This window comes from Gymnoscopelus microlampas, assembly GCF_963454915.1.
Source record: "Gymnoscopelus microlampas genome assembly, chromosome: 19".
Classification (NCBI taxonomy): Eukaryota; Metazoa; Chordata; class Actinopteri; order Myctophiformes; family Myctophidae; genus Gymnoscopelus; species Gymnoscopelus microlampas.
Window position 1 is genome coordinate 17,525,472 of NC_139956.1, and position 100,980 is coordinate 17,626,451.

A 100,980-nucleotide genomic window follows, 5' to 3' on the forward strand; every position below is an offset into this window, starting at 1 on the left:
CAGGATAGAGAACTCAATCAGGATATAGATTAAACAAGTGAAATTGGAAGTGATGACACTAAGAAATGAGCAGGCAAAATTAGAACTGGAACACTATAAAAATGAAGCTTAAAATGGGTACTTTCTCCTGATTGGCTGAGATTTTGACACCTACCAGAAAATGTATTTTCTGTTTATTAAAGTGCTGGAAAGACGGGGAGACTCCTGTTACTGAACAAACACACTATAGCAATGATTACTATCAGAATATAGTGCTTTAACCTTTAAAAAAAATACTTTTTGTTTTAACCCAAAAATATCACTTACCCTACCTTTAAGTTAAGAAGTAGTTAGGCAAAACAGTTACCACGACGGAGGCGCGCCATCTGAAGTGGACTTGAGCCACGAGAGGCACCGCCGACCGAGCGAGTTGCCGTGCCGAACGTTTGCGAAGTCCACTTCAGCTGACTCAGCACCGTTCGAGTTACGTCCCGATAGGGACAGAATCGTAAATTATCATCCCCCCCCCAGGCAGTGCCAGTGCCTGGGCAGCTATCCGTCTGGAATGTGACCATATTAGGGGCGTCACTGCCAAGTTACAGTGATCCAGTGGGAAAGGGACGGTCGTTGTCTCGCATACGAAAGAGGGAAGAATAGAACGAAAGAAGGAGGCAGAGAAGGAACTAATAGACAGAGATGGTGGGCGGTACAGTAGATAATGAGAAAGAAGATGACCGCCTGTCTGTATTAGGAGAATGGAAGACAGGATTGGAAGGAGAGAGAATGTTAGAGAGAGAGAGAGACAGAGAGAGAGAGGAAGCATGGGAGTCAGACGGACTTCATCAAGTCGTTGGAAGGAGAGGGGTCAGAGAAGGGGCAGAATACACACTGCCTGATAAGATAAGCAAAGCCAGCAGTAAGAGATACACACACACACACACACACATACGCGCGTGCACGCATGCTCATTAACGCAAGCACCTAGACACATAATCTCTCACATGACACTCTCCCTCTTTCTATCTATCTCTCACTCCCTCCCACACACTGTCCTTCTCTCTCTCGCTCTCTTTCTCTCTGACACACTTAGGAAATCATCAAAATGATTAAAAGGATCAACACGGTTGCAAGGTGAAGGTGCTCTCGCTGCTTGTTGGTGTGTATAATGCATTTGCATGTGCATACAGCACGTTATGAACTAATGCATGACACTTTACTGCTTCTAATGCCTAAACCTGTTTTTCTTCTAACCCTCTGAACACATTTACCAGATAACACACTGTCTGCTGTTGACTATGTTTGTAAGGGGACAAAGTGTGCATGCCGTTGATTGGCTGAAACCCAAAGAGCGTTTGATGTAACAGTGTGGTTGTAGCAAGTGAAGCTTTCCACTGCAATGCTATAATTGTGTGTTATGTCACTCAGCGTGGTTCCTGTCCATCTATTGTTGTCTGTCTGGACAAATCTAGGGTTACAGAGGCACAGCTAGTACAGTCGTATCACCCTGGGTGACGTGGTTACACACACACACACACGCATGCGTGCGCGTGCACACACACACACACACACACACACACACACACACACACACACACACACACACACACACACACACACACACACACACACACACACACACACACACACAGTCTTGCGTGCGCACACGCACTTAACATGCATCATGTATGTATGTAGCCACCACAGCCTGGATGTGAAGTCACGTGTGGAATCTGACACAGCCAATGTGTTTTCATCTGTTTTCAGGGTGTCATTCAACTGTAGAAGCTGTTACATAATACAACTGTAGACGACTTACTGAAGCAGTTAGTGTTAACTGTATGAGAGAAGATCTCAGGAGTACTCATACTGTAGCATTAAAGGAATACTTCACCCAATAAATGACTTTATTTCTATAGCTCTTTGAGTCACGGAGAATTTTTGTTTGTAAAATATTCCTTAACGGCGAAAGAAGAATCCAAAACTGAAGAAAAAAATAGATGAATGGAATTAATCGGAGACCTGATTCAGCAAAACTATATACAAAATCTGTCCATGCACTGTAAAGTCCAAAAAGCCGCTATATTATCACTTAGATTCTCTTCTGCCGAAGTCAGCTGAAAAGCGTTTCCAAAATATCACCACAGAAGAAAAACACTTCCGATTCAACCTGTGAAATGCACAAGCGAAGAACGCGCATAGGCGTGCCCATCAGCTCATTCACATGACATTCACATGCACGCCAGTTTAGCCTGGAAGTGTTTAAAACGATTATTTACTTCATTTATTTTTTCTTCCTTTGCCTTTCCAATTTAGTCGTTGTGCCAATGAATTCCGTGTTGTCACTGCTGTTGTATCCTACTGACTCACCTGCCAGTGAGGAGCCCCCACCGGGAGGACATAGAGCCTTCGTCTACTCCTTCCGCCCAACACTCCCCGCTGACAGGTGCCGCCCAGCCCGTAGGATTACGTACAATGACCAATATCACCCTCCCCGCTTGGCTTCCCTCCCCCGAACACGGGCCAATTGTGTTCGCATATAGACGCCCGACAAAGCCGGATGCACCACGGTGGATTCGAACCCACAGCCAATTTATTTCTTCTATGGTCATATTTTGAGAAGGCACTGAATGGATTACGGCAGAAAACACTTTGAAGCCCCACATGAGCTGCGTTTTGGACTTTATGGACAGATTTTTGATATAGTTTTGCTGTTGTTAAATTATTTTTGGATTCTTCATTCACCGTTAAGGAATATTTTACAAATGAAAATTCTCCGTAAGTCAAAGACACCACTGGGTAGGTAAACGATAGAAATGAAGTCATTTATTGGGCGAAGTACTCCTTTAAGAGAGCATGGCGAGTCGATCAGTCACGATAGGGGTAGTGTATAAAATATAGTGTCGGGTACAGTAATAGGCATTAGTTCTCTTTTTTACTGCATGTATCACCCACTGTTTCCTAATATACTTTTGGATGTCCATTTCTGTTTCTTTTTTTTTTCAAATTTCACTCAAATTCTTTGTTCAGGATGACTCTGACAGCAAGGAGGGAGGCACATTATGGACATTAGACGGCAAGTCACCTGCTGCCAACTGCGTCAAAGGGGAAGGTAAAGGTCTGTAGCTTCTCTGTGCACCACAGCCTGTCAGCAGCCCTTTAACTGTTGCCGTAGGGATACCGGAGACAGACAGCCACAGAAGAGAAAGGGAACGAACACACGCTGTATTCACTCACACCTTTTGGCTCTCCGACACTCACAACTGCATGGAGGGCTGTCAGCGTCTTCCGCATAAATAGGACTCCCGGAATGCTTTCCAAGACAGTGGACCAAAATGATGGCACAGTATTGTTAAAGACCAAAAGGGGGACATATTACTGGATGCACCACCGTGGCAGGGAATTGTGTCACAGGGAGCAGAGAAGAGAATACACATCAAGTTCCATCTAAAGGTAAAAGTGTTTGCCTGTTTGTAAACTTCCGTTAGCATGACATCGATGCACAGATGAAGGCACAGTTTTGCTCTAAAACTGCCCTTGTGTTACAAAAAAAAGAGGTCTTCCCCAAATGCAGATCCATTATACATAGGAGAACATATCTACAGTACACATAGCTACAGTATATGTGCTCCTACAGTATATGTACACTATATTTTTCCATAAAAACAGGTTTTATTATTCTGTTGACTGGTGCAGTATCGGCAAGCACAAGCACCTGCATGTGTTCCCTCTGCACAGCAAGTCCCTATAGCAGACGCCAGACGCCACTGTGCGCACACACACACACACACGCACACACGCGCGCACACGCGCACACACGCACACCCCCCCCCCCCCACACACACACACACACACGCACACGCACACGCACACACTCACACTCACACTCACACTCACACTCACACCAGCCCTGGCATACACACTGACACAGAATCGCAGTCGCACCACCTCGTCCACCACTTGATACAAAAACAACATGCACATTTACACACATGCACGCAGGCACACACACACACACACACACACACACACACATGCTGACTCAGGGTCCATGGCAGTTCATATCTCTAATGACTAAAATGGTACCATCACCTCACTGCACCCCCCCTGACCTCTCCTGACCCTGTTCGGCACCCACTTACCTCTGCCAAATGGTTAACCTACTTCATGATGCATAAAATGTCTCTTATGTCTGGACTGCACATTGATTCATGTCCTGACCTGTACACCAGTGGTTCTCAAACTTCTTCATTTCAAGGACCCTCTGGTTTGGTATTAGCCTGGCTCCACCCCCTGAATCGTTTGCCTCGCATTCAGGGTCTGGTGACGCTGTCGAAGGCGGGTGTTTCTCGGTTACAAATCTGTACGACGAATTGGGATCGGAATAATCCAGTATGAACCAATTGCCAAAGAGTCCCACTTTGGCCACGCCCCCATCTCAGAAATCGGCTGCATTGAGAGGGCTTTCAGACTGAATAATGGAGTGAAACGAAATGAAAATTCAGGCTGAGAGTCAGGCTAGTTTGGTATGCTTTAGGCCACAGAGTCAGACCCCCAGTTACAGGTCGAAAAGGGTCCATTTGATTCCTACTGTGACTATCAATAATTTAGCTGGGGACCCCCCGGAACCCCCTTAAGGACCCCTGGTGGTGCCCGGACCCCACTTTGAGAACCACTGCTGTACACTGAGTGGGTTGCATTGATTGAGAGATTCCACTCAAACATCCTAGGCAGGTGTGCAACCTACTGTAGTTGGTTGACTCAAGATAGAACAAATGTCTACTACTAAATACTTACTACTGTAGTTTGTTATCTTTTCTGCCCTTAGTGTCAGTATAGTGGAGACAGGAAACAAGGATAGAGAGTAGGGGAATGACACGCAGCAATGGTCTGCCCGACTGCCCTAGCCTGGTAAACCATCCCGGTCGCGGAATTCACATTTAATTTCCAATGTGAATTCCGCGACGGGGATGGTTTACCAGGCTACAACTGCCCGGCCCTAGGAGTCAAACCGCGGGGAATCGCTGTCAGGCAATAGAGCTTATGTCGTACACATCCTAACCACTCGGCTATCGGGCACCCCCATTACTAGTTTGATTGATTGATTGATTGATTGATTGATTGATTAATTGATTACTTCTGTAATATAAAATCCTGGGGGAGTTTGGTGCAAACATTAAAATATCTGAGTTTGCACAGGAAAAATCGTCTTGACTGGCCCTTTAAAAAAATGGTATTAGAGTTCTCCTTCCAGTTTAGTTTAGCCTCAATGCCCAGGTATTTATAACCAGCAGTGGCCTTGTGGTTAGAGTGTCCACCCTGTGACTGGGAGATTGGGGTTCAATCCCCAGCCGAGTCATACCAAAGACTATACAAATGGTACCCAACGCCTCCTTGCTTGGCACTCAGCATCAAGAGATAGATTAGGGGTAAGTCCCTGTGACATACTAGCGTCATGACCATGGGGTGTACTCGTACATCAACCTGCCTCACAGAAACAGGAGCTAGGCTCCTGACCCATGGGCCACATGGCTCAGGAATCGTTGGTTCCCAAGGCTACTTACTTTAGTTACTTACTCACTACAGGTATTTGTAGGAGGTGACTATTTCAAACAGGTGGCCTTTGACTAAGATAGGGTCCAGGCACCCTCAAACCTTTCTTTCCTTTCCAGAAATTGTCATTTGTCAATTGTCAATTGACACTTGATTATTGATTTAACATGGTGTAATCTGAGTTCCCAGAAGTTCTCACCAGCTCTCACATACAAACGGGAGGGTCTAGAGGTGAGGTAGTTTAAAATCCAGGCAATGGTAGAACTGTGCAAAGTTGCGGTTGTAACATTTTAAAATCACTTAACCCTGACAAAACGGCCTTCTCTTTCTGTGTGCATGGATTTAAGCATCGTAGAGTACAGCATCGTCCACTACAGCATTTTTTCGATAGGCAAAGGGGTCCCTGAAAGTGACAGACAAGCATGCTTAGGTGTTCCAGGACATCTCTTTCAAAACAATTCATGATCTTGAAAGTGGATTGTGACAAGGAAAGTGACAAGGGACCTAAAGTATGTTACTGATTGATGTAACGCTCAGCAAGTCCTAGCGTCTTCTTGCCCCTGGCTCCCCAGCTGACTCTTGCGGTCAGGAGGACTGCAGACTCTCTCCCCATCATCTTCCACCAAAGTCTGAAAACCCACCTCTTCAGACTCCACCTCACCCCGCTTCTCATTCCTTTCACGTCACCTATTTTGAGTTAGATTCTGGTTATACTATGCAGACGTTTCTTGGTTACTTGTTTATATGTTATGTCATTTAGAATGTTGTTTTATTTTTTTGCTTGACCACAAATGCTAAGAATGTTTTTTTTTAGATAGCTATAGATAGACTACTTACACAGGCCTGGCTGGCAACCAAGCCTAGCAGAGATGGGCACTCAGAGGAACGCCCTTTTCTAGTTGCAATGGAAGTCAGGGAGTATTAAGAGCATTTCTTACACACTGCCTCTCCTATTTCTCTTCCCCTCCCCGCTCAGAATGCCAGAAAAAGTGTGCGACTTCCAGGGTCAGAACTATCGTCAGCTGAAGCAGAGCTGCTTAGGTCGAGGCGTGCTTTTCAAGGACCCACTGTTCCCCGCCTCCGCTCAGTCCCTGTTCTACAAGCGGGAACCACCGCCAGGAGTCACATGGAAGAGGCCGAGGGTGAGAGTGAAGCGTGATTTACACTTTGTCATACGATGGTGTTGTGAGCTTGTAGATCGGCTATTTTAGGATAATAAATGAGACATAAGGAGCATAAGTTAGACATGGCAGAGACGTGGACAACTGGACACGGTACATCTGGAGTGTTGATTTAACTTTGAGCGTAAAAATGTGTACACTTTCAGAGTTAACTTAAAACTCTGGATTTTACTGTGTCATGACAAATAACAGAGAGAGTTTTACTTGTCAATCTGGAGTCACATACCATTTGCTAATCTCTCAAGACAGATTCAGAGCTCCGCAGCTGATTTTTTTCTGGCTACCCAGGCTAATTCACATGATCTTCATCGAGGAAAAGCATGATCTTCATCGAGGAATAGAGTGCACTACAAAATACTGACACTTATGCGTCCATTTGTACACTCAAGATCAATTCCAATTTCTTGTTTTTGTTGTTGTTGTGATCATCTTAACATTCTGGCACTCACTGGCCTTTCCAAAGCAGCCATCACCATGCAAGTAGTCCATCAGACACGTTCCGACAAATGCTAAGAATGATTTGCAAATATCCTTTGGCTCACATCTTCTCTCTCCACACCCACATTTAAAGGCAGTGTGCTTAGCACGTTATATTTCCATTCTGATCTAGTTAATTAAGGCACTTTCTATTACAGGAGTATTATCAGGACAGTGTAACTCGAACCTTCTGAGAGTGTGTGTGGCGCGTGTTGCCAACTGACCTGGGGTATATTGGTGTGTCTATGCAATGGGCGCCACCTGATTTAAATAGCACATGTTTGTAGGCTGCAGAGAGGAGTTTTTAGCACAGATTGTCGAGGTGGGTATAGCCGTGTGAAAATGTAGTTTATCTTAGCTATGAGCCTAAATAGCCTCTCGTAGTACAGTAACAAATATAAATAATGGAATGGAATAGGAGTTTATAGTCAAGGTCAAGTCAAGTGTTGAATCTAATTTACATTTTAAATATTTGAATTGAAAAATATTTGAACTCTTGAAATGTTCATCTTTCAGATTTAGATTATATTGGTTTCCCATTTGCAAAGTTGTTGGCTTGGATCAGTGTTTATCCCATTGGTAGAGTGCAGTGGTTCTCAAAGTGTGGTCCGGGAACCCCCAGGGGTCCTTCGGGGGGTTCCAGGGGGAACAAATTCAGTTTAAACACTTTAACGCTATATGCAATGGCTATTTGAAAATAGCAAATCCACAAGCTCACAACGTGTCAGGATGTGACATGTTGTACGCTTGTAGATCTGCTATTGTCAAAAAATGCTGAAATATTTTGCATATTTTTTAAGCATTTTAACGACAAATATTGTATGGGGGTCGCTGGTACAAACTCTTTTCAGATGGGGGTCCACAGCCAAATGCATATTAATTTTGGGATCATTGACATGAAAATGCTTGAGAACCACTGGCTTAGTGTAAGAAGTTTAAGTCAGACTTTCACTAGCCTCGGAAACCCATGCCTTTTTTTTTTGTTTCAAAAGACTTTCACTATGTCATGACATCCTGAAACTGTATTGGCTGTCTAGTTGCTCAGTCAGTGGTGAGAGAACAATGTGTTAATGGTATTGTGTTCCTAATGCTCTGCTGGGGTATTCTAAGCGTACATCCATGGGGAGTCCAATGCAAGGGAGACACCTGTCACCCCTCTCTGTTGCCATTCACACACCAACAGCAGAGAAGCAGAACAAAACACTTAAAATCTCATGAGCATTTACACACACACACACACACACACACACACACACACACACACACACACACACACACACACACACACACACACACACACACACACACACACACACACACACACACACACACACACACAGCTGAACTGGACTTGATATGAACTTGATATTATCCCAGGGAAAACTGCGTTCATAACTTTTCTAGAGTTTCATGACCCCCGGATTGTTTATGTGTGTGGCGGGGCTTGTGTGTGTATGAAGGGGTTATTTGTCTTTAACAGTGTGTCTCTTTATGTCAGTATGTTTTACAGTACTGAACAACTGTAAAATTTGCAAAACTTCATAGTAGACAAGGAGAAAAAGTGGCGCTTTGAGGTACGTTATCAGCTTGCACAGCTGACAATGTGTCAGGAAACGATGCATCGATCAGCGATGCGTCGATCAGCGTGTTCTGGTTTCAGTATCCGGCATTGGCCAGGTTATTCCATGGAATAAATAGGCACTTCTCTCTACCTCTCTCACACTCTCACTCTCCCTCTCCTTTCCTACATCCCTCCCCCCTCTCTCTCCCTCTTGCTACTCTGGTCTGACGTCACACACAGCAGAAATCGCTGCCTAACAATGGTGATTTCACTGGTCATGTTGACCGTTGTCTAGCAACCACCCTCCCCCCCACCCCCAAAAATAGAAATAGCCGTCTTCAGGGGAAATGACACAGTAATTTAGCTATTATACAAACACAATAAAAAAGCTGGTGTGCAAAAAGAGTCTATGGGGTTCAAATCCGCTGCGCTGCGTCCGGCTTTGTCGAGCGTCTATATACGAACATAATTGGCCCGTGTTCGGGGAGGTAAGCCGAGCGGGGAGGGTGTATTCGTCACTGCATGTGCTCCTTGACAAAGCTGAATGTTTATTTTTATCTCTATCTCTTTCTTTCTGTCCTGGAACACACACCCCCCAGGACTTATGTAAGGATCCACGTTTGTTTGTTGATGGCATCAGCACACGGGATTTGCACCAAGGCAGTCTGGGTAACTGTTGGATGGTGGCGGCCACTTCCTGTGTGGCATCAGAGCCGTCGCTCTGGAAGAAGGTTTGTGTGGGTTTGAGTGTTCATGTTCTGAAAGACTCATGGCAGTGGTTCTCAACATGGGGTCCGGGGACCCCCAGGGGTCCGTGAAGGGTTTGCAGGGGGTCCCCAGCAAAATGTGTTAAAACATCAAAATCAGTGTAACCGCTTTAACCCTATTTTATACATCTATAAGCTTGTAGATCTGCTATTTTTTAACAATTTGGAAAAATCTAAAACATTTTTGAAAATGTTGAATAATTTGGAAACATTTAAGACAAATCTACTCTTATGAGGATCTGGCACAAAATATTTTCAGATTGGGGTCCTTGACATTGAAAATGTTTGAGAACCACTGACTTATGGTATAAATATTAGTTTTCAATGTGGAGAGACAGTTTTGTCAGTTCATCTTTTTTGTGTATATTATACTCAAAAAGGGAGATGATTATGAATGATGTACTTGAGTGAATTTCATAATAAATGTTCCTTCTTCCTTAACTTCCCAACCTTCCCTTCCTCCAGGGCTCCATTTGTAAAAAAACAAACTGAGTAGAGGGTGTTGCCTTAACCGTTAAAAAAATAGCAAAATTAGCCAATCTACAAGCTCAACATGTATCGCATCATGGCGCGTTAAAGCTTGTAGATCTATTTGATCTAAGCTTGTAGATCTGTTTGATCTATTTTGAAGTAAAAAATAGTACAAAAGTATTGAAAACATTCACAAAACAAAGGGATGCAATGGTTAATATGGTTGACATAAATTTGTAATTACATTTTTTAAATTGTGAAATGTAACATAATATATCAAACATATCAGACTGTCTACATTTTCCAAAAGGAAATGCATGTATTTTATTCAGTCTGACCAGAAGCAGGGTTAAATAGCACCTTTATTATTATAAGATAATTGATAATAATAATATAATTGATAATTTGTTTGTTTTCTTTGATTGATCTCTTCCCCCCCCCCCCCCCCCACCTTCTACTTCCCTTTCTTTTTTTTCTATGGAAATAACGATGTGACAATCACTGATTCGGATTCCTCATAACTGCCTCAACTCCTTCCTACCAGGTGATTCCTGATCACATGGAACAGGAATGGAACCCCAAACGTCGCTACGCTGGGATCTTCCACTTCCGCTTCTGGCGCTTTGGCAGATGGCTGGATGTGGTGGTGGACGACCGTCTCCCTGTGAGCGAGGACGGTGTGCTGCTGTTCTGCCGCTCTGCCACTCCCCGGGAGTTCTGGAGCGCTTTGCTGGAGAAGGCCTATGCCAAGTGAGTGGTAATGGAAAACGCTGTCTGGTTATCTGATAAGATTGGTGAAGATAGAGTTTCTGTCTTTTTTTTTTCTTTCACGCAAGCAGTCTGACTGGATCTTCTGAAATTTAGGTCAACTTAAAGGGACACTATCATGATTTTAATGAGCATCGTAACTTTTTCATGGTTATAGAAACAACAATGTTTATGATCCAATCCATATTGACAGAGACAATTCTACAATTCTACTTCATGTCAGTTTTGGCCTTTCTCTGGAGGCCAACACTATTCTACTTTATGTCAGTTTTGGCCTTTTTCAGTATTCCCAATGAGGCATTTTGTGGGCAAGCAAGCATCACACTCGTAGTGATGTGGATGGACAATTTTAGGAGTTAACTTCCTAAAACTGTTATTATAACAACCTGATTCATATTTAAAGAGAATTACACCACAGTGAATAATTAATGAATCAATCGTGTCCTCTTTTTGCCTAAAGGAGGACACGATCTGAGCTCAGTGGTAACATAAACCAACTCTTTTTGCCCAACACATCAGGTTAAATGGATGCTATGAGGCCTTGGAGGGGGGCAACACAGCGGAGGCACTGATCGATTTCACAGGGGGTGTGTCGGAGCCCCTCACCCTGGACATTGAGGCCCTGACAGAGCACAGTGACCAGAGAAGGGCGCTCTTCCACACGCTGGCCAAGGCCCACGAAAGCAAAGCCCTCATCACCTGCTCTATACGAGTACGGCAACTATGAATCTTAATATTATTATGGATGCAACATGATAGTCTGAAAAGAACACATTAAAGGAACACTATCACGCTGTTGATGTGAATTCATTGTTGATTGTTATCATAGTCTGTAGCAGTGGTTCCCAAACGGGTTCAAGCGCACTTATTGCAATATACTGTATATTAAACTATACAAAAATATATTAATACTTTTTCAGTACTAATATAAATATATACAGTACATTTGAACCACTTTGAAAAAAAAAATGCAAAAATTGCAGATCTACAAGCTCACAAAGCGTTGCATCACTTGTCATGGCTCATCACAATAAAATGTTCTGCCACAGGTCATTTAATATATAGATACGGCATAATGTTGAAAATCGTGATAGTGTCCCTTTAAGAATCATTATTGATTGTCTTTTTTCCAGAAGACAACACTGTCATGTTTTGATCTCTTCCCGTCTGTCTGTCTGTCTGTCTGTCTGTCTGTCTGTCTGTCTGTCTGTCTGTCTGTCTGTCTGTCTGTCTGTCTGCTTGCCTGTTCATCTGTCTCTCTGTCTCCATGACATTGATTGATGTCTGTTTTGTTTTGTGTTGGATGCAGGATCCAATCTTACACCCCTCTCTGTGTGTCTGTGTCAGCCAGCAGAGGGTGAGACTGTGGAGACCGTACTAGACTGTGGTCTGGTGCGGGGCCATGCCTATGGGATTACCGCACTGAGGAAGGTGCAATTTGGGGAAAAGCTACTGAATAAGTGTGGGGTCTCCCGGGTCTTTATGGTGCGCATGAGGAACCCCTGGGGCACCACGGATTGGACAGGGGCCTGGAGTCGGGGGTAAGGGTCACAGATACATCCAGACGTGAAAGATGTGCTTAACTGTTGAAAACATTCTACTTTTTTGCAGGTGTTTGGGAAAAACAGATAAATCTCTGCTGACAATTTTACCATGCGAATCCTCTTTTTCCTCCCCCGGCATTTTACAATGTCACCGCACTCTGCTGACTTTTGCTGGCATTGCTGACAGTTTACAATGCTTTTGGAATGGTCTTTACTAGATGCCTGCGTCATTGTTGTACACACAGGGACATGTGTCACCTAGAGTATCACTGTAAAAAGAGCCAAAATGGAGCAATAAATGCTTTGAGTATAGAGTCTGCTCTAGTTGAGTATAATAATTAAATGTGAGGTATGTTGGATCTCGCTGTACTTCTGACTGTCAAGGGTTTAATGCCAATTAATGCCTGCACAGAATAGCACACATTTACTGTTCAGAAAAAACTTCTGGAGTGCTGCTCAGACTGCGTGATGAAGACAAAATGTGTGATGAAGGTGCTCTTTGGTTGGGATCCCAAAAGTTCAACAAAGGATGAAAAGAATCCAAGGCACTCTACTGGAAAGAAATTCAAAAGCATTTATTTGTATGGCTGTTTCGTTCAAGAAATATTAAAAACAATGGTTATTGTAAAACTGACATCTTCAGGGTGTCACATTCATTGTTGTTGGCAAAGTAACAAAGTACATTTACTCAAGTACTGTACTTAAGTACAATTTTGAGGTACTTTTACTTTAGTGGAGTATTTCAAATTTTCAATACTTTTACTTCTACTCCATACATCTCAGAGGCAAATATTGTACTTTTACTCCACTACAATTATTTGAAAACTTTAGTTACTAGTTACTAGCCCTATTTTAAACATAGGCTATTTGAAAATAGCCGATCTACGCTTTGCAAGCTTGTAGATCTGCTATTTTCAAACATTTCAGTACTTTTACTTTTGGTACTTTAAGTACATTTTGATACCAATACTTTTGTACTTCTACTCAAGTCAATTTTGAATTCCGGACTTTTACTTGTAACGGAGTACTTCTACATTGCATAGTATTGATACTTTTACTTAAGTAAAACATTTGAATACTTTTTCCACCATTGGTTGTTGGTCGCCCCCTGCAGGTCTCAGCAGTGGAAGCAGATAGGCCGCGCTGAGAGGGAGAAGATGGGGCTCTCTGTCCGAGATGTCGGCGAGTTCTGGTAGATGTTTGATGATGACGATATTTGCCAACAACCTTTATTCACACGGCGCACATTTTACTCTTATTTGTTTGGTTGATTTGCTGTACTTTATTATGATGTTAACAAAGAGTTAAAGAAACGGTGTGTTTACTGTTTTATATGTGCTCTGAATTGTATATACCTTACATAATTTACCTTTCCATTCCAAACACACAATAGAACCCAAAAATGTACGTGAATCCTATATAGAAATAAAGAAATAAAACGGACAAGTTGTATGATTATACTAGCCTGATTATCAGACTGAAGCTGTGTGGAGCTTCAGTCTGACATTGGCTCCAGTGTAGGCGATTACAAGGGGGAGGGGACAAGTATTTCCCTAAACCAATCCTAAGGGATCCCCACCCCCACCTCCGACTCTCATTTCTCCGGTACATTTTGTACCGGAGAAATCCTAGGTTCACAATTACAACACCAGACCAAGAGGCAGTCCACTCAGAGAGTGGGCGGGGTCTATGGTATGGAACCAGGCTATGATTATACAGTAGCCTGCATACTGAGGACTTACTGTCCATCTAATCGCACTGATTGGAATGCTTGCCAGTAATCAGGGCTTTTCACAGGATCAGTGCAGGAGTATTGCACTGTGACTGCATATGTGATACATGCAGTAGCCTACAGTATTTAATCTTGCACTCTCCTCCCCAGGATAGAGTTTGAGGACTTCTGTCACTACTTCACTGATGTGGTGGTATGCTGGCTGGAGGAAAAACCTGTGCTGTGGCCTGCCTCTCACTGGAGAGAGGTGCGCTGCTTCGGGGAGTGGGCTCCAGCACCCACCTCCCCTGGAACCTCTTCCTCCACCCTCCTCCGCAGCAGCCATTCACTGGCCTCGGGGAAGAACGGCGCCAAGCCGGGCACCACCCAGCAGAGAGGCGACCGCAAGGAGGCCCGCCTTGGGGAGAGACAGTGGGAGAGAGGGAGAGGAGCAGGAGGAGAAAAGCGTGGGAAGGTGGTCGCGGTCAAAGAGGCGAAGAAGGACAAACACAGGGAGAGAAAAGAGCCTGACTGCAGGTGGGAGGCGCAGTTGGATAAGAGGAGCCGATGTGGAGGCTGCATCAACCACAGAGACACTTTCCTACACAACCCCCAGGTATGAATGCCACACACCACAACACCACAACACCCAGACATGGTCACTCCATCGGTCTGAGGATAGCACAAAATGGTGCTATTAACCAGCCCGAAGCAAGAGTTGTGCAGCCCAGTGTGGTAAGATGACCAAGTGATTGTTTGCTTGTTGCTGAATTTAACTTGTTTGCTTGGTTTTTTTCCTTCCGCAGTTCATGTTTGAGGTGTGTGGGAAGGAGGAGGAGGTGTTGATCTGTCTGCAGCAGGAGGACAGGAGAATACGGAGGAGAGACGGAGAAGGAGAGAATTTACCGATCGGCTTTGAGGTGCTGAAGGTGAGGGCTTATTTGTGTGTGTTGTTATGGGCAGCTATGTAACCCACTCACACATTCATGGACGTTTGTGGGTGATTGAGAAATGTCTGTGGGTGAGGAAGAATGGTGACTATGTGCGTACTTAGTTCAGTCCAAGACAACTCTAAAAATATTTAAATACATTTTGGCAAGGCTCTGTCTCAATTCATTCCCCAATTCCCTGTACGCATGAAAATGTGTATAATAAATACATATTACATGGAATATAGAAAATAGCAGATCTACAGGCTCACAATGCGGCGCTAAAATTTGGTCCGTGACCCAAACGTTGGCTTGACGGGAAACAGTGGACTAAAGCCTCAGACTCTGGTTGCTGCGTTCTCTAGCTCCACCCTTCTCTCATCAGGTGGAGGTGAACCGCTGCAGTCGTGTGCAGGTTGTGGTGGAGCAGGCAGCCAGCTCCATCTACATGGACTCCCGTAGTGTGACCCTGAGGGGGACCATGGCCCCTGGCCGCTACGCCGTGCTGCCCACCACCTTTCTGCCAGGCTCTACAGGGCGTTTCCTTCTACGCCTCTTCTCCCATTCCCACATCCAACTCAGGTATGTATGTGTGTGTGAGTTCGTGGGTGTGCATGTTGTGCGCAATATTGTTTTTGTTTTTAGTGTGATATTGAAATGAAGTGACTTCAAGGATAGCTTGGGTACATTATACGTGACCACGCTTTGTCACTGAATGTCATTGAGAAAGTACTGTATACACAATGTTAGGTTTTATGCTATTTTCATGCTATTTTGATATAGTTCTAGAATTATATTTCACCTGTTTACAGGTCGGGGTGATTTATAGTTTATTTGTAAGTGGATGGATCTCCCTAGTGGTTGGTCGAGGTTATTACATCTTTTACGTTATTATTTATCTATTTTATAAGTATACAATCTTTTCTTGCGGTTATGGGACGGGAGAATAATTTTGTTATTATAAAGAGATTTAGAGGTGATTTGTGGTTTAATAATGTGTTCATGTTTCGGCTGGGTTTTAGACGTAGAACAATCTAAAGCCGCCTTTGGGAGGGCATATTTTAATGGACTCTGGAAGTACGTCAACAGTCCTTTATGCGCAGGCGCGTCTTTCCGTTCCTCAGTGCGTTTGTTGCTGTTTAAGAAGCCGGACGATCCATTGGTGAGCAGAGACGCTAGTGTATATGAAAGTGTATAATTGTGCTGTAGAGTACTTTTATTATGTTCATTTGTGTGCGGACAGTCTGTAACGTTTTCTGTTATTGATGATTGTGTTTGTGTGTGTTTCTGTGCTTACAGTAAAATAACCTGCCAATACTGCCAATACTACTGCAATTATTACATCGCCATTGCTTGCTGCTAGCTTGCTGGCTAACCCAGGCTATATGCTAAAGCCTCGTGTGTGGAGTACACGGGCTGGTCAGAGAATACTGTACACAGTTTAGGTAGAAGTGTGTTTGTATTTGTATGAGTGTGTTTAGTAAATAAATGAGAAAAAGACAAGGTTGTTATTTATTGGGTTTATTTGTAGTTTGGTTGAGTGGTTTTCACTGACAATCCGGAGTAAACAGTACCCTGTGCGGAGGGGTTTATACAGGTTAATGTAGTTAACCATGTATATCCGTACACACAACTTCCTCTTTCGATCCTGAAACCCGATTTTCTGTTTCATTCTTTGTTTTCTTCCCTTTTTCCTTCCTTCCTGTCTTCCTCCCTCTAATCCATGTAGGGAGTTGCGGGAGGATTTACCATCCCCGTCTGCATTCCAGTGCTGTCTACCTCAGCCCAGAATGGTGACCACTGTCCATCTCCACAGGGCGTCAGGACTTAGTCACCCCAAACATAAAGGTCTGTCTGTCTATCAATCTACCTGCCTACTAGTACTTACCCACGTGCTCCCTCTCTCTGTGTCTAAATCCAGAGTGTTCATTTGGCTCTGAGAGTTAACTTTTGCTGTGCATAATCTGTTCCACAGCCCCGAATGTGTATGCTGTGGTGCGATGTGAGAATGACACCATTAGAACGCGGGTGTTTAAGGAGGATGGAAATCCAGAGTTCAACCTCCTGGCAATTTTTTACAGGAGACACCTCAACTCACACATCTCTATTGAGGTACTGAGGTTTGACACATGGATATAAACACGCCCACGCGCGCGCGCACACACACACACACACACACACACACACACACACACACACACACACACACACACACACACACACACACACACACACACACACACACACACACACACACACACACACACACACACGTGAGGGTTAGAAACACTAATCATCCATTACTGTGTGTGTGTGTGTGTGTGTGTGTGTGTGTGTGTGTGTGTGTGTGTGTGTGTGTGTGTGTGTGTGTGTGTGTGTGTGTGTGTGTGTGTGTGTGTGTGTGTGTGTGTGTGTGTGTGTGTGTGCTTGCCCGTGTGTAGTTATGGAACCGAGGTCTACTGTGGGACTCTCTGCTAGGAAGACTACGTCTCCAGACTGGAAACAGTGAGAAGGGAAAGAGTCACGTGATTGATCTCCGAGGCGGTCAGTCCCGTTCAGGAAGCAAAGGTTGTGTGTACGTAGAAACATCTACAAGCGAATGTCTGACAGACTTGTGACTGAAAGCCACTTGAGGGCTGTCCAAGCATCTCTCAGCCATGGCAAACATCTGCCGTACCTGGAGAACACTTGATAAGGTAGTCTTGTTTTCAATAGGGAAAATGACCATAATTGACATATCGTTGCTGTTGGGCAGAAACCTCTTACTCCATATTCTAACTTTTTGTGTTTTTTCGTAAATTAACGCCCCACTTGATCATACTACAGTGTCACTCAAAAGCATCAAAAGTACCAGATCCGCAAGCTTGAAACGCTGCACGAAGCAATGCGTTTCAAGCTTGTAGATCTGCTTCTTTTGCTACTTTTGAAGCAGTAAAAGTAACAGTTTGCTTTGTGAGTTTGTACAGTAGATCTGCTATTTGTGCTACATTTGTGTGACACTGTAGGAAGATGATGTAGGGCATTAATTTACGAAAAAACATTAAAAAGTTGAAAGATGTAGATACGAGGTTTCTGCCAGACAGTGACAAAATAATATACTGTATATTAACATATTCATTTTTACACATCTGCTGGACAGATAGTGGTGAAATTGATTTAGTCCATGCAGATGGCATGTAACTTTGGTGCTAAAATATATATAATGTGAAGATTATAACCACCATTTGAAAAAGTGATACCTTTCGCTTAAAAAACGTTTTCCCCATATCTACGTTATTGTACCCAGTATTTATTACGCCCTAATTACAAAATAGTTAAAGTACACCATTATTGGCCAGTGTTAATCTAAGCATTAACAAATGGTTAAATTAATAATTAAAGGAGAAGAAACATTGTGTGACAATTTGACAAACTGAAATGTTGGTTGACCAAATACTTGCAATGATAGGTATTCCCCCAAATGTGTGTATACTTTCTATCAAACCAGACTGAGTGTAACTCTCTCATAGCGAAAATTAAGTCTACATTCATAAAGTTACTCTAAGCTAACTGCTGGTTAGACAATGTGTTAATGAGCTCAGGAGCTTATTTATTTTTGTTGTTGTTGTTGTTGTTGTTTTTGTTGTTATTATTATTGTTCTTGGTGTTAAGTCTGAGTATGTAGGGTACCTACAAAGCACTTCCTTTGTAACAAATGCATTTTGAGAATAAAAAAAAAAGTTTTTTATTTAAATTTATGATCTGATTTTTTTAAAGTTTGTAAATGGAATCGCTTTTGGCTCTGCATTGTTCACAGGCCCCTCAATGTGTGATAAAAATTTGGGGCAGATTGGACACGGCTTTCATGATTTGTAACAGGCAGACTTTGTAACTCAATCGTAGCCAATCAAAATGATATTAGTGGAGGAAATGGAAAGTTGTGTCACGATCCAAGGAATCCAGGAAAAACTATTTGATTGTACGACCCACAGTTCAAGAGTTATAGGCCCAAACTTAAAGCATCCTGTTATACTGTAGCACCGCCATTAGGCCGATTTGAAAAGTTTGGGGCAGAGGTTCTTCCTTGGCCTACTGGTTCGCCGATCGGTTCAGCGGTGCCCAAGATCAGCTGCTCACAGTTACACTTGACACGCAGACGGACAGGGGTGAAAACATCTCCCCACTCGCTCGCAGAGATATAAATAAACAAGATACACAGGGTCGGCGCCCACGCCCACGCCCATACCCTAGGTGGGGTTGGTGAAAGGGCCTACTCTGTGTGGAGTTTGCATGTTCTCCCCGTGTCTCCTAGGGTAGTTAATACCCTCACAAAAACATGTAGTAATCCTGGTCACTATACTGCCTCCCCCTGGTCAGCCGGGGCGCCTGATGGAGGAGAAGGGAACTGGTTGGAATAACGTGTTCCTTCCACGCGCTATGTCCAACCAGGGAAACTCCCCCCTGTCGGGTGATAAGAAGCGGCCTGCTTGCTCCTCATGCATTGAAGGAGGCATGAGCTTCAGCTTGGGCTCTCCCTAGGCTGGCAGAGGGTAGGTAGTGCCCAGGATTACATAGGCAATTGGCACTGGGTGAAAAAATGTGGGTTACAAAATCGTGGGATAAAAATTATAAAAAAATAAATAAAAAAAAAGATACACAGGGTATAAGAATAATACCCTAAAGTTTAGGGTATTATTCTTATACCCTGTGTATCTTGTTTGTAGCAAGTGCAAACAGTGTTCAGTGTGTAAAGTGTAGGGAATCTGTGCAGAATGTGCAAAATCAGGTCAAAATCTATATACAGTAGCACATCTACAAGCTCATACAGGTACCATTATAGCCTAAACCATTCCTGTCGCATGAATTCACATCATCATGTGTCTTCTGCAGACCGGTCTGGCCCCAAGCGCTGGGTGGGCGTTTTGTAGAACCTAAAAAGTAGAAGAGCCAAGCCAATCAGCGTCTGCACTCTGCACTCAGGGCCCTGTGATTGACAGATGGTCTGATGAGTCTGATGCGTCACCTCTTCCAAACTTTCAGTTGATGGGGTAACCTCATTATTTGACATTATCACCTCAGTAGGTGTCCTGTGTATAAGAGCAATCCCTCCTGTCTTTCTCATATAACCTTTTTCCCTGTTCGGTGGAAGCAATACCAAAAATATTCCATGCCTCTGTTTTTGATATCGCCATTCAAGTCATACATGTTTATGACCGGTGAAAGCAACACATTAATTTAACGGAATACAATTAGTCAGGATCTACACACAGTAAAATCCTCAGTATTAATTGCAGAGTGTATACATAAATTACCAAAATGGTTGCACTGTCGGAGTTACAAATGGATAAATGAACACTGAGGATTTGTGCTCTAATGATTGGGGATGTATTATAAGACGTTAACTTGATCGTTGACGTTCATTCACACAGTCTGTGATCTATTGCCAGCAGTCCTTCCAACAGCTGTGCTACTGTTAACCACTTAACCACTTAAACTCCATATGGTTGACCGGAGTCGCTCAGGGATCTATACTAGTGTGTTTTCTGATAACCCCAGCAATACAGATGCTGGGGTTTAAGTGATTAAGGGCAGTTCACAGCAAACACAATAACTATAATAATAACTATTACAATAATTATGTGAGCATCCACACTGATACAGTCTATCAACAATGAATACCTCTCTGACAGAATGCCCTGTGTTATTTATTTATTTATTCATTCATTCATTTATTGAGCAGTTCTCATATTAAGTGATAAAAGTCAGCAGGATTTTTGAATGGGTAAAAAAGACTGATCCACGAAATAAAATATCGAAGAGTATATTTTAATCTTCTCACTTTGATGTCCACTGAGTGACATAGTGGATTGGTGACCCCGTCAAGGAATTTGTTGCACAGATGTCAAGAAGAAGATGTCTACTGGTGGACATCATGTTTCTGATGTGCAGTCTGTCATTTTTCACTGCTATGCTGTGGACAGGAGTGGATTACCGAACAGGCCTACCAGGCCCAGGCCCAGGCCCAGGGGGGGCCAAGTGCAAAAGTCCTATGAGCTCCAATAGGACTTTTTTTTAGGACCAATAGGTCTGTCAGTTTCACTCACACCAATAGGTAGGCTGTGTCCAATATTAGCTGCTCACAGACAGACAGACAGACAGACAGACAGACAGACAGACAGACAGACGGGGTAAAAACAATCCCAGGCTGTATTATATCCAGTTGGAGATAGATCACACACACACACACACACACACACACACACACACACACACACGCACACACACACACACACACACACACACACACACACACACACACACACCCACACCCACACATGCGCGCACACGCACACGCACACGCACACACACGCACACGCACACACACACACACACACACACACACACACACACACACACACACACACACACACATACTTGTTCATAGAAATATAGACAACTATGTGGAATTCCTTGCCTCACAGGCAACATGCTTGCTCCCATGTATGCAGTCTTTTGTTTTGCAAGGTGCGGCTGTCAGTTCAGTTCTAGGACCTAAGGTAAGTGTGTGTGTGATTATTAACAAGGCAAAGTAGGCTATGACTGTTCAAACAAATGCTTTTATTCTGGCCGCATGCAGTGATGGAAAGTAACTAAGTACATGTACTTAAGTACTGTACTTACATATAATGTTGAGGTATTTGTTCTTTACTTGAGTATTTCCAATACTTTTGCTTCTACTTCACTACATCTCAGAGGCAAATATTATACTTTTACTCCACTACAATTATTTGAAAACTTTACTTACTCTGTAGATTTTGATTATGATTTTGATTATGATTTTGATTATGATTTTGATTATTATTACAAAACATACATTAACCACTTCAGCCCTATATACATTTCCACCATATGAAAAAAACTTATGAAAATAGCAGATCTACAAGCTCACAATATTGTGAGCCTGTAGATCGGCTATTTTCAAATTTTCTTTTTTTTAATGTTACACATTTGAAAACTTTTGGTACTTGATACCAATACTTTTGTACTTTTACTCAAAGTACATTTTGAGGATTTGTGCTCTAATGATTGGGGATGTATTATAAGACGTTAACTTGATCGTTGACGTTCATTCACACAGTCTGTGATCTATTGCCAGCAGTCCTTCCAACAGCTGTGCTACTGTTAACCACTTAACCACTTAAACCCCATATGGTTGACCGGAGTCGCTCAGGGATCTATACTAGTGTGTTTTCTGATAACCCCAGCAATACAGAAGCTGGGATTTAAGTGATTAAGGGCAGTTCACAGCAAACACAATAACTATAATAATAACTATTACAATAATTATGTGAGCATCCACACTGATACAGTCTATCAACAATGAATACCTCTCTGACAGAATGCCCTGTGTTATTTATTTATTTATTCATTCATTCATTTATTGAGCAGTTCTCATATTAAGTGATAAAAGTCAGCAGGATTTTTGAATGGGTAAAAAAGACTGATCCACGAAATAAAATATCGAAGAGTATATTTTAATCTTCTCACTTTGATGTCCACTGAGTGACATAGTGGATTGGTGACCCCGTCAAGGAATTTGTTGCACAGATGTCAAGAAGAAGATGTCTACTGGTGGACATCATGTTTCTGATGCAGTCTGTCATTTTCATTTTTCACTGCTATGCTGTGGACAGGAGTGGATTACCGAACAGGCCTACCAGGCCCAGGCCCAGGCCCAGGGGGGGGGCAAGTGCAAAAGTCCTATGAGCTCCAATAGGACTTTTTTTTAGGACCAATAGGTCTGTCATTTTCACTCACACCAATAGGTAGGCTGTGTCCAATATTAGCTGCTCACAGACAGACAGACAGACAGACAGGGGTAAAAACAATCCCAGGTTGTATTATATCCAGTTGGAGATAGATCACACACACACACACACACACACACACACACACACACACACACACACACACACACACACACACACACACACACACACACACACACACACACACACACACACACACATACTTGTTCATAGAAATATAGACAACTATGTGGAATTCCTTGCCTCACAGGCAACATGCTTGCTCCCATGTATGCAGTCTTTTGTTTTGCAAGGTGCGGCTGTCAGTTCAGTTCTAGGACCTAAGGTAAGTGTGTGTGTGATTATTAACAAGGCAAAGTAGGCTATGACTGTTCAAACAAATGCTTTTATTCTGGCCGCATGCAGTGATGGAAAGTAACTAAGTACATGTACTTAAGTACTGTACTTACATACAATGTTGAGGTATTTGTTCTTTACTTGAGTATTTCCAATACTTTTGCTTCTACTTCACTACATCTCAGAGGCAAATATTATACTTTTACTCCACTACAATTATTTGAAAACTTGGTACTTACTCTGTAGATTTTGATTATGATTTTGATTATGATTTTGATTATTATTACAAAACATACATTAACCACTTCAGCCCTATATGCATTTCCACCATATGAAAAAAACGTATGAAAATAGCAGATCTACAAGCTCACAATATTGTGAGCCTGTAGATCGGCTATTTTCAAAAGATTTTTTTTTAAATGTTACAGATTTGAAAACTTTTGGTACTTGATACCAATACTTTTGTACTTTTACTCAAAGTAAATTTTGAATTCCGGGCATTTACTTTCTACATTGGAGTATTGATACTTTATACTTAAGTTTAAAAAAATGTAGTATTTTTTCCACCACTGGTATGTGGTAATGTTTAGAGTAGCCCTGAAACATGACTGTTATACTATGAGGAGCGTCATGTAAACCATGGCTATATTTAGAGCTACTTTTGAATTGCATGAGGCTCAGTGTGTGGTGTGTTGAACAGACAGGCAGGTGTAGTCACTCAGTTAGAGAGCCTGACTGATAACTAGTCCTCCTCATTTGTTTATGGGGAGCGTTAGTGCAGCTTTCCAACAGTAGACCAGGATACAGTTGAATTTGCTCTTTGTCAGGTAAATGTCATGTTTACTTTTCATTTGATACGAACTGAATTTAAATAGCTCTAGATACATGATGTGCTGTTTTCATCTACTTCTACCCCTTTGTTGTAGGCTATCATTTCATATCGTTTCAGAAGTAGGCTATATGGCTTATTAGCCATATAGCCTACTTATTATAATTAGGATCAAGACTATCATGTATCGAGTCTTGACTTTTACTTTCGTATCTACGATAGTCTTGGCTAGCACCCCCCAGTGCGTCCTGCACTTTCACCAGTAAAGCCCGTACGTCTCCGTACATGTACAAAAGAAAGACATAATGTGCATACCCGGTCGCCCCAAATGTTAACTCGGCTTTCGGAGTATTAGTGCAAGGTATTCCTCCGTATTCTTCAATAGATATGTGTTTTAGTCCCGTCAGTGGCCGAATGCCATTTCCCCCCTCGTTTTTTTCCTGTTTACATTTAGTGTAATTCTGGCTTTCACCCGATGCGCCCCGTCACTACCGCCCATTGAGGAATACAGGGTAAAGGGAACTTCCGACAGAATCCGACACAGACGGGATTAAAACACATATCTATTGAAACATACGGACTAATACAGTGCACAAAGACTCCGAAAGGCGAGTTAACATTTGGGACAACCGGGTAAGCACCTTATATATATTTGTTGTACATGTACGGAGAAGTACGGGCTTTACTGGTGAAAGTGCAGAACGCAATGGGTGGTGCTAGCCAAGACTATCGTAGATACGAAAGTAAAAGTCAGCCTCGATAAAATACTGACTGTCTTGATCCAAGGCTATTGTATGCTATAATTTCATATCGTTGCAGAAGTAGGCTACTCAAATGATAAAAGTCCGTCTTGTAACAGAATGCTCAACGTGGGAACACAAGGCTAAGAGGCTCCAACTGTCTGAATATTTTTTTCCACCAGAATAAGTTGTGTGGGTGGAGGTGGATTGGTACTTGGTCCGACTGGCTTTTGGTGGAATGCAGTCCAACCTCACTGTTCGTATCACAGCAGACAGACTGTGATGTGAAGTGATTTAATAGTGATTAAAATTTGTTTTATTAACCAAGTGCGATAACCTTAGTAGGCCAGTACATAAGGAACGGCAGATGTTTGTCGGCACATAAAAATAAATAAGAAAGAATATATAGGCTAGGCTGTCTTTAGCCATGGTTCACATGACGCTTTCATGGTATGACAGTCATGTTTCAGGGCTAGGCTGTCTTGTATTTTAATGGAAAACCCTAATAAAAAAATATAAAAATAACTTTATTTGAAAATGTTATTAAAGTTAGGGTAGGCCTAAGTGATTTACTTTTGTTAAAATAAGTGTTAAATAGCTCTATATTCTAGTACTCGTTGCTATAGAGTGTTTGTTCAGTAAACGGAGTCTCCCATGTCTCTTCAGCTCTTTATTAAATAGAAAATGCATTTTCAGTGCTCTCTCCTGATTGGCTTAAATTCTGTCACCTTCCTGAAAATGTACTATATTCTGTTTACTAAAGAGCTGGAGAGACCCCTGTGACCGAACAAACACGCTGTAGCAATTATTACTATCACTCAGAATATAGTACTTTAACCTTTTTAACAAAAAACAAAAAAAAAATCCAACAAATATCACTTACCCCACCTTTTAATGAGAAAATGTAATATTCTTAAGGGACAGTGGCAAAACAACTGGTCTTCAAGGAATAGAATATAACAAATGAGGCGGTGGGGGGCTATAGGAATGCTGCTTATTATGCTGGGCATTTTCCTGACATGGTTTGTGTCCACTCCCCTTGTCCCATGCACCTTTATTCTATGACTGTGATGAAACAATATCCCATCTATCCTGATGGGAGTGGTCTCTTCCAGGATGACAATCCCCCATCCACAGGGCACAAGAGGTCACTGAATGCTTTGATGAGTACAAAAATAATGTATGACCTTCATGGTCATCAGATATCAACTCGAATGAACATCTATGGGAGATTGTTCTTGTTAGACAGTGCTCTCCACCAGCATCGTCAAAACACCAAAATGAGGGAATATCTTTAGGAAGAATGGTGTTCCATTCCTTCAGTAAAGATCCAGAGACTTGTTGAATCTATGCCAAGGTGCACTGCTGAAGCATGTTGGCAGCTCGTGCTGGCCCAACACCTTACTGACAACTTATGTTGTTTTTTCCTTAATTTGTCACTCATCTTAAAGTAATACAATGCAGGTCCACAAATAACGATTTTAAGCGTTCTTTTAATTGTTTTATACTATCTGTGGATCGTTTCTCTTAGCCAGTGGAGCTTTACCGTGAGCTGTGTTTTCTTTTGCTGTTGTTTTTCGATCTTCAAATCCTACAATCTCTTAAAAACGGCGTGAGATTTCTTTTTGTTATTAGCGCGGTAGTTCCTGGCCAAACAGGAAACCGGTGCGGTAGTTCCTGGCCAAACAGGAAACCGGTGCGGTAGTTCCTGGCCAAACAGGAAACCGGTGCGGTAGTTCCTGGCCAAATTTACGTATGTCTGTGGGTACATACACACTTGTCCGTTTGCTGGCGTAAAACGGGTCGCTACGAAACGGAAGCTCTTGTTCCGGATCCGGCAATTTTGTTATGTATACAAATGTGTTGCGGAAACCGGATGTGCTTTTAGCCTTTTTCCGGACCGGATCGCTTCCGTCTTTCCGTTTTTTTTTAACATGGGAGTGGATGGGACTTCCGGCCGTCCGTACGGTTGCAAACGGACAAAAACGGACAAGTGTGTATGTACCCACTGCCTTTAACCTTATCAATGTGGAGGAAACATACTACCTTCTGTCATAATACTACTATTGTAGATAGCTATTGCCCCTGAACAAAATTATAGCTTTGCATAGCTCTGGCAGAACATGTACATTTACAATCAGCATAATGCATGAAGAAATTGTCTATTTGTTTTGAACACTAGTCATGTTCTTTCACAGTATTGAGACATAGAATGTCCCATGTCCCAATGTCCCTGGAACACTGAAAGTCTCCTCTGTCATTCGGCATACGTTGCAAACATGTTTTCTTCATAAAATGGTTCCTTGGACATTTCTATGTCACATGCCAAAGTCTGCCAGTTCTGAGTAGCTCAAGCTACATCCCCATTTTTGCAAGAGTTTGCTCATACTGTATGTTAACGTATGAAATGCAAATAAAATATACAGTGAACACATTGTCGTGTAGGCCTAGACGATTTCTATTTCACTTGTCTAATTCTTTGCCAGCCTAGACGATTTCTATTTAACTTCTTCAATTCCTTGCCATGTTTTTTAATTCGATTTTTCTGTTCCTGCAGAAATCCTGTCACACCACTACGTTTGAAAATGTTATTTCCTTGAGTCACACAACAATATATCTATATATTTCAAAGCTTATTATTTGCACACAACCTGTAAGTCTGCATGCATGCCTTTTATGGCATTGACAGGGCAGCTACTCTGATGCGAGTCAACATGAACAGGCATGCACATCTAATGTAGGCACAGTTGGCCATTGGTAGCTATTACTGAGGGACCATGTTGTTTTTTTGTTGACTCTTTTCTCAAGAGCAAAAAGTAAGAAGAATTTGAGAAACGTTTTTTGAACAAGGCCCAATGTCTTCCACGAACTGCCTGAACATTTATTTTTCTAAGAAGCACTGCAGTGTTATATGCACTCTACTTACAGTATGTGACTATTTACTCTGTGGTTTGTTGACTACCTGTTGCAGGTTCATGCCATTTACTCTAACCTCGCACTTGTAAGTCGCTCTGGATAAGAGCATCTGCTAAATGCTTAAATTGTAAGCTATAATTTAAAAAATATAAATCTTGAGAATAATGTATCTTCAAGGTTCCAAATTAGGGTGCTATTGTTCTGTTTTTCTGCACAATTGTCAGTTTCCGTGCAGTTATACTTAATATGGCTATATACTGTAGAAAGAACGTGACGTTATACCATTGAAAGTAATAGCTGAAAACCTCACAAGGATCGTGCCACAGTCTGTCCATTGAACACCATTGAACGGTTCCTCAAGGCGCTATATATAGTGTTTTATGATTTCTAAATAGAATGCTTGTGCACAAATGTTGTCACATCTTAACCTCAGTCCAGTTGCCGAGTAGATACGTGACTGTGGGTTTACATGCATTTCATTAGACTTCTGTTGCTCGTCAAATCCAAGAATATGTTGGAAGTAGAAAAGGTGACCATTTACACTGAACCTAGGTTATTGTATAGTTGTCATAGCTTGTTATATTCTGTATCTGCTGTAGGCTAGAGTCATCGACGTATACAATGACGAACAGAAGTCTGCTACATCACATCCAATATCCTCCTCAACCTCCAACACCCATTCTAGGTGAGAAACATAAGCGCTGAAATGTCGTCAATGATCCATGACACAGCTGGTGTTAACTTGCAAAGTAAAGCTTTATTATGTGCTCCATCTTTCCATAGCGTGTTCCAAAGTGACGTTCTGCATCATGCCCATTGCTCAGATTGCAATAGGTGAGTAGAGCAGCGGTGCCCAAATGAACGAAATGTCGTGTCTCCCCTTTTCTCTGAAACTCATTTTTTAAAGATACTTACGCGGTACCCATAAAAACAGGCCATAACACTATGTTTAGGAAACAGTGATTTAAAGAACCATACCAGTTAGCGCATTGATGACTATGACTCTGTCATGGTTCTTGACATTTACTGTGACCATTTTTCAAAGCATACTGATGTTTGTTTGATTTTCTAGAAGGCAAGTGGATTAACTTCCTATTACAGATGTGCTACTTCAAAACTTCACACGTTACTGTTCTTTCCCTGAAAGTGCCCTGAAAATGCATTTTTTCCTCCCTGTTCTGCCCTTAAAAATGCACTGTTTTGCCCCTGAAAAGAAGTTGTCACTACACACCCCCGTTTTTCCCTTCAACAGACATCCATATACATGAGAACAAAAGAATGTGTGTTGAAGAAGGTGTCAGAATCATTATGAGGCGAAAGGTGATTTGAAGAGGTCCTTGACCAGTTGCTCAAATTAATTAGCATCATAAAAGCAGTGATCATCAAAATAATTCAGCATTTTAAATGCCCTTCTTTGTCCCTCTTATTGCCCTGGGAATCCCCTGAAAATGTACTGTCTTGCCGATGGCAGGACATTTGAAATTTTGAAATGGCACATCTGTAGTTGTATCACAATTTGAAAGTAGCTTGAGCTAGGTAAGCCAACCCCCCCCCCCAAAAAAAAAGCTAACCACCAAAGTTGGATATTGTCATGACTTCACAAGCTACAGTACATATCTACTGTACGTACTGTCTTTGTAATAGATGGACAACTACATTGAAACGGCCATGAATTCTCTGAACGCCTCCTGGGGGACGGTACTATAGACTCATCCTTATCCCTCCTACAGGTGCAGTGTACCTAGGTGAATGCCCCAAGCAGCCCTACATCCCCATCTACTTGGTGGTGGTGGGATGTTTTGGCCTGCTGCTGGCTGTACTTTCCTGTTTGCCATGTACCCAGGAGCCCAAGGACGGCACCGTCAGCCCCCTCAGCCGATTCTGCACTACCTGGAATTCCCTGACCTCTCTTTTCCTCTTCTGCTGGTTCATCACTGGTGAGTTTGAAAGCCTGTTTTAAAAAAAATAATAGATATGACATCCTCAAACGGGTGCATTCCCCCTCTGTGTGTTCTCACCAGCCACCATTCTCTACACCAATTTAAAGTTTTTCAAAGAACAACATCTTTCTCAAATGTACCAAGAGCTACACCTACTCCTAGGTGGAGCACTGAGCGTTTTGGTGGAACATCTTTTTTTTTGTGAACTGGAATGATTCAGCACACTCAAACTAATGACAATGCCCATCACTACCTCCGCCAATAGAGTTGGATGGGGATGTTGTTTTCACCCCATTCCATTTGTTTGTTCGCTATGAAACTTGACAAAATGGATTTTCATGAAACTTGGTGGGAATGATTAACACCATTAAATGATGTGTTGAAAAGGTCACAATCAAGTGCAATTTTTTATAATTACGTAACATTCATATCTAAGGTGGAAGTGACATATCTTGACAGTTGCATAGTGTTGGCGGAGGTATGCAATGTTTCTAGTTTAATATATAAAGATAAAATAACTGTTAAAAAATACAATGCCATTCTAAAATAGTTTTTCTTTTCATGTTCACCAGGTAACGTGTGGATCTACTCCATCTATGAGCCCAACTACAATAAGACTTCAGCATTGAATTCAGCATTGAATTCAACATTGGATCAATATTGTAACAAGACCCTCTACCTGTTTGCTTTCTGGACCACTACTCTGGTCTACATCCTACTGGCTCTCTTCCTGTTAGTTGGCTGTTGTGTCCTTGTTTGCTACTATCTCCTTGGCCGAGCTGACCCCGATGATGATCTCTAAAGATGTCTGACCAAAGAATGGAGGGTTCAGGAGAATCAGGACAGATATTATGTGTAGACCTACACAATTAGATTTCTATGGAAGTAAAGGACTCTCTGAGTTTTGTCTTATGCCTGATTGCATGGGTAGGGCTAAAGTCTTGACATAACTAAAGGACCACTTCACCCATTTTCATAAATATCTTCATATAATTCGTCCTCACTAATGCTCATTATAAGATGGTACCATATCTGTCTACTGGCTCTGCGTCTCATTGGTGGGCTGTGGACAGTTCAGAAACCTACCTCCAATGACATCAACGGTGGTAATTTCAAACAAGATTTCAAACATCCAATTGTTTTAAAATTGATACAAGTACAATGATTTCTATTTCAGTGTGCTAATTTTCTAGGAAGAGGAAAGCTGTAGTTTCCTATAGCTTGGAATCCCCACCGATGATGTCATTGGAGGAAGGTGTCTAAAATGTCCAGCCCACTTCTGAGACAGAAGCCAGATCCCAATACTCTGCCTCATATATTTTAGCAGGTCACCAATTTCATTTTAGGCCGAAATTTGAATATTTGCGATCTGAGTGAGTAAACAGAAATTGTGCCATGCGAAAATTTATAATGAGCATGAGTGAGGACCAATTGTACGACGATAAGGTTGAAAATTGGTGAAGTGCTCCTTTAAAAGTATGATGTTGCGGCTTTAAAGAAAAAGATTGAGCTCCACAGACAACTGTTGTTAGGCTGCTCCTAAAATGAGATTTCCACAGTTTCTATGTCCAAATGAAGTCTATGCTTTAGCAACTTTGGGTACCTTAATTCTCTACCTCTAAAACTGGTGTCTAGAGCAGTGGTTCTCAACCTTTTCAGGCCGCGACCCCCCCCAATATAATCATATTTGAACTAGGGACCCCCCCCACCCTGACATCGGTTCCACTTCCACAGATAAATATTGTGAAAATAGCAAATCTACAAGCTTGTAGATCGGCTTTTCTTTTAAGATTTCATTTACACACACACACACACACACACACGGACGGACGGACGGACGGACGGACGGACGGACGGACGGACGGACGGACGGAAGCGTGAGAGAGAGCGACAGAGACACGGCAGAGCACAGAGGTGTCAGATTTCACTTTCTCACACACACACACACACAAAAAGACAGACACAGATGCACTCATTTTCTTTAAATTGGTAGCCACAATTAAAATGACATGTAAATGTCAGTCTTGTTACAGTATTGTTTGTTGACTACTTTTGATGCAGTAACGGTCTTTTTTCATTTATTCTATTTTCTTACGTTTAAAAAGCTCTTAAAAGTCCTTAAATTATCACTTCACTGTCATCTAGGGACCCCCAAAATTCATGTGGGGGTCCCGACCCACAGTTTGAGAACCACTGGTCTGGAACAGTAATCGCAGTATTCTCATGGTGTGTTTTACCATATGGCACAATGTCACAGCTCATTGGCCAAACAATGGGTGATTGTAACAAAATACTAGGTGGTTATCAACCCTGGCATCCCTATTTTGGACATTTTTAAAAAGTGGCACGTTTTTCAAACATATACATTCTTTTTCCCCCAAAAAATCGAATATTTTTCAAGTCATCAAAAATAGCGTAAATATCCGCTCTACAAGTTAGGAGATCTACAAGCCTGGATATCTGCTATATACTATTTGTCATACCATAAATGATATAGAGCTTAAGTGGTTAAAGACAAACATGTCCAATAAAATCATGTCATGAGAATACTATGAATACATCGGATGGCCACATGAAATGTATTTAATTTAAATGTATTTATACAAGCCAGGGTACTGGAAGAAGCTTATGAAGACAATACAGTCCACAATAAATATTCTAAGTCTTCAAAGTTTGTTCTCTTGGCAAAGTCTTAATACTTGTACATAAGGGGTAATCAGACACAGGTGAACACAATTCTCTGCAGATGTAACCAACTAGAAGTTCGGGTCACTACACAATGGCGGCCCTCGCGTCTAGAGTTCGACACCTTTGTTTTTATGACCAAAATTGCGGTGATCTCGTCGTACGCCCATTATTTGGTCTACACCACTTTGATAAATGAGGGGCTGTATACTTAAATACAATTTTTAGGTATTTTTTACTTTACTGGAATATTTCCAATCTTCAATACTTTTACTTCTCCTCCACTACATCTCAGACACAAATATGGTACTTTTATTCCACTACAATTATTTGAAAACTATTTACTAGTTACTTTGTAGATTTTGATTATTATTACAAAACTTACAGTAACCACTTCAGCCTATATACATTTCGGTTTATTTGAAAATGGCAGATCTACAAGCTCACAAAGTGTCGCGATGCAGCGCATTGTGAGCTTGTAGATCTGCTATTTTCAAAAGATTTCACATGTTATACATTTGAAAGCTTGTGAAATGGGACATTCTGCATAATGAGTACTTTCTACTTTTGGTACTTTAAGCACATTTTGATACCAATACTTTTGTACTTTTATACATTTTGAATTCTGGACTTTCACTTGTAACAGAGTATTTCTACATTGCTCTACATTGATACTTTTACTTAAGTAAAAACATGCGTGAGTACTTTTTCCACCACTGGTATGCGGTAATGTTTAGAGCTACGTTTGAATTGGCTCTGTGCACAGCAGCCATTTGGGAAAGAAATTGGGCCCCTTTCTTTACGTCCTTCAGAGGCCTGACCAATTGTGTCTAAGGCTCGGTTCCATTTAGTGTAGCACAGTGGTTCTCAAACTTTTTAATTTCAAGGACCCCCATAACTACTGTTGTAGAGTGTACAAATGGACCCTTACTGGTCCATTTGGTCCCATTTGTACACTCTCAGAGTTGCACACCGTAAGGAGCCATTTGGAACCCACCCCCCCCAAGGAACCATGAGGGTCCCTGGACCACACTTTGAGACCCACTGGTGTAGCAGAGTGTTTAGCACCCTGACTCTGTTTGACCAGAATGGAACAGAGCCTTCATTAGTATCATTGGTAACACCTGGGAAGGAAGTAAGGGATAGGCTCAATTTCTTTCCAATATGGCTGCTGTGCATGGAGCCTATTGAATGTGTCTCAGTGTGTGGTGTTGAACAGACACAGTTGGATAACACAGGTGTTGTCGGTTAGAGCCTGACAGATAACTAGTCCTTAGTGCACCTTTCCAAATCGCTCTTTGTCAGGTAAATTTCATGTTTACTTTTCATTTATGCAAACTAAATTTAGGTAGAGCTATACATCATGCGCTGTTTGAATCTATTTCCACCCCTTTGTTGGAGGCTATAATTTCATATCGTTCGTCAGAAGTCTACTCAAATGATAAAAGTCAGTCTTGAAATAGCTCTGATACTTGACTGTCATATATTATGAGTCATGGATGAACTTCAACATAGTGTTTGCACTCTCACGTTTTGGCCCGTACATCTACATAAAAGTTCAGATGTCAAATATAAAGTGCTTACCCCATGACCATAAATGTTACAATTATGTACGGGCCATCAGAAGTGCCTGTATCTTCCGTATTGTTCAATAAAAAGCATTTTAATCCGATCAGTGGCCATTTTCTCTGTATTTTCGCCATATGCTTTTAACTACGTGACCCTATCATTTTGGAGGTGTATTGCACTCTGATACATTATAACTCTGAGAAAATGGCCACTGATCGGATTAAAATGCTTTTTATTGAACAATACGGAAGATACAGGTACTTCTGAGGCCCGTACATAATTGTAAAATCCGTGGCCATGGGGTATTAAAGCACTTTATATTTGAAATCTGAACGTTAATGTAGATGTACGGACCAAAAAGGGAGAACTATGTTGAAGTTCATCCATGACTGTCATGACAGATGGCCGTCTTGGATCCATGGCTAGTCTTGAAACAGAATGCTTAATGTGGTGACACTCATGCTGGGTGTCTTGCCCAGGCCGACTGAGTGCCTAAACGGAAGTACCGGAATTGGGCGGAACCTCTGCTTTAGGTCGTGACCAGGCTCTTCTCTTCGCAGATGAGTGAGGCTGGGAACGAGGCTAGGTAACACTAGGCTACATAGAGACTCCAACTGTCTCTGAATACTTTTTCCACCAGAATAAGTTGTGTGGGTGGAGGTGGATTGCTACTGTGAACGTACTTGGTCAGACTGGCTTTTGGTGGAATGCAGTCCAACCTCATGGTTCATGTGACAGCAGAGCAGATAGACTGTGATGAGAAGTGATTAGTGATTTCTTCTTAATTAATGAAGTGCAATAACTTTAGTAGGCCTACAGTGGTTGCATAAGGAACGGTTGATCCTTGTCTGTCAAGGTAAAATAATTTAAGAAGGAACATCTAATAGGCTAGGCTGTCTTGTATTTTATATAGGGAAAAAAACGTATAAAAAATAACTTAATTAAAAATGTCTTATCAATTAGAAAATGTATTATTATTCCTTCACAACTTGCATTAATTTTAAGGGACAGTGGCTAAAAACTGGTCTTAAAGGCACATCATTATTTTGGCATTCTCTTTGATCTGAGAACCATTATCAAAAATGAATGGGGGAAAGAAACGGTATAGGCTTGAAAGCTTTCCCCCGGTGGCTCTGTTATGCTGTGGGGGGGGGGCATTTTCCTGACATGGTTTGTGTCCACTTGTCCGTTTAGACTAGAGAGATGGGTCACTATGTTTTTTTTTTGTGACCTTTATTTATGATGAAACAATCTCCCATCTATCCTGATGGGAGTGGTCTCTTCCAGGATGACAATCCCCCACGGGTCACAAGAGGTCACTGAATGGTTTGTGGAGTACAAAAATAATGTATGGCCTTCACAGTCATCAGATATCAACTCGAATGAACATTTATGGGAGATTGTTCTTGTTAGACAGCGCTCTCGACCAGCATCGTCAAAACACCAAATGAGGGAATATCTTTAGGAAGAATGGTGTTCCATTCTTCAGTAGAGATCCAGAGACTTGTTGAATCTATGCCACGGTGCACTGCTGAAGCATGTTGGCAGCTCGTGCTGGCCCAACACCTCACTGACAACTTATGTCGGTTTTTCCTTAATTTGTCACTCATCTGTATATGATAAAATTCAGGATGTCATATTATGTGGCATCTCTGTCCATTTAATTATCAAGCTAGTTATCCGAGGAGCCTATTTGAATGTTTCAATTTGGAGCGATCAGTGGGCACGGATACCATGGATACCATGGATTTACGTATGTCACGAACCCTATCAATGTTGAGGAAACATATGGCTTCTGTCAGCTAGTGCCCCTGAACAAAATGATAGCTTTGCAGTCTGACAGAAGTACATTTACAATCAGCCTATTTCGCTTCTTCAATTCCTTGCCATGTTTTTCTTTTTTTAACTGTCCCTACAGGAATCCTGTCACGACACTACTTTTGAAAATGTTTTTCCTTGAGTCACACTACAATATATCTTGTATTTCAAAGCTTATTATTAGCACACAACCTGTAAGTCTGCATGCCTTTTATGGCATTGACAGGGCAGCTACCTATGCAAATGTAGGCACAGTTGGCCATTGGTAGCAACAACTGAGGGACCCATGTTGACTCTTTTCTCAAGAGCAAGAGTAAGAAGAATTTAAGAAATGTTTTTTTGAATGAGGCCCAATGTCTTCCACAAGCTGAACATTTATTTTTGTAAGAAGCACTGCAGTTATATGCACTCTACTGTGACTATTTACTACTACCTTTTGCGTGTTCATGCCATTTACTCTGATTTGGCACTTGTAAATCACTCTGGATAATTGTATAGTTGTCATAGCTTGTTATATTCTGTATCTTCTGTAGGCTAGAGTCATAGACGTTAGCGATGTCAAACAGAAGTCTGCTACATCACATCGAACTTCCTGATCCTCCTCAACCTCCAACACCTGCTATCATACTAGGTTAGAAACCTAAGCATAAGCTGAAATATCTTAAATTATCCATGACACGGCTGGTGTTTACTTGCAAAGTAAAGATTTGTTATGCGTTTCCGTCTTTCCATAGCGTGTTCCTTTGTGGTGAGCTGCATCCTGCCCATTGCTAATATTGCAATAGGTGAGTAGAGCACCTTTGCAGCTCGAGACCCAAAACAGAAATTTTTGGTGTCTCCCCCAAACCCAAACTTACAAAAGTACATTCTGAATTAATCGCTTGAGTTCCCACGCGATGGAACGCATTGTGAGCTTGTACATCTGCCATTTTTCACAAATAGACTGAAACAGCCATGAATTTTCTGAACGTCTACTGGGGGACGGTACCGCCCCCCATTGAGAAACTGCTATAGACTCACCCTTATCCCTCCTACAGGTGCAGTGTACCTAGGTGAATGCCCCAGGCAGCCCTACATCCCCATCTACTTGGTGGTGGTGGGATGTTTTGGCCTGCTGCTCGCTGTGCTTTCCTGCTTGCCATGTACCCAGGAGCCCAAGGTCACCGTCAGCCCCCTCAGCCGTTTGTGCACTATTTGGAATTTCCTGTATCTTTTCCTCTTCTGCTGGTTCATCGCTGGTGAGTTTGAAAACCTGATAAAAAAAAAATAGAAGAGGATTACATCCTCAAACAGGTGTATTGCTCCTTTGTGTTTTCTCACCAGTCACCTTTCTGTAGCGTACACACATTTTAAGTTTTTCAAAGAACTAATGTATGCTTGTCTTTGACTTGACTTCCAAAACTTACTATAACCAGGCACCCTCTGATCTAGTACCCCATTACTGTATCACTAATATCACCTAGGAATGCAATACAGCCACTATCTTTATTTAATTTATATTTACTCATTGTTCATAAATTTAAAATCAATCAACGAGTTGAACTGAACATCCGACTGTGTTGGGAGTGGGACACAGGCGGAGCACGGAGTGTTTTGGTGACAGAATCATTTGTCTTTTTTTGTGTGAACTGGAATGATTCAGTACACTAAAACGAACCATAATGCCAATCATCACTACCTCCACCAAACAGAGTTGGATGGGGGTGATGTTTTCACCCCATTCCATTTGATTACTAGCTAAATAACTTGACAGACGGATTTTCATGAAACTTGGTGGGAATGATTGTCACCATTAAAATGATTGAACATTTGTGTTGAATGATCACAGTCGAGGGCAAAAATGTGTCATATCTGAGGTGGAAGTGACATATCTTGACAGTTGCATAGTGTTGGTGGAGGTATGGACTCCACTGAGTTTGAATTAACCAATGCCATTCTAAAATGGTTGTTCTCATTTTCTCAAGGTTCCGTGTGGATCTACTCCATCTCTTTACCCATCAACTATAATAAGACTTCAACGTTGAATTCAACGCTGGATCAATATTGTAACAAGACCCTCTACCTGTTTACTTTCTGGACTATTACTCTGGTCTACATCCTGCCTCTCTTCCTGTTCCTGTGTCGTATCTGTTATACCTGTTTTGGGCGGATATTTCTGGCAGAGACCCTTGAGGGGTGATTTCACCCTTCTGCGTTTTGACCTCTGTGGGCCTGAGCCATGGCACCATAGTGTACAACCGGAAAACTCGGTACAATAATGGCAACATTTCTTCTTCTCTCTCCTTTTCTTCCTTTACTCTCTCGCTCCCCCTACTGCTAGGCACAGGAACTTTTCAGTCTTACACTACTATCTCCATGACCGATGATGATATCTAAAGATGTCTGACCAAAGAAATGGAGGGTTCAGGACAGATATTATGGGTCTACACAATTAGATGGAAGTAAAGGACTCTCTGGGTTTTGTTTTATGCCTGATGGCATGGGTAGGGCTAAAGTCTTGATATATAACTAAAGGACCATTTCACCCATTTTCAACCTCATCTTCATATAATTGAGAATGTATAAGATGGTACCATATCTGTCTACTGGTTCTGCGTCTCAGTGGTGGGCTGTGGACAGTTCAGAAACCTGCCTCCAATGACTTCAACGGTGGTAATTTCAAATAACATTTTAATTGTTTTCAAATTGATACAAGTACAATGATTTCTATTTCAGTGTGCTAACTTTCCAGGAAGAGGAAAGCTGTAGTTTCCTATCCCCACCGATGATGTTATTGGAGGAAGGTGTCTGAACTGTCCAGCCCACTTCTGAGACAGAAGCCAGATCCCAATACTCTGCCTCCTCCAGGCTCCGTCCTACAGCATGGCACAGCACGATCTGAGTGAGTAAACAGAAATTGTGCCATGCTAAAATGTATAATGAGCATGAGTGAGGACCAATTATACAACGATAAGGTTGAAAATTGGTGAAGTGCTCCTTTAAATGTATGATGTTGGGGCTTGAAAGAAAAAGATTGAGCTCCACAGACACCTGTTAAGCTGCTCCTAAAATGAGATTTCCACCGTTTTGTAGATCGGCTTTTTTAAAAAGATTTCACTTACACACACACACACACACACACACACACACAGACAGACAGACGGCAGCGCGAGAGGCAGAGACACCGCAGAGCACAGTGGTGTTAGATTTCACTTTCCCACGCACACAAAAAGACAGACACAGATGCACTCATTTTCTTTAAATTGGTAGCCACCCTGAAAATGACATGTAAATGTCAGTCTTGTTACAGTATTGTTTGTTAATAAATGTATTACCAATTTATTTTTTTGGTTATTTTTTACTTTATCTTACTTTAATCTTCAATACTTTTACTTCGACTCCACTACATCTCAGACGCAAATATGGTACTTTTATTCCACTGCAAGTATTTGAAAACGATTTAGTTTTTGATTAGATTTTGATTATTACAAAACGTACAGTAACCACTTATATACATTATGGTTTATTTGAAAATAGCAGATCTACAAGCTCACAATGCGTCGCGATGCAACGCATTGTGAGCTTGTAGATCTACTATTTTCAAAAGATTTGTATACATTTGAAAACTTGTGAAATGTGACATTCTGCACTCTATACTTTTGGTACTTTAAGTACATTTTTATACCAATACTTTTGTACTTTTACTCAAGGAAGTGTTTTATTCTGGACTTCTACTTTTATTTCTACATTGCAGTATTGATACTTTTACTTAAGTAAAACATGTGTGAGTACTTTTTCCACCACTGGTATGCGGTAATGTTTAGAGCTATACGTTTGAATTGGCTCTGTGCACAGCAGCCATTTTGGAAAGAAATTGGGCCCCTTTCTTTACTTCCTTCAGAGGCCTGACAAATTGTACTAATTAAGGCTTGGTTCCATTAAGTGTAGCACAGTGGTTCTAAAACTTTTTAATTTCAAAGACCACCATAACTCAGAGTTTACAAATGGACCCTACTGGTCCATTTGGTCCCATTTGTACGCTATCAGCAGAGTTGCACACGTAAGGAGCCATTTGGACCCCCCCCCCCCCCCCCCCCCCCCAGGAACCATGAGGGTTCACACTTTGAGACCCACTGGTGTAGCAGTGTTTCCGGTGAGCCAACATGCACATTATCACTACCCTGACTCTGTTTGACCAGAATGGAACAGAACCTTCATTAGTATCATTGGTAACACCTGTGAAGGAAGTAAGGAAGAGGCCCAATTTCTTTCCAATATGGCTGTGTGTGGTGGTGTTGAACAGACACATTTGGGTGATGATAACAGGTGTTGTCGGTTAGAGCCTGACAGATAACTAGTCCTTAGTGCACCTTTCCACCCCTTTGTTGTAGGCTATAATTTCATAGCATTTCATTCTTGAAATAGCCCCGATAGATGACTGTCATATGACAGGCATGGATCAACTTCAACATAGTGTTTGTTTGCACTTTCTCACTTTTTGGACATCTACATAAACGTTCTGATGTTAAATATAAAGTGCTTACACCATGATCACGAATGTTTCAATTATGTACGGGCCATCAGATGTACCCATATCTTCCGTATTGTCCAATAAAAAGCATTTTAATCCGATCAGTGGCCGTTTTCACCACTAATCGGATTTCAGCTATACGCGATCTTATCGGTTGGGAGGTGTATTGCACTCTGATACATTATAACTATGAGAAAATGGCCACTGATGGGATTAAAATGTTTTTTATTGAACAATACAGAATATACAGGTACTTCTGAGGGCCCGTGGCCATGCATGGGGTAAGCACTTTATATTTGAAATCTGAACGCTTACTGTATGTTGATGTACGGGCCATAAAGGGAGAACTATGTTGAAGTTCATCCATGGCTGTCATGACAGATGACAGTCTTGGATCCATGGCTAGTCTTGAAACAGAATGCTTAATGTGGTAACACTCACGCTGGGCAAGACCTGGCCGACTGAGTGCCTAAACGGAAGTACTGGAATTTGGCGGCAGTACCGCCCAAGGAAATTACGTTGATGCTTTACAAATCTGTTAACATGCTCCATGAATGAAACGAGTGTTGTGATTGGTCGAAAAATATTAATCCGGGGGAAACACTTACGACGGAAGTCCTGCCCCTATAGACACTCTGCTTTAGGTCGTGACCAGGCTCTTCTCTTCGCAGATGAGTGAGGTTGGGAATGAGGCTAGGTAACACTAGGCTACATAGAGACTCCAACTGTCTCTGAATACTTTTTCCACCAGAATAAGTCGTGTGGGTGGAGGTGGATTGCTACTTTGTGAACTTACTTGGTCAGACTGGCTTTTGGAGGAATGCAGTCCAACCTCATGGTTTGTGTGACAGCAGAGCAGATAGACTGTGATGTGAAGTGATTAGATTAGTTATAAGGAACGGTTGACAAGGGTCTGCACGTCAAGTAAAATCATATAATAAGAAAGAACATATATAGGCTAGGCTCTTGTATTTTGTATAGGAAAAACGTATAAAAAAGAACAAATGTTTTATCAATTAGAACATGTATTATTATTCCTTCACAACTTGCATATATTTTAAGGGACAATGGCTAAAAACTGGTCTTAAAGGAACATCATTATTTTGGCATTCCCTTTGATCTGAGAAACATTATCAAAAATTAAAGTGGGAAAGAAATTGGTATAGGCATGGATGCTTTACCCCAGTGGCTCTATTATGCTGTGGGGGGCATTTTCCTGACATGGTTTGTGTCCACTTGTCCCTTAGACTAGAGAGATGGGTCACTACGTTTCTTTTTGTAACCTTTATTCTATGACTATGATGAAACAATTTCCCATCTATCCTGATGGGAGTGGTCTCTAGGATGACAATCCCCCATCCACGTGTCACAAGAGGTCACTGAATGCTTTGATGAGTACAACAATAATGTATGACCTTCATGGTCATCAGATATCAACTCGAATGAACGTCTATGGGAGATTGTTCTTGTTAGACAGCGCTCTCCACCAGCATCGTCAAAACACCAAATGAGGGAATATCTTTAGGAAGAATGGTGTTCCATTCCTTCAGTAAAGATCCAGAGACTTGTTGAATCTATGCCACGGTGCACTGCTGAAGCATGTTTTGCAGCTTGTGCTGGCCCAACACATTACTGACAACTTATGTTGGTTTTACAACTTATGTTTAATTTGTCACTCATCTGTATATGATAAAATATTGTTGACCTTCAAATGCAAGATGGCTGCCAATTTTGAGCTCCAAAAGTTGTTTTTTTTAAAAATCGTCACAGAAGTAATCTCTGAGGTCAATAAAGTCAATGTCCCATTAAATAGTGTAGGCTACTGAGAATATGGTGTCCAGTTCATCCCATCACATTTCCTTTCTTGTTGGTGACCTGCCCACCTACAAGACGCTCACTCAGCTCAAGGCGGAGAATCCAGAAATGTTCAAGGACATCCTCCCAATCCTCGTACCTTTCCACCAGCTGATGTCCTACATCTATGTCATCTACAAGCGATTCAAGGGCTCTGGAATGGCAGACACTGGTTACAGCAGGAGTAGTAGTGGAGGGGTTGGTAGACCAAGCACGAGGAAAGCACTACAGAGGGGGCGTGCTGTGCATCCTGCTCTGTAGAGAGGTTCTTATCCAAAATCTACTGTCCAAGATTCTTGAGCAGAAAGAACAAGGACTAACAACCTCACATGACAAAGTTCTACAGACCAACAAGAATACAGTGCAAACACAGGGCTTAAAGGGGAATACCACTCATTTTCAACATTGAACTATGTCTTTGATACACCTTAGCGCTGTTGTGTGGAATAAGAAAAAAGCCCCCCCCCCTTCTATGTTGCCTAGAACTGGATAATTGATTGAGGTCATGTGATCAGTGACATACACAAGATGTACTTTTGGCTGAGGCCAAAAGTACAGCTTGCGTATGTCACATGTGATCATGTGTACTTTTGGCTGAGGCCAAAAGTACACCTTGCGTATGTCCCTAACCCCTAACCCTAACCCTTTAAAAATACACCCCGGCTAAATTTGTTTAATAACCCTCCTATATAACAAATCCATTGAGAAACTGACCTTTGCTCTCCACGGTCACAGAAGTGCCACAGATGATGATGACTCTTTTCTCAAGAGCAAAAGTAAGAAGAATTTAAGATGTTTTTTTGAATGTCTTCACAAGCTGAACATTTCTTTTTCTAAGAAGCACTACAGTGTTATATGCACTCTACTGTGAGTATTTACTACTACCTTTTGCGGGTTCATGCCATTTACTCTGATCTGGCACTTGTAAATCACTCTGGATAAGAGCGTCTGCTAAATACTTAAATTGTAAGCTATATATAAATCTTGAGAATGCTGTAGTAAATGGTAGTTCAAGGTTCCAAATTATGATAATATGATATGATATATAATAATGTTCTGCTTTCTGCACAATTGTCAGTTTCCGTCCGGTTATACTTAAAGGAGCTACACCATGAATTTAAAACATAATAATAATATTTGATATCATATTGTTTATGTCCCTCAAACGTTTTTCAAAAGGTTTGAGCCTAAATCAAGCCTCAGATATACTCATTCCAACTAACTTCTCTCTGGCTTATAAAGCACTTTCACCTGCAATACCACATTGTCCTGTTTGGCACGGGGCGCTATTGAGCCAGTTTGTATGCATGTTATGTCCTGGTTCTGTGTGGAAAAACAAAAACAAAAAAATAAGTAAAAAAATTAAAAATTAAAAAAAAAAAAAACATTTTTTTGATTTTTTTTTTTTGGTTAGAACTGAAAAACGGGAGGAATTGTTCCCAGACGTGACGTAGGGTGGGGGAACAAATCTGACGGACTGTTTTCAGACCAATTTACATAAAAACCACAGATAGCCTATGAAAGCCTGCATGCTCAAAGTCGGGTATTTGTTGGAACAGAAGAGAGGTGGGGGAGACCAAAAACACACAAAAATGAAGAAAAAGTTAAAATTCATGGTGTAGACCCTTTAATATGGTTGTATAGTAAAAGAGAACGTGATGTCATACCGTTTAAAGTAAATCGCACAAGATGGCGTCACCTGTACAATGAACTCTAAATTGAAATGAACGGTTCCTCAAGCTATATATATGTATAGTACTGTATTTTATGATTTCTAAATAGAATGATCCCTGAATGCTTGTGCACAAATGTTGTCACATCTTAACCTCAGTCCAGTTGCCGAGTAGATACGTGACTGTGGGTTTACATGCATTTCATTAGACTTCTGTTGCTGGTCAAATCCAAGAATATGTTTAAGTAGAAAAGATTACCTTACTTTTATTGCAAACCATTTACACAGAACTAGGTTATTGTATAGTTGTCATAGCTTGTTATATTCTTCTGTATCTTCTGTAGATTCATCGACGTTTACAATGTCAAACAGAGGTCTGCTACATCACATCCAACATCCTCCTCAACCACCAACACCCGTACTAGGTGAGAAGCATAAGCTGAAATGTCTTCAATTATCCATGACACGGCTGGTGTTTACTGGCAAAGTACAGATTTGTTATGCATTTCCGTCTTTCCATAGCGTGTTCCAAAGTGACGTTCTGCATCATGCCCATTGCTCAGATTGCAATAGGTGAGTAGAACACCTTTGCAGCTCCAGACCTAAAACAGACATTTTTGGTGTCTCCTCGGAACCCAAACTTCTGAATTAATCGCTTGAGTTCCCATGCGATGCAACGCATTGTGAGCTTGTATATCTGCTATTTTCACAAATGGACTGAAACGGCCATGAATTCTATGAACGCCTCCTGGGGGACGGTACCGCCGCCCCATTGAGAAACTGCTATAGACTCACCCTTATCCCTCCTACAGGTGCAGTGTACCTAGGTGAATGCCCCAGGCAGCCCTACATCCCCATCTACTTGGTGGTGGTGGGATGTTTTGGCCTGCTGCTGGCTGTGCTTTCCTGCTTGCCATGTCCCCAGGAGCCCAAGGTCACCGTCAGCCCCCTCAGCCGTTTGTGCACTATTTGGAATTCCCTGTCTCTTTTCCTCTTCTGCTGGTTCATCGCTGGTGAGTTTGAAAACCTAATTTAAAAATATAGAAGAGGATTACATCCTCAAATAGCTGTATTGATCCTTTGTGTGTTCTCACCTTTCTATAGTGTACACACATTTTAAGTTTTTCAAAGAACTAATGTTTTGATGAAAATATAGTATGCTATTTTTATTTCATTTATGTTTACTTATTGTTCATCAATCTAAAATCAATAAACGAGTTGAACTGAACATCCGACTGTGTTGGGAGTGGGAAGCAGACGGAGCACGGGGTTTGGTGACAGAATCATTTGAACAAATCGTTTTTTTGTGATCTGGAATAATTCAGTATACTGAAACTAACCGTAATGCCCATCACTACCTCCACCAACAGAATGGGATGATGCTTTCACCCGATTCCATTGTTAGAAAAATAACAGACTTGACAGATGGATTTTCATGAAACTTGGTGGGAATGATTGTCACCATTAAAATGATTGAACATTTGTGTTGAATGATCACAGTCGAGGGCAAAAATGTGTCATATCTGAGGTGGAAGTGACATATCTTGACAGTTGCATAGTGTTGGTGGAGGTATGCAATCCACTGAGTTTGAATTAACCAATGCCATTCTAAAATGGTTGTTCTCATTTTCTCAAGGTTCCGTGTGGATCTACTCCATCTCTTTACCCATCAACTACAATAAGACTTCAACGTTGAATTCAACGCTGGATGAGGATCAATATTGTAACAAGACCCTCTACTGGTTTGCTTTCTGGACCACTACTCTGGTCTACATCCTACCGCTTCTCTTCCTGGTAGTTCGTTCCTGGTGTGATCACCTCGTTTGCTACCTTCTCTATGGCCGATGATGATATCTAAAGATGTCTGACCAAAGAAATGGAGGGTTCAGGACAGACATTATGGGTCTACACAATTATATTTCTATGGAAGTAAAGGACTCTCTGGGTTTTGTCTTATGCCTGATGGCATGGGTAGGGCTAAAGTCTTGATATATAACTAAAGGACCACTTCACCCATTTTCAACCTTATCTTCATATAATTGGTCCTCACTAATGCTCATTATAAGATGGTACCATATCTGTCTACTGGCTCTGCGTCTCATTGGTGGTGCTGTGGACAGTTCAGAAACCTGCCTCCAATGACATCAACGGTGGTAATTTCAAACAACATTTCAAACATTTTAATTGTTTTAAAATTGATGTGCAATGGTTTCTATTTCAGTGTGCTAACTTTCCAGGAAGAGAAACGCTGTAGTTTACAATAGCACCGATGATGTCATTGGAGGAAGGTGTCCAGCCCACCTCTGAGACAGAAGCCATATCCCAATTCTCATATTTCCGCCTCCTCCAGGCCTACAGCATTGCAGTGTTGCGGCATTAATGTATTGGTTGCAAAGGTATTAATTGATTGCCCGAGTCCGTGGTCAGAGTTCTGGTCCGGCTCTGATGAATATTAAGTAGTTCCGGTGATTTGGTGGGGGCCACTCATTCAAAATAAATGAGTTTAAAAAACTAGCGTAATTTGTATTGTTGACCTATTTCTACCATACAGTGCAGGTTTCGTTCAACTTTGACCCCTCTGTCACGTGATACTATTTTGTGTCCAGAATCACTGCTGCTGCAGCATACTCTCTCAAAACAAGGTGCACATTCCGGTGTAGGGAGCAACAGGAACTCAAGGGGCTGCTAGTGGGGCTTATAGACTCACTCTATACCATGAAGTCAACAGTCGATGCAGTGTGCGGGCAACATTCGTAGTGACAATGTTCAAATGTCTGAATATAAGAACTTATTGCTGACATGTGGTTTAAATGCATGTATTAGTAGTCTGTATTGCACTATTAGGCAGTGATACAAGCTGTAACTAAGCCCGAGTGCTGCTTAGCCTCCAAAAGCATGAGTGATGTGATTTATAAATAAATGTGTATCTCCTCCCCTGTAGGCTTGCTCACTGAGGTCACAACAGGAAGTGCATCATGCTGTATGTGCAGAGGGGTGGGTAATATGAGCAGGTTGGGTTGAGGAAGAGCGTACACAGCAAGAAATGTATTAATTTCACTTTGAAAGTGTAAAAATGGACCCACAGCCAAACCACTGTATTCACAACAAGTAAGTTAATACAATTAGTTTTTTTCCCCTCTTGTGTGCCTTTCAAGGTGCCTAATAAACAAAAATACATGGTCTTTTCTGTGACCCATCTATGAGGTAAATACTTTTTGAACAGCAGTGGAATAGTTGTTACAGTACCACCAGTTGGCCACCAGGTAGAAGTAGTGGCAAAGCGTACTGTCATCTCATGATGTTGATGGTGCCACTGCTACCAGGGGAATAAAGACCTAAAAAAGAAGATATACAGGTTTATCCTAAAATCCTACCTGCATCAAAGGTAACAAATCATACTGTGTACTGTAACCTAATTTAAGTTTTCATGTTTTACCCAGTTATCCTGACACATAATCTGTGTAAATGTGTTAACTGACATTAGACCGCTTCTACTGTTGTTGTTTGAACCTCAGCCCTCTACACTCTGGTGGGATAAACGCTTACTTAAATGTTAAAGTTACAGTTGCCACAGTTACATGTTACATGATACAGTACATGGTTTCTCTAGTAAGGCCTGCCACTAATTCTACAACCGGGGACCCGCTCCCCGGAGTTTCTTTTATATCCCACGTCGCAGGTCCATGGACTGTCACTACGGACCCCCAGCTGCGGCTCAAGACTGTGACTGGGGACCGGGCCTCTCCATGGAGCACGACCGTGGATTTCTACTACACTGCACTATACCACTATACTATATATACTGTATATTATCTTAACGTTCTTATATTATACCATTATATACTACATACACACTATTGCTGTACTATATTATACTATCATATATATCTTACACTATTATATGTGCTACTATTGTTACTGTTACTACTTGCACTGTATCTCTCTCTCTCTGTCTCTGTCTCTGTCTCTCTCTCTCTCTCTCTCTCTCTCTCTCCTCTCTTTCCCCCGACACGGTCGAGGCAGAAGGCCCCCGCCCTAGAACCTATAGGGTCTGCCTGACGTTTCTTCCAGTTAAGAGGGAGTTTTTCGTTGCCACTGTCGCAAAAATTGCTTGTTCAGGGTGGGATTGTCGGGTCTCTTCTCTACATGTAAAGTGTCTTGAGACAACTTGTTGTGATTTGACACTTTAATAAAATTGAATTGAATTGAATTGAATTCTGTTTTGTGACATCTTCAAAGTGAATGTTCAGGCTATTCCTTCAGTTTTATAGTAGGACATTTAGGGCTCTGTTATAGATATGAATGACTAAGCCCTTTAGACATTGCAACAAGAAATGTAAAGGGGTCTTGGAGGCATGGGCGCAGCTGGGCCTGGGAGGCATGGGCTGTTCGGTAATCCAACCGTTCCAGCCGCTGGTGGCATTACACCCATCACATAGGCCAGGGCTTTGCATATTGTTGCTGTCAGGCAGAAACCTTGTATCTCCCTATACTATATTTCAACTTTGTATGCTTTTTCGTAATGCACTACTTCGTTGTACAAGAGTGGTGTGCAAAAATAGTCAACAAGCTCACAACACGACTCGTAAGCGTGGCTATTTTTGCTATTTTTGAAAAAGTTTGAAAGTGAAAGTGGTTAAGTCTTTCTGTGGGTTTTATAAACTAGAAAAAAAGTGGCAGGGAACCAACTTCATCGTGAAAACACACACACACACACACACACACACACACACACACACACACACACACACACACACACACACACACACACACACACACACGCACACACACACATACTGATGCCAACAGCAGCCCTGCCTCACTCTACTTGAAAACAGCTGTAACATGTTATAGTAGATCACAAGAGTGCATAGTCTCTACGAACGGTTTTGAGTGACAACATTTAAATGAGTACACTTCCTCTTTCTAGTCTGATTTGACTTTTTATAATTGTGTCCTGAATGGCCAGAAAACAGCACAAGAGCTGTTTTGAAATATATTGCATTGAGGCAAATTAAAATTACAAGAGAAGACAAAGGATTCCAGCAATGCTACAAATGCTACAAAACATTGTATTGATTCCGATGGGAATTACTTATCTGCATTTGACCCATCCCATTGCACAGGCTAGTTCAGTTGAATAAAGTTACCATGGTGGATTTTGAATAAAGAATACAAACTAAGTATGTCTGATATAAATATGACTGAAAAAGTATTGTATAGTTGTCTTGAGGTATGATAATGTTATACTGTACTTTATGAATTCACAAATTGGAAATTCACTGTCACTATGCAGATCCCTCCAATAGAGATATTAAATAATAAAACATAGGGGGCTGCACTGTGTTGACAACAGCCTCATCATCGTCAACATCATAATCCAGGTTATGATGATGACGCTTCAACATACTGAAAAAAAAGAACCTGTGCTGTTTTCTGGCTGCTCTGAACAAAATTCAAGCCAAATTGAACTAGGGCGAGATGGAAAGAGGAAGTGCAATCAAAGAGGAAGAAGTGCAAGCGCATTTTTGTTTGACACTCGTCTGTGGTCAGGTGTAGCCTACTATTTGGTGGTGGTGGTAGAAACACAATGTCGAGAGAACGAGATAGATGGGGTAAATTTGAGTCGGGGGCTGAAAAAAGAAAGAAATTAAAGAAAAAGGAACATTTCAAGGCCTCGCAGAGAGGTTCATTTGATAAATGCATCCCAACCAGCCAACCGGCCATCCCTGCAGCCTCACAGCCTCACAGACGCACAGGGCCTCGCATATCTCCCAGAGGACCCACTCTAGAAGAGAGGTTAGTATTTTCCATCCGGTCAAAAGATTAAAGAGGGATGAGGCATTAAACCTCTTTTTGTTAATGTTTACAGATATAAAGTTGTTGCTTGTAATAGGGGAAAATAATATAAGGCAATTTCTTTATATTTTTGTGCATATGTATTTTGTTTTTCTGGAACAAAATCTGCTATTTTTGCCTGTCCGGGGTTGGAAAAAGAAAATTGGCACACGTCATTGGATATTTGCTATCTCTGTACCTTTGGTCCAATGTTATGTAGGGATTTTTTGAATAGTCCCGCCCCTATCTGTAATACCGAATTCACATCAGCAGCATTGACGCATGTTCATGACCGCAGCGCCAGAGCTATCCCAGCTCCCATACTGGGGATAGAGAGTTTATTTATGCTTCGATGTCTATGGTCTATCTATCTACCACCGCTAGTTTAAAACTTACAGCCATCCGTTTCTGTACATCTCAAGTGGTGTTGAGTTGAGTGTGTAACTACAGTCCTTGCCCAGGGAGAGGCTTCGGTGCTTAGCCAGCAGGTACGCCCGACTGGGAACCACACAGAGAGTCATCTCTGGCAGATGTTTGTAAAGGATTTATAAACTTTAGGCAATAAATAGGCCATGCATTTGCTCAATCTTGATTACTTTCACACCTACAACTGCTATTTTAAGCAAAAACAATTGCAACTTCAGTACAGCAGTCTTTTTCTGTGTGTGTAGGTCTATATGTAGTCCACACCCTTCCCCTTGCATCACACCACCCAACATCCCTGGCTGACCACACCTACAATTGTTTCGCAACTGGAATCTGATTTTTTTTTTAATACAAATACAAAAAGGGGGGTTCATCAAGGGGGGTTAAGCTATGGGTGGATTACTAATTTCCTTGTTACTTTGTTTACTTTTTGTGGAAGTCCAGGTTGAAAGGCAAAATGTGACAGCAGAGAAGTGACTTTTGACATGATGCCAGTGCGTGAGGTGTTTTTGTTTGTGTTGCTATAGCCATATGTTGTTAGCCTACTAATGAGATCACAGAGGTCACAATCTCTCAACTTTTATTGTTAATGAAATATTATTTTATGCATCTCAAGTCCTTAAAGTCTTTTTTCGTTCCTCAAAAGGCTGACTCAGTTATGTATATGGTTTCCATGAGTGAACAACGTTCTGCCCAATAGCCATAATTCACCATGTTTTCCGCTTGTAAATAATAATTTGGAATGCTCATGCTCATATTTTGAATAAGTAGCCAGAGTCACATCTTGAAGGACCACTTCACCCATTTTCAACCTATCTTGATATAATCGGTCCTCACTAATGTTCATTATAAGATGGCCCAATTTTTCATCTATTTCAGCATGTTACAATAACTTTCCAGGAAAATAAGGCTGTAGTTTCTATTAGCTTTGAATCCCCATCAATGATGTCATTGGTATAGGCATGTTTCTGAAATATCCATAGCCCACCAATGAGACACAGAGTGAGTATAGAAATTGTGCCATCTTATAATGACCATTAGGAAGGACCAATTATATGAAATGGGTGAAGTTCTCCTTTAACCTCAGTCTAGGTGCTGTGCAGTTTATGTGACTGTGGGTTTACATGCATTTCATGAAGCTTTTTACACTGAACCTATGATTACCTGTTTAAAAGGCCGTTCACGCTGAGCACTATAACTATATGGTTCACCATTGTATTTGCTATAGTTGTGATGTGAACTCCGACATTCACTTGACTTTTTAAAACCATATTTTTGAGTGGTGCCAACCACTCCTACATTTGACTTTGTCCATGTGTCCGTATGTCCGTCTGTCCGTCCGTATGTCCGTCCGTATGTTTGAGCACGGCTGATTGGTCAAGCTTCACGTGACACGTGACAATATGTTGTCACGTGTCACAACAACATATTGTTGCTGATTGTTGCGGATGCAACCAGTTACACTTTCAAAGGCACCACTCTCTTCACACTGGGTGTGATTTTTATAGTTATAGAGCTCGGCGTGAACGGTCCTTTAAAAAGGAGCTGTATCAAAGTTTTTATTATATTCTTCTGCAGGATTCAGTCTTCTCTCTTCCATGAACCGTGGCCTTCAAAATACGCACTAGGTTAGAAACCCATCCTGCCTTTAAAACATTTACCATGAAATGAACTCAACTGTTGTGTTTACTTAGCAAAGTAAAGATCTGCTATCTGTCTTCCCTTAGGATGGTTCATTGTGTACTGCAATGCCCAGATGGCAGTTGGTGAGTAAATTAACGCATTCCATTTCACAATTTAAGTCTTATTTCCATTTCATCGTATTTACATTATAATAATAATAATCTACTATGAATGCGTGAAATCTCTGCATGCGTGCGTGTGTCAGTGTAGATATCTGTGCTTTGTGTATGTCGAGAACTGTCCAATCAATCAACCTCGAACTCAATGCGCTAGAGGACCCGAGGTAGCGCAGTGCATGGCGTCAAATCGGTCGGATAGGCGGTTGTCCAGAACAACCAAGCCGATACAGAAAATCTCGGTGTGTTTGTATCTGTCCTTCGCATATTTCGAGAAAGAAGTATCAATGCAGGTCAGATGTTTTAAGAAAAAAGTGCACAGACATTTATATTAAGAGAAAAGTTTGTTTAAAAAAGAGATTTTTTTTTAGCTAAAAGGAGTCTGTGAAGTTGTAGGGAGTTTCCATGATGCTGTATGGTTGACTCTGAGTTCTCTTTGAAATAACTCCTAATTTTTGTCTCTGACGGACCATCTGGCCTTCCGTCGGCCGGCTGGAGACATATGTTCGCTCCTGTCCGTCAGTCCATGTGTCTGTCATCCATCCGACTGTGAACAGCTATTCTCCGGCACCGTTGGACCGATTGGCATGACACTTTGCACACACACACACCCAGTAGGCCAAGGAAGAACCTCTGCCTCAAATTGTTCAAATCAGCCTCATGGTGATGCTATGACAGGCTGCTTCACCTTTTGGCCTATAACTCTTGAACCATAGGCCGTACAATCAAAAATGTCCTTGGATCATATGATCCCCACATAGACCACACCCATTTCCGCCTGATTTTTGCCATTTTGTGTTTTCTGCAAAACACACTTTTTGCTACTACTCCTATAGATATTGTTGTCTCTAAGGTGGTAGCGAGTGTTTTATCTCTATGGGATCTACTTTTAAAATCATGACTGAATACATGATGTGACACATTTATTCACCCTATCCTCCCACAGGTGCAGTGTACTTGAATGAATGCCCCAGGCAGCCCTTCATACCCGTCTACTTGATGGTGTTTGGAGCTTTTATCCTGTTGGACACTCTGCTCCTCTGCTCGCCATTTGACCTCACCCTATTCGGACATGTCTGTCATGGCTTGATCTTTGTGTTCCTCTTCTTCTGGTTCGTATCGGGTGAGTTTGTAAGTCTGAGTTCTCCAGTAACAGGAAACCACCACATGGCATATACAGTAGGCCACTGTGCAGACTTATTTACATTCTGTGGATGAATAGTTTATTATATTGCAATACATACCCCATTGAAAACGTATCATAATTAGACCATTTCCATTGTAAAATTGGTTCTCTGATTTTCTCTAGGTAACGTGATGATCTACTCCATCTATCGGCCCAGCTTCAATCCAGTAGCACCGGCATTGTATTGTAACAAGGCCCTCTATCTGTTTGCTTTCTGCACCACCACCATGGTCAACATCCTACTCATTCTCACCCTGTTATGTGCCTGCTGGTGCCTTTACAGGAAGGAATCGATTTTGGAAAGGATACTTTATGGTTATTAAAACCAGCAGGGAACTTGCTATGTAACAGACTGGGCAAGTAATTATGCAAAAGAAAAAGCTGTAATTGTTCGGAAACTAATTTGCAATGTGACACAATATTGCAGTGTTGCTAACACTGACAGCTTCTGCAACTTGGTCATACTTCTCTCTTTGTTTATCTTTTTGTTATCAGTTTCCTCCCAACAAGCAATTAGTGTCAACATATGAGATTGTTTCATTAGCCAACAGCATAGTTTGCAAAAACAGACCATAGGGGTCTGGTCCCATAGGCTATCATGCTGGGGCCCTTTAGTTTGCATTTATTTGACTATACTAGATCTAGACTGACTGATCAGCTGACTGATGTGCTTTCACTACTTTATACTTTTTTTTGTCTGACTCAATAATAAAACACAGTAGAGTCAATAAAACACAGAATACATGAATATATTCTATACAATATTTACTATGAGCTCATAGAAAAGAGAATACAGTTAACAATGCATCAATATAGTTTGTGTAAAGATATTAGGTTACAATTAGTCTCTCGAGCCAGACAACTATTCCACAATCACTGAATACATAGAGTCTGTAACTATACGCCTGATCCGCGAACAGAAGCTTTCATCTGTTATTGCCGTTGACAAAATGATAGTTTAAAATATCTTTAAAATAAAATATTTTGTCATTTCCATTTTGGCTAAGCAGCAACTATATATGCGTTGGCTAATTCGATTTACAATAGGACAAGGTTGCGTGACTGCAAAGACAAAATGGAAATGGTGGGGAGGCGGGGCATCCGCTTTATTCCCTAATCATTTTCTGTTTAGACGGAAGCATTCGGAAATTGTGTGTGAGCCAACAGTTTGGCTCGAGAGACTAGGTTATTGAATATGAAATAGCTTTCAGTCTTCGTAGAATCCTCCTTCAGTGAGGATCAATACATAATGAAAAAAATTATGTAAGCAGGGTGGTCCTGCTGGTTACACAGTACAAAAGTACAAAATCAATACATTTGTTGTATTCAATTATTTCCCCATGTCTAATATGAATCCTTTATTTGTCTCTATAATACATTTGAAAGTCATGTGAAGGCTTGGCTGGCTTCTGCATGCAAGGAGGTGTGAAGCGTGGGTTGAAGTCTAATGCAGCATCCTGTTGATAGAGCTTTCAGTTAGCAGTTTGTGGTTAGACAACATATGCTTAGCACACACTAGACATAGGTGTTAGATAAATTTCAAGCCACAAAAGGTTCCTTTGCAGTTTGTATCTGACAAGAATTCAATGTTTGTGAACCAATAGTAAGGTTATTCTATCTTACCAATATGCTTTTTTCTGGCCTGTTCCTTTGTGGCCCTGTATTCTGAGTAAGAAAAGCAATGTTGTAATAGTGTATGGGAAAGCAAAAATCTATCTATACACATTAAAACATTCTTATTAATTTACGTCTCATGTTGCATTTATCAATCTATACCTGCATTCCTCAGTAATTTAAATTGCCAGGCAGATTTCTGTTTCCAGTCCGCCTCTGGGTTGGTCTTGGTATAATATATACAAAGAACACTCGCGCACATCTAGACCCCAACATGGGAGGTGCGGGTCAATGCAAGATAACCAGCCAAATTGTTACCAGACATATTTGTTTTTACAAACACAACGGCACAAAACAAACAAAGAAAATGTATGTGACCAGACTTAAGTTCTACAGTACAGCAAACACGTACATGTACAGAAAAGTATCTTGTCCTTGTACCTTTTGTTTCCTTTTTTTCCTTTTGGTTGTTTTTTGTTGTTTTCTCTCCATTTTGACTTTCATTTTTCTTTGTTTTGTAAAAGGGTAGGCGTAATAAGCAATGCTTCAGCCTATACCTTTTTGGTCAGAAATGTGGGTATCTTTTCTTGATAACATTTTTTATTTTATTTTATTACCTATTACTGTAATGTTACCACAAATTGACTGACTGCAATAAACTAAACAAAATAATAATAATATAAAGTTTACACCCACTGTTTATAACAAGTACTTAAATGAAGCAGAAGCACCATTGTGCCATATTTAAATATGTATTGTGCCAGTGGGATCATATTTCACAATCAAATTGATAGAGAACAGTATTATGCTCAAGATGCAAAACGATAAAAGTAGCCTTAGGAACCAATTGTTCCCAAATCCCGAGCCATGTGGCCCATAGGGCAGGAGCCTATCTCCTGTTTATGTAGTGTGAGGCGGCTTGATCAAGTACATCCCCCAGCCATGATGTACAAGTACACCCCCCTGGACATGGCGCTAGTATGTCGCAGGGACTCAGTAACCCTTGATACTGAGTGACAAACAGGGAGGCATTGGGTACCATTTATATAGTCTTTGCTATGCAAAACTATATTGCTGCTTAAACCAGCTACAAGAAACTGTATCTGCAATAATGAGAAGTTTTTGTTAAGTGTCTTAAATTTTTGGAATTGCAATGTTCTGAGGGCACACTCGAAACAATGTATAGTGCAGCGGAGGACTGAAGACTCCCGTGCCCAATTAAGGATGAATTGACATCCTGCCGTGACAGAATGTATCACATCTAAAAGACCAACATCACATTCCTCAGTGATATGCATCCTTTAATCGCAGAAATATAATTTACATACAAAATATAACCAAGATATCTATAAAAAACATTTTTAAGTTTCTCCTTAACCATCTGAAGATGATTTCTATTGAGATTTCCATGTATTTCATGTAAACAAAATGTATTTGGTATATGTCACTTTTATCACTATATTTGTGAGGTTTACTGGTTCACTGAGAAAGGACGAGGCTTGATTCCCCTCTCTGACGTGTGGTGTGATGTCAGCATGCCTGGCGGGAGAGGTTTGCCAGTGCCTTGGTGTGTATGGGCTTATAGAGGAGAGTAAAGCTGGACGGGTTTAGAATGCCGTTGCCTTGGGCGTCCACCTTCCCCATCAACACGTAGTTCATTCCTACACAGAGACAGTGAAATGAGTCCGTCAAAAAGTTCTAAATAAGAAGTGATAGCAGATCACACAGCTACTGTCAGTGTTGGGGGTGAGTGGATGTTTATGTGTGAGTATAGTACTGTAACTATCGATTATCTTCTTGCCGATTATTCTATTGATTACTATCTCGATTAATCGAATAATCGAGATGAGATCGATTTGTCTCATTATTAACCACTTCCATGTTTTATATTGTTTTCATACAACATTGTCAAGAAAAAAAAGGCATTTGTACAAGCTCACAACGCATAAGTGCAAAACGTTCTGAGCCTGTATAATCTTTTTTTTCTTTTACATTTTTGGAGGAAAAAAGGGGGGGGGGTTCCCCAAATTGATTATTTTATTATAATTGATTATTTCTAGTTTGATCAACTGTTGCAACCCTAGAGTGAGCAAACGAGGGAAGGGAAGAGGAGAAAAAAAACAGACTGAGTTCGATGTCTGTGCGGGTGAACATGGTTTGCGGCCCCCTGCGCACGTAGCCTTACCTTTGCGCAGACCGGGGCACTTCTTGCACGAGGACGTCAGCTTGACTGACGTGGCAGGCCCTGATTTGGTCATCTTCAAACGGCCCATCTTATAGGCCTTTATGAGGTACACTTCCACTGATTGGCTGCCCCTTGGCCCAGGGGTCAACGACGTAACCTTGCCTGTGATCACTGAAAGACAAACAGACAAACAGGAGACATTTTGTTGGGAGGGTAGGTGAAGGGGTTGAGATGTAGTCAGTGGGAAGAAAAAGCGTAATAGCAGAATATTATATTGGATTTATTTCAGTTTTGGTAGTATTATTTTCTTTTCATGAATATTATATTTTAGTAAATGTGACAGATTCGTTAAAATGCAGTTTTATTTATTACAATAATTAAATAACATAATGATTAAAATCATGGAATAAAGACATTGGAGAAATACAGTTTAATAAAGGGGGAGGGTTAAGGTTGCCTGCCAAGGCTGCCATGGATATTAACAAACAAATAAAGAATCACAATTCAAAGCCACCATCATTTGGGTAGGTTTCCTGACTCTATTGTAAAAAAAAAGCTATATATAGGGCAGTGAATGAAAGTCCATGTACTAAACAGCTCTATAGACTCAGCCACAGTATGACCAGCTCAGTGGCCTTGTGGTTACAGTCTCTGCCCTCAGATTGGGAGGTCCGAGTTCCATTCCCCGGCCGGGTCATAAGAAAGACTATAAAAACGCGACTCAGCATCAAGGGCTGGATTGTGGGTAAGTCCCTGTGTCATTCTAGCATCATGTCCAGGGGGTGTACTTGTACATCAAGTTACCTTAAGGGGAGATAGCGCCTCCTGCCCTATAGCCTGGTGTTGTCAGGATCACTCACACGTTCTCTATCGTGGAGGAAGGTGCGAGCGATCCCACGTGATCAGTCTGACAAATGACAGGCTACCTGCCCTATGGGCCACATGGTTCCGACAAGGCTCACTTTTATTTATTACTTATTTATTACTTACAGTCTGACGCAATGGGATAGAGCAGATAAGCAGTCACATGGAGTAGTGGTGAGGTCAAGAAACTGGAAATTATCTTCTTTTCATTCAAATCATTTCAAAGAGACAGAATTCAATAGAGAGATCGAGAGAGAGAGAAAATTGGGAGATTTTTTAGTTTGAGAAGCTTGTGTAAGAGATGACTCACCAAAATCATGAGGACAGAAGTTGGTCTGCAGCGTGCCAGTCCTCTTACAGGCTTGTGTACACAGCGGGTTCAGAGTGGGTAAAGCTGTGGAATATACACACCCACAAACAAACACTGGATAAGAATAAAAACCCATGTGTCACAGCGGGTACTGACTGACATAAAGTTCTCAGTCGCAAGGACTGATTTCAGTCTTTTGGATTCCATAGAAGCCAGCATGTCTTCTTAGAAAGCATGCTGCGCACCAGAAATAGCCGATCTACAAGCTCACAACACGTTGCAGCGCGACGTGTTGTGAGGTTGTAGATCGGCTATTTTCATCAATTCGTTATTTTAAGATCAAAGAGTATTTGAAGTGGTCAAACTAGTAATTCAATACATGTTAAGAAGCATCTTCAGAAATAATAAGGCCTCAATATGTGATTTCTTCAGCTGGTTGGCTATGTGTAGAAAATCAGCAACAACACAGGTTTAGAATGATAATACCCAATGATAATACATCATTACATTTTCAGTCTGCTTTATTCCATGAATACTGGATAAGAATAAAAACCCATGTCTCACATGTCTGAGTGGGTACTGACATTCTACTGTACTGTCACTCTCACACACACCTTCTTGAGGAACCACATCCAGCATCTAAACATCTGAACCACTCACGTTTCTTGATTACAACAGGCCTCTTCGTCACTGTCCTTCCCTGTCCAGGTTTGGCAGTCGCCTTAGGCTTCATCTTAGGTTTAGGAGTGGACTTTACAACTTTAGTCTTAAGAGTGGGCTTCGTTGGCTTAGTTCTTGGTTTCAGAGTCGGCTTTGCCTTAAGTGCGGGCTTAGGCGTGCTTTTAACCTTGATCCCAGGTGTAGGTGTTGCCTTAAACTTAGGTTTGGCTGTGGGTTTAGCTCCGGGTTTAGCTGTGGGCTTTTTCACAGACGGTTTGGGTGTGGGTTTAGCCGGTTTGGGCGTAGGTCTCACTGTGGGCCTGGTTGTAGGTGTACGTGGCGGAGGCTTCACTGGTATCCTTACCACCGGTTTGGTGGCTGGTTTAGGGGTTGGTTTAGGTCGGAGGGCCGGCTTAGGTTTCGGGGTCGGCTTGGCTGGTCTGGCGGTGGGTTTCTGGGGCGTGGAGTCAGTGCGAGGCCTGTGGACAAAGTCACTGCCAATAGTGGGTGTCCGTGACCCCCGTGGCATGCTGGTGTAGTGGGCCATGAAGCCACTCGAAGTCACGCTGAGGTCAGAGACAAACTGGACCAGTAGCTCATTTCCATTGGTCACGACAGTTCTGTAGGCGAGGACGAAGGATTGAAAAGGAGAAGGAGGAGGAGGAGGGATGAGAAAGGGTGGTGGTGGGGAGGAGAGGAGAAGAGAAGAGTTTGCAAAGAACAGGAAAAAAGTAGCATGAAGCAAGAGAACAGGGGAGAGAGGAGGAGGTGTAGAGAGAGGTGTCAGGGAGTGAAAGGAAAAACATTTGTGGGAAGAGGAAAATGTGGCAAATGTGACATTTTCTTCCTCACGTGACAAATAGCGAAAGTAGCCAATTTACAAGCTCACAATGAGTCACAATGCAACGTGCTATTTGTGAATTTTATTAAGAAAACGTTTGGCAGATTTATTTATTTTTTGAAAATATGCCCCAAATAATATCAGTTTAATTAAGATGATATTATCAAACATAAATATGAAACCGAGAGTCTACATTTCCCAAAAGGAAAAGGAAAATTAATGTATTTAATTCAGTCTGACTAGAAGAAGGCATAAAATATATCACCACTGCCCATAAGAATGAATGACCAGAGGGGGATATCAAAAGCAGAGGCAAATCCAACAAATCTGTCCGTTTGTGATCAACATCTTACCCAGGAACTCTGTCTCCACAGTATTTCCCGATCCGCCGCGAGTCGTCTCGTTCTCCTCCATTGAAGAAGGCCACATAGTCATAGCGGCAGTAGGTATCTGGTTCCAAGTCCAACTTCTCAAACTTCACTTCGATCACCTGGGGAGAAAGGCAACATAAGTGAATGCAGTGGTGGAAGAAGTACTAGGATTTTTACACAATATTACACAATAAAAAAAATACTCAGTTACAAGTAAAAGGCTAAATCCTGTATTCAAGATTGAGTAAAACGTACAAAAGGGTTCCCATCAAAATATACTAAAACCGGGAAAGCATCCGTTATTATTATTCCGTTACTCAATGAAAAAAGGCAAATCTACAACCTCACAACACGTCACAATACGACGCATTGTGAGCTTGTAGATTAGAAATAATGGAAATACTGCAAGTAAAGTAAAGGACCTCACAATTGTGTACAGTACTTGAGTAAATGTACTTGGTTACTTTCCACCAATGCACATAACTGACGTGCAGCCACGTAGAAACATGAATTTTATTTGATCACCTATCCCTGCTTTACTTTGATCCCTGCCTTTCGTGAATTGAGGAGAATTTGGTAAATACTGTTAGGTGAGGGAGGAAGGGTCTGACTTTAGAAATACAGAGGTGCATTTACTGCCTCTCTCTCTTTCTCTGCTTCTCGTCCTTCCCTCATTCCTTGCGTTCAATCTCTTGGCATACATGAACACGCCCTAGTGTTTCAATGAGGTCTTTCATTCATACTTGGTCACAGGGCGCGCACACACACACACACACACACACACACACACACACACACACACACACACACACACACACACACACACACACACACACACACACACACACACACACACACACACACACACACACACACACACACACACACACACACACACTCTAGAGGCTTGAAACTGGGCTTCCAGAACATTTCCCGGTCATGGGCCCCAAGGCCTCTATTTTCTTTCCTTTCCCTCCATTTAGCGACACACCTGATTCAACACACCTGATTTTACGAATCTCAGACCCAAAGAAGGGTCCATCAAAGTCTATTGCTTAATTTATTAGGATCCAGACTGCAGGTGAAATGCATTCATCTGGTGTCTCAGGTTTCAATTAGTCATCTACAATGAAAACCAGCAAATATTCTGGATCCCTGGGACTGACATGGAGAAGTTGAGCACCACAACTCTAAAACACCTTTTCCATTCACTGCAAATCTCAATCATTTCACATAAAGTTTCCAGGCAATTAATGTCAATGTGTGATAGCATGATGTGTTGTCCAGTCAGAGAGAGAGAGAGAAGGTGGCGTACGCCGTATTGTCATTGACTGACATTGCTTGGTTCCACGGAGATGTGCCAGGAACAGCTGATGCCTGCTGGGTAATCAGTTTCGGGCCAGTTGGGTGTCTTGACCGAGCCCTGTTCCTTGGTCAGCCTCCCCCCACAGAACTGGTTCTCTATAGGATGGAAAGTGTTGGGGGGGAAGAACGGCTGCCTCTAAAGGCGATTACTTTGTTGACCGTCCGTGTCGTAAGACAAGGACGATGAAAATGGGTGCAAATACATAGTTTTTGTCTTACGGCATGGTTGTTCGACCAAGTAAAAAGCTGGCAGCATACTTCAAAAGAAGTCCAAAACGTACTCGGCCCCAGTAACACCGGGCACCAAAACGTACTCTGCCCCAGTCAAATTCGTGACCTCGGAACGATCGGCACCAGATATTTTATTTGCTTAACTAGATCCTAACTTCATATTTTACACTGTTTGTTGCCTACTTTTGCAAATTGTAATTCAGTTAGACAATCAATTAGGCTGCCTATTGATGTGGTAATGATTCAGTTAGCACTTGAGGTCATCATCTGAGCCATCAGCTTCCAGGCTAAATGCCTTCCAATGGTCCCATTTGAATTCACATTGAACCAATTTGCTTGTCTTATCATACTTCACACTTAACATCATTTCCGACCATGTTCCAAAGTACATATTCAATTGTTTAATCCAATTGACCAATTTCTGTAAAAATATAAAGCACATATATTCTTTAATTCTCCCCTAACCCTCAAATTTGCCAATTTAGCAATAATTCTCTGCCATGAATTTATGAGTTTTTATTTACTGTTAGCACCAAGCGGGGAGAGAGTTCCGGGAACACTCTGGTGCCGAGCGTTCTGAGAAAAAAATGGGGCAGAGTAGGTATTGGTGCCGAGCATTCCGGTTACCAGAGGAACTATAGAGGACCTACTAACATCCTCAGACAACCTTCAAAACTGTCCATGGTACAGTACGTTGCCGGCAGATTGAAGGAAAAACAGTAAAATAAATCACAAGCACCTTGAATTTCTGACAAATCACACATCGTAATGTGTTCGTTCAGTTTCTCTGCAATTACGTAATTTGGTTCTTATGACTTTGCTGAACTTAATTTCCACAAGAAGTATGCTGCAGCCTTAAGTGAGGCATACAGTGACAATGAAAAGCGTAGTATGCAATAAATAGTTGAAATAAACTTTCAGAACAATGTGTCTCATGCACTCGCTCGGTGATTGACTTTTCTTTTTATATACCTGATGAGACATAATAGTTTATGATGGAACAATTATGTGAACAAACAAGTTCAACCAAAGTACTGGTATTTGACAAAGAAGAACCAGACAGACCTTGCCTCAGTACCATAGTCGACCTCCTCTGTATGTCTGAGTTTATCTGTATGAGTGTGTGTGCACATGTCCACACCTTCGACGTGAGGCTTCCCTCCTTGGAAGTAGGCCAGGAAGCCTCTCCCCCCGGTGCTCCCATCTGACACCATCTCCAACATCATGGTGTTGGAGGTGGAGATGAGGGCTCCCGGACGGAACGTCCCGCAGAAACGGCCCAGCTTCTGCACTACGTGGGAGTGGCCGTTGTACACATCCAGGTAGTCATAGCGACAGGTGGGGTCCGCCTCCATGTCATAGAGACGGAAAGACAGCATGACCACGTGGCCCATCGGCACCTGCAAGGAACATGGTCAAAATGTCAGAAGTTTGAGTAGAGTGTATGAATGAATCACTGAAGTTTATTCAATTACTGAATATGAGGTTTTGGACCACCCTTTCTCTTGATCTAAGCATTTTCTGTTCTATACAAGGACAAGGCATCAGAAGGAATGAGGGTGTTTAACATAAAAATGGCAGCATCTCTACCTCTCATCCCTTTCCAAGCCATAGGAGATTTTCAGCAGTGTAGCGAGAATGTTAGGCCTATTCATGAAAGTATATGTATGCTACAATACATGCTAGCGGAGGCTAGCAAGCTCCCTGGAGGACGAAACCTGCTGATTTGGGTGACCCCATGACCTTTCCTCTAGCACCACCCTCAGGCCAAAATGTCAACATTGCACACAATATATTTCCTACTCTAAATTAATAGACAGATTGCAGGATGAAACCTAATGATTTTGGTGAACCCATACCTTTTCTTCTAGTGCCACCTTTTGTTCTAATTATTATTATTGTTTTTATTATTATAAATTATGGAACATAATTAAATATTTTATTTAACTTTAAAGCCTTACGCATTTGCAGCTCTAAGCATTGCAATGTCGATTGGTTCAAACCACTTTAATGTCGATTGGTTCAAACCACTTTAGTCTGGTTTGGTGTAAGGAACAGACATCTAACAACAATATTATAGATAGAAAATCTAGAAGTGTACATTCTTTATGAACTTGCATACATATAATGCTAAATACTCTTCCTCTGAAAACAACTTCTTTGAAGGAGCAGGATGGCACAAGGAGCATCCGATTGTGGGAGTACGCTTACATTTACAGGTTACAGTTTAGGCCCACGCATAATGTCTGCTGAAGCGTTTTATCCGAACCACCCTTAGAGAACAATAAGTGAGCCTGGGTGGCCTGAGGCCTCTGTCTGAATCAAACCCCTAATCTTTCCAGTGTTTGTGCATCACCCTTGGAGCCATACAGAACCTCAGTCAGAACCTTTTGCCAATAGTAGATAAACAAGCACTACTCTCTCACTTCATGTGATGTAGAATGAAACCCCTCTTTAAATCTAGATGATATGCCCCTCATAAAAACAAACAATCAAACAAAACAAGAAGGGAACAGATAAAGTAGAGAACCTACACTGAAAACGAAACATTAAATCAGACAGAAAGCAGCCACACTGGTCTTACATCACATCCACTCCAAAGACACATAAAATGTGTTAATATAGCATCACAATGCAAGCAGCAGATCTGCTATTTTTGAAAAATCGTGAACATTTGTGCAAACCTTTGACTATAGGCTATATATTTTAAGTGAACTTTTGTAACTCAAATCTTTGCTTCTGAGGGTCCCTGGAACAAAATATTTGAGGTGGGGGTCCGTGGCCAATTACATATCATTTTGGGGGTCCTTGATATGAAAGAGTTTGAGAACCACGGGTATAAGGGCAGTGAGCCGGTTCCAAGTCTAGTAGTGAGACTCACTGTAATGTACCAGGTGCATTTGCTGTTGGGTTTGTAGTGGCTGGGGAAGCCCTCGCTGGCCACAAAGCCTGAGTCTGTGACCAGGTGTCCTCCACACTGGAACACAGGCCTGTGGAAAGAAGGCAAAAGAGTGACTTGAGTGAGAGTTCTACCAGCGGTTTTGCTGGTAGAAAACGCAATTTACAAAAGCCTCATGTGATGGTGTCACTCGCAAAGTCACACGGCAACAACAGAGTTTTGAGCCAAAAACCATGTGCTCAGACACAGACCCCCCCAAACCCCCGCCCACGCCCGCGCCACACACACACACACACACACACACACACACACACACACACACACACACACACACACACACACACACACACACACACACACACACACACACACACACACACACACACACACACACACACACACGCTCTTAACATACACGCTGGCAACCACAGCAACGTGCGCATGTACAGACACAATATTTAAATATACACAGTCTGCAACGTACACACTGGAAACCACATCAGCACAGTCTGTCTCTGTTCTCTGATTCAAGGGACGGCCAATTTACTCTCCAGTGTGTGTGTGTGTGTGTGTGTGTGTGTGTGTGTGTGTGTGTGTGTGTGTGTGTGTGTGTGTGTGTGTGTGTGTGTGTGTGTGTGTGTGTGTGTGTGTGTGTGTGTGTGTGTGTGTGTGTGTGTGTGTGTGTGTGATTTTGTGAAGCCTAGCTTATTCAGGCCAATAAAGCTGATATGTGTATATATATGTTGTGACATATTCAGATACTTGCACTGTGTGACAGCAAAATTGTCACCAGACACAATAACACGCTCTGAGAAACTGCTCACACACACACACACACACACACACACACACACACACACACACACACACACACACACACACACACACACACACACACACACACACACACACACACACACACACACACACACACACACACACACACACACACACACACACACACAGACACACAGATCAAAGCAAGTGAAAATGAACCACCAGCATTCATTACCCCAGCATGGGGCTGAATATTAAAATGGAATGGAATGAAATAAAAATACATGGTGGTTTTCAGCATGCTGCTATGCCATACAAAAAAAATCCTGAGCGCTCATTTAACTCTGTGTCAAAGTGTAAAAATGTACACTTGAGCCAAATGGCTCATACCTCATAGCTCTGGGCATTTACCATGCAGCTATGAGCCATGGCTTGGCTCACCACAGTACAAATTAGGGTTTATGGGTACATTTTAGTGCTAGTTTGCACTCAGATAAAAAATCCTCAGTGCTTATGTAACTGAAAGTGCAAAAACCTGAATTAAATGAACACTCAACATTTTTGCTGTGTTGCCAGCTATACGCTCGGTGGCTGGCTTTTGTCTTTTTTGCTCCAAGGCTGACTTCATGGCTCCATTTCTGTCCTCTTCTTAAACGTTGTGGCCTGCTGTCCTCATCATGGTCATACAGATGAGGGGGTAGGGGTCAAATACCCTGTCACAGATTTATTCTTGGAATGGGGGGTTAAAGTTGGTGTGCGTTTTCTGTTCAAAAGTTTAAGCTCTATATTTCAATAGTAATCATTGCCATATTATAGACTGTTTGCTAACAACATGTGTCTAACATCTCTCGAGCTCCTCAGTAAACAGAAAATACATTTTCAGGTCAGAATAGCAATTTTATCCAATCAGAAGAAAGAATCCCAGAAAGACCATTTTCCACTTCAAATGTTCCAGTTCCAATTTTGTCTGCTCAAATTCTGTTTCACAATTTCACTTGTTCATCCTTTTTCCTGTATGAGTTCCCTCTCCGGATAACATTTGTATCCAGACCTGAAAATGTATTTTCTGTTTACTAAATAGCTGGAGAGATGGGGAGACCCCTCTAACCCCATAGCAATTGATTACTATCAGTATATAGAGCTTTTTTAACACTTATTTAAAAAAATCACACCCAGTGTGAAGTGGGCGGTGTGTGGTCATCACATGACTCACTTAAAAAAAAACATAAATGTGTTTTTAAGTTCATAGTCCTATTTATAGGGCTATGCACATGTGCCATGTGTTTCGCTAGCCAATCACAGTCCTGAATAGAGTCAGCCAATAGAGTCAGCCAATCACATTGCAGCTAGTGGTCATCACAGTGATGGAAGCTCACTTAAAGAAAAGTATAGATTTGCATTGAATGTGTAGGGGTTAGGGGTGTACAATGGGTGGCCAATGGGTGGCCAGCGAATGTCGATGTCCAAACCTCACATATAGGGACGGTTACACCGCCCAAAAAAAACACCTTTAACCCATTAAGACTGACAACACATCTCTGTCATCTGTGTTTGATTTGAGCTAAAAAGCATTATTTTACACTTTGGCTATTCAAAAATAGCAGATATACGAGCTTGCAGATTTGCTATTTTTGAAAAATCTAGAACATTTGAGCAAATCTTTGAATATATGTATTTTTAAGGCTCACATTTGTAACTCAAATCTTTGCTTCTGGTGGTCCCTGGAACTAAATATTTTGAGATGGGGGTCCACGGCAAAATGCATATCATTTTGGGGTCCTTGACATGAAAAAGTTTGAGAACCACTGACATAGCAACATAGGATTTAAAAAAAAAACTATGTTAGGATTTGGAAGACATTTTGTAGAATCGGAACCTCAGGACTTAATGGGTTAAAAGTCCATCTCCATCTTCTTCACCCTCTGAGAACTCAGTAACAGCGCTCTCCTGAACAACGAGGATACAGTCAACAACCACTAACTGTCCTTTCACGTTCCGCAGGCCCTACAGACGGCGTGCTGTGGCTGCCATGCTGCTGCCTTGGGCTGAACTACCAGAGTGCCGGGGGCCCTATATCCTCCCCCATTAACCTGCCAAGAAAAACAGCCCACAGGCATCTGTTTGTTTCTCACATCCGCACGTACGGTTTACACACTGCGGGTGCAGCGGCAGCTTCAGCGACTCACTAAATCCAGTGGTTCTCAAACATTTTGAATTTCAAGGACCCGCATAATTCGGGTCCATTTGGTTCCATCATACGCTCTCAGGGTTACAGATCTGTAATTGTGAGGGTCCATTTGGAACCCCCTCAAGTGTTCCTGGACCACACTTTGAGAAGCCTTGCACTAATAGACTTCTATCAGAGGCAGCACATTTCACTTTAACCACATGATCCCCAGTGTCCCCATTCTGGGGTGAACATTAGGCAAAAATAGCTGACCTACAAAGGCCTTATGAGCTTGTAGATCGGCTACTTTCAGCGAAGATATTTGGTGTTGAGGGGAAAAAAGAAGGGAACCAATAGAGCCCAGGGGAACCCGGTCAACAAAGTTAAGTGGTAAATAAAATACTCGAGTAGACCTGAAGACTAGTACGAAATGTGGCATTTTGTGATCCGTCGACATCTAAAAATATGCCATCTTAAAGCTGCCACAGGCAGGAACGCAATGACCGCGGCGCTGCCAAGGCACCGCACTATTTGTGCCATCACAACTATGGGACATCAACCACATCTTCCCAAGAGGCCTGCATGCCCTCAGCAGCATGGTCGCTGCCATTCTGACGTCCGCAAACCTTTGTAGTGGCTCTGCAGGGGAATGCGTTTCAAAGGAGCACTCATGGGCATGCATTGCACACTCTGTTGGTCTCCATGCATGCCAAAAATTGCCAATATGTACGGATGCATACATTAAAATAGACAAGAGGCACACAGAGCAGCTGGTATTAAAGTTAAGTGTGGGTGTGACAAACAAAAGTGTGTGATGTCACTCACTGTCATCTGAATACGGCACACGCACACACACGCACACGCACACGCACAGCACACGCACACGCACACGCACACGCACACACAAACCCTACCTGGTGTAGTTGGTCTGACTTTGAGCCGCAGTCCATCCCAGCGTCAAGATGATGAGGACACACACACCCCACACACACACTCTGCCCTCCATCCTGCTGTCTGCCGAGATTAAGAGAGATGAGGGAGGGAGAGAGAGTGTGTGAGGGAAAAGAGGGAGAAAGCAACGGGAGGAGGAGGAGGAGGAGGAGGAGAGGCAGGACCCGGGCGTGGAGAGCAGGCAAGGCTCAGACAGAGCAGTGTTTTTTTTTTTACTTAAGTAAAAGTATCAATACCACAATTTAAAATACTCTGTTACAAGAACAAGGCCTGCATTCAAAATTGTACTTGTGTTAAAGAGCAAACGTATAGGCATCAAAATATACTTACAGTACAAAGGTACTCAAGTGTTTCAGAATTTGTTCAACTTTTTTTTTTTTTACTGGTGTAACTAGTGTGAACTTGTTGATTGGCAAATGTCAAATACGTGTAGTGGAGTAAAAAGTACACTATTTGCCTCTGAGATGTATGGAGTGGAAGTATAAAAACACAAAAAAATCAAGTAATTTAACCTCAAAATTTGTACGGTACAGCCTTGAGGTACTTAGTTACTTTCCACCACTGGCTCAGAGTAAAGGCTAGAAGATGGAGAAAGGAGGGGTGAAGGGTGGGGGGGGGATAAGGGGCGTGGCATGAGAGGGGGAGGAGTTATGTGAAGGTAGTATGGCCATTCATGTTTAGTGGAGAAGTGGTGTTTAACACAAGGTCAGCAGACAGTTTTTTTTCTTCATTATGCTGGCACTGTGTGCTAAACCTTGGCCCCAATGCTACGATTATACAACCCGGAGTACAGTGAATATGTACACAGTAAAGTCCTGAGTATTCGTTTAACTGTAAGAGTGTGGAAATCGACCCGTAAGGGCACTTTAACAGGATATTGCTGTGTACGATAAACTGTGTGCCTGTGTTACATGTTGACCCTCTGTGTTTTTGTTAAAGAGGTAATGGAATATTTATGTGAATGTATGTTCCTGTGCAGAGGGACAGAGTGGCAGTGTTGTACATATAATGACCATTTCACAGCCTTGGCATATAACCACATAACACATACTGTATGTGCCTACACACAGGCACTGATGTAGTGGGAGCCTGTGAAGGTGACATTTAGGCCTACATTTTGAGTTTCCCCAGCAAGAACACCCTGATTGCAATTGGTGCTACACATTGAATGTACAGTGAACGTACTGTACTGATAGTTTGTAAAAAAAACTAAACCTAAAACTAAACTGGAACCTGTCTTAACCCTGTACAGGTTATGTACAAAATCTTGATTTGTTTTTTGTTTTGTTTTTAACTCTATGTCACCAAACGTATCATATATGATACACACATTACACTGATTTTTTGATAAATCAGTGTAATCAATACTTGGACCAAGAACCTGTTGTATCATATCTGACACATCCCCCTGGACCATACCATTTGCACTGCAGGTAGTTACAGAGCCTCAGGTGGTCTGACCCAAAATGGCTGCCATCAACTAACAGGAGAGGTTGATGCACTACTAACAAACAACTATTTTTTATGCAGTTCTGGTAAGTTTTCCTAGTATATCTTTACTCATATTTTGAAATAAGTGTTGGATAACTTGAATGCAATTATGAGCTCTCAAAATGTAGCATTTGAGTTTGTTTTTTATGATGTCAAAAGTGTTGGTATCATATTTGATACTACAGGTCTATAGTCCTTTACGATTTGTATCATATTTGATACTACAGGTCTAAAATAAAAGTTTTTTTTTTTTTGTAATGTTAAAACCGACTTGAAATACCCCTTGTAATACCCCTTGTATCAAATATGATACAACAAATAAATGATACAAAGGAATGTAAAAAAAAAAAGAAACAAAATCAAATGTTTTAAGACCCAATAAAGTGTCCCTTTTCAAAATTTTGGAATTTTCTGACCTTTCCTTCATAGTTCAGGTTCTACAGGGTTAAATACAGTAGGTACGGATCCACATTACAAAAATACAAAAACAAGTTTGTTTATTAGCTAGTGGAAGAATCCAACTAGCAATTCTTTGTAATCATGATCATGGTCATCCTCATTATCATAATCACAATGTGCAGCGAAGTCAACTTTGCTGGTTTGCGCGTTCCGTCTAAATGAGGGGCATGCCTTTGTCTTTTTTAAGCTGTGGTGGTGACCACTCTGGGTAGAAACCACAGTGAGAGCCAGAGAAGACTGTGGTTTAGTATGAATTCTCTTCCTCCATTCCTCTCTGGACACTTTCTCCAGCCAGCCGAACTGTTGGAAAACAACAACCAAACAAGTCTAAGACAGCCTTGGCCAAGATGAGATTTCAAAACACCAGTGGTGTAAAGTACATTTACTCAAGTACTGTACTTAGTACAATTTTGAGGTATTTTTACTGGAGTATTTCCAATTTTCAATACTTTCAATTACTTCTACTCCACTACATCTCAAATATTGTACTTTTACTCCACCACAATTATTTGAAAACTTTAGTTACTTTGCAGATATAAAATATTATATTATAAAACATACATTAACCACTTTAGCCCTATTTCATACATAGGCTCAGATAGGCACAGATCTACAAGCTCACAATGCGTTGCGATGCCAAAGATTGTTAATATAAGAAGATACGCATTCTCCATTGGAGCCACTAGAGGCGAAGTGGTACACAAATCCTACAAATGGTCTCCTAAGTAGGCATGGTTGTCTTCTCCCCCAACCACCCCACCACCCTCCCCCTCCCCTCTCCCTGGCTGACAACGTCATGTAGATGTGTATTTGCGTATTTTCTTCATTAAAGAAAATAAATGCTTTACATGTTTGAAAGCAAACTGTTATTGGCAAAGATGCTTTTAAGAAAGCTATGAAATTCCCACTACAAACACACTTTATTCAAAATTACCATGAATGTTATGTTTAGCAAAATGTTATGATTCCCAAATCATACCCCATCAACCAAGACAGTTAATAATGGAACATTATATTATTGAGCATTGGAACACACATTTTATTTAATTTTCAATATGTCCATAATGATTTTCACGTACTATGTTCACATATATAATCATAGAGCATAGAGCATAGAGTTAAAAAAAATAAGGGACAGAGCCCTCTATGTCTCGTCCGTCAGACTGCAGATGGACTCTTCAGATATCTCCCCAAATCTCGCGAGAGTGTGTTGATGGGATAGAGAAAGGTCGATAACAAAGTAGATTTTCTCCTAATTTGTGTCTCTAAAAAAAGCCATTTTAGTATGAAAATCTTGTACATATTGTGTGGCTTGTGATGATTTGGTCTAATATTTAGTTCAGTATCCATGGAGCTAAGGAATGGTTCAGAAGCTGTGTTCACGTTGACTCTTCCATTGGAATCAATAGACTCCAACTTGCTTCCTGTCTCCTAAAAACGTCACGCAGAAACGGGAAGTAAACCGGAGATTGCGTATCTTGCTATTAAAAATCTTTGGCGATGCGACACATTGTGATCTTGTATATCGGCTATTTTCAAATATTTTAGTACTTTTACTTTTGGTACTTTAAGTATATTTTGATGACAATACTTTTTTACTTTTACTCAAGTAACATTTTGAACACAGGCCTTTTACTTGTAACAGAGTATTTTTATGTGGTATTGCTACTTTTACTTAAGTAAAATATCTGAGTACTTTTTCCACCACTGCAAAACACCATGGAGTCCAACTAAACTGGGGGGGGGGGGGGGGGGGGAAGCAAGGAAATGAAAACACCAGGCTTCCAGAAACATTTCATTTCATTTTATTGTCTTTTTGAATTTTTTGTACAAAGTTCACAAAAATATTTAGAAACTTGTCGCAGACACCACTGACGCCATAAAGCATAGTTCACCACATGATCAAAACAGCACCACAGAAAGGAAAGAGAGAGAGGACAAGAGAGCATATTAAAAGATAGGAAAACACTCTCAGGTATTCAAATGTCCGTCTCTCCTTCACCGACCTGGTAAACAATGTCACTGATTCTGGCACCTCTCATCGGCGCAAAGGTTCTCGTCGGTTTGCGCTCACATACATACTTCTAATGTGAGCGATCAGCGATATCCATTGTCAGGCATGGCGTAAAATAAATGTTCCAAGGTGTGGTGACGACGCGACTCCAAGTCGGCATCGTACAGAGGTAATGCCCAGCCGAAGATAAACACTGACTGTCCGGTCAGTCTGATCTCTAGGTGACAACCACCTTGTCCAAACATCCAATTGTCCAATCATCAGGAATAAGATTGTGGTGTCACAAGACTTAAGTCTCTCTTTTCCCAGGGAGGAAAGGGAGGGATTGTTTGACATATGGTTTTTCAAAATAGTCATTCAAGGTTAAAGATCCACCTTTTTTTTGTTGATCAGTTTTCTTCTTCTTTTCTTTACATACACTTTTTATTTACAATACAAGACCTTTCTTTCCAGGCATTTCTTTTCTCGCCATTTACAGTGGCAGCCAGGGAGTAGAAAAATATACACAATGCTTACAAAATAAAGTCGACCTGCTTCTCAATGTACAACGTATTTATACACAGTGGAGGTTAGTTACTACTCTTTCCCCGAGCTTAATCATGAAAAAGTCGTTGTGGGGACAGGGCAGAATCCAGATGAGTGTGTGGCACTAAACCCATATAACCTCCTGGGTTACATTCAACGAGAGAAGAAAGACCAGAGAGGTAGGCAGAGGAACCCCCCCCCCACACACACACACACTGCAAAGAGGATAATAGACTGTACAAAGGACATTGTTCCCCTAGGGAGTACAGCCCCGAGAGACACATCCACCTTCAATAAAGTGCCACTTTTGTAACACATTCAATGTCTTTCAACTCCATCTTTGAATAATGAGCTGAACGGTCACTTGACCCAATAAATAGCAGCCGATTGTACATGTCAGCGGACTCCATCAAATAAAACAACTGTACAAATTACACACAGTCTGCTGACATCATCTATACATATTTACTGTATATAGGCAAGTGTTAACATGGAATGTGCACTTCTTGAGGGTAGAAGCTCCTTCCGAATCTTGCCGTTTCCATGTCGCGAGTTATGGCATTTCCTAATGCGATATCTTCAAAATGCGCATAAACATATGTCTATGGAAAACACGGCTGTTGTGGTGAGGTCACCAATACTGAAGTCATTGATCTTTGGCGCTTCTCAGTGGGGGTCACAGCTGACCTTGTCGCCCTCCCTTCCACCCGCAGCCAGCGAGGTCACCTCCTGTTCCTCGAGTGTCATTTCCTGGTCGTTGCTTTGCCTTTTGGCCCCTTCGTTGTCGTGGGCTTCGTCCATTGCTGTGTCGGAGGACGGAAGGGTTTTCTTGGCCTCCAGAGTGGTGTCCGAGGCACTGCACAGCTCCATCTCGTGGATCTCCATGTCAAAGGGGGCCGCTGCAGGGGGGGTCTTGCATCCTGTACAGGCCTGGAAGCCAGAGAAAGGGGGAGGCGGGGGTTAGTTGTGTGTAAGCACATGAACCCAAGCGTAAGCACATGAACCCAAGCATCCCTATTCTGGGCACGTTATAATAGGCAAACATTTGCCAAAAACAGGTGAACGTTCATAGCGCAGCACTCTGTGCCGCGCTATGTATCAGTACAGTAGCTTGTAGATCTGCTATTTTTGAATAGCCAAAGTGTAAAATAATGCTTTTTTTTTAGCTGACACAGATGCGTTCCAGGTCTTAATGGATTAATACTAGCCAGTAGTCTTGCACACTTACAGAAACATTGATGGTCCTGGGCAGGCGTCCAGTGCGGATCCAGGGGTGGACCTGGCTCAGCTCTTTCTTCTGCTCCTCTGTGAAGCGTGGCTGGTGCTTCTGCATGCTCCTCAGGGCCTCCCGGTCCTTTCGCAGCACTGCCTCCACATCCCTGTCATACACAGGATGCTTATGTCAACATATGTCGGACAGATAACTGGTGCTGTCACCGTTACCACTGTTAGGTTAACTGTTTACATTCGTCTTCAAATTAATTTGATTGCACTGCTTTGTTTTGGTATTTCTATCTTATTGTTGCTGTCACAATAAGAAACTATAACAAGAACTTGTGATTAAATAAATATCTACATTGGATACACTGAAAAGTAACAGTTTTACAAATAGCCAGAATATTTTAGGTGAGCCAAAACAACAAGCTGATAGGTGGACCGTGTCTTACCTGACTGGAAGCTGATAGGTCATCATGACCTTGTCGTCAGTGTTGGCCATCAGCAGCCAGATGGGGTCCTGCAGGACACACTTGATGAACTGCTCCTCGCCAGAGTCGCCACCACTGCCCCCTGCTGGCTGCTTGCGGGAGTGGTCGTTCTCAGACGAGTCGATGCTGCCAAAGTATTTGCTGGTGTGACTGCTCTGGCTGCTCCCTGGAAGGGGCAAAGACATGAAACGGTGACATTTAGATGTGGCTCAATCTAGTGATAAGGCAAGGTAAGGCATTAGTTGTAATAAGAAAATGAGGAGATACAGCAGAACCCATCATTTACAGGTTTTTAACGATGCCTCCATGATAACTACATCATTACTATATCATTTTCATTGTATCCTTTAAGCCTCCGTTAAAAATATGCTACACAGCAGATACCATAATTAATTATTTTGTTCTATGCATTAAAAGAGTTGTTTTTTCCTTCTCATCTAGTTTATTTTTTTGATTATTATTACGTAGAACAGTTGTAACTTATGGAATCGAGGCTAAAAGAGGGTGATTATAATAACGAGATGTGGATCACAATGCCAACTAGGTTTTCCATAGGGAACTGGAGTCTGCTATAGGGATGAAAACTCCTCTCAGATGCTAGTGGAAAATCAAGGTGTTAACACAGGATGGTGCCATGTCTACTTACTGGTGCCACTGGTGCCTGAGGAACTGCAGCCGTTGGAACCGGAGCCGGACCCTGAAGAGCCCGTCCCTGAGGAGCCGGTCCCCGAGGACCTTGAACCGGACGCGGCTGAGCCGGTGCCAGAGCGTGAGTCCTCCTGCAGCAGCAGGTCCAGCAGGTCGCTGGACGTGGACATGGCGTCGTTGTCCGCCTGATGGAACAAAGGAAGGGAAAAGTGAGAGGAAGCCCTGAAGAACATGACGATGGAGACAATAACAAAAAAATAAAAATAAAAAAAAATAAATCACTTTCACCACCTTCAATATTAATGTAATGGGAGGATAAGCTTGCAGCTAACAAACAAATAAAAAACACAACCTCGCACATTTTAACAGGAGCAAACAGCAAATGATAAACAGAGTAAGTACCAAAATCATGGCACAGCCCCTTTAAACTAGTAAAGAATAATCTACACTCACGTTTTCATTTTCGTTCTCCTTGGAGGTGTCCGTGGAGCTCCTCTGATTGGCCAAGCTCTGCCCGTTGGTGCCGCCCCCTTGCACAGAAGGCGCGGCTTGTTGCGAGGCAGCCAGCGCTGTGATGCTCGGCGTCTCGTCCAGCTGAACCAGGTTGAGGGGGGAGGAGCATCGCGACTGGAAGAGGGGCGACTCGGCGCCATCGCGGTCAGCCGGGGTATGGCTACAGGACAGCGGCGTACTACAGCGGGAAGTGGCGTGGGTTGCGGGAGTGGGCACGGGAAGGGCCGCGATGGGGGGCATAATCGTTGGAGTGGACAGCGTGGGTCCAGGGTAGGGAAAGTTGGGGTTGTAGAAGTGTCCATGGGCGGTGCTGGGCTGGATCATGGGCTGGATCATGGGCTGGGTCATGGGCTGGGTCATGGGCTGTGTCATGGGCCCGCCCAGCTGGGGGAAAATCGGCATCGGCAGCATCAGCATCATGGGGAGGCGTGTCGGGTCTGACATTTGCATGTGCTGAGAGAGAGGCGGGTATATAGGGTACATAGGAAGCATGCCTGTGGGGAATGGAACGGAGGGCATGCTGGCTTGGGAGCCCACAGACGTGGGCCACGAGGACGACGTGGTGTGTGCCCCGAAGGTGAGCGGCAGAGGCTGGGAATGAACCGCGCTGGCGGTGAGGCTGCTGCCTAGTCCCATGGAGCTGTGGTGGTCCGACGTCTCCTGGTGCTTGATCCTCTTGCCTCCGCGACCGCGCCTGTGACCCGTGCTGCTACCCCCCCTGGCGCTGGGGTAGTCACGAGAGCACCGCGCGCCTGGGAAAGACAGACGAGAGAAAGACCGGACATCACACGGAGGCAAGTTAGCTTCCGATGCTGAAACAGTTTGGGTGAGCGCTTGCGCGGATCGCTTGCGTGTGTGTGTGTTGCATGAGAGGCCCTTGTCCCTACCTCTGGCAAGAGGGTTGGAGGGTGTGGTCTGGCAGCGCACGGTGGAGGAGGCGGTGGGGTCGAACACGCGCAACTTGCTGAGGTCCTTGAAGCGGTCGAGGAAGGCCTGCTCCTCCTGCTGGGTGTGGGCCGACAGCACCTCCTTCGTCAGGCCGAAGCGGCTCGATCCGCCTCCTGCTCCTCCGGCACTCCTCCATCCCCCGTCCCTCTCTGGCTGGGGGGCGGTGGACTGAGGGGGCGGCGGGGGAGGAAGAGCGGCGGGAGGTGGACGAGGGGTGAACACCGCGCTGACAGCGGGGGTCAGAGTGGTGGCGGCAGGCGCCTGCGTGGGCGTGGGAGGGGCCTCCTCCATGTTGATGTCTGTGATGAACGGAACAGAAACATAACTAATGAATAAAACAGTTGGGCTGATTTACAAAATACAAGTAACTAAATGTATCTGGGCGTTTCGCACAGAAGGAGGTGTGCTGAGCGTTGTTGCACACCTGATTCTGGAGGCTTCTTGTCTCCCACATGCACGATGGTGCTGCTGAAACTGCACTGGGAGGTAACGGAGACCTCGCTCTCCGCCTTGCTGGCCATGAGAGGAGGCAGTGGCGACGGCTCCCGCCCTAGGCTCACTGGTGCTCCTGCAGAAAATCATACAGCCAGCTCAAGTTAAAAACCCCTAAACTCACAAGTGGTTTTGTCCTGTTATGTTAATGTCCCCAAAAAGGTTTGACCTTGACTATACTGACTTGTATCTGCGTGAAAGAGTTTTTTCCCCCCCATATCTATCTGCTGAAAGGGAAGGTGTCTGTGAACTGCCTTAAAAACTGAGTTAGAAGTGGTTATGTCACAAAGCCCTGTGTCATCACTGTCCGTAATCAGAGAAAGAAATGGCTTCACATGAACATCACTCTCATTTATGATATTTCCTTGTTTCCTCTGTCCTCGTATTGTTTGCATTGTTTGATATTAATGAATCCATAATTTCTCAATGAGGGAGAAAGAGTATATGTGCTCCCTGCCCCCTTTCAAAGTATTTTTCTTTCTTTCTCTTTTTATGCGGAGATCTCCGCCTACTGATACGTCTTGGTGATCTAAATTCAGTGAATGGGTTAAAACTGTGTGGAAACCATTTGTAAATGCAAAAACAATAACCAATGGAAAGAGTTTGCGGCAGTCCTTTATATGGGATGGCATCAGGATTGGTTTTCATAGCAGTGGGTGTAGGTTTGTTACCGCTGGTTCTCTCCAGTGTCCAAGCCCATTCACAGAATTTAGATGTCACCAGACATGGAGATCTCTGATGGTCTGGCTACATGAGACTACTGATCATGGCAGATCATTTTTACATACTTTTAAAACGTCTGTTGAGTGACTTTAAAAATCATATAAGACTAGGTAAAATACATTGACGTGTTCTGATTGTCACTCTTGGCAAGCCCAATGTATGGGCTTGCAATGACCCGAGCAACAGTATATTCTGTGTGTATTCATTATAGCAGCATTAACCACGGCGTAAGCCGGTGTACACAGACTGATTTGCTCTCTGTTCGGAGGCCAAATCAATACGGACAAGAACTAACTACAATGTTGATTCTCTACAGGGGTCCCCTGGTGTGTCTAATTAGCTGCCATTATATAGGCCGTATTCATGGGTGGGAAGCTGCTACAGGTGAACCTCCCCACTGTCGGCTGGCGACTCCATGTGAGGAGACACGTGGTTGTCTACACGCTCCCCAAGACCAACTAATAGGGGTTGGTCGTGACAGGGACTATACAAAAACCATGGGGGGGTAATTGGCCTAACGACTAAAATAGGTGGGGGTAATGACTTGATAATTGAAAGATGTAAGAATAGAATCTACCTTTTTTGGTGCCACTGCACTCCTGCTGTTTGTCATCGTCAGAGGTGGAGGTGCAGGAGGAGCCACACTTCCTCTTGACCGTATTAGGAATGTTACAGCTCTCCAAGTACCTGGAAGCACACAGAAGTCAGATGATCATGAAAACCTGCGCATTCGTTTCATTTATGACAAGTATAACATAACGGTTAATCGAGTCGTTGATATATAACAAATTTATAAAAACCGATATAAAAATGCACATTTCTCGATTATTCAAACAAAGTAATCAATACAATAATAGATAATTGCAGCCCTACAACATATTTATTATTTTACTCAGGTTGTGCATTTAGCCATGTAAATTGGGTCATCTGAACCAGTGTGCCCGCCTTACCTTATGATGCTGTCCAGACAGTTGATCTGCTGGTAGGAGTAGCCAGTATGAGACTCCTTTGGTACGAAGGGTGCGGGGATCAGGTCTTTGGGCGGACAGGGGATGTCAGGTAGAGCTCTGATTGGATCAATCCTGGTGGTTCTGAGGCCATTTGCTGTGCCTGGAGAGGCAGGGGGAAAAAGGTAGTTGTTCAGCTGAGTAAATAGTTTGCTGAGGAAAGCAGGGAGAAAGCAGAGAGGAACTTGTTTCTGTAACCGGGCCAAGCTGTACCCAAAACAATAGATACCAGGCATGTGCCATGGCACCGTGAACCTATGATATTCAGTCTGTGGATTCAATTTTTTTTTAACATTTAACTTTATAGTTAACTAAATAATCCTGTCCTTTAAAAAGCCTCTGTCCAAAATGCATTGATGTAAGTTCTACACAACAACAACTGCCTGTCCCTTGTACCTGTGTTGGTGTGTTTTCTGAGTGGTGGACGGTTGCGTGATTCAATGAAGACCTGTTGCCCGTTAGTCTTGACCATGTGAACGTCCTTACAAATCTGCTGGAATGTCATCTGCAACAAGCACAGCATAATTCAAGAGTCAAGACACGTTTTCCATTCAACAAACCTTCTCTGGTATTTAACAGTCACACAAGCGGAAGCGGCAAAATGATGTGACATGATGTACATATAGCTGCTTATATTTGATCACTCACAGGTTTGTGTGAGGCGACCGTGACGAGGGCGTCCTCCATAGCCGGGCTGTTGCTGTCGCTGGATGAGGCGCTGAGGTGCTGCTGGTGCGAGCACCGCGAGCCACGGGACCGGGACCCGTTGGAGCCCAGCGAGCTGTAGCCCTGTGAGCTGTTGCTGTGCACCGGCTGCACCAGGAGTCGGTGGATCTGCTCGCTCAGCTGGACAATCTTCGGTGTGGTGACCCGACTCTCGCAGCCAGTGGTGAAAACGTCCTCATTCAGCGGGCTCCTGGAGAGGCAAGACGGAGGGAGAGAGGTGGGTGATTAGAAAGGTAAAAGCGCCCTTGACCCCAAAGATAAGGTTTACGTTGTGTTTTTCTTCACTATATTACACTAGAAAGTTTAAATGACAGTGTGGGTGTGCACAGCAGTGAGGGAGGGGGAACTTACGTCCGGACTTTGTGACGTCCTACGATAAACGCCACTTTCCGGCTCCAGGGGTTGACGAAGGAGGACCAGCTGGTGTCAATGGTCAGGTACTCGCCGTTGCGGGCGCACATCCTCAGAGGCGCGTGGTCAAACGGCTGGCCTGCAAACTGCAGAACTGAGGTGACAAGATGAGGCGACAGAGAGAGAACATTACTGAGTGTAAGAGAACAGGAGAGAGTGCAGTACAGCGGAGGGCTCCTGTCACATCACCCATTGCGAGTAGAGTAGAAGACAAAGATGATAGGACTTACTCTTCTTGTGAATGGCCACCATCACGGGTCTGTCCTCAGGGTGGATGTAGAGCAGAATGGGGGTTCCTACCAGGTCCTGAGGTAGGTAGCCCAACAATGGCACCGCTCTGCACACACATGGTACAAGTACAACGTTACACAACGTCACAGTGGAATGTTGTTGTTGTAGAGAAAGCAGGCTGGTCGGTTGGGAGTACTGACCTCTCGTCAACTTCCTGGAAGAGGCAGCTGGGCGAGTGGCTGGTGGTGAAGATCCTCTTGTCTGTGGGGATACGGGGCGCTAGCAGAAGGGACACAATGAACTGTTAACTCTAACACTTCCCACTGACTTCCAATCATTGGCTTGTGGCTGACATAAACAACATGCCCAAAATAGGGATGCCAACAATCTCCCTCATTTAATTTAAACTGATCCCCCCATTTTCCTATCCTTTACAATTTGTTTGCCTTTACAAGGCAATCCTTTTCAAAGTGGAAATTGAAAATCACTGCCTTAGCCTCCGTTACGACAGCATTTTATGGAGAGACACCAACAGCAGTCTGAACATTCACAATCACGCTCGGCCATTGTCTACTGAGCTATCAAAGCAGCTGTCAAAATAACAAACAACATTTTGCTTCTTTCTAAGTGTTATTACCTTCGTATCCAGAGTGGACCTTCTCGGCGATAAGCAGGCAGCAGGGCTGTGGCTCGGCCAAGTCGGAGTCTCTGATGGTCAGCTGGTAGGGCGTGAAGCGAAAAGGGTAGTACCGCAGGTCACTGCCATGCGCCCGGTCGGCGCTGATACGACAGAACATGGACTTCTCTTGAGTGCAGTCCATTGGAGGAGAGGCTGGGGGACAAGATTGACATGATTAGTACACAGAAAAATCCTGCGTGTTAATTTAACCACATGACCCCTAGCGTCCCTATCCTGGGGTGAACATTGGGTACAAATAGCTGAAAAAATAGGAGGCCTAGTCCATTTAGACCTGAGGCCGATTCAAAAAACACCTTCTAAATCCTAACAGTTTTCTGAAAAACTAAATATTTTCACTTTCTTCTGATCAGGAGTAAACCCAGACTTCTTAGACCTTTTCAATTTCCCATAAACCCACCGTTGCTCCTCCCAATCAACCCAAATGTAGTGCTTTCTCACCAGAGCCAATGCAGGTGGCCCAGGGGGGTAGGCGGCAGGGTGCTGTGCCGCTGTAGAAGGTGCTCACGTCCTGAGGAGCCAGCAGCTCCGAGAAGACGGTGCCTTGGAGGCGCTCGGGTTTGCAGCGCAGCAGGTATGACCCCTGGGGTGATATGTACACCACCTTCCCTGTCAGGAAGGACACGGCCATGGAGAACGTATCCTGGATAAAGAGACAGGGGAGACGCAGGTTGAGACTGATGATGTCAAGCTATATATAGGGCTATAGGGCTAGGGCTATATAATAATTGCGAATAGCTCATGTATTTGCGATAATTGTGACATGCCAAAGTATTCAATGTGATTTTGTCAAATGGGGGGGCTTTTAGTGTTGTGGAAGTATCATGGTAGAATTACACATTCAATTGTTATTATGTTCTCCTTTGGCATCATGATATGTTCTGTGCCATGACAGGCCTGGTATCTATTGTTTTGGGTACAGCTTAGTCCGGTGACGCAAGCAAGTTCCTGTCTTATCTTTGTGAATAGCTACAGTATGTTCCGTCACTGTTTTCCTCAGATAACTACTTTTACTCTTGTTTGATATAAATATTCCCATACTCAAGATAAAAAAATGTAAAAGTGTTTGACGATATTAGTATCCAAAATGGCATTGCAAAATTGTATGAAGATTTTGTCAAAATAAATAAATACAGACCACGGCCACTAAGTGGTGCAGTTGAGTTGCTTTAACCAAATCAACCCTAGCTTCTCTATTCTGGGCACACATTCTGCAATGGCACAAAGTGAGCACTGGTTGTTTAAAAATGAGTGTCTTCCTCACAGAGGCAGTTAGATAACATACTAAAAATGGTTGGTTGCCTGGAAATGGGTAAGATTAAATCAGGCATGTGCCCTGATCTCACATAGCTGAATTTAAGTGGCTTTTATGAGCAAAGCTAAAATGTTATGGTCCATTTGGTCACTGTGACATTCATTGTCCTGAGCCCAGATCCACAGACAGAATATTACAGCAGTTATTACAGAGATATTCATTTGATGAAGAACATAATCACAAAACTGTAAATGGACGTGGCTCTCTATTCCAGACAGTTTTTTTCCATTAGGCTCACATCATGTAATGTATACAGCAAGGCGAGTTCATTCGAGGTAACTAGGCAATTTTACAAAGGATTTCCCACTGTAAGATTGATTACCTTGTTAGCTCGAATGACCTCTCCTTGCGGTGACCTGGAACTCAGCCAGGTTTAGTGGGCGGTGCAGTTTTACGGGTCATTTGTGGTATAGTGACAGTTTCATAACTTACAGTGTTTTTGAGGGTGTATTCAGACGTGATGTTGTCCAGCTCCTCGAGGGTGAAGGTGGACAGGTCTAAGCTGCAGCCATGACACTCCTCCACACTCCATTGGTGATAATACTCCTGGTTGGCTGGAGAAATTGTATACACCATCAGTCTCGCACATTGATGTACATTGAATGAATACACACAAACACACACCTGGTTCCTCCTGGGTTTAATCACTTAAGTTCTATTTTATACTTTCAATGGTGTTCAAAAGATTTTAAACATAGCAGAAATTGCTAATCTATAAGCTCACAACACGTCGCTTTGCGGTGCGTGATGTGTTAGAAGTGGCAGTAAAAATAAATGCAGATGGCAAAACATCCTAATAATATATATTACAATATACAAAGTCCCATTAAGCTATGGGATAAATAAAATGCCCCAGACCTGGAAGGACTCAGCTGTCCCAATCCTCCAACTGTTCAACCGTTTGCAATAGTTTTCCTCTGGCTTTAGGATTCACTCTATAGTTTAAGTAAGGTGAAACTTGTGTTGCATGTGTATGCCAAGTTTTCCTCTGGCTTTAGTATTACAACAACCCTGCCTCTTCCTGTCCCCGAATAACCTCCCTCACTCTATAGTTTAAGTAAGGTGAAACTTGTGTTGCATGTGTATGCCAAGTTTTCCTCTGGCTTTAGTATTACAACAACCCTGCCTCTTCCTGTCCCCGAATAACCTCCCTCACTCTATAGTTTAAGTAAGGTGAAACGTGTGTTGCATGACAGTGTATGCCAAGTTTTACTCTGGCTTTAGGATTACAACAACCCTGCCCCTTCCTGTTCCCCAGTAACCTCCCTCACTCTCAGTTCAAGTGAGGTGAGACTTGTGCTGTATGTAATGTATGCCAAGTTTTACTCTGGCTTTAGTATTACAACAACACTGCCTCTTCCTGTCCCCCATTAACCCTCCCTCTTAGTTTAAGTGAGGTGAAACTTGTGTTGTATGTATGCCAAGTTTTACTCTGGCTTTAGGATTACAATGCTGCCTCTTATTGTCCCCTCGAGTCGTAACCCTCATTCTTAGTTCAAGTAAGGTGAACCTTGTTGAATAAACATTTAGATAAAGGATTCTCACCTCTGACTTGTTTGACACAGTTCAGGGCGTACTTGAGGGCATCCAGGGTGCTGGAGTGGCTCTTGCCCCTGCGCTCGGCAGGCAGGCGGATCTTGAGCTCCTTCAGGGCCTTCATTAGCTCTTTCTGGGTCTGGACGCGGGCCGACTGGTCACTGCTGCAACCCGAGGTGGAGGGGGGGTCCCGCTCTGAGCTGGTGGACAGCAGGCTGTAGGCCAGAGAGCCGCTGGGCGGCGAGAGACTCTGGGAGTTGGAGCTGGGAAGAAGAGGACCAGTGTTTTAAACACATGCCAACTACACATAGCAGTGGATCTCAAACTTTTACATTTCACACACCCCCAGGACTCTGAGAGTTCAGAAGTGTTACCTCAGAGTTACAGACCTGTAAGGGTCTATTCAAAGCCCCCTCAAGGAACCCTGAGAGTCCCTAGACCCCACTTTGAGAACCCCTGACCCAGAGGATGAATTTAGGGGGATTAACAGAATTGGCACTAGATGAGGTCAAATTACCTATTTTAACACTTTCATTTGAAATATAATCATATTTCAAGAACAATTGCATTATGAAGTTTTTGTCTCAGCATCAGTGGATTAATCGTTAATTAATGCGTCCCAAATTATGCAGTTAAACAAAGCCTCTTGGTTTTATGTTTTATTTCATACTCCTTTGGTTTAGACTGCTAGTTGATATCATATATCCATAGTCCATAGCATAGCCATAATTTGTAAAAAGATTACAATATTTGAAGCTTTGAATAAGCTCTGCAAAATGGTTCCACATGCCTACAGCATACGCTCTTTAAACACAAGTCCCTCATTATGTAATCCTTGATTTCTCTGTCAAAAGAAGGCAGTCAGAGCAGCTGTCAGAGTCAGGCCTTTGTAAGGCTGATCGAAAACGTAATCATCCATTGAAAGCTATAATTTTATCAACATCAATTTTTTGGTGAAAGACGTGGTCCTACGTGGTACTTGATGCTTCAGAGTTTTCATACGCACAGGATTTCAAAAATTAGCACGCTAAAGTAATTCCCTTGTGGAAATGTACTGGGTCCTTGTGATTAATGAGGCCAGTAATAACCATAGTAGACTTACAAGTCACCAAAATTCATTCATGGCATTTACATACTATGTATGGTGGGCTCGTGATGTTTAATCAACAGCCAATCTAAATCAACTCATTTCAATTCCACATTATTATGGTAGATATTCACATTGGCTGATCATAAAAAAACACTGGTTACATTTATCTGCAAATGGACATGGCATGGATTTGTTCGTGTCAATGGTTGCTTAGTAACTGTCACTGAGGTGAGGTTTGTATGTCATCAAGATGCGTGTTTTGCCATGTGAGTGGTCTGAGGGAGAGGGCATATTTGTCAGCAGGCGCATTAAGGCACTGGGAGGTGAAGTGAGTGCCATTAACTTCCTCCAGGTGATGTTATATAAGAGGAGTATAGCACCAGAACTGCCTCATTTTTGTGAATCTTTTGTGCTGGCTTACATCTCCTTCAAAGGCTTCTTAACCAAATGAACCCTAGCGTCCCTATTCTGTTAACATTTGGCGAAACAAGCTCACAACGCGACATGTTGTGAGAGCGAGAGAGAGAGAGAGTGAAAGAGAAAGAAAGGGAGTGAGAGAGATTCTTCCTCAATGCATAATGTGTGCACTTAATTTTCATTCTACCTTAACCCATTAAGAAGAAAATGTGTGCAAATCTTTGAATATATATATTTTTAAAGCGAACCTTTTTAACTCAAATCTTTGCTTCTGGGGGGGTCCCAAGAACAAAATATTTTGATGGGGGTCTGTGGCCAAATACATATCATTTTGGGGGTCCTTGACATGAAAAAGATTGAACGCCACTGATATAGAAACATGTTTTTCAGAAAACTGTTGAGATTTAGGAGACATGTAGAATCGGCTTCGGGTCTCAATGGGTTAATATTTCATTCTACCTAACGTATTCTTACCTCTTGTTGCTCAGCATTATGGCAGAGTCCTTGCCATTTGAGGAGCTGTGGGACTGCGAGCTGTGCGTGGACTGGTGCCCGCGGGACCTGTTCTCCCGTTCCCTCCCTCTCTTGCTCTCCCTCTCCCCAGAGTCGTTCCCGCTGGAGAGGCCGTCCGTATCATCTGAGGTGGGCCCCCTCTGGTCCCCGGACGAGCCACCGGAACCAGATGCTCCGCTGGGAGACGAACTTCTCGCTCCCACTCCTGCTCCTCCTCCATGCTCCCGGATGGCAACAATGGAGCCTGGCTGGCCGCCGATGTTGTTCGGAGAGCCGGATCCTCCTGAGCTCACTTCTTCCTCATTCTCTTTCTCGTCTGCCCTCGTCACTCGGCCCCGAGTGTTGCTGCTAGGGGCCGATTTGGAGTTGTCATAACTCATACTAGAGTTGGACAAAACTGGTGGCTTTAGACAAGGAGGACGCGACTGCAATATCAGGTCTACTTTCACTTCTTTAGGTGGGACTACTATGTCTACACAGGCCTGTCATAATTGCTGGTGGATTATTGAAGAGACTTAAAGGAGAGAAAACCATGATTTCTCATGAGAAATCAAAATGACAACAACCCTCCTTTGAGGGTTCTCGGACAGTGATGTCTTTCAAGAACAAAACTGCGAAATCCTCCAAATAAAAAGGCTTTCAGGTAAAAGTATCACTGGCTTCCAAAGTGATATGCTGAAAGGAGATTTCTGCTCATGAAACTGTCTTGGCAAAAGTGTTCTGACAGATGGGCTGGGAGATGGCGAGATGACTTGCCTTCTCTTCTTGCCTGAGCTGTTAATGGCCACCTGATGGGAGAGAAAAAGAGAAGAGAAAATTATGCTAGGTGCACACAGCTTCTCAGAGTGGTTGTTGCAATGGTTAAGTTCAATACTTCCTGTGGAGCAAAGCTAAGGAATAATACAAATAATAATAGCCCAATTTATCACAGTAGAAACGTCAAAATATGTCCAGACAGCCCCTACCCCTAACTGTTTTCTGTGTAACAGTTTAACAAGCTATATCCATCTTTGTCTTGATATTTCCCTTCATTGCAATAAAAGCAGACAGTTCAGAACCTCACCTCTTAAATTGAGTAAACATTTAGCATTGCCATTTAGCAAACATTATCAATTTCTCTGCAAGTACACACTCTGCCTTTGATACTTGGCAACAGTCTTATTTTGGCACCTAATGGCACAGCATGGATGGGAGTCTCATCACTTGCATGCAAGCCTAATTCTGAAAATAGATAAGTATCTATTAGTCATCATAGGTAAGTCCCCTTGTATTAAGAGGACAGTCAAAATAAGCCTACAGAGGGAAGTGGAGGGGCCATATATTTCTGAACGTTTATCACCAGAAGGTGTACTGTATATCTGAACACCACATAAACAGATATGAGTCAAGTGCTATTTATTCATTGGCAAAACATATGTCCCCTAATGCTTTTGAGACGAAGCCTTAGCCTTCACTACTATACCACCTCCAGATCAACGTATCGCGTCCCCTACAGGTTGTTCATGTAGCATCTGTACACGACAGCTTTGACTAATGTATGTACTGTATGTACAGTCAACACTGGCACCCAGCCAGATCCTACCCAGTGTATTTGCCATGGCAAGCATCTAGCCTGGATCACCTCATTTTAATGAAGAGCTGTGCAATATTACTTAAAATCATGATATTTACATACAAATAATATATAATATAATTATTATTTATATATATATATATATATATATATATATATATATATATATATATATATATATATATATATATATATATATATATATATATATATATATAGAGTCAGATAGACAATGCACACTAACACATGGCTTGCCCTGTGTGCGAGGCGGAGCTGGGTGAAAGAGATGGCCAAGTATGGCTGAAGGCAAGCTGTGAGTGGGCATCAAGACAGACTGCCATCCATGCATACTTCCACGGGCCACACCAGAGACAGACAGGACCAATAGAAGGCAGGCAGGCCTGCACATGCTAATAGAATACCTGGATATACCATCCTTGTCCCGGCTAATAACCACCCACTCAGTCATCTATGGCCTGTGCTGGGCCACCCATACAAGGAACAGTCATCTATGGCCTGCGCTGGGACACCCATGCATGGAACAGACATGGCCCCTCTCCCACATTCACAGGAAACGCACTCACTAAAACCATGAGCTCTATGCAAACACACTGCCGCCTTCCTTCAAAGCAAGAACTAACATTAGGGGGCGGGCCATTGTGTTCACCCACCGTCAACATTACATAATATACACATGTCAGCTCAGTCAGACCAAGTGCAATGTCTAGCGTCTGTCTGTTTATTTTTATTTGACCTCATCTCTCTACTCTTACCTACCTATCAAGTGTTTCACGTCACCTACTGTCGTTGCTGCTTACGACACTTTAATTTCCGCACAGGGATCAATAAAAGGTTTATCTTATCGTGTTTAAACCCTGTCAATGTTTCATCCACTGCACACACACAGGTCTACTTGCCATTACAGTAGTGGTTCTCAAAGTGGGGTCCAGGGACCGCCAGGGTTCCTTGGGGGGGTTCCAAATGGACCCTTACAAGTCTGTAACGCTGAGAGTGTACAAGGGTCCATTTGGTACCATTTGTACATTCTCAGAGTTATGGGGGTCCTTGAAATTAAAAGGTTTGAGAACCACTGTATGAGAGTATATAGAGCCATCAAAAACCCTGTATCTGTTGTCATACTGGCTGGAGAAGGCATAAGGGAGTGATGACTTGCAATTACAACGTTAGACCAGCTTTATAACTGGTGGCAGGCCGTGTTACTTCAGAAGGGAAAGTCCAACCCTAAACAACGAATGCTATTCATCTGACGTAGGTTTAGTATTAATCTATAAACATCCCAATGTATGATACATATCCTATTATTACGAAATATTAAGACGCATCAACTCACACACTTAGCAGTCAATAAATAAGAATTAAATGCTGATGACACTGAGAATCAAATTTAGCCGTGGATGGATCGCTCCTTCCCTGACATCTCTAACGCCATTGGCACAACCATATACATTATATTCTCATACAAATCTATCGAGCAGCGGTGTAAAGTAACTAGTACATTTACTCAAGTACTGTACGTAAGTACAATTTTGAGTTTTTTAAACTTTCCAATTTTCTGTACTTTTACAGAAAATCTCCACATCTCAAAGACAAATGTACTTTTTACTCCACTACAATTATTTGACAGCTTTAGTTACTAGTTACTTTGTAGATTTAGATTATTATTACAAAACATACATTAACCACTTCAGCCCTATATACATTTTGGACATTTGAAAATAGCCGATCTACAAGCTCACATTGCAGTAGTGATACTTTAAACATGTGAATACTTTTTTTTTTCCACCACCGGTGTTCAGCTGCAAATTAATTCCCTACCACGGTGTGCAGACGGCCGTCTGTCTGGTTGTAGTGGAGTGTCGTGGCTTTCAGCATAAACAATATGAAACTCCACTTTGTCTCATTATTCCTTCCGTTCCGTAAGAAAATCCTTAGTTTTCACCAACTACAGTTATTCTTGTACGTGATTTTAGCGGATACGTCCGATAATAAAAAAAGAATGTCCCGTTTCACTGTTGCTGATCAGCGAGATAGCGACTGCTTTGAACATCGAGTGCTGCAGATACACGACAACACACACACATACACATTGGTACTGTATGTACGTACATACACAAGGCACGTGTACGCGGCTGTGCTTTCCGCAAGCCTCAGCCCGTCGCCGATTGGCTGACGCGTCGAGCCAATGACAAGCGCGTAGACGTCACCCTCTGCTCCCATTGGACGCTGAAGTGGAACATTGGAACGCGAGGCAGTGCAGGAGACTGCATGCTTTACATTGTGTCAGCGGTGTTGCCACGTCCGCTTATTATAGGCGACTTTGGGCTTGTTTTTCTGTGAAGATGCTTGGTTGTAAATATTGGTGGTTGCTGTTTTTTGGTCTTGTTTCTAACATTTAGTTGCTTATTTGGTCTTGTTTCCTAAATGTTGTTTAAACCAGTGGTTCTCAAACATAATTTGTCCGCAGACCCCCCCATCTGGAATATTTTGTGCCAGACACCCATACAAGATTTGCATTGTTAAACTATTCAAAAATGTGCAAGATTTTATTTGAAAATAGCAGATCTACAAGCCCACAACGTGTTGCATCGCTACGCACTGTGAGCTTGTAGATCGTCTATTTTCAAATAGCCGATGTGTTGAAATGAAATGAGATGAAAGTGATCATGGGGCCCATAGTCTCTTCTTTTGACCTGGTTGCTTGTTTCTCTCACAGAATCTGGCAACACTTGTGACTGCATGCTATACATTGTGTCAGTGGTGTGTGTGGGTGCGCCACAGGGCAGATCCATGGACTGTACAGTGGGGCAGATCCACCTACTGTGTGTACATCCTATGTGCAGCGGCGTGCCTATATGTAGAACAGTACATGCTGTACTGTACATACTAGTGCTACACATGAAGACAAAGGGTCCCACGCAATTACCATGGGATGAATATAGCTTTTGGCTCTTCTTCGCTACATGTCAGTCAACATGCAAGTGGGAAGGATGCCTATAGAGGCATACTGTAGTTCACAGTTTTGTTCAAACTTATGTTTATATATATATATATATATATATATATCCTATAAATAAGGAAAATACAATAAAAAGCCTAGCACTCCATGAATGGATGCATTTCTTTGATCGATTGATTGAATGCTTTATTAACAGTTTGCAAATAGTACCGAGGTACGATTTTACAATGAATGCGTGGATGCATTTCAGGGGCTTTTAAAGGAGACTTGACACAATGTATGTATACTAATACATGTCTGATATCTGCCGCCAAGTGCTGCATTACTTGCACAATTAAGACTGTGATATTTTGCCCCCCTGCCTTTTTATTTTGGCACGCAGCATAATGTATATTTAATTTGATATTGCTGTCCTGTATCTGACTTTTCCCTTTTATTCTTTCTCTAGTCTAGTCTAATAAAATGGGTAAATGGGTCACCCACTCTTACACCTGCCCTGAAAATCTTCAACGTGACAACAATAGACGTGAAGTTGAAGTTGAGATGTTGGCACAGTGTAATTAATGCCAGTACATTTTTGGTAAATGGTCCGACTGGATTAGCAAGTTGGTGTTGTTTGAGGAGAACACAGAGGTTAAAGGGGATTTTCACTTTAAAAAATGTTTGGGGTCATTTTAACGTCTACTCGGGCATAAGACAGGGACCCCAGACCGTTTTTAAGTTGCTTGATTCAGTATTTAGATATTTGATATACATTTTGACAGACACGCCTCCTTCCTATACAAACCTATTGTAATTTAAAACTCCATTTTAACCATGATAGATAGATTAATTGAAAACACCCGTCCTTGGTTCTGGTGACTGATATTGTCCTTCTAATGCGTGAGGAGACCGTATTTTTTCAATAACTTTTTCATTCATTTTATTATTATTTTTAATTATTATTTATTTTCATTTCCCCCCCAAAAATCAAAAAATATTGAAAACAGCAATCGAAAAAATATGGTCTCCTTACGCATTAGAAGGACAATGTCAGTCACCAGAACCAAGGACAGGTGTTTTTGATGAATCTATCATGGTTAAAATGGAGCTTGAAGTTACAATGGGTTTGTATAGGAAGGGGTGTCTGATAACCCTGGCATCCCTATTTTAGACATGTAATTGAAAGCAAAAAAAAAACAGAAAATATGTATTTTGCCCACCACCACGGAGGTTGTGGGTTTGAATCCACTACGGTGCATCCGGCTTTATCGAGCGTCTACCGTCTATATACAAACACAATTGGCCCGTGTTCGGGGTAGGGAAGCCAGGCGGGGAGGGTGATATCACTGCACGTAAATTAATCCTACGGGCTGGGGCGGCACCTGTCAGCAGGGAGTGTTGGGTGGGAGGAGTAGAACTGGCATTTGAGACTAGTAGGATACAACAGCAGTGATAACACACAATTGTGTGTGGGGAGGAATATTTATCTTTTCAAAAATAGCATCTGCAAGCTTGAACACATTGTGATGCTGCGCATTGTAGGTGGGCTACTGTACCATCATAGGACAAAGCATAATACTGTAGGGCTTAAGTCAGCCTGAGAGAGAAAAATACTTCTGAAGATGAGCATAACCACTCTTAAGCCCTATTTTCTTAATTGTACAACAATCTGCGAAAATGGCCAATCTACAATTAAGCTCAAAATGCGTCGACTCGCAATGTGCTCCGTTATGAGCTTGTAGATCTGCGAGAAAGTATGACGACACTTAAAATGAGCTCTGGTGTCAATGAGAGAAGCAGTGGCGTCCCCAGGATTTACATTTAGGGCAGGCGAGATTCACCCCCCCGCCTCCATTACCCCCAAAAAAGACATTTCAACTCAATCGAAAATCGGTGATCGAAAACCGGCGAAAGTGGCCGTTTTCAAGATGTTTTGGCCATTATCTCTGGAACAGAAGGTCCAATTTGCTCAGTTCAAAGCTTGTTGGATGCAGTGGGTACGCCACTGGAGAGAAGTGGGTCTTCAGTGATAGATTGCTCTCCTACTCTTGGATGAAAATGTCTCACTCGTGATTAGCCTAGATTCTAAGCAGTAGTCTGTTCCAAGTTATCATCAAAGAGAGAATTGTATATGCTGAATCATCATGGTTCATGATTAGGCTACAAACACAATTCAGTATAGAAATAAGTCTATGAATAACTACACCACCACTGTTCATTTATAGCACAGACTTTTAAGACATAGTATTTAGTAATGTAATTTAAATACAAAATTGCTTATTAAATCAGCTCTTTTGTGGGTGTTTAGCTGGGAATCATACTATTGAATGACCCCAGTCCCACGTTAAAACATACGCACCAATAGCCTAATCTACAGTATGACAAATCATAGACAGCAAGCCAAAAAAGACTACATTAGCGCAACAACAGTATAGCATCATAGGGCTGTGGACCACACACTGATGTCCTCTACTGAACTCTCTGGCTGTCGCCCCCAGCTCCTCCTCTTTTATCCCTAGCTAACCTTGTTTTCTTTCCAGTATCCTCTCTTGGGGAAAATTAGGTCAGCTTGAATTTTGGCTTGCAATTGAAGTGGAGTCTTCTGATGGATGCAGCAAGTAAAAATGCAAGTACTTTTCTTGTAGCTACTGTAAAACAGGGACATAACCCAGTCGTACTGTAAAGAGTCAAGGCTGTACACGAACAACGGCTAGGCATCATTTTGCCAGTAATAAATGCACAAACACTCACAATGCTCACATTTCAACATACCACTGGGAACGAGTGTGTCAATAATGTATTTTAATGTACTGCCTGAGTCAGTCCCAGACTATGTGAACCTGTAGTGTGCATGCACACCCCAGTGGCGCCTTTGTCTTTTCTCTGTGACTCATTCCTTGTGGTATAGCCTACCCTGCTGTCATGGCCTGGTGCGACCTTGATCCAGGCAGGAAGTGTATAATATAATGCTTCTGAGATCACACTAGGGGGCGCTTTCCCATCAGTGAGACATTGAGTGAGTACTATGAAACATAACACAAAACGCCCTGAGGGCTTTGTTTTCATTGGGGTCCTATATATTCAGTTCATAACATTAGCATCCTACAGGAGTAAGGACAGTGTGGTGATGTTTTCATTGCGTGTGCGTGTCACTATATTGCTCACATATATCGCTAATTTATTGATACACAAACAATTAGCTCATAATAATCCCTGGCTGTGGGGTTTACCATCTATGTGCTGTGCTGGCTTGGGGCACAAATAAAACACTCAAGGGTGGCATCTTGTATATTGTTGACAACTCTCAATATAGGCCACAGGGACGGCCTGTATACAGGTGACATGTGACTATAGCAAAAGAACAAACCAAAAAAAGTGTACCAGCCTCTCAGGTGCAGTGACTGGTTTGCCATGACAGCATTTCAAAGGAAGATATCTGATTGGTGAGATGCCCATGCATTCAGCTCAAGTGAAAGAGTAATACACACCCGAGAACAATAACAATGTGGGTCATTCACCAAGGACGGAACATTCTTGCTAACAAAGTTCCACATGGATATCTAGAGAGGTTTAGTATAGGCCTACTTGGCCCAGGGTGTAATGATGCATATTCATCTGTAACAGTGGTGTAAAAAGTACTATTTCTTTTTACTTAAGTAAAAGCATCATCAATCAATACGGCAATGTAGAAATACTCTGTTACAAGTAAAAGTCCGGAATTTACTTAATTGGTATCAAAATATACTTAAAGTAACAAAAGTAAAAGTACTCAGTCATTATGCTATTTTCAAATAGCCAACGTTATATAGGTCTGAAGTGGTTAATGTATATTTTGTAATAATAAACAAAATCTATAAAGTAACTAGTAACTAAAGTTTTCAAATAATTGTAGTGGAGTAAAATATGCAATAGTTGTCTTTGAGATGTAGTGGAGTAGAAGTAAAAGTATTGGACATTGGAAATACTGAAGAAAGTAAAAAAAGACCTGGAAATTGTACTTAAGTACAGCACTTGGGTAACTGTACTTAGTTACTTTACACCACTGATAGCTACTAACTAGAAATGAACTAGAAGTAAACAAGCTGACACACAAGTTCAAGTGCAGCCTCTAGTGGATAAAAAATGTAGGTCAGACTATCGAAGACATTTTAAACAGCAAAACGGCTGTATTAATGGCCTGCCCCTGTGACAAATCAGGGGAACAAATAGTGATGGAAGTGGAACAATGCAGTGTTCAAATGCAAATGCATGTCATATGTGGCCGAATGTGGACTGTAGGACCTTAGATTTCACCTGATATCATTATTATAATAATCTGAATACTTAAAACTGTCAGACCGCCCTTTAAATGTGTTGCTCATACCTACGACTATTGCCAATGCCAACCTTAAAATCCAGAGGACAAATGTCATATTATGTGCAAATGTACGGTGACAAATAGGCCTACCCTAAAAACAACACCACATGACATAGGCCTGTCACAGCTTAGGTATTTTTGCCACCTTTGGTCACCGTCGCTCTTGCACTGTACGGCCCTTGCCTTGGATCAACACTATTATAGATGTATTTGATCCATTCTGACATTTGCATATCACATCATAGATACGAAAGATAAAGTCAGACTCGATAGAAAATACATCTATGATAGTCTTGATCCAAGGCTATCGCACGAGTCGTGAGTCATGGGTCGTGCTGCACGCACCCATGATCCATGTATGTACAGCATGTCCAGGACATGCTGTACAATCATACATCTCGAGACAATGAAATGCAGAACTCATAGAACTCATGCTACGATTATTATATTATAGTTTGACTTTGGGAAATGAACATAATTCTTGCTACAAGGTCACATGCTGTTCTGGGGTGGGGGCATGTACATTTATTAAGGATAAGGACTGATAAACCTCGACAATAGATCCGAACGGTGAGATACCAAAAAAAAAAGTACAACATATTAGACTACAATGTTGGCAACCGTATTACATTTTATGAATCATTTAAAGCTCAGCCTTTATCTGGAAGTTGAATAGTCAACAGCAATCACATAGGCATAGCCCACCGCCCAGCCAGAACCATCACAAACAAACACCGATCGAAACATTCTGTTGGTCCTTACCTTATGTTTCAAAATGTGGTCAAGCACTTTGATGATGTCCCACGAATAATCAATGCAATATCCAGGAATTCTTGGGGGGGGGAACAGCACAGACTTCAGTAAACGTCGCCTTGAGTCGGTGTCGTGTCGGTCTGGTCTCTGGGTCTGATCAGTATGTGTATTACTATTAGGGAGACATTTGTGTTCAGTACAGTATAGTACACGCAGGGATACACGTGTGCATGTGTACGGACCAGAACGGAGCGAAGCGAGGACCGTGATTGGATGGCGGCGGGGAACTTTTTTCCCTCGCCGCGCCCACGACGCTCTGATTGGTCGGTTATAAACAGCACGCGGCTTGGAGGTCACGTTGCGCGGTGACTGTTCCCGAACCCAAAACACACACAGAACAGTGGGTGTGGTGTGCGAGAGTAGTGTTGCCATGTCCGCTTATTATAAGCGACTTAGGGCTTGTTTTTCTGTAGTCCCCCCCCCCCCCCCCAAGTCGATTGTAAATATTGGTTTAGTTGCGGGTTGCGTTTTTTGGTCTTGTTTCTAAGGTGTACTTGCTTATACAGGCTTGTTTCCTATTTTATTTCTTCTTCTTATTGTTATTATTATTTAAACCAGTGGTTCTCAAATATGTTCATGCAAATGTTTTGTGCCACAGGGAGCATTTGTGTTGTTAGTTTCAAAAACGATATTCCAAAACATGACACATTTTATTGCAGAGTTTTTGAAAAAATCAGATCCACAATTTCACAACGCGTCGTGAGCTTGTAGATTGGCTATTTTCAAAGAGCAGATGCATATTATAGGTTTAAAGTGCTCATGTGGCGTATTATAGTTGCATCTTTTGGGCTTGTTTTCCTAGACCTGGTTGCTTATTTCTCTCGCAAAATCGGCAACACTGTGTGCGAGAGCCCCGTAATGACTGTATAAGAACGCAACGACAACCACCCCCGAGTCGCATGCGGTTAGAACCAACAATACGGGGGTCCTGATAATGCACAGTCAACGAAACGGACACATTTAATATAAATATAAATATATCATATTGAATAATATTGTAGAAGTGTGGTATGCACCCCGTTTAAATCGTGGCAATACATTATTATGCTGCGCGTAAATTCCCGTATTTACGGCGGTAGGAAGGGCTCTGGCAGTGTTGCCATGTCCACTTATTATAAGCTACTTTGGGCTTGCTTTTCTGTAAAATTTCTTGTAAATAATATTGGTATTTGCGTTTCTAAAGTGTAGTTGCTTATTTGGGCTTGTTTCTAAAGTGTAGTTGCTTATTTGGGCTTGTTTCTAAAGTGTAGTTGCTTATTTAAGCTTGTTTCTAAAGTGTAGTTGCTTAGTTATGTGGGCTTGGCTTGCTTCCTAATTTAAACCAGTGGTTCTCAAACATTGTCATTAATATGTATTTCTCCGCGGACCCCCACATGAAAACATTTTATGCCAGGGCGAAGCGACGTGCTGTGAGCTTGTAGATCGGCTATTTTCAAATAGCCATTGTATTATGTTTAAAAGGGTGAAGGCCGGGCTCGTTCCTTTTGGGCTTGTTCTTTTCATAGACCTGGTTGCTTGTTTCTCTTTCAACACCTGGCAACGTTGGTGTGTGTGGTCTCTCCATGCATGCACGTTTCAACGTGAGGCGCTCTGCAGCTATGGAGCCCGAGCCATGGCTAGAACACGTTAACGGCTAAACGAGCTGCTGCACGTGGCCTGCGGAGTGGTTGGTTGTTCTGCAGTAAACAGAACGTACAGAAGTATGTAGGGAACAGGAGTAGCAGCACAGCAGCATGACAACATGCATGTGCCCATGAGTTCAGTCTGCACACTGCTTAAGTTATTTAGGTCTGAACTTGAAGGCATCCATATATCCAAGCCTCCCTTGGCTTTGGATATAGTAGTTTTGTTTTTTTTTTCATGGAAAAAACAGCAAGCCTTGTGTTTTTCATGAAAAATATGAAACAACACACAACTATTTTTTTGAACAGAACACACAAGTCTTCGTATGGAAGAACAGAACAGGAGCATCATGACATGCATGTGCCTCATGAGTTCAATCTGCAGTGCAGATTCTGTACAGCATTGGTTCTCAAAGTGGGGTCCGGGGACCCCAAGGGGTCCTTGGAGGGGTACCAGGGGGTCCCCAGTAAAAATGAGCTAATGTAGTGTCACAATCATTTTAACCACTTTTAATCATTATTTTATAGTTTGGCTATTCAAAAATAGCAGGTATACAAGCTCATAGCGCGTCATTTTGTGCTGCGCTATGAGCTTGCAGATCTGCTATTTTTGAAAAATCTTGAAAATGTATGCAAATCTTGTATCTACATATTTAACATTTTGAACTAAAATCTTTTCTTCTGGCCGTCCCTGGCAGAAAATACTTTTGAGATGGGGGTCCGTAGCAGGTTGAAACTAGTTAATATTTGTAGACAAGAAAACACATTTCTATAACGCATGTGACATGTGTGGAGTGCATGGTTTGGAATGCACTGTGCATCTCCATGTAACAGTTTGCTATGTACTATAACAGTTTGCTTGTGTTCATGTATGATTCTATGATACTGGTGAAGATGATCAAATAAACTAAACTAACTAGCGTTGATCTGAAATCAGATTTATCTGCAAAATAAATGTTCAGAGGTGAAAGAACTGTATTTGCCATCCCCTGAGACCCCAAATGATGACCCTGCAAGATACTGTACATTCCAGTACAGTACAGTATGTCCTGGACTAATGTTTTTGGTGACCTAGTAAGCAGTGGCAGACTTAGTCACTTAGGGCCTAAGGATCATGGATTATTAGTGCATGGTCACATATCTGCGTCAGTACGGCGTCAGACTCCTAATCTCCCATGTTGTCTTGCAGGTTGTAGCTGGTGTGTAGTTCATTTCACTTGGCATTGGAGTGGTTGTTTCACTGAAAGAAAAAGTACAAGCGGAAGGCTTGCCAGGAAGTGGGATCAAATCACGGCAAGGCGCTTCTTTCCTGTTGGTTGACATCCGGTCAAAGGTCAACAATGTTGAACTCCAAGGTTCGGATGTTGAAAGCCGCCTGTGTCAAAGGCGTCAGCGTGAACATGCTGCAACGGGAAGCGTCAGGCAGGACTAACACAGGGGTTCTCAACCTGTGGGTCGGGACCCCAAGGGGGGTCCACAAATGATTTGGGGGGGGTCCTTGGGGGTCCCAGAACTCCACTTTGAGAACCACTGCGTTAACACATACACAAATTGAATACTCAAGTTCACTTCCATTCTATGCAAGCAAAATTGCTTCCAATTGTGAAGCAAATTTGCATCACGTGCCTCGGCAAGCTGAATTTGCACATGTGTGACCATATGCTGAGTCATAAAGACAACTAGAATAGACAGTGCGCTCCTCTGTGTGCAGGGGGGAGTTTCTGCAGCAACATTTGTAGCATTTGTGGCACTCCCTGTAGGTGTAAGTGAAATCGCTTTTGGCTCTACATTGCTTAGCCTTAGACTGAGGCCCCTTAATATCACATTTGGTGTGGGCCAATTGGAAAAGAATATGAAAAATCTGAATAATGTGTATGAATTTGTTTGAGTTTTGGACAAAATGTGCAGGAGTTGTAGCAACAAATGCAAAAGCTAGTTAATCAGAAAAGGGATGTGGCCTTGATTTGGAGTTGCGTCATGAATCATGACACAACTCCCACGCAACAACTCAAATATTTTGCATCCAATCGATCGAGTTTTAGGAAAAATGTGTAGTTGTAGTTTAGTGTAAATGTGGTTTAATTGACAATGTCACAGAGAAATATTTCAGTACCCACAATCTAATCCTAAAGTGTAGCATCAACGTCTCTGATTGGTAGAGCTCGCATTACCATGGAAATGTTACTGCACCCGCGAATGTCACATGAGTTCCTGCTACGACTAGATCCCATTGCCCAGATTATTTAAATGTATAATTATAGACACAATAGTACATTGTTTTTGAAAATCACCACCAGTCAAGTAGCTGATTTGTTGAGGTTAGACAACACACTCATATTTCGGTTGGTTGGCTTGATTCCAGGCTTAAAGGGATATTTCACTTTCAAAAAGCTTTTGGTCATTTTATCGTGTACTCAGGCTTTTGTGAACCCCCCAGACAGTTTTTAAGTTGCTCGATTCAGTATTTAGATATTTGATATTCATTTGATCAGACACGCCCCCTTCCTATACAAACCCATTGTAACTTCAAACTCCATTTTAACCATGTTAGATTCATCAAAAACACCTGTCCTTGGTTCTGGTGACTCATACCGCCCCCCTAATACATGAGGGGGCAGTGTTTTTTCAATTACTTTTTTCATTTATTTTTAATATTTTTTTGGGAAAATGAAAAAAATAAAATACAATAAAAAAATAAAATAAAATAGATGAAAAAATGTATCAGAAAAACACGGCCCCCTCACGCATTGGGAGGGCAGGATGAGTCACCAGAACCAAGGACGGGTGTTTTCAATGAATTTAACATGGTTAAAATGGAGTTTGAAGTTACAATGGGTTTGTATAGGAAGGGGGCGTGTCTGATCAAATGAATATCAAATATTTAAATACTGAATCGAGCAACTTAAAAACTGTCTGGGGGATTCACAAAGGCCTGAGTAAACGATAAAATGACCAAAAGTTTTTTTGAAAGTGAAATACCCCCTTAAAACTCTTAATAAAGATTTCCTAAAACATCTATGGAGAAAATAATGGGAATTTCTCTCCCGGTACCAGCGGCGGTCAAAAGGTGGGCGGTCATCGTTAAGCTCTATCATGGCCATGCCAACATAGTTGTTGCTCCTAGCACAGGTAGAGGACAAACATCATGTGTTTGGGGTAGCTGGTTTGTTTTCACTTAGTGAAATGTTGCTGAACTAATTGCTGGTTATTTTGTCATGGTTGCTCTGCATTGTGAATAACATTTTGGCTATAGTGCCACATTGACACAAAACCAATCACATGACCCCAGAGAACATGTTTTTCAGTTCAGTTTATTTTCAAGATTTTTTGGACAAAAAATTAAATAAAGATACACATCTATGTATACAACAGTGCAATTTTGAACAAGAACACCGCAATATAGTGCCACAGTGGTACAATCTCAAATAAGTCCATGGCACAGGTGGTCAAATCCATTTGACATAATAGAGTGTCAGTGTCCAAGGTGCCGAAAAGGGGAACGGGGAGAATCATAATGCTTATCGAGCCCTACCCCTGGCTCAGGTTGCAAAACATAAATTAAGTCATCACAGTGTTTACAGCACACTCCAAGGATACATGAATTTAAATGATGTTTACATTCATGATCTTGAAGGTAGTTCGGACTAAAAAGTGTGTTGAAAGAAAGAAAATGTATGTGAGGTCACTGACCGGTTCCACCTCGAAATCCACTATCAGCTCCTTGGTTTTGCCGACGCTGAGAGCGAGGTTATTCTCCTGACGCACCATCGTGTCAGTGACCTGACCTCGTCTCTGTAGGCTGAGACAAAACAGAGCCCTGTGTGGTCCCTGTGTTTATAAACTTAACGTTGGTAAGCTCCCTCTTATCAAATGAATAACAAACCAGTACGTTACGTTGATGCATGATTGACATTGCTTGTTTGAAAAACCTCTTATAAAATGAATAACAAATGCAAACATTTCGTGATTTACATTTGAAACCTAATATAGGCCTACTGTATGTACAGTATGTAAGTAGCAACTATGTTACAACTTAGCCTATATGTACTTTTTGACAAGTATCCATTCATTGTACGTTTTATAATGAGGTTGTGT

At 42.2% G+C, this 100,980-nt stretch overlaps 6 protein-coding genes across 11 annotated transcripts; 4 read left to right on the forward strand and 2 right to left on the reverse strand.

The window, feature by feature from the left end:
• Positions 1-814: 814 nt before the first annotated feature.
• On the forward strand, positions 815-17,667 carry LOC311034657 (calpain-5). Its single transcript, XM_084042592.1, has 14 exons — positions 815-895; positions 3,007-3,429; positions 6,506-6,671; positions 9,348-9,479; positions 10,531-10,736; positions 11,274-11,466; positions 12,102-12,295; positions 13,413-13,490; positions 14,181-14,625; positions 14,816-14,938; positions 15,324-15,520; positions 16,668-16,786; positions 16,914-17,050; positions 17,380-17,667. Exons 3-14 carry the CDS (start codon positions 6,507-6,509, stop codon positions 17,554-17,556), a joined length of 2,166 nt encoding a protein of 721 aa, XP_083898718.1. The 5' UTR covers positions 815-895; positions 3,007-3,429; position 6,506; the 3' UTR covers positions 17,557-17,667.
• Positions 17,668-22,947: 5,280 nt separating this feature from the next.
• On the forward strand, positions 22,948-32,178 carry LOC311034634 (transmembrane protein 272). 3 transcript variants are annotated; one of them, XM_084042550.1, is made up of 5 exons: positions 22,948-23,071; positions 28,167-28,252; positions 28,351-28,401; positions 29,298-29,504; positions 30,080-32,178. In XM_084042550.1, exons 2-5 carry the CDS (start codon positions 28,189-28,191, stop codon positions 30,307-30,309), a joined length of 552 nt encoding a protein of 183 aa, XP_083898676.1. In that variant the 5' UTR covers positions 22,948-23,071; positions 28,167-28,188; the 3' UTR covers positions 30,310-32,178. The 3 variants fall into 3 exon arrangements, with proteins under 3 accessions (XP_083898676.1, XP_083898675.1, XP_083898677.1); XM_084042549.1 differs by lacking the exon at positions 22,948-23,071 and adding an exon at positions 23,776-23,909; XM_084042551.1 differs by lacking the exon at positions 22,948-23,071 and adding an exon at positions 23,846-23,909 and having other exon boundaries at positions 28,323-28,401.
• Positions 32,179-44,140: 11,962 nt separating this feature from the next.
• LOC311035261 (transmembrane protein 272-like) lies at positions 44,141-45,554 on the forward strand. The gene is made up of 3 exons (XM_084043363.1): positions 44,141-44,188; positions 44,428-44,628; positions 45,252-45,554. Exons 1-3 carry the CDS (start codon positions 44,164-44,166, stop codon positions 45,461-45,463), a joined length of 438 nt encoding a protein of 145 aa, XP_083899489.1. The 5' UTR covers positions 44,141-44,163; the 3' UTR covers positions 45,464-45,554.
• A 3,543-nt stretch (positions 45,555-49,097) lies between these two features.
• LOC311034640 (transmembrane protein 272-like) lies at positions 49,098-53,479 on the forward strand. The gene is made up of 5 exons (XM_084042563.1): positions 49,098-49,414; positions 51,458-51,507; positions 51,607-51,645; positions 52,625-52,801; positions 52,988-53,479. Exons 1-5 carry the CDS (start codon positions 49,206-49,208, stop codon positions 53,185-53,187), a joined length of 675 nt encoding a protein of 224 aa, XP_083898689.1. The 5' UTR covers positions 49,098-49,205; the 3' UTR covers positions 53,188-53,479.
• A 133-nt stretch (positions 53,480-53,612) lies between these two features.
• Positions 53,613-68,172, reverse strand: pcolceb (procollagen C-endopeptidase enhancer b). Its single transcript, XM_084042562.1, has 9 exons — positions 68,063-68,172; positions 64,187-64,295; positions 62,447-62,705; positions 61,046-61,170; positions 59,692-59,828; positions 58,498-59,117; positions 57,838-57,921; positions 56,664-56,834; positions 53,613-56,139 (listed from the first exon to the last, which is right to left on the reverse strand). The coding sequence occupies exons 1-9, from the start codon at positions 68,152-68,154 to the stop codon at positions 56,009-56,011; spliced, it is 1,728 nt and encodes a 575-aa protein (XP_083898688.1). The 5' UTR covers positions 68,155-68,172; the 3' UTR covers positions 53,613-56,008.
• Positions 68,173-71,844: 3,672 nt separating this feature from the next.
• Positions 71,845-95,380, reverse strand: per1b (period circadian clock 1b). 4 transcript variants are annotated; one of them, XM_084042207.1, is made up of 20 exons: positions 95,213-95,380; positions 85,523-86,349; positions 83,551-83,804; positions 82,438-82,559; positions 81,132-81,333; positions 80,631-80,825; positions 80,194-80,272; positions 79,993-80,099; positions 79,703-79,856; positions 79,274-79,541; positions 79,022-79,130; positions 78,569-78,728; positions 78,196-78,305; positions 76,828-76,971; positions 76,343-76,702; positions 75,396-76,207; positions 74,941-75,127; positions 74,256-74,460; positions 73,817-73,967; positions 71,845-73,518 (listed from the first exon to the last, which is right to left on the reverse strand). In XM_084042207.1, exons 2-20 carry the CDS (start codon positions 85,939-85,941, stop codon positions 73,255-73,257), a joined length of 4,302 nt encoding a protein of 1,433 aa, XP_083898333.1. In that variant the 5' UTR covers positions 85,942-86,349; positions 95,213-95,380; the 3' UTR covers positions 71,845-73,254. The 4 variants fall into 4 exon arrangements, with proteins under 4 accessions (XP_083898333.1, XP_083898331.1, XP_083898332.1 ...); XM_084042205.1 differs by having other exon boundaries at positions 75,396-76,702; XM_084042206.1 differs by lacking the exon at positions 95,213-95,380 and adding an exon at positions 88,971-89,196 and having other exon boundaries at positions 75,396-76,702.
• Between the last annotated feature and the right edge of the window lie 5,600 nt (positions 95,381-100,980).

What these genes read in the sequence shown, in the direction of transcription:
- LOC311034657 (XM_084042592.1), top strand. Translation starts at nt 6,507, where the DNA reads ATGCCAGAAAAAGTGTGCGACTTCCAGGGTCAGAACTATCGTCAGCTG. An exon ending in TCACATGGAAGAGGCCGAGG is followed by an intron (nt 6,672 to 9,347) that starts GTGAGAGTGAAG and finishes CACACCCCCCAG; the next exon opens with GACTTATGTAAGGATCCACG. An exon ending in CTGGAGAAGGCCTATGCCAA is followed by an intron (nt 10,737 to 11,273) that starts GTGAGTGGTAAT and finishes CCAACACATCAG; the next exon opens with GTTAAATGGATGCTATGAGG.
- LOC311034634 (XM_084042550.1), top strand. Translation starts at nt 28,189, where the DNA reads ATGACGAACAGAAGTCTGCTACATCACATCCAATATCCTCCTCAACCT. An exon ending in CATTGCTCAGATTGCAATAG is followed by an intron (nt 28,402 to 29,297) that starts GTGAGTAGAGCA and finishes TCCCTCCTACAG; the next exon opens with GTGCAGTGTACCTAGGTGAA. An exon ending in CTTCTGCTGGTTCATCACTG is followed by an intron (nt 29,505 to 30,079) that starts GTGAGTTTGAAA and finishes CATGTTCACCAG; the next exon opens with GTAACGTGTGGATCTACTCC.
- per1b (XM_084042205.1), bottom strand. Translation starts at nt 85,941, where the DNA reads ATGAGTTATGACAACTCCAAATCGGCCCCTAGCAGCAACACTCGGGGC. An exon ending in GGACGTCACAAAGTCCGGAC is followed by an intron (nt 79,542 to 79,702) that starts GTAAGTTCCCCC and finishes TTGCCTCTCCAG; the next exon opens with GAGCCCGCTGAATGAGGACG. An exon ending in CAAGAAGCCTCCAGAATCAG is followed by an intron (nt 76,703 to 76,827) that starts GTGTGCAACAAC and finishes CGTTCATCACAG; the next exon opens with ACATCAACATGGAGGAGGCC.
- pcolceb (XM_084042562.1), bottom strand. Translation starts at nt 68,154, where the DNA reads ATGGAGGGCAGAGTGTGTGTGTGGGGTGTGTGTGTCCTCATCATCTTG. An exon ending in AGTCAGACCAACTACACCAG is followed by an intron (nt 64,296 to 68,062) that starts GTAGGGTTTGTG and finishes TTCTTTCCACAG; the next exon opens with GCCTGTGTTCCAGTGTGGAG. An exon ending in AGGGAAGCCTCACGTCGAAG is followed by an intron (nt 61,171 to 62,446) that starts GTGTGGACATGT and finishes TCCATCCTATAG; the next exon opens with AGAACCAGTTCTGTGGGGGG.
- LOC311034640 (XM_084042563.1), top strand. Translation starts at nt 49,206, where the DNA reads ATGTCGAGAGAACGAGATAGATGGGGTAAATTTGAGTCGGGGGCTGAA. An exon ending in GGACCCACTCTAGAAGAGAG is followed by an intron (nt 49,415 to 51,457) that starts GTTAGTATTTTC and finishes ATTCTTCTGCAG; the next exon opens with GATTCAGTCTTCTCTCTTCC. An exon ending in GCCTTCAAAATACGCACTAG is followed by an intron (nt 51,508 to 51,606) that starts GTTAGAAACCCA and finishes GTCTTCCCTTAG; the next exon opens with GATGGTTCATTGTGTACTGC.
- LOC311035261 (XM_084043363.1), top strand. Translation starts at nt 44,164, where the DNA reads ATGCCCATTGCTCAGATTGCAATAG. An exon ending in CATTGCTCAGATTGCAATAG is followed by an intron (nt 44,189 to 44,427) that starts GTGAGTAGAACA and finishes TCCCTCCTACAG; the next exon opens with GTGCAGTGTACCTAGGTGAA. An exon ending in CTTCTGCTGGTTCATCGCTG is followed by an intron (nt 44,629 to 45,251) that starts GTGAGTTTGAAA and finishes CATTTTCTCAAG; the next exon opens with GTTCCGTGTGGATCTACTCC.